General features: G+C 47.6%; 13 protein-coding genes across 53 annotated transcripts in view; 9 read left to right on the top strand and 4 right to left on the bottom strand.

Annotated features, from left to right (window-relative positions):
- kcnd1 (potassium voltage-gated channel, Shal-related subfamily, member 1) overlaps nt 1–5,009 on the top strand; it is a 22,409-nt gene extending 17,400 nt beyond the window's left edge. For all 5 annotated transcript variants that reach the window (XM_029156090.3, XM_029156091.3, XM_029156092.3 and 2 more), the window contains 3 exons: nt 2,060–2,155; nt 2,596–2,846; nt 2,932–5,009. In XM_029156090.3, the coding sequence (XP_029011923.1) occupies nt 2,060–2,155; nt 2,596–2,846; nt 2,932–3,139 (555 nt within the window). In that variant the 3' untranslated portion in view covers nt 3,140–5,009. The remainder of the gene's footprint in view (nt 1–2,059; nt 2,156–2,595; nt 2,847–2,931) is intronic.
- A 1,375-nt stretch (nt 5,010–6,384) lies between these two features.
- On the top strand, nt 6,385–17,181 carry st14b (ST14 transmembrane serine protease matriptase b). Of its 3 annotated transcripts, none has more exons than XM_029156088.3 (19): nt 6,385–6,974; nt 7,771–7,927; nt 8,089–8,219; nt 8,294–8,364; nt 8,539–8,720; nt 9,086–9,118; nt 9,197–9,425; nt 9,587–9,723; nt 9,803–9,900; nt 10,478–10,578; nt 14,217–14,350; nt 14,427–14,531; nt 14,620–14,727; nt 15,287–15,394; nt 15,480–15,605; nt 15,691–15,874; nt 15,948–16,219; nt 16,288–16,407; nt 16,672–17,181. In XM_029156088.3, the coding sequence occupies exons 1-19, from the start codon at nt 6,933–6,935 to the stop codon at nt 16,890–16,892; spliced, it is 2,559 nt and encodes an 852-aa protein (XP_029011921.1). In that variant the 5' UTR covers nt 6,385–6,932; the 3' UTR covers nt 16,893–17,181. The 3 variants fall into 3 exon arrangements, with proteins under 3 accessions (XP_029011921.1, XP_029011919.1, XP_029011922.1); XM_029156086.3 differs by having other exon boundaries at nt 6,395–6,974; nt 15,287–15,403; XM_029156089.3 differs by having other exon boundaries at nt 6,406–6,974; nt 15,287–15,403; nt 16,288–16,424.
- A 5,680-nt stretch (nt 17,182–22,861) lies between these two features.
- rfc2 (replication factor C (activator 1) 2) lies at nt 22,862–26,027 on the top strand. Its single transcript, XM_029155806.3, has 6 exons — nt 22,862–23,182; nt 23,353–23,458; nt 23,532–23,633; nt 24,079–24,337; nt 25,284–25,544; nt 25,702–26,027. Exons 1-6 carry the CDS (start codon nt 22,954–22,956, stop codon nt 25,810–25,812), a joined length of 1,068 nt encoding a protein of 355 aa, XP_029011639.1. The 5' UTR covers nt 22,862–22,953; the 3' UTR covers nt 25,813–26,027.
- Nucleotides 25,968–40,700, bottom strand: LOC114858489 (protein NDRG3-like). 7 transcript variants are annotated; one of them, XR_003786394.3, is made up of 17 exons: nt 40,547–40,700; nt 39,067–39,138; nt 38,948–38,980; nt 30,198–30,303; nt 29,921–30,041; nt 29,745–29,807; nt 29,543–29,603; nt 29,368–29,454; nt 29,240–29,296; nt 29,011–29,114; nt 28,659–28,724; nt 28,537–28,588; nt 28,376–28,423; nt 28,198–28,259; nt 28,074–28,109; nt 27,883–27,934; nt 26,755–27,750 (listed from the first exon to the last, which is right to left on the bottom strand). XR_003786394.3 is itself a non-coding variant. In XM_029155802.3 (16 exons), exons 2-16 carry the CDS (start codon nt 39,121–39,123, stop codon nt 26,732–26,734), a joined length of 1,110 nt encoding a protein of 369 aa, XP_029011635.1. In that variant the 5' UTR covers nt 39,124–39,138; nt 40,547–40,698; the 3' UTR covers nt 25,968–26,731. The 7 variants fall into 7 exon arrangements, 2 of the variants coding, with proteins under 2 accessions (XP_029011635.1, XP_029011637.1); XR_003786391.3 differs by lacking the exon at nt 28,198–28,259 and having other exon boundaries at nt 26,760–26,898; nt 27,369–27,430; nt 27,535–27,934; nt 40,547–40,699; XM_029155802.3 differs by lacking the exon at nt 28,198–28,259 and having other exon boundaries at nt 25,968–26,898; nt 40,547–40,698.
- Nucleotides 40,701–42,451: 1,751 nt separating this feature from the next.
- On the bottom strand, nt 42,452–53,323 carry LOC114858487 (PHD finger protein 20-like). 11 transcript variants are annotated; one of them, XM_029155800.3, is made up of 18 exons: nt 53,179–53,323; nt 51,961–52,040; nt 50,358–50,529; nt 50,026–50,110; nt 49,858–49,931; nt 49,538–49,766; nt 49,155–49,223; nt 48,727–48,786; nt 48,305–48,491; nt 48,120–48,229; nt 47,869–47,991; nt 47,617–47,703; nt 46,986–47,122; nt 46,756–46,855; nt 45,036–45,231; nt 44,712–44,916; nt 43,245–43,479; nt 42,452–43,127 (listed from the first exon to the last, which is right to left on the bottom strand). In XM_029155800.3, the coding sequence occupies exons 2-18, from the start codon at nt 52,038–52,040 to the stop codon at nt 42,991–42,993; spliced, it is 2,286 nt and encodes a 761-aa protein (XP_029011633.1). In that variant the 5' UTR covers nt 53,179–53,323; the 3' UTR covers nt 42,452–42,990. The 11 variants fall into 11 exon arrangements, with proteins under 11 accessions (XP_029011633.1, XP_029011631.1, XP_040927411.1 ...); XM_029155798.3 differs by having other exon boundaries at nt 46,986–47,125; XM_041071477.2 differs by having other exon boundaries at nt 47,869–47,988; nt 49,538–49,769.
- A 7,413-nt stretch (nt 53,324–60,736) lies between these two features.
- Nucleotides 60,737–69,851, bottom strand: ccdc135 (coiled-coil domain containing 135). Of its 6 annotated transcripts, none has more exons than XM_041071612.2 (18): nt 69,632–69,850; nt 69,239–69,357; nt 68,651–68,801; nt 68,443–68,568; nt 68,157–68,345; nt 67,851–67,985; nt 67,555–67,773; nt 67,341–67,478; nt 67,076–67,148; nt 66,815–66,943; nt 66,602–66,730; nt 66,217–66,431; nt 65,840–66,055; nt 65,663–65,773; nt 65,380–65,490; nt 64,976–65,170; nt 61,071–61,210; nt 60,737–60,956 (listed from the first exon to the last, which is right to left on the bottom strand). In XM_041071612.2, the coding sequence occupies exons 2-18, from the start codon at nt 69,328–69,330 to the stop codon at nt 60,869–60,871; spliced, it is 2,457 nt and encodes an 818-aa protein (XP_040927546.1). In that variant the 5' UTR covers nt 69,331–69,357; nt 69,632–69,850; the 3' UTR covers nt 60,737–60,868. The 6 variants fall into 6 exon arrangements, with proteins under 6 accessions (XP_040927546.1, XP_029012983.1, XP_040927547.1 ...); XM_029157150.3 differs by having other exon boundaries at nt 69,239–69,361; XM_041071613.2 differs by having other exon boundaries at nt 69,239–69,361; nt 69,800–69,821.
- A 330-nt stretch (nt 69,852–70,181) lies between these two features.
- On the top strand, nt 70,182–75,361 carry edem2 (ER degradation enhancer, mannosidase alpha-like 2). Of its 5 annotated transcripts, XM_029157258.3 has the most exons (12): nt 70,182–70,246; nt 70,350–70,651; nt 71,039–71,149; nt 71,232–71,271; nt 71,357–71,462; nt 72,792–72,917; nt 73,228–73,439; nt 73,517–73,658; nt 73,973–74,097; nt 74,173–74,317; nt 74,432–74,553; nt 74,803–75,361. In XM_029157258.3, the coding sequence occupies exons 2-12, from the start codon at nt 70,560–70,562 to the stop codon at nt 75,271–75,273; spliced, it is 1,692 nt and encodes a 563-aa protein (XP_029013091.1). In that variant the 5' UTR covers nt 70,182–70,246; nt 70,350–70,559; the 3' UTR covers nt 75,274–75,361. The 5 variants fall into 5 exon arrangements, with proteins under 5 accessions (XP_029013091.1, XP_029013093.1, XP_029013094.1 ...); XM_029157260.3 differs by having other exon boundaries at nt 70,226–70,504; XM_029157261.2 differs by lacking the exon at nt 70,182–70,246 and having other exon boundaries at nt 70,549–70,688.
- A 6,281-nt stretch (nt 75,362–81,642) lies between these two features.
- On the top strand, nt 81,643–89,892 carry LOC114859487 (peptidase inhibitor 16-like). The gene is made up of 6 exons (XM_029157682.3): nt 81,643–82,067; nt 86,646–86,796; nt 87,259–87,326; nt 87,502–87,611; nt 87,954–88,045; nt 88,201–89,892. Exons 1-6 carry the CDS (start codon nt 81,792–81,794, stop codon nt 88,728–88,730), a joined length of 1,227 nt encoding a protein of 408 aa, XP_029013515.1. The 5' UTR covers nt 81,643–81,791; the 3' UTR covers nt 88,731–89,892.
- Nucleotides 89,893–91,185: 1,293 nt separating this feature from the next.
- Nucleotides 91,186–100,650, top strand: LOC114859484 (uncharacterized). 3 transcript variants are annotated; one of them, XM_029157673.3, is made up of 6 exons: nt 91,186–91,879; nt 94,636–94,810; nt 95,590–95,798; nt 96,157–96,526; nt 96,724–97,225; nt 97,376–100,650. In XM_029157673.3, exons 3-6 carry the CDS (start codon nt 95,668–95,670, stop codon nt 98,284–98,286), a joined length of 1,914 nt encoding a protein of 637 aa, XP_029013506.1. In that variant the 5' UTR covers nt 91,186–91,879; nt 94,636–94,810; nt 95,590–95,667; the 3' UTR covers nt 98,287–100,650. The 3 variants fall into 3 exon arrangements, with proteins under 3 accessions (XP_029013506.1, XP_029013504.1, XP_029013505.1); XM_029157672.3 differs by lacking the exon at nt 94,636–94,810 and having other exon boundaries at nt 91,187–91,879; nt 96,157–96,343; nt 96,431–96,526; XM_029157671.3 differs by lacking the exon at nt 94,636–94,810.
- A 2,180-nt stretch (nt 100,651–102,830) lies between these two features.
- On the bottom strand, nt 102,831–108,327 carry snx21 (sorting nexin family member 21). 3 transcript variants are annotated; one of them, XM_029157676.3, is made up of 6 exons: nt 107,080–108,327; nt 105,648–105,940; nt 105,085–105,278; nt 104,733–104,874; nt 104,138–104,303; nt 102,831–103,747 (listed from the first exon to the last, which is right to left on the bottom strand). In XM_029157676.3, the coding sequence occupies exons 2-6, from the start codon at nt 105,934–105,936 to the stop codon at nt 103,246–103,248; spliced, it is 1,293 nt and encodes a 430-aa protein (XP_029013509.1). In that variant the 5' UTR covers nt 105,937–105,940; nt 107,080–108,327; the 3' UTR covers nt 102,831–103,245. The 3 variants fall into 3 exon arrangements, with proteins under 3 accessions (XP_029013509.1, XP_029013508.1, XP_029013510.1); XM_029157675.3 differs by having other exon boundaries at nt 105,648–105,943; nt 107,080–107,948; XM_029157677.3 differs by lacking the exon at nt 107,080–108,327 and adding an exon at nt 106,509–107,042 and having other exon boundaries at nt 105,648–105,943.
- LOC114859488 (deoxyribonuclease-1-like 2) lies at nt 108,327–112,845 on the top strand. Of its 3 annotated transcripts, XM_029157683.3 has the most exons (10): nt 108,327–108,442; nt 109,867–110,024; nt 110,229–110,317; nt 110,581–110,592; nt 111,025–111,111; nt 111,201–111,298; nt 111,384–111,496; nt 111,571–111,728; nt 111,807–111,903; nt 112,034–112,845. In XM_029157683.3, the coding sequence occupies exons 2-10, from the start codon at nt 109,869–109,871 to the stop codon at nt 112,169–112,171; spliced, it is 948 nt and encodes a 315-aa protein (XP_029013516.1). In that variant the 5' UTR covers nt 108,327–108,442; nt 109,867–109,868; the 3' UTR covers nt 112,172–112,845. The 3 variants fall into 3 exon arrangements, with proteins under 3 accessions (XP_029013516.1, XP_029013517.1, XP_029013518.1); XM_029157684.3 differs by lacking the exons at nt 108,327–108,442; nt 110,581–110,592 and having other exon boundaries at nt 108,449–110,024; XM_029157685.3 differs by lacking the exons at nt 108,327–108,442; nt 110,229–110,317 and having other exon boundaries at nt 109,888–110,024; nt 110,318–110,592.
- A 422-nt stretch (nt 112,846–113,267) lies between these two features.
- Nucleotides 113,268–120,195, top strand: hm13 (histocompatibility (minor) 13). 4 transcript variants are annotated; one of them, XM_029157678.3, is made up of 13 exons: nt 113,268–113,749; nt 114,853–114,888; nt 116,245–116,343; nt 116,418–116,500; nt 116,588–116,676; nt 116,824–116,909; nt 117,119–117,244; nt 117,472–117,529; nt 117,613–117,733; nt 117,806–117,908; nt 117,982–118,067; nt 118,706–118,915; nt 119,353–120,195. In XM_029157678.3, the coding sequence occupies exons 1-12, from the start codon at nt 113,537–113,539 to the stop codon at nt 118,866–118,868; spliced, it is 1,263 nt and encodes a 420-aa protein (XP_029013511.1). In that variant the 5' UTR covers nt 113,268–113,536; the 3' UTR covers nt 118,869–118,915; nt 119,353–120,195. The 4 variants fall into 4 exon arrangements, with proteins under 4 accessions (XP_029013511.1, XP_029013512.1, XP_029013513.1 ...); XM_029157679.3 differs by lacking the exon at nt 114,853–114,888 and having other exon boundaries at nt 113,306–113,749; XM_029157680.3 differs by lacking the exon at nt 118,706–118,915 and having other exon boundaries at nt 113,321–113,749.
- A 108-nt stretch (nt 120,196–120,303) lies between these two features.
- Nucleotides 120,304–123,003, top strand: mrgbp (MRG/MORF4L binding protein). The gene is made up of 6 exons (XM_029157686.3): nt 120,304–120,344; nt 120,608–120,840; nt 121,359–121,480; nt 121,672–121,753; nt 121,855–121,929; nt 122,053–123,003. Exons 1-6 carry the CDS (start codon nt 120,319–120,321, stop codon nt 122,286–122,288), a joined length of 774 nt encoding a protein of 257 aa, XP_029013519.3. The 5' UTR covers nt 120,304–120,318; the 3' UTR covers nt 122,289–123,003.
- The last annotated feature ends 4,497 nt before the right edge of the window (nt 123,004–127,500 follow it).

Below are 127,500 nucleotides of genomic sequence, written 5' to 3' on the forward strand. Positions count from 1 at the left end.
ACATTTGACATTTACATTTAGATTTAACATTTAAATTAAATTTATTTTTAAATTAATTTATTAACCTTCAGGCTATCACCAAAAGCTCAAAACCCAAAAACCATAAATCTTCCATCACTTACTTTTGATGACTGTCTGAACCCCATATATGGTTCATTCACGTTGTTTGGTGTCATTCTGTGCAATACGGTCAGCAAATCCAGTAAAGCATTTCATTCCAAAACACACAGTATATCAATGGTCCGAAAACTGCAAGTGTGAGACTTATGAGCCTTAACTTGCTACAGAAGAAATTGAAAGTTATCCAGCAAATTTAATATGGATGCTGGATCCCTTACGCTTCTTTTGAGCCCAGAAAAGGCCAAAGTATGGGGTTGCATCAACTAGGAATAGCCAATCAGGCACATCTCTCTGAGAACCCCCCTCCCTTACTCTCAGGCTTGTAGTGTTAACCCCAAACGTGTTAACCCCAAACGCACGAACGCTGCCGTGTAGCTGAGAGTGCGCTGAATGCATAGATATGCAACAAGTGGGGCGCTCAGACAGCCTCTCTAATCAGGTCAATTGGCCAGAAAGTGAAGCCTGCTCTTTCCTACCTATGAATTATTGTTGCAGATTGTTAAATATAAGCTTTTAGGGTACAGTGAATGCCAATATAGCATTATAGGGATGTTCTACAACCTCTAAGATTTCATTTGAGCCCTCCCTGGCATCTTTAGGTTTAAACAGACCAGAGTTGTGACCTTTTAGAGTCACAGGACCCAGGCAGATTTGGGGGAAGAATGAAATATCATAAGTATATAAGAAATGGGTCCAATTAATTGTTTTTTTTTAACACTATTTGATTTATTTCGTCATATATGAATACTAGTGCTGAGCAGTGATTAAAATCCTTAAATCTTCCTGTGATGGTGCGTCTTGAGGGAGCCTCACAAGTGCCGTCATTCCTTGCAATGCTATTAACGTTCATCAGACCGACATCTTTCAACACTAATCCACTGCAGTTTGTAGCTAACCACTTAGCTGTGGCATTTGTTAGCTTGTCTTGCTTTTGTTTATCCCACACACTGCATCCAATGTAGACTGCCGAAGTCTCCCTCCGCTGTTTGTTTAGGTGGTGATTTGCTGGCATCAACGGTGTGTATTGCATTCAAGTAATACTTCAGACTCAAAGTACTATGGTGATTCAGCTGATTCAGTATCAGAGTTGTCGTAAATAACCTGTTTCCACGAAACTCTGCCATTCGGAAGATATTTAAATTGTTGATGTCCATGTACAGTAACCTTTACCTGTCTCAATTTATCTGCCGCACTCAGCGCTGCAGCAGTCTTAGGCCCCGCCCCCAACGGTTCTGATTGGTTGAGAAGCGTATCTTGGCGCATTGTCAGCGTTAACAGTGTTATGTTAAAGCGAGATTAACATGTTAATGTTAGCCCCAGTCCTAATAAATACATAAGGCTTCATTCTTTTAGATCCCTTTTGTCTCTAGTTCCTGCTACCAGTCACCATGGAGATATTTGCTTATAAGATAAAAAAGATGAGGGTTTATCAGAAAATTATCTCAGGTTTGTGTCTGTTATTTTGCTTCAGTATAAGTGTAACAAACCCTGTTTCTTTCTTTGAAAACTAAAATGAATTTCCTTTCCAGTGACACTGTGAGCCCTACATTTAGTAACTACAACCATTTTAATTTGAGTTGGCAAATCACCTCCTATTCCACAACATGGGGCTTGGAATCTTTTATTTCAAAGAGCATTCCTATGATTCTCCATTCCTGTTTTAGCTTATGCATTATATATTGCTGTTGTGTTGTATGGTTTATTGATGTTTTTATGTGCTTTCTCATTTCTTATTATTTTAAAAATTATTTTAATTTCTTTTTAACCTTTATCTGCTTATAGCCTTTGGGGGGGAGAGGTATCTCTGAAGCCCTTTCTGCTGCATTGTTATGTGTGAAACCTGCTATTTAAATAAAGACTGACTGATTGATTGATTGATTGACTAATCAGTCATTGACACTGATGACTAATATAGCGTTGTGTGTTGTTGTGTGTCTAGGACCCAGACAGTGACAACACGGCTCTGTGTGTGAAGAACAGATCAGCTTTCGAGCACCAGCACCACCACCTGCTGCACTGCCTGGAGAAAACCACAGTGAGGACACAGGACAAACACCTGCTGAACCCTAGCGTCACTCTGTGACCTATGTGCGGTAGCTGTTAGCTGCTAGTGCTTCGCTGACAGCTATAGCTAGTAGCAGTTAGCTGCCAGTTTTTGGCTGTTAGCTGCTAGTGCTTCGCTGACAGCTGTAGCTAGTAGCAGTTAGCTGCCAGTTTTTGGCTGTTAGCTGCTAGTGCTTCGCTGACAGCTGTAGCTAGTAGCAGTTAGCTGCCAGTTTTTGGCTGTTAGCTGCTAGTGCTTCGCTGACAGCTGTAGCTAGTAGCAGTTAGCTGCCAGTTTTTGGCTGTTAGCTGCTAGTGCTTCGCTGACAGCTGTAGCTAGTAGCAGTTAGCTGCCAGTTTTTGGCTGTTAGCTGCTAGTGCTTCGCTGACAGCACTCAGCTTGTGACTAAACTCTTTTTTCCTTCTTTTCAGAACCACGAGTTCACAGACGAGATGACCTACAGCGAGCTGTGTATGACTGAGTCTGTGGGCTTCCGGACCAGTCGCAGCACCTCGCTGTCCAGCCAGCAGGGGGTGCAGAACAACTCCACGGGCTGCTGCCCCCGCCGGGCCAGGAGGAGGGCCGCCATGCGACTGGCCAATTCCACTGTGTCTGTGAGCCGGGGCAGCGTCCAGGAGCTGGACACCCTGCACATCAAGACCACGTCCATAGCATCACAAAAGTAAGAGGAAGCACGTGTCGTTGATCGGCTGTGCGTGTGTGTGTAGCTACTGCATGAGTGTCTGTGTGTGTTGCTCTCTCCTCAGTCGCTCCAGTCTCAACGCTCAGGCCTCAGACCTGAAGCTCAACTGTGGGGAACCAGACTTCACTGCTGCCATCATCAGCATCCCCACTCCGCCCGCAAACTCGCCTGATGAAAGCCTTCCCTCCTCGCCTGCCCCCATTCCTGGCATCCTGCGCAACACCCGGGCCAGGGCCTTCACCCACGAAACCGTCAAAATATCCTCTTTATAACCTCTGAGCACGCGGCCCCTCCCTGTCACCCACCAGTCTCCCTCCCTACAAGTCCTGAACTTCCCTTGAACCCGGCGCTGCAGGCTGAGCGCTGGGACCGACTGCTGAGGTGGAAGAAACAAATGCAAAAACGTTTCCGGGGACGATGATGACTCTAAGACCTATCACTGCACAAGCGTTCATCCTTCAGAACCTTCAGAACCTCAGACAGACCGGGTCGGTTTTCATCAACATGGCATCTGAAGGTCGTAGCTGTATGTTGCTTTGTGTTGAATCTCTGTACCAGGCGGCTGTGGCTGGAGTCGATACCTACTTCCTTATCGCTATAAATCACACTGGACGACTCTCTGAAGGCTGATGAAAACGTGTTCAGCCTGAGTAAAGGGAGGAACCGTACGTCTTCAGTCAGATGTGAACGAAGGAACAGACAACTTTTATTCTATTTATTCTAACAGTTGCTGAAATTAAACAACAAAGCTGCTGAAAATCTTAAAAAGTGAACTGATCTATGCTAAACCTTAAAACTGCTCCCAAACTTGCAACGAGCTGAATGCAACCTATGGAGCTGGACCTAGTTTCTGGACTGGTCTGACTGTCACAGCTGTCCTGAAATGAAAGCCTTCCAAAATATGCAACATTACAACAAGCAGGAAAACTAGCATCAACAGAATAATAACTTCAATGGTCATGTACGTGTTTAGATCTTTGGTCTTTATTGCAGGAAACAAACTAAAGTATCTAAGATGCTCATTAGTTCTGGGATCACAAAGTGTATTTAACACATTCAAATGGACATGGAAAAGCAAAGCCAACAGCTGCTCGGCATCAGGGTGTGTTTGTCCTGATGAAGTGCACTCTGGGAAGAAGACCTTTTCAAACAATCTAAACTGGGCAGTGAAATCTGAGCTCAGTTCCTTTCATTCGGCATCAGAGTGAAACCCACCAGAACCAGGCTTTCCTTAGAGTGCACCGCATCAGAGGCCCACCTTCCCTCACTGTAACATATCTGCCACCTGCATCCTTCAAACAGCTCCTCAAACCAAAAACAAGGAGAGCGGAGGTGGTTGGCTTCCTCTGTGCATGAAGTAGCTGATCCCAGCAGCATCCACCACCAAACACACCAAGAGGAGAAAGCTCCTCTGTTCGTTTGCATGAAGACTTTAGTTTGTTCTCTTCTGTTTGTCCTTTGAGGCCAGTCTGCACCACCACACATGAACTGATGAGGCCAGTTCCTCGGCAGGAAGCGGTGAAGATTGTGAATGTGTGTGTTTGTACGACGAGCTGTCACATATGCATGAATACCGTTATAGGTATTGTCTCCGTTTTCTCGGAGGTGACGAGGCGCCGCCTGTCCACTGGATGCAGCCAATAAGTGTTGGTTTGTCTGAAGTGGAGCAAACACAGGCCTGGTGCTCATTTAGTGAACCGGCGACGCCTGACTAGGAGAAAACAGCATTAAAGCACAGGTGTATATTCCATCCCACTAATAAAGAGACAGAACCGGAACCTGGAGCCGGGTTTTTCTTGCGGTTCCACACTCGCTATGACGACGCTCACACTGCTTCACATTGCTGCTGTAATGAACCTCTGAGTGGCCTTGTTCTACACGTTGATGGAACCGTCATGAATGAGGCCAAGGAGCAGTTGCTTCATCATCCTCATCATCACTAGCAGCAGTAGCTGTCATTGGACTGTGTCCAGTAATGAACCCGAAGACTCCAGTAGAACAGAAACACGTCAGTGAAGTTCAGTCTGAGACTCTTCTCTCAGTTGTTGTAGCAGGTTTAGATTGAATTAACCACATCCAGCATTGGTGGATGCTTACTAGAACAATGTACTTCAATAAACAATGGGTATAGATGATTATAAATGAGTATAGTTGATTATTGATTATAGATGATTATAAATGATTGATTATTATTGATTATTGGCACGAGGTTTCACATCAACCATCTACAGAAACGTCTGCCTCCTCGTTTCTGTCGTTTCTGTGAGCACAGGAAAATGAAATACAGAACCATGAAACTAATAACGCTGCTTCGGCGTTTTACTGCAAACGTTGCGTGGCAGCGCCCTCCAGTGGCCACGACGCGTCGGGTCATGATGCGGAGATGTAGCGTTGTAGCTTGAATTTACAGGTCTGAACAGGTTGCATTTCTATAGAAACGCCTCCTCCTCCAGCTGCGAAACCAATCTAACCTTAGCAAATGTGTCAACATGACAACAAAATCAATAACAATAACGTTATTAATAGAGCACTTATCAAACAAGTTACACAATGTAAACTCTGTCCTCTCTAAACATTGAAAGGCAGCGGCGGCCTCCACACAAACGTGCAGGCAGCTTCTTCATGGCCTGAAGGGGGTGAGCACCGATATGAGGTTCCAGCTCCACAGAAGCAGCAGAAGCATGTCAGAAAACCTCAGGTTGTGTGTGAACCAGTCACATGATTCCAACCTCCACTGTGTCTGACTCTGACGTTCTGGCTGTGAGGACACCGGCCGGTTCTCCTCCCTGAAGGTTCTGATGGTGGAGGTCACGGTGAAGCTGCACTCGTCGTCCAGCCTCCCTCATTGTCACCCGGACAAGGACGTGCTCAGCTACTGCACAACAACTACTCCAGTTTCATCCCAGACCGATTGTCCCCTTTGGCCTTCCTCATTCTTCTCCTCCTCCTCCTCTTCAATCTATTCTTTCATTTCTCAGTGGATCCATTGTTTTATAACTCAAAGAACTGATTCGGGCCCCTTTTTCTGTTAAAGCCTCTTATTGATGTGTGTTAAAATTGAAATGATGCGTTGCTAATTGCGTTCCAGTTGTGACTGAATGAAGATTTTGATATCAGTGTTTTCTCGATTCCCGGGGCGGACCGGGTGCCTCTGTGTGGAGTTTGCATGTTCTCCCCGTGTTCGCTGTGACTGGTTGTCTGCGTGTGTGTTGCCCTGCGATGGCTGCACCTGTGCAGGGAGGACCCGCCTCTCGCCCACAGACAGCTGGGATGGGCTGCAGCTCCACCCGCGACCCCACGTACGGGATAAGGCGGTAGAAGATGGATGGATGGATGGAACCGGACAACTCAGTAGCAAAAAATGAAATAACCCTAACCCTAAAAAATAAATTACAATAAAAAAAGTAATAAATACCAATAGAGAAAAAAGAAGAGTAAATACAACCACTAAGAGTATGTTATTGTTTACTTATCTTTGCAGGTGTGGAGGTGAATGTACCTAATAATATTGCGTGGGTAGCACGTGGCACTGATAACAGTTAACATGACGTAATGCGGAGTTCAGGAGGCCGACGGTCCGGTGGTGGGAACGGTCTTTCAGTCTTGAGGTGCACGCAGTCCCGAACCGTGGGCACCGCGATGCAGCGGGCTCTCAGCGCTTGGCGAGGATGCTGTGATCGTACAAACGCGGCCGCTGCAGCTCGAGCATCGCACGCGGTGGCGTGTCTGGGATCGGTTGCATTCAGGCGCGGCGGCTTCGTGCGGTGGCTTATGGGAAGTCAGTTCAGGCGTCCACCTGCAGCGTTTATTACTCCGCCGTTGATGTCCGTTTCCTTGTTGACGACAGTGTCTCAGTCGTCGTTAGAACCAGACAGGGAACCGGTGCCGGTACCGATGCTCACTTAGAAAGCGAGCATTGACTTCCAGACGTTCTCAGAGCCGGTGGTCGTCGCTTCTCTGTGCGGGACACACCTGGAGGAGTCACCTGTCGTCCCGCCTCGGCCTCATGACATCGCACCGAACCGAGACATAAACTCCGACGGAATAAACGGACCCACAGACACCATGGATTCATTGCATTCAGGAGAGAAGTTCAGTCCGAAACAGGTGAGTCGGGCACAATCAAAGTGACGTCACAGCTCGTGCGTGTTTGTCAGTACCAGCGGAACCTAGAACCGTATCAGCAGAGGAAGTTTGTGTGCTAATAGTAATAAAAAAGGTGAAGGCGCTGAACTGTGTTTTTACTGCTTTGAATATGTTTATAACATTTCTAAATTAGTTATGATGACTTAAAGAACAAGTCAATACACAAACAGATTTAACCTGATAAACTACATGTAATGGTCAAATGATTTTGACAACGGAAAATCATGAAACAGCAGATGTCAGGCAGAACCAGCTGCTGTCTGACGTGAGGGGGACGTGGACCGGGCGGCAGACGTGACGTCGTGTTGTTTTTGTAGTCGGACCCACGGGTTCCTCCAGGTCCAGTTTGATGTTGCTTCCTGCTCTAAGTTCTGACACCAGTCAGTGCTGGAGCCCCTTAAAGAACCAAGAACCGGTGCAGGGGTCTGCTCAGAGCTGGTTCTTTAGCCTGGGTCCTGTTCCTCTGCTCTCACCCCGACCGGTGGAGGCAGATGGCCGCCCACACTAAGCTCAGTTCTGTCAAGCAGCTTGGGTTGCTGGACTCTGGACTTTCTGGATGGTTTGGTTCTGAGAGTTGCTGCCGAAACTGGGCGTGAATCCGAGGTGTGAGCAGGATTCGACTCGCTGCCATCTAAATGCATTCCAGTCCAGCACCGCCCTGCTGCGCTTGGTGGCTGAACAGGTTCTCTTGGCTCCGCTAACCTTAACCCTGTCCAAACAGACTGGCACCATGTCATTCTCATCACTCTATCTACAGAACCACGAATGTGAGGAGACGTTCCTTCCAGCCTCAGACCCCAAGCATCTGGAGAAGAAGCCGGGCCGCAGGAAGCACCTGGGGATCGTAGTGGGCCTGCTGGTTCTGGCAGCGGGTCTGGGTCTGCTCATCGGACTGCTGGTCTGGCACTTCCACTGTGAGCTCAGTTCATCAACTTTCATGTAACCTGTGAGGGCTAACAACACCGGGCCAGTTCTGGCTGGAGTAGCGGTGCTGGGCCGAGTCCAGTTAATTTTCTGACTCACTGCTCCACAGAGTCCTAAAACCTCTCCCTCTCTTTCTCCTCCCCCGTCTCAGTTCGCAGTGAGTTGCGAGTCAGGCGCGTTTACGTGGGGGCTCTGGGAATCCGTGAGCTCCGTTTCCAGCCGGCGTTTGAAGACTCCAGCAGCTCCCAGTTCAGTAACCTGGCTCTTGTGGTCGGGCAGCAGGTGAGAGAGCTGCGGCATCTTCAGCTTCTTCTTCCAACTGGTGACATTATTAAAGCTTGACGTTTGTCTCTCAGCTCAGTCAGCTTTACTCCAAGAAGTCGGTGCTGGCCCAGTTCTTCAAAGGCTCCACAGTCCAGGCCTTCAGGTACGGCATCATGAAGTTCTGTTGGTGATTAACCAGACTTACAGAGGTGAACCTTGGTCGGAACCAAGCCCTGTAGGCTCGGTACTGGACTCCAGGCCGACCCGGCTCCTCTGTCTCAAACAAAAGGACGAGCAGATTTCCTCACTGACGTTCAGCCTGTGCCTCGTGTTGCAGTGAGGACGATGGAGGCGGCAGCGGCGTGGTGGCGTACTACCAGTCTGAGTTCAGCGTCCCCGTCGCTCAGCAGGAGGCGCTGGACCAAGCCATCGATTCTCTGGAGTCGTCCACAGAAAGCCTGAAGGCAGGGAAGGGGCGAACGCTGGGCAGACGCCTCGGCGCCGGCAGCGTGGTCTCAGGTCTGAGCTTCTACGGGTTTCCTGCTGTGGTCGTGTTAGTTCAGCTCAGTCGGACCTGAAGCGCTGCTGTTGAACTGAACTGAGAACAAGTATTTACCTGTCGACCAGGACATCCAGTGGTGGCGTCGGGTCAGGTCACGTGATGTCTGTCTGAGGAAGACGGTCCAAAAACTTTAGTTGAAATGATGAAGAAAGTAAAATCTTTCTAGTTTTATAAATAAAAAAAAATGAACACTAATAAATTTATGTACCAAGTTACTGTTGGTACAATTTAAAATGTATGTTACTGTTACAGCATTTGTTATTATTTAATCACATTTCACACATGAAGAACTGTTGATGTGTACTTCTGATTCGTTTCTCAGCTGTAGATTCACGAATGACACGGAAATCATTAGGTAAGATCTGCTTTCTCTGTTCATACAGTTCAGATTGGACTTGAGAATGTTCTGTCTGATGAATCCTGCTGTTTCCAGTCAGGACGTCCTCCAGCCTCCGCGCCAGCGAGGCAGGGACGCTCCAGTCTCCGGGCTTTCCAGACACCCCGTACCCCCCCAACAGCTACCTGGAGTGGAGGCTGCGGGCCGACCCCGGCCACCGGGTCCAGCTGGACTTCCACACCCTGATCCTGGAGGACGACTGTCAGCAAGACTTCATCAAAGTCTACGACTCTCTGGCGCCTATCGAGCAGCGAGCGCTGACAGAGTGAGACGCAGTTTGTCTGTTTCATGATGGTGGACGGCTGTTGCTGAAGTTTCAGCTTCATTTTCAGACACATTTTGTTCATTTATTTCTTCTCCCACAAACGTCGTAGCAGCTTTTCGGGCTTAACCTCCTGTAACTCTATGACCTTGATCTCTCCTCAGACAGTGTGGATATCCTCACAGCTCATTGTCCTTTCTGTCCTCTGGAAGTGTCATGTTGTTGACGCTGGTCACTAGTGACAAGAAGAACTTCCCTGGTTTCAGGGCCAACTACTCCCAGATCCCTCTGACCGAGCTCAGTACGACCAAGTCTTGCTCACTAATTGGCTCTGGGTGAAGTTGCAGCTACTTTAAGCATGACCTTGTGTTTTGGTCTAGATTGTGGAGGGACGCTCACTGCAGACAGAGGCTTCATCTCCTCACCTTACTTCCCAGTCTCCTATCCCCCAAGCACCACCTGCACCTGGACCATCGAGGTGAGTCCATGTGACCCCTGGGCCGTAATGATTCAATTCAATTAAATTTTATTTATATAGCGCCAAATCACAACAAAGTTATCTCAAGGCACTTTACAAAGTAAGGTTTAAGACCTCACACAACTAAACCCAACAAATCCCACATACAGCAAGCATTTAATTTGACAGCAACAGTGGAGAGGAAAAACTCCCTCTCTAACGAGGAAGAAACCTCCAGCAGAACCAGACTGGATGTGGGCGGCCATCTGCCTCGACCGGTTGGGGTGAGGGGGGGGAAGCACAGCAACAGAGAAAAGCACAGCAACAGAGAAAAGCACAGCAACAGAGAAAAGCACAGCAACATGAATGAATAAATGGTGCTTCCAGATGAGGCTCATCCTCTGGAGAGCAGGAGAGCAGGACAGTGCTGCCATGAGCCGGCACAGGTCAACAGGATCAACATTCTGTAAATCATTTAACATGAGCAAATATTAGCCATGAGTTGACGATGGAAAGAAAATGTTTCACTTAATTAGACACGTGTACAGTTTTGACGAGCCGCTCATCAAAAAACTTAAATCTGTGTTGTTTTTTTCAGGTCTCTGAGGAAAAGTTCGTAAAAGTTAACTTCAACAAGTTTGTGGTTGGAAAGGAAAGCGCTCAGTGTCCTAATGACTACGTGGAGGTCAACGAGCAGAGGTCAGAGAGGTTCCTGCCTCAGTCTGTCAGCTGCATGAGCTCAGCCAGATGATACGTACTAGTGTTAAGACCACATGGGTGTCGTAGCCTAATAAGAATAAGAAAACCTTTAATAGTCCCGCAGTGGGGAAATTACCTCTCACAACAGCAGTACAGATGAGCAAGAATACAGGTACAGAACAGTTTGTGTTGGCACAGTACAAAGCAGTACAGTACAGTTAGAGTGAGTATGAGGTCATTGCAGGGTTATTGCACAGTAATGGGTATAAGATTTGTGCCGGTAACAATATACATGATTGTTCACAGATTTACACAAATATTGTGCAGAGCAGGTTGCTATATAAACCACTGATGCAGTGGGTGAGTGACTGTGGTGGGATGTGGTCAACAGTTCTGATTTATACAGTCTGACAGCAGCAGGTAGGAAGGATCTACGATATCTCTCCTTCACACAGCGAGGGTGGATCAGTCTGCTACTGAAGCTGCTCTCCAGAGCAGACAGTGAGTCCTCCAGTGGGTGAGAGACCTGGTCCATGATGGATGTCAGTTTAGCCAGGACCCTTCTCTCACCCACCTCCTGCACCGTGTCCAGAGTGCAGCCCAGGACAGAGCTGGACCTCTTGATGATCCTGTCCAGTCTCTTCCTGTCCCTCACTGTGATGCTGCTGCTCCAGCAGACCACACCGTACAGGATGGCTGATGCCACCACAGAGTCATAGAAGGTCTTCAGGAGTGGCCCCCTCACTCCAAAAGGCCGCAGTCTCCTCAGCAGGTAGAGTCTGCTCTGACCCTTCCTGTACAGTGCATCCGTGTTATGAGTCCAGTCCAGTTTATTGTTCAGATGCACTCCCAGGTACTTGTAAGAGTCCACTCTCTCAATGTCCCTTCCCTGGATGTGCATCGGTGGGATGACAGCAGGCTGCTGTCTGCGGAAATCCACCACCATCTCCTTCGTTTTCCCTACATTGATCAGGAGGTGGTTCCGCTGGCACCAGTCCACAAAGTTCTGAGTGAGTCCTCTGTACTCTGCATCGTCATCATTGGTGATCAGTCCGACGATCGCAGAGTCATCAGAGAACTTCTGCAGAACACAGCTGTCCGTGTTGTGTCTGAAGTCTGACGTGTAGAGGGTGAAAAGGAAGGGGGCCAGTACAGTCCCCTGTGGGGCCCCCACACTGCAGGTCAGAGTGTCAGACACACAGTCCCTGGCTCTCACAAACTGAGGCCTGTTTGTGAGAAAGTCCATAATCCACTCCGTCAGATGAAGGTCCACACCAGCCTCCTCCAGTTTGTGTTTCAGAAGCATCGGCTGGATGGTGTTGAAGGCACTGGAGAAGTCAAAGAACATGATCCTCACAGTGCTGCCGGGCTTCTCTAGGTGGGAAAGGGCTCGATGTAGGAGGAAGATGACGGCGTCGTCTACTCCTATGCCGTGTCGGTAGGCGAACTGCAGCGGGTCCAGGTAGGTTCCCACTGCAGAGCGGAGGTGACCCAGGACCAGTCTCTCCAGTGTCTTCATCAGGTGTGATGTCAGAGCCACTGGTCTGAAGCTGCTGGGGTCTTTGGCGTGCGGTGTCTTGGGCACTGGTACCACGCAGGAGGTCTTCCAGAGCTGTGGTACCACCCTCAGCTTGAGGCTCAGGTTGAAGACATGCTCCATAACTCCACACAGTTCGCCTGCACAGGACTTAAGGAGTCTGGAGCTGATGCCGTCTGGTCCAGCTGCTTTCCTGGCCTTGATCTTCCTGAGCTCACTTCTCACCTGGGTGCTGGAGAAGGATAGGGGTGGAGGGAGTGTCTTAGTGTGGTGTGAAGTGAGGGGTTGAGGAAGTGACTCAGTGTGGTGTGAAGTGAGGGGGTGTGGTTGGGATGAGTCGCCAGTCGTCAGGGCTGAGGGTAGAGGGCTTTGTGTAAAGGTGTGAAGGGCTGTGGGGGCTGGTAATCCAGTGGTATGAGGTGACAAGAGGTTCGGAGGCAGCTGCTGGGAGGTGTGAGTGGGTGCTTGGTCAAACCTATTAAAGTGTGAGTTCAGCTCGTTGACCCAGCTCAGGTCCCCCTCAGCCTGTGGGTGTGGAGCTTTGAAGCCTGAGATGGTTTTCAGGCTCCTCCACACCTCACTGACATTGTTCTGCTGCAGCTGCTCCTCCATCTTCCTCCTGTAGCTGGACTTCCCCTCACGGATTTTCCTCCTCAGCTCCTTCTGCACCCTCCTCAGCTCCTCCCTGTCCCCTGATTTAAATGCTCTCTTCTTCCCCTTTAGCAGAGCTTTAATATCAGGGGTGACCCACGGCTTGTTGTTGGTGAAACACCGAACCCGCCTGGTGGGAACAGTGTTTTCACAGCAGAAGTTTATGTAGTCCGTTACACAGTCTGTTATTGCGTTAATGTCCTCCCCATGTGGGTCGCAGAGCTCCGTCCACACAGTGGTGTTAAAACAGTCCCTGAGAGCCTCCTCGCTCTCAGCTGTCCACCTCTTCACTGTGCTGCCTGTGTACAACAGGTTTATACACAGGCAGGAGATGCAGGATGTTGTGGTCAGCTCTGCCCAGCGGTGGGAGGGAGGATGCAGCGTAGGCCTCTTTGGTGTTGGCATAGAATAAGTCCAGTGTTTTATTGTCTCTGGTGGGGCAGGTCACATACTGGGTGTATGTAGGCAGAGCAGCTGAAGGAGGTGCGTGGTTAAAGTCCCCAGAGATCAGGAAGAGGGCCTGTGGGTGCTGTGTTTGCAGCCTGCTGGTGACTGAGAGCAGGGTCTCAGAAGCTGTGTCAGCGTTAGCGGAGGGTGGGACGTACACAGCAATTATTATAACGTGTGTGAACTCCCGTGGCAGGTAGAATGGCCCCATGCCCACCGCTAACAGCTCAATGTCTCTGTTACACAGCTTCATTTTGACAGTGCAATGTCGTGGCATACACCACCTGATGTTCACAAACACAGCCAGACCCCCTCCCTTCCTCTTACCGCTGTTCTCCGTTCTGTCCGCACGTAGCAGATGAAAATTGTCCAGTGCGACATTCGAGTCCGGGATGAGTGACGTCAGCCAGGTGTCCGTGAACAGCAGGACGCTGCTCGTTCTGTACTCCAGCTGGTACCGTGTGAGCGCCGCGAGCTCGTCGATCTTGTTGGGGAGAGATCTCACGTTCCCCATTATAACGGATGGGGACAGCGGGCCTGAAGCGTCTCGTTTTCTCCCGTCGTAGTTTTCCGGCGCGGCGCCCACGTCGGGACTTCACCAGCACCTCAGCGGTGATCTCGTGTCTGTCTCTGGGCAGAACTACGGCGCTGCGCAGCGCGATCAGCTGCTCCGCAGTGTAAACAATGCGCGCTCTGACCCCGACGCACATCGTAGCTTTAAAAACAGCGTTTGTACTGCGCCAAACTTAGAAAAACTATAAAAAAGCTGTGTACAGGTTGTGTACACTAATGTTACTAACAACACACTAGAAAGGTAAACTTAAATAAGTGAAGAAAGTAATAAATAGAAGTAAGAGGACAGGAGCTGTTGTGACCAGCAGCTCGACCGGCGCCGGAGAAAAAAAAAAAAAAAAAAGTCCAATGTCCAAGGCTCAAGTAGAGCAGGAATAGGTTGTGATTCAAAATGATTCAATGTTTCATGAATACATTTCCTGCTTCACAGACTCTGTGGCAGCACCCTGAGAAGCAAAGTGATCACCTCCCACAGCAACAAGATGACCGTCACCTTTCAGTCCGACTCGTCCTACGTTGACCAGGGTTTTATGGCCGAGTACGAAGCCTTCGTCCCGACCAATCGTAAGTAGGACTGAGGCCACGCGTTCTGTGGGACGTGTCTGCGGGTTTCATAGTGGGTTTCCTGCGTCTTGTTCAGCTTGTCCAGGAAGGTTTCAGTGCAGCAACAACCTGTGTCTCAACAACGACCTGCACTGCGACGGCTGGAACGACTGTGGAGATGGAAGTGACGAGTTCAACTGCAGTGAGTGTGGAGGCGACGCGATGGAGGCAAAGGTTGGTTCCACGTCCTTGGAAAACGCACCAACACGCTTTTCTCTGTGTTGAACCAGCGTGTGGAGCTTCTCAGCTGAGGTGCAGGAACGGTCACTGCAAACCAAGGTTCTGGCAATGCAACGGCATCGACGACTGTGGCGACAACACTGACGAGGAGAACTGTGGTGGGTTGAGTTCAGGGCTCAGCTTGTGACACGTCACTGCTGTTCTATTTCCACCCGCTTTGGATGTTATCAGCCATAACGAATGGGCTAATCAGAACTTACCAGCGCATTCGTACGGGCCAGTAGGGGCCTGCTCCGCCTCCTCGCTAACAGCTAACAGCTAGCAGCTAGCTAAGTTGCTATGTTAAGCAGCTTCAGAGGTTATTGTGGTTAGGGTTAGGGCTGGATAACGGGTGGGGGGTTCAGGTTACAGTTAGCTAACACAATACCGCTAGATATTTGCTAAGTTATGCTCGCTAATAAATCAAAATCAAAAACTTCGATCCTCCCGTCTGAACAACAACCGCTCAGCAGCACCCCTACTGACTCTGCTGGTTAAATCATCCAAGCCGTGATCAACCTTACGGATCAATGACAGCGACCTACTGCACCTATTCACCGCTGCCAGCAGGTAGATGGGCACCTACCGGCTCATACGTATGGGCTCATAACCACTGATAATGACCATCAAATGGCGTGATAACGTTTGAAGCCGCTGCTAATTCTCTGTGCTTCGTAGGAAACTGCAAACCTGGAGAGTTTCCCTGCAGAAACGGTCGCTGTGTCTCCAAGACGTTGAAGTGCGATGGACAAGACAACTGCTGGGATGGATCAGATGAGTCTAAATGTGACCGATGTAGGAAGCAGCAGCAGCAGCAGGCGTCTGGAGGTCCAGTGGGTCTGGTTCTGACTCTGTGTGTGCTGTCGTTCAGCTCTGGTGCTGCAGCAGTGCACTGACTTCACCTTCCGCTGCCGGGACGGACGCTGCATCAGCAAGCTGAACCCAGAGTGTGACGGACAGATGGACTGCGAGGACGGCTCCGATGAGAACAACTGCAGTGCGTCTGCGTCACACGTACGGTCCATAGCTGCGGTGGTTCCGGTCCACTTCTCAACCTTGTGCGTGGCTGTCTGTGTTGCCAGGATGTGGGCTGACGCCGTACCGCAGCTCTCGCATCGTGGGAGGCCAAGCATCGCAGGAAGGCGAGTGGCCCTGGCAGGTCAGCCTCCACATCCGGGGCACGGGACACGTGTGTGGGGCGTCTGTGCTGAGCGAGCGCTGGCTGCTGACCGCCGCCCACTGCGTCCACGACACCAGCGCTAACAAGTAAGACCACACCCACTCCCACCACACCAGATCCTCTGGTGTGGTGGGAGCTGACCTCCACCGTATGACGCAGGTACTCGCAGGCCGACCTGTGGCAGGCCTTCCTGGGCCTGCACACACAGGGTCAGACCAACGAGTGGACGGTGCGTAGGAACATCAAGAGGATCATCCGCCACCAGGACTACGACCCGGTCACCTATGACCACGATGTTGCCCTGATGGAGCTGGACTCTGACGTCAGCCTCAACCAGTACATCTGGCCCATCTGTCTGCCCTCCGCCACCTACGACTTCCCCGCAGGCCAAGATGCGTGGATCACTGGCTGGGGAGCCATCAGAGAAGGAGGTGAGCTCATGCTGAACGCTTGTGTTCCGGTTCTGGTCTGGTGGGTTAACGTCTGTGTCCTCTGTCAGGCTCTGCTGCCACTGTCCTGCAGAAGGCAGAGGTTCGGATCATCAACAGCACCGTGTGCAACAGTCTGCTGAGTGACGAAATCACAGACAACATGCTGTGTGCCGGAGTCCTGAAAGGAGGTGTGGACGCGTGTCAGGTACCGATCAACAATCCAAGGTGCTAGCATTGAGCTCGACCCGTCTGTCCAGACTAAAAGCACAGCTTGCGCTGCTCACTGGCAATTAAAAAAACATTATGATGGATTCGGTCATCGGTCACTTTGAATCAACGCATCTGCAAATTGACTACATGTAAACATAAGTGCAGACAGCGGTTGTGTTCTACTGTGTGAATTCTTAGTCACAGTCAGAACCTGTGACCCTGACCCATATCTCTGCCCTCAGGGAGATTCCGGGGGACCCCTGTCCGTCAGCACCGCCGGGCGGGCCTTCCTGGCCGGTGTTGTGAGCTGGGGCGATGGCTGTGGGCGGCGGAACAGACCTGGCGTCTACACCAGAATCACCAAATACCGCGGCTGGATTCAAGAACAGAGCGGAGTGTAGCTGCAGGCTCCGCCTCCCAGAGGCTCAGACGCCGGAATCATCCACATAATCTGCTTTGGTGATTGATCAGAGTCAACGATGCTGAACTGTCCCAGCCTGAAACGTCAGCTGATGTCATTCTTATTTTTTAGACAGAGATGTTTTATTCACATTTCTAAACAAAGAGTTTCTCATGTCTTGTAAGTTGTGCCAAGCTTCAGGGATTCAAGATGGGTTGATGTAAAAATCAGTCTTCATTCATTCAGTTTGTACTCTCATCTTATTTCTTGTTGAATCTGTTTGACTTTGATTTGCATCCTGTAACCAGCTGAATTTCATATCTTTAACATTAATCACATTTATGTAAAATCATGTGTTTCTGGTCATTTGTCTTGCTGAGGCTAATTAGTGTTGTTTCAAGCACCAACTCATTGAATCAGGAACTCTGCAGTTTTACATGTGGACCAAAACGCAGGAAGCGGATTCGCATTCAGATGCTGGACGCCAGCGATGAAGCAGCCGCAGAACCGGGCCCCAAAAGACTGGGAGGAGGTGAAGAAGGAGGACCTGGAGGAGAAAGACTGGGTGGAGGAGGAGGAGATGGAGACAAAGGGGGACATGGAGGAGAAAGATTTGGAGGAGGTGGAGAAAGAGGAGGAGGAGGGCCTGGAGGAGAAAAACTGGGAGGAGGTGGAGAAAGAGAAGGAGGACCTGGAGGAGAAAGATTGGGAGGATATGGAGAAAGAGAAGAGAGAGGACCTGGAGGAGAAAGATTTGAAGGAGGAGGACCTGGAGGAGGAGATGAGAGATTTTGGAGGAGGACCTGGAGGAGGAGAGGAGAGATTTTGAGGAGGCGGAGCAAGACTGGGAGGAGGACCTGGAGGAGGAGATGAGAGATTTTGGAGGAGGACCTGGAGGAGGAGAGGAGAGATTTTGAGGAGGCGGAGCAAGACTGGGAGGAGGTGGAGGAGAAAGATTTTGAGGAGGCGGAGAACAACTGGGAGGAGGTGGAGGAGAAAGACTAAGAGGAGGTGAAGAAAGAGGAGGAGAAAGACTGGGAGGAGTTGGACAAAGAGAAGAAGGAGGAAATGGAGGAGAAAGATTGGGAGGAGGTGGAGAAAGACAAGGAGGACATGGAGGAAAATATTGGGAGGATGTGGACAAAGAGAAGGAGGACATGGAGGAGAAAGACTGGGAGGAAGTGAAGAAGGAGGACCTGGAGGAGAAAGACTGGGTGGAGGAGAAGGAGATGGAGAAGAAAGAGGACATGGGGAAAGAGATGAAGGAGGGCCTGGAGGAGAAAGATTGGGAGGAGGTGGAGAAAGAGAAGGAGGACCTGGAGGAGAAAGACTGGGAGGAGGTGAAGAAAGAGAAGAAGGAGGTAATGGAGGAGAAATATTGGGAGGAGGGGGAGAAACAGAAGGAGGACATGAAGGAGAAAGACTGGGAGGAGGAGGGCCTGGAGGAGAAAGACTAGGAGGAGGCGAAGAAAGACGGGGAGGAGGTGGAGGAGAAAGACTAGGAGGAGGTGAAGAAAGAGAGGAAGGAGGAAATGGAGGAGAAAGGTTGGGAGGAGGTGGAGAAAGACAAGGAGGACATGGAGGAAAAAGATTTGGAGGAGGTGGAGAAAGAGGAGAAAGACTGGGAGGAGTTGGACAAAGAAGAAGGAGGAAATGGAGGAGAAAGATTGGGAGGAGGTGGAGAAAGACAAGGAGGACATGGAGGAAAATATTGTGAGTATGTGGACAAAGAGAAGGAGGACATGGAGGAGAAAGACTGGGAGGAGGTGAAGAAGGAGGACCTGGAGGAGAAGGAGAATGAGAAGAAAGAGGACATGGGGAAAGAGATAAAGGAGGGCCTGGAGGAGAAAGACTGGGAGGAGGTGAAGAAAGAGAAGAGAGAGGACCTGGAGGAGAAAGATTTGAAGGAGGAGGACCTGGAGGAGGAGATGAGAGATTTTGGAGGAGGACCTGGAGGAGGAGAGGAGAGATTTTGAGGAGGCGGAGCAAGACTGGGAGGAGGTGGAGGAGAAAGATTTTGAGGAGGCGGAGAACAACTGGGAGGAGGTGGAGGAGAAAGACTAAGAGGAGGTGAAGAAAGAAGAGGAGAAAGACTGGGAGGAGTTGGACAAAGAGAAGAAGGAGGAAATGGAGGAGAAAGATTGGGAGGAGGTGGAGAAAGACAAGGAGGACATGGAGGAAAATATTGGGAGGATGTGGACAAAGAGAAGGAGGACATGGAGGAGAAAGACTGGGAGGAAGTGAAGAAGGAGGACCTGGAGGAGAAAGACTGGGTGGAGGAGAAGGAGATGGAGAAGAAAGAGGACATGGGGAAAGAGATGAAGGAGGGCCTGGAGGAGAAAGATTGGGAGGAGGTGGAGAAAGAGAAGGAGGACCTGGAGGAGAAAGACTGGGAGGAGGTGAAGAAAGAGAAGAAGGAGGTAATGGAGGAGAAATATTGGGAGGAGGGGGAGAAACAGAAGGAGGACATGAAGGAGAAAGACTGGGAGGAGGAGGACCTGGAGGAGAAAGACTAGGAGGAGGCGAAGAAAGACTGGGAGGAGGTGGAGGAGAAAGACTAGGAGGAGGTGAAGAAAGAGAGGAAGGAGGAAATGGAGGAGAAAGGTTGGGAGGAGGTGGAGAAAGACAAGGAGGACATGGAGGAAAAAGATTTGGAGGAGGTGGAGAAAGAGGAGAAAGACTGGGAGGAGTTGGACAAAGAGAAGAAGGAGGAAATGGAGGAGAACGATTGGGAGGAGGTGGAGAAAGACAAGGAGGACATGGAGGAAAATATTGTGAGTATGTGGACAAAGAGAAGGAGGACATGGAGGAGAAGGACTGGGAGGAGGTGAAGAAGGAGGACCTGGAGGAGAAAGACTGGGTGGAGGAGAAGGAGAATGAGAAGAAAGAGGACATGGGGAAAGAGATGAAGGAGGGCCTGGAGGAGAAAGACTGGGAGGAGGTGAAGAAAGAGAAGAAGGAGGACCTGCAGGAGAAAGACTGGGAGGAGGGGAGAGAAAGAGAAGAAGGAGGAAATGGAGGAGCAAGATTGGGAGGAGGGGGAGAAAGAGAAGGAGGACATGGAGGAGAAAGACTGGGAGGAGGAGGACCTGGAGGAGAAAGACTGGGAGGAGGTGAAGAAAGAGAAGAAGGAGGACCTGCAGGAGAAAGACTGGGAGGAGGTGGAGAAAGAGAAGAAGGAGGAAATGGAGGAGAAAGATTGGGAGGAGGGGGAGAAAGAGAAGGAGGACATGGAGGAGAAAGACTGGGAGGAGGAGGACCTGGAGGAGAAAGACTAGGAGGAGGCGAAGAAAGACTGGGAGGACGTGGAGGAGAAAGACTAGGAGGAGGTGAAGATGAGAGGAAGGAGGACCTGGAGGAGAAAGACTGGGAGGAGGTGGAGAAAGAGAAGAAGGAGGAAATGGAGGAAAAAGATTGGGGGGAGGTGGAGAAAGACAAGGAGGACATGGAGGAAAAGATTGGGAGGAGGTGGAGAAAGACAAGGAGGACATGGAGGAAAATATTGGGAGGATGTGGACAAAGAGAAGGAGGACCTGGAGGAGAAAGACTGGGTGGAGGAGAAGGAGATGGAGAAGAAAGAGGACATGGGGAAAGAGATGAAGGAGGGCCTGGGGGAGAAAGATTGGGAGGGGGTGGAGAAAGAGAAGAAGGAGGACCTGGAGGAGAAAGACTGGGAGGACGTGAAGAAAGAGAAGAAGGAGGACCTGCAGGAGAAAGACTGGGAGGACGTGAAGAAAGAGAAGAAGGAGGACCTGCAGGAGAAAGACTGGGAGGAAGTGGAGAAAGAGAAGAAGGAGAAAATGGAGGAGAAAGATTGGGAGGAGGGGGAGAAAGAGAAGGAGGACATGGAGGAGAAAGACTGGGAGGAGGAGGACCTGGAGGAGAAAGACTAGGAGGAGGCAAAGAAAGACTGGGAGGAGGTGGAGGAGAAAGACTAGGAGGAGGTGAAGAAAGAGAGGAAGAAGGACCTGGAGGAGAAAGACTGGGAGGAGGTGGAGAAAGAGAAGAAGGAGGAAATGGAGGAGAAAGATTGGGGGGAGGTGGAGAAAGACAAGGAGGACATGGATGAAAAGATTGGGAGGAGGTGGAGAAAGACAAGGAGGACATGGAGGAAAATATTGGGAGGATGTGGACAAAGAGAAGGAGGACATGGAGGAGAAAGACTGGGAGGAGGTGAAGAAGGAGGACCTGGAGGAGGAGGACATGGAGGAGAAAGATTTGGAGGAGGTGGAGAAAGACTGGTAGGAGGTGGAGGAGAAAGACTAGGAGGAGGTGGAGAAAGAGGAGGAGGAAGACCTGGAGGAGAAAGATTTGGAGGAGGTGGGGGAAGGGGAGGAGAAAGACTGGGGGGAGGTGGAGAAAGAGAGGAAGGAGGACCTGGAGGAGAGAGACTGGGAGGAGGTGGAGAAGAAGGACCTGGAGGAGAAAGACTGGGGAGGACAGTCTCAGACTGAGGAGGACAGTCTGAGAAGAAAGGAGACATGGTGGGGAAAGAGGAGGAGGAGGAGGACCTGGAGGAGAAAGACTGGAAGGAGGTGAAGAAGGAGGACCTGGAGGAGGTGGAGAAAGAGAAGGAGGAGGACATGGAGGAAAAAGACTGGGAGGAGGTGGAGGAGAAAGACTGGGTGGAGGAAGAGTAGATGGAGAAGAAGGGGGACATGGAGGAGAAAGACTGGGAGGAGATGGAGAAAGAGAAGAAGGAAGACCTGAAGGAGGAGGACATGGAGGAGAAAGATTTGGAGGAGGTGGGGAAAGACTGTGAGGAGGTGGAGGAGAAATACTAGGAGGAGGAGGAGGCGGAGGACCTGGAAGAGAGAGATTTGGAGGAGGTGGAGAAAGAGGAGGAGAAAGACTGTGGGGAGGTGGAGAAAGAGAGGAAGGAGGACCTGGAGGAGAAAGACTGGGATGAGGTGGGGAAAAAGAAGAAGGAGGACATCAGGAGGCTTGCTCGGCATCTGCCTACGATCACCAATGTGATCATACAGTACTGTACAACAGCATATTTACAGTGGCAACTTTTATCATGTGAATGGTGGAGACCTGAGACACAGCACTGCAGTGATACAAAATTGTCAAAATCCGTTGTTGTGCAGTGTTGTCCGGTCTGTCTGTGGAGCAGTGACCTGCAGCAGCTCCTTCCTGCCTGTGGCTGTAACAGTGTGGTGCAGGGGTGGAGGGTTCTCCACGATGGATGCAGCATCCTTCTGTCCTCCACCTCCTCCATGGACAGAGTGCAGCCCAGGACAGCGCCGCTTTGTGAAGCAGCTTGTTGTGTGTCGTGGTCTGATGGAGCAGCAGCATCACAGTGATGACAGGAAGAGACTGGACAGGATCATCACCAAGTCCAGCTCTGTCCTGGGCTGCACTCTGGACACGGTGCAGGAGGTGGTGAGAGGAGGGTCCTGGCTGAACCCACATCCATCCTGGACCAGGACTCTGACCCACTGGAGGACTCACTGTCTGCTCTGGAGCAGCTTCAGTAGCAGACTGATCCACCCTCACTGTGCGAAGGAGAGATATCGTAGATCCCTCCTCCTGCTGCATCAGACTCTTCAATAAGCAATGCTAACTACCTCCCTTTACATCACTGATACAAGTGGTTAATTTGTGCAGCATTTATAATGTGCAATAATGAGTCCTAGCGTACACTTCTAACCACTGCCACTTATTTACTGTTGACAATTTGCATCATCTCCAATTTGCACTGTACTAGCTTAGCTCTTTCTTTGTTAATTAGTTAATGCTCTTTGAGCATATTGGCCTTTAGATTTCAACCATATTCGACTATTTAAGATACAATTTCCTCACTGTGCGACTAATAAAGGTTTTCTTTAAAAATTGAACTAGTCTACATCATTATTTTTTGTACTTATTAAATGATGTAATGATAATAAATAATAAATGATTTATTTAATCGATTCAATTCTATATATTATTTTAGTATGTGTCTTTTTTTTACAAGCTGCAGTTGAATATCGCGAGGCTTTACGTGTGTTCTCCGCCAATCAAGACCGTCCCTAGTAAACCTTCAGCCAATGAGGCGTCACTTTACTGCGGCCTGGTTGTGAAGGAGGGAAACATCGTGCAGCGGTTCGCGGGTTGACGAGCATCAGTCACAGTAAAAATGGACGTGGAGATGACGGATGCAGAGCGGAATCCGGCGGAGAGCCGACACAAGACGGGTCCAGAGGTCCCCGAACCGTCGTCCAGGAGCTCCGCCAGCTCCTACGAGCTGCCCTGGGTGGAGAAGTACCGCCCGCTTCAGCTGAGCGAGATCGTGGGGAACGAGGAGACGGTGAGCCGCCTGCAGGTGTTCGCCCGGGAGGGAAACGTCCCCAACGTCATCATCGCAGGTTGGAGCTCAGAGAAAAAAACAACACAACAAAAATAACACGAGACGTTACATAGAAACATGAAACGACGCACTGTGTACTCCAAGTACTCTAATTGAACTAGTAAAACACAGGAATCCATAATGGTGGTTGTCAACACATTTTAACACCGTGAGGTCCTTGTGCTCCAGGGCCCCCCGGCACCGGGAAGACCACCAGCATCCTGTGCTTGGCTCGAGCTCTTCTGGGGGCTGCCATGAAAGACGCTGTCCTGGAGCTGAACGCTTCCAATGACAGGTAGCATCTGCTTTGTGCTTAATGAATGCTCTTTTAGGCTCTGAGCTGACAGTGAGTGACGCTTTGGTCGCAGGGGAATCGATGTAGTGAGAAACAAAATCAAGATGTTTGCTCAGCAGAAAGTCACGTTGCCCAAAGGACGACACAAGATCATCATCTTGGACGAAGCTGACAGGTGAGAAAAATGACAGCGTGGCGGTTTTCATAGCTCTGTGCAACGTTACATGGCTGTTGGGTTCCTACAAACCATGAACTGTGATGGAGCATTGAGTGTTAGCAGTTAGAAACACAAACCTGGACAGACATTGTGCGAGTCTGGTTCAGGGCTAAAGTGGGAGTCAGCCGTCCAACACTACATCATACACTACACTAATGATGCAACATGTCAGTAAAATAACAAAACACATCCACCAAGAGATTCTTTGAATATGTTTGTACTCTTGATAAACTAGGTTCACATGTTAAAATTTTGTCATTTGCAGAGTTAATTTTCCTTAAAAGATGAATTAACTTGTTATTGACGTAGCTTTGTAAATGATGTTTAGCACCAGTTATGGAACAATATTTGTCATTTGCATGTATCCCGTAACCTGTAGTATTGTCACGTTTCCTCCCTACAGTATGACAGATGGAGCTCAGCAAGCTCTAAGAAGGATCATGGAGATCTACTCAAAGACGACGCGATTTGCTCTCGCTTGTAACGCTTCTGATAAAATCATTGAGCCCATCCAGTCTCGCTGTGCGGTGCTGCGATACTCTAAACTGACAGATGGACAGATTCTTGCTAGACTCCAAGAGGTGGTGGAGAAGGAACGGTTATCTGTGTCTGACAATGGGCTGGAGGCCATCATCTTCACGGCTCAGGGAGACATGAGGCAGGTGAGGCAGAGACTCACATGAGATTTGTTTTTATTCTTGGAGGTGGTAAAAATACGTCATAGTATAAATATGTGGTAGAAAGATTTACACATCTGTTATTTACAAGGACCTTTTCCCACTCCGTCGTTTCGTCTGCTTGTGTCAACCGAAATCCGTCCGGAGCCACGGCCGTGTCTGGTGTTTAAAATGAGATTTAAAACAGTACTATACTGCATTTGGATGGGACCGGTACTTGCAACGTGTCCTCGCCACGTGACGTCATCGCGTTGTAACTACAGCTGAGCGGACGAGGAGCAGGTCGGAGCTTGGGTAGAAAAAAAGCAAGCAAGCCGAAGGAAACGAGCGAGTGGGGGGTGCATGGAGGAGGAGAATGGCTGCTCCAACAGTCACCAAACCAGTGGACAAACCAGGGGCACAAAGTGCTACTTGGCAGTACTTAAAAACAAATGAGCATGAAACTATTCAGTATCAGTCAGCGTGCCTTCCGCTTTTATTCAGTCTGGGATTTGAGCAGCAAGCAGCAAACTCCGTTTCAACCATCAGAGAGCAGCGTTCTCCATATGAGAAAACGGCGCTGGTAGAAAACAAATAATAAGGACAGAGACGTTTAACTGGATACTTGACTTCGCCATGTTACAGGCACCCACGTCTGAATATATACAAAATTTATTTAAATTATTCACAGTGACCCTTCTAAAGTTGTTGTGCAATAAGAAAAGCCTGGTATTTTGAATTTTATTAATTATTTTAAAAAAATAGTTTTATTTTAATTTTAAATTAAGTCAGTAATGAAATTTTTTGCGTTCTCTTTTTATCTGAAAAAGTATTAAAAGCATTGGTACCAATGCTGGTATCATGACAACACTACTAATGGAACAAACACTGATTTGAGGCAGATCTTAAGTTTTCCTTGGTCTGTTGTCTCCAACCTTCATGATGTTTGCAGGCACTGAACAACCTGCAGTCCACCAACTCTGGTTTCGGTTACATCAACAGTGAGAACGTCTTCAAAGTGTGCGACGAGCCCCATCCTCTTCTGGTCAAGAGCATGCTGGGACACTGCGTGGCCGGCAGCATCGACGAGGCCTACAAGGTGGTGGAGCAGCTGTGGGCCCTGGGATACTCGCCGGAGGACGTCATCGGCAACATCTTCAGGGTTTGCAAGACCTACCCGATGGCCGAGTACATGAAACTGGAATTCATAAAGGTGAGCTGTTTACTGTGGAGGCCACACTACAGACATGCATCCCATAATAGTCACCTTCCTGGATGCAGACGCCAGGAATGTGCATGTCCTCTGTTCACGCACCAGTTTTTGTGTCAGATGAGAGCAGAGTGAACCGACCATGTTTGTCGTCCTGCAGGAGATCGGATACACACACATGCGTGTGGCTGAAGGCGTCAACTCCCTGCTTCAGATGGCTGGTCTGCTGGCTCGCCTGTGCAGTAAGACGACGGCGCCTGCTGCCAGCTGAACCCCTCCGTTGTTGCTTATGCTTCACCTTGATTTCAGACCGTACTAAATCACGTTCATGAATTACTTGTCCGTTGTGAAAACTTTACTGCATCGTCACCTGTGACTCTGACGACGAGGGGTTTTCTTCCAATAGTCAATGTTTCAGCCAGAGGATTTTGAGGATGAGGAGCTTTATTTACAAACTTTGTTTACAATAAAAGTAATGGAACAACATCTAGTAAAAACATCTGTGTAACAACAGCAAGTCAGTCTCCAAAGTAGTTATAAATATCAACAAGAATCACAAATGAGGAGGAAACAGCAGTTGTAACTCGTTCAGTAATGTGTAATGAACCAGACACCTCCTGCAGGAGGCGATTGAGTAAGTGATGTCACAAAGGTTCAGCTGAGGCCACGAGGCACCACTCAGCAGCGCGTGGTTCGTGGAGGTTCGGATCCATGTTGCATTTACTTTTTAAATTTTTTGAAATTTTCTTTAAATCTTTTGGCGTCAGAGCCGAGAGGCGGGTTTACAGCGGTCACTAGACTGATACCACAGTTCGCAGGCCAACACGCAACGAGCATGCTGGAAACAAACACCTACTGAAGTGTTGGTACTTCTACGGAAAGGCACACCACTGCTGACGACTGCTTTAACCTGCTCAGATCATGAGACTCACTTCATTAATAATATTCCTTTAAAGTTACTGGTAGGAAAAAGTTTCAGAAACAACCAAACAACTAAAGAAGAGAAAATTTGACCTGGTCCCACCCAGTCTACAAACAACTCTACAAAAATCTGGACTGGCTCAACTCCATGCACTTACATCTACACCATCACTATGGCAACCACATTGCTCCAGGGAGAAGGGAGGAAAAGCCAATGACAGATAAAGCCAACGTGGTGAGAGTTCATCTGCATGTGATCAGGGAGGAGCCTACGCAGTCATTTCGATGGTTTGTGTTGCTGTATATTCGGCGCTGGTGCAGTTGGCTTCGGGCAGCGCGCTACCGGTACCACGACTCCGGATACCATCTATGGAGCCCACGCTGGAGGCCGAGTGGGTTCTGGAACGAACCAACCGGGTCATACCGACCGTGGGCACTGGGGGCAGAGACACCAAGGTGTGTTAGTACCAGATGCCAGAGTGAGCGGCTTCCTGTCAGTGCTGATCCAAATTATGCATACGGAGCAAATTCAGATCTGATGATGGAGAGTTTGAAGCTTCAGTGTAACCAGGTCCCTGGACCAAAGCTCAAATGCTGAACTTTCATTTTTTCTTTCAAAGAACTGGACATGCAGTTGGTGACTGCTGCTCCAGGCAAAGAGAAAACTCGGTTGAGCTTTTGTTCACTGCTGGGTCTACCAGCACCATAATGACCCCAGGTTCAAGGTTCTGGAGGTTCAAACCTCACATCTACTGACATTCTGTGGGTCAGGGTTCAACTCATTAAAAATGGGAGAATGATCCCTAAAGAGACACAAGCCAATCTAGCGACATGAGAGGCAGCATGAAGCCAAATATGAGGAAATGCTCAGGCTTCTGTGCTGTTGCATTGGTCTCTGCTCGTCACCTTCATGTTACTGGGAGGTGACATGAAGAGGTGAGTCCACATGCAGAACCTGCTCACTGTCACTGCGGAGGAAAGAAAATCATTAGGACACGCTGAGCAGCAACATGCAAGTGAACAAAGACAAGGACACAAGACGCAGCAAACGGCAAAGGCTTCAGATGGATACCTGACTCGCTGCTCGGGTGCTTTGTTACAACATGAGGGACTGAAGGAGACGGAGCAGAGGACAGAGGAGGTTATGGAGCAGTGGCTGCGCTGCCAGGGGTCAAATGGGACCGTTGAGCGCTCTCTGTCGAGGCCCCGACCCACTTCTCTGTTTCTACTTGAACTAAACTGACGCTGCTCAGTCACTTCAACAACGCACCTCAAATCTGGCTTCTAACTGCAGTAAATGAAAACATGAATCACAACATCAGAAACACAAAAACCAACAGTACGCTACAAACACATAAGTAAGATCCCAGTTAGAAACTGTCTGCATGTTTGTAGCTGTGTGACGTCTCTGTATACTCACTGTAGCCCATCCCCTGGACAAAGTACTTAAAGGCCTCTGCTAGTTTTCCAGGCTGAGGAAAGAAACAAGGAAACATGATGAAGAACAGGTGGACTCTCCGACGGCAGGTCTGGTTAAACATCACAACAGCATGATGCAAACTGCATCAGCTCCACTTTAGTCCGGGACAACAAGGCAATAAAGTGACTGACCTGCACCACCTGAGGAAGCCCCCCACAGTCTGCCATCTGGTGGACAAGCAGAAAGACAGGATCCGCGTCAGAAAGTGGAGCAAAGTGCCGTGACTCAGCTTAATGTCACAAACTGTACACTGACTTCTATAAAAGAGGTTAGAAAGTGGGTGCTGCTGCCTCCCTGCACCTCTGAGGACTTAAGGTCTGCGTATCAGAGAGAGTGCACTTTTTATTTCCCGTGTAACTTTCTCTGAGGAGTCACAACATGATCTCACTGTGCAGCAGCGTGAAGTCAAACATGTGGCCGGTGTCACTGGTACCTTGAGCAGGGTGGTCTTGGTGGGGTTTAGTCTGGAGTTACACTCAACCTGCAGAGCAGAAAACACATAACCCAGACCGGCTGAGAGGACGCTCCGTACTGATCTCAAATGACCCTCACTCTGCCAATAAAAGGCAGACTTTACACGGTGCAGACACTTACCACAGCATCTACAGCAGGTGACGTGTCTCCAACCACCAGCAGAGCAGGACACCTGGAAAACACACGACGAGTCACGCGGTGTGAGAGTAAACAAGGCCAAATCTGAGCATGCGTCTGGGCACCTGAGCGTCACCACAGCGCCTTCGTTCACACCAGGGACGGGTCGCTCCATCTGCAGCTCAGCCCGGCTACACACACACGCACACACACACGCACACACACACACACACAATAATATTAATGATAATAATTGTGGACCCAGACATCCAGATGTTTACTCATCAGTTGTAATATCAGCACTATCAGCAGAGGGGAGTTAAATGTGAAGGATGATCAGAAGAACTAGGGGGGGAATTAGGGGCCTTTGACAACCTGCTGTGAGACAGTGCTACAGGAACAGAGCAACCTGAACTGGAGCCTGTGTCTGTGTGAGTGTGGATGTTGAGTGCGGCTGTGACCAGATGTATCGTCTACCTGTCGTAGCAGCCGTAGAACATGGCCAGGTTCTCCTGCGGAACATCCTGAGACACGTGCAGTCTGTATGTTTGGATCAGCTCCTTGTTCTCTGTTAACTCGTCCTGTTACAGTATGAGCAGGTTTCCATTCAGCAAAGGTTTATCAGCAGCATAAGGCTTCTGTGTGTGTGTGTGTGTGTGTGTGTGTGTGTGTGTGTGTGTGTGTGTGTGTGTGTGTGTGTTCTCACCGAGCTGAAGTGGTGTCCCATGATGATGTCCACCAGGTTACTGGTCCAGCCGCTCAGCTGTACAAAACATAACCAGATGTTTAATTCATTCCGATGACCCGCAGAGCCATTAGTCAGAGCTGTGTTACCTTGGAGGCAGCCCAATCCATCCAGCCCTTGGCACAGGGGTCCACATTGATCAGAACCAAGCCCTCCACCAAACCAGGCTCATTCAGCTGAAACACAACGTCCTCATTAGTTCTCCAGAGTCTAATTGGACCCTGACTGAGCTCAGGTAGCGTCTTCACAGTTTATCTTACTCACAGCCAGTTTGGTGAGGATGTAGGCTCCAGCTCCGACTCCAATACCAATCACACTCTTCACCCTGAACACAACGCAAACTTTATCACACTACTAGAAAACATTAACTGGTGTACACCAATACACACCAAACGGAACCGTGTGTTCACTGCAGTAGAAACAGTCTGTACTTGTCTGGACGCAGTGTAAGAAGCAGGACACTCACTGGAGCTGTGTCAGGACAGATGGTAACATCTCAGCCAGTTCATCCATGGTGGGATATTGGTACCTGCACAAAACAGTAGCATGCGCCTATCAGGGCTGAGCTCAGCATCTGCCTGCATCACACCTTCTCCTTGTGATACACTGTGTGAATGTGATGCCGTAGCATGTGCTTGTTACCCAGCTGGGAACATGGGAGCGTTCTCCTGTTGTCCTGGAGCATCAACATGGAGAACTGAGAAGTGCTGCGTCACTTCTTGCATGTCTTCGTAGTTGAACAGGCTGTTAAAACAGGACTTATCTACACACACACACACACACACACACACACACACACACACACACACACACACACACACACACACACACACACACACACACACACACACACACACACACACAGAGGTAATGTGTTGTGCTGCTGCATGGCAACTGAAGCGAGTGCAGGTTTACTCACGGTTGAGGCCTATGTCATGGTAGGTGAGGATGGTGGGGCGGTTGCCCTTAGCAACACCCCTCATTGTAACGTGCAGCACGCCGTGGGCCGTCTCCACATCATGCTCCTGACAACACGGCAAACAACAGACAAACATCAACAAAGCTGATCTCATGCTGTAGAGGAAGCAGAGGCACGTCCTTCCAACCAATCATCATCAAACCAACTGGAGGTTTGTTCTGCTGGAGCTTGGAGATGAGGACTGAACCACCACTCGGTCAACACTGAGGCTCCTGTTTGTTAGATGCAGACGGTGCAAACAAGCAGCAGGGGGCGGTTGTGGGGTACAGCATGTTCTCACTGTAATAAGCGGATTCACGTCAGTAGATACAAAGTGTCCTGCTGCTGGATGGGAGCGGAGGCTCCCATCCTTAATTTCCTTAAGGAGCTGATTGTGAAAACACCTGACAGGTGCTAATAATGGATCTTCAGCTGAATCTTTATTGACATTGTAACATTTGATACAAATAATTCCCAGAACAAGCTCTTTGCTTAGCGTCTCATAAAACACATTCATTTTAGCTCCACTATCACGTTTTGATCCGAGTATGTTCTTCTACTTCACAGCGTGATGACCTTGATCGCTAAAAATTAAAGGCCTGAAAGGAAATACGATCTATTGTTCTTCTGACTCTCTGGTTCATGTTAACACACCCTAGATGTGTTGTGTCGCAAGATGCCCTTGCTATATTGTTTTTTTACTTTTGTTTTACTTTGGCAATTCCATCTAAGCATAATTTGTGTCAAAGTTCTATTATTGCCTGCGTCGACGGTAAACACCCAGCGGCCCTGCCTAGACAAACGCACAATACTTCAACAGTATTTCCAAGGCATACAACTGGACAGAGTGCAGCTGCAGCACAGCTTAGACAGGAATGTGCTCCAGCGACACAGAGCTAAGCAGCTACTGCCGTGTTACTGTGTGGGCTCAGGTCGTCTACAGTATCAGTAATGCAATGGAAACTTGCTGGTAACTCACCACCCTGACTCTTAAAGAACAGGAGGTCGGATGCGCATCCACAGTGTCAGACATTCGGACTCCACCACCCACAGTAAAGTGAGTGGAGAGGAGGTGGTGAGCCTGGTGTTGCCCAGTGGAGGTGGGGTGATTGGATCAGGATCAGGAATTAGCTCTGGTCACTTGCTGCCCCTCGTTGCCCCTCATTAATCCTTCACTGCTTTTACTGTCTTTTCTATTTTGTACTCACTCATCTTCACCAGATTTACTTTAAGTGAACATTTAAGCCATCTTCTGACGACTTTCTTACTTATTTTTACATACTCCTGTTGGGGGACCTCATCTGCATAATCTGTTATTAACAGAATTATTATTAAGGTCCCACATGCTCAGACAAAGGAAATTCTGCGGCCTGCATGTAAACTCCTCATCCTGATAGTAGTGAGTGAGAACAAAGAGATTTCAAATCTCGGCGCCAAAACCAGGCGCCAGGCTGGGGAACCACACCTGGCTCCCCGCTGTGAAGGCCGAACCCCCGTGGATACAAGCGACAGTCGGCGGAGAAACTTGGACATCAGCCGGAAGAACTTGGACGTCAGCCACCCTGATTGGACCAAACAATAGGATGGGCGTGACCAAAAACACGGTTATAAAAGTCGCCGTGACCCTTGTTCAGCCCTTTGTTCTCTTCGATCTCCCTTGTTCTCTCCCTTCTTCTCTTCGACCCTCTCGCTGCCCCACCTGGAGCTTCCCTCTGCCCCCGGCACGCCTGGAACCTCCACCGCAGCCAGCAGCTGAACTGACGGGGACGTCGTCACAGAGAACGGGCCTGATCACCCATCTACTTCCAGCCACACGGCAGGAAACCGCCAGCTTAACCGCCTTACCCGCCGTCGCATCAGCTGATCACGACGCGATCACCGCGACGCACACCTGGACCGGACCGGACCGCAACAGCGCAAGCACGCACGCACCGCCGGATCTTCTCACCAGGATTGAGCAGTAAGGCAGAGGCATTCTTAGGTCTGAGCAGAGTAGAACTCTTAGGGGATCAGTAATTGTTTTGTTGTTGTGTTTTCTTTTCCTGCACACGCGATCTGATCACTGTGTATTTCCGCGATCACGTGACTGTAACGCTGTTACAGATCTACGTGAATCTAAGAGGTGCACATTGAAGTGTTGTAATCTGTGATTTTACTAGCTTAAGTGCTGTAGTGTGTTACTGTGTAGTGCTCTGTTTCGGCTGCGACCACGCCAAGCGCACGTTTCAACCACTGCACGCTTCCGCGATCACGTGACTATATCGCAGAATATAGCCCCACGTGTTTGTGTGACCACAAGCCTTATCCACGCTAGTCCCACTTCACACTCCTTTACACGCTTCTTTCCCTGTGAGCGCCAGACACGCGCGCTCCATTCAAAGGGCTCACCGGCACACGCGCGCAGCTGTGCCCCCTCACCACGCCCCTAAAGGGGGGCGCTCTCCTCCTCCTCCTCTTCTCTCTCTCTCTCTCACACACACACACACACACACACACACACACACACACACCCCTCCTATCTCAGGTAACGCGCATACACATACAGAACGCCAGACAAACACACCATAAGATTAAGTTGTGATTTGCTGAGTTATTCAAGATAGTGTTGACACTAGAGTTAATATTAACTGTTTAATAAAGCGTTCATAATTTAATTGGTCGTTGTCTGTGATTATTTGTACATGGTTTTCCAGCACTAGTGAATTGAGTCGGCTATGGTACGGAGTTCACCCTTCAACTTACTTAAATACAAATGAGACTGTATTGGCTATTCCAAATCGGTTATTGGTCCCTGGAAACAGGGTGGTGCCCCGTAAACTAAGTAATTATTAATTCAATTAATAATTATTAAATCAATAATAGTAAGTGCTTCACTTACCAAACTATAGACATTCGTCATATAGTTATATATATTTAAGCTAATAACCAAGATTTGTGAATCTAAATTATAAACATAATTGGTATCTCCAATCAGGAGCTATAAATCCAATTATTATAATTTGTGCTCCTCGCATATCCCCAACATAATTGGTGCCCCGTGTGAGGCCGACAAAGATTATTCACCGTGCTGTAAATCTGTACAAATAATCTACGGGTGGATGCAAGAATCCATAACTGTGTGTGGCAGAAACCAAGGTGCCCTTTGCTTTAACACTAGTTACTGAGAACTGCAGTAGGAAGAGTGGGCCTAGAAGCTTAGCTTCCACTTTAAGCATTAAGAGGCCAAGTGTAGCTTTAGCACAGGCTGCCAAACCACCAGTGGTACTAGTGTTAGCCTAGCTACTATCTTAGCTATTAACTCAGGGTGAGCTGCCATCAGTGTTACCAAGCTGTGCTTTGTTAGCTTAGCATTAGCTTAGCAAAGAGCTACCAAATGTCAGCTTGTGTGTGTGCATGTTAGCATGCTACCATTAGCATAGCAACCCCAGAGATTGAGAATAAGTTGTGCCAAGCCGTCACTGAAACCAAGTGAGTAGGCTTAGTATCTTTTCAGTTAGCAACGGGAGCCAAGGTTGGTTTTCAGCAAGACAAACCCAGACAGCCTCCACCGCTAACCACATAATAAACATTCAAGTAAGCCACAGGTTGCCACAAGTGTCACCTGTGCACCACTACTATAGCTGTAGTTGTAAATCACATTGCTCCTCAGAACCAGAATGGGCAACGTGAATCTTTGGAGATCTGGTGCTGAACGTTCCCCCAAGCAGGGAAACTTAGACTTTCAAGGAGTTGTTGCAAAGATCTTAGATGTGTCAGTAACAGAATTAGAAGAACTCAATAGTTATACTATTGATGAATGTGAAGCTGAGTTGCAGAGGTATTTATCTTACATGGCCAAGCCCTCAACGGAAACTCACCTGGCCCAAGAGGTAATGGGTGAATTGGCTCTACTCTGCCACCGCAAGATGCAGCTGAAGGCTGCAGAGTACGAAAAGAAGCTCTTCCTTGTGTGCAGTGGCTACAAAGCTGAGCAGGAGGCCGTTTCCCGCCTCAAGCAGAGTCTCTGGGTAACGAAACAAGAGCTGGAGCAGCTCCGGGAAGATAAGGAGAGATTGCAGCAGGACCATGACGCCCTACAATCTAGTCTCCTAGTGGCCCATCAAGAGGTTTGAGAAAGCCAGGAGGAAGAGCCAGTGTGATCAGGTAGACATGGCAGCCAGTCCAAGGAGACCAGAGCTGACCAAGTCAGGCATAGATGGTGAGAGTAGGCTAGCTCCCAGGAAGGCTGAGCAGCCCCCACCTCTTGACAGCCAAACAAACCGATCACATGCAAAGCTGCAGATGCCCAAAGCAGGCGCAGTGGCTCTCGCCCAGAGGCTAGAGACCCCCCAGCCACCTCCTTACGAGCACCAGCTCAGTACAGCTACTTGTGTTACCAGTGAGATAGCCAAAGGCAAAGGTTTTCAGACCACTACAGTGGCTGAGTACAGGGACACTAGCACTCCAGTGCACAGGAAAGCATCCAGAGCAAACTTGTTTTACTCCCCCTCATGCACTGAGGACAGGAAGGCCCCCACTCTGAGGAGGGAAAACTCACCTGAGAACCAGAGTGACAGTGGTAGGTTAAGCCCCCTGTTGGAGAAGCACCTCGTCTCAAACGCAGGAAGCAGCGTCGGGTTCACCCACGTACAAGCGACCAGTGGGACGACACAGGCTCAAGTGACTCTGATAGTGCTTATCCTTCCCCAAACTTAGGTTTGCGCCTACGCCAGCTTGAATCCCTAGCCAAGGACATTGAGTGCTTTGACCCCAAGAGCCATGATTCTACCATAGACGACTACTTGCAGGAAAGTCGATCGTTGCTTATTGGACCTCCCTCATGCAACAGCTCGCGAGAAACTAAAGCTAATCTGGAAGACTACAACCCAGGAGTGTCCATGTCTTCATGGAAAACACTCAAGCCTGCCATTCGGGATCAATACTCTTCACTCTGTCGAGCTTTAAGAGAAGAATATGCCCCATATTCTGACCCGGCAGCAACTATCTTTGAAGCGTTCAATGTCTTACACAAAAGAAATGAACCTCCCAAAGAATATTACAGACGCCTCAGAAAGGGCCTACTTCCAAGGACGGAATACACCAGGTCTAGAAGAAGACAGTACATTCCAGTCCTTATTCCTGCATAATCTCCATGACAGCATCCAATTTGATGTCGCCATGCACTGTAAGACAGGCAGGCGCACAATGCAGGGAGTTGTGAGATATGCCCAACTGGTATGGGAAACGCGTGTACGCCCCCATTAGGAGACCTGTAGCGGACGCCAGAGTTTTTAGTATCCAGACCCATCAAAAGTCTGACTTAACACTTGAAGGCCACGAAATGCCTCGTGCTAAGAGAAGCAGACGAGGGCAAAGGAAGACTCAAAACCGCAGGTCACGTCGCCAGCAGGTTGACACAGTCAACCGGGAAGATGAGCCTCTTCAACGCTGTAATTCAAGGCCAAAACAACCTCGTTCCCACCCACGAGGGGGAAGAGGTCGGTTCAGACAGAACTTGAACCGTAGGTACAGGGACCACAGTCCAGTTCACCTGTCACGGGAAGACTCAGAGGTGGACATTGTAAGTCTGGTACGGAGATGCGTGGAGGAAGCCCTAAAAGAACTTGACAGGGCCTAACAGTTCGGCTGCTCCTTCAGACCTCTCAACAGAAGCCAGACACTGACTCCCCACTAGTGGATTACACCAGGCGTATTTCCCTATCACACTAGGTATGAAAGACATAGGTGGCCTAGACCAGGCACCAAGCCTGCGTCAAACACATCCACATACCAAAAGGGGGGAGCAGTCCCAGCTCCCAAAGGCGAGGGTAGACTAGTCCATGCCACAACGTGATATGTATAAAGAGAACTAGTCCGCATCCATTGTAGGTCCCAAAAATCTTATCAGCAACCTGGTAGGAATAGCTGGATCTCTGGATGAGCCTAAACAATGTGTAAGCCACACATAGTTCATTCTTCTCCTAAATGATTTTGCAGCCTCCTGAGACCCTCCAGGACAATCAGAGAAGATAATTCAGGTACAGGTAGCTAGGTAGGCTAATAAAATCTCATCTAAAAGTTAGCTCCTCGGTCAGAGTCAGTAGCAACTTATTGAGTTTCTGTTGAAGCCTTATCAAGGAAAGCCTTGTGTCCACTGCCACCACGGTTATGCATCCCTTTCAGGTACCACAACCCTGGCAGTACCAATTGTGGTTAGATTAACCTAGAAGCAGGTCCATGTCTTTATAGATCTCATGCAACGAGAGAATGTACACACTGTAGTCCACACCAGACACAAACATGTACACTTCATAAAGACACCAACCTGGCAACGCCTTGCCAGCTAACAACTCTTTCACGAGTTGACCAGCAAACTCTAACCACACCTCTCTTCACTCATCTATCCCTCTCTTTTCTTGTGTTTTCTTTCACCTAAGAAATACATAGGAAATGATATGGTTTAGGATTGTAGACAGACATGCTCTTGCCTCTGCTCAGACATGCTCTTGCCTCTGCTCAGACATGCCTCTAAAATGCTCAGACTTGCCTCCAACTCTAGCAAACAAGAACTGTTTGGAATAAATGGACTGTCAATGAACATTGATAATGCCCACAGGAGATGACAAGTACACTGAGGACCTTAACGAACCTGTCGGAGCACGTGGACCCTTTCAACGTCTTGTTCCGTAGCGACGGCTGACACGCCATCATTCAGAACAAAAAGGGGGGATGTTGGGGGACCTCATCTGCATAATCTGTTATTAACAGAATTATTATTAAGGTCCCACATGCTCAGACAAAGGAAATTCTGCGGCCTGCATGTAAACTCCTCATCCTGATAGTAGTGAGTGAGAACAAAGAGATTTCAAATCTCGGCGCCAAAACCAGGCGCCAGGCTGGGGAACCACCTGGCTCCCCCGCTGACATCCAACTCCCGCTGACACAAGCGACACGAAACGGAGAGAAACTTGGACGTCAGCCATCCTGATTGGACCAAACAATAGGACGGGCGTGACCAAAAACACGGTTATAAAAGTCGCCGTGACCCTGTTCCCTTGTTTCTCTTTTCTCTTCGATCTCCCTTGTTCCTCCTCCCTTCTTCTCTTCGATCTCTCTCTCCCTCTTCTCCCGCCCCTTCCTCTCTCTTCGACCTCTCTCTGCCCCACCTGGAGCTTCCTCTGCCCCGGCACGCCTGAACCTCCACCGCAGCCAGCAGCTGAACCAACGGGACGTCGTCACAGAGAACGGGCCTGATCACCCATCTACTTCCAGCCACACGGCAGGAAACCGCCAGCTTAACCGCCTTACCCGCCGTCGCATCAGCTGATCACGACGCGATCACCGCGACGCACACCTGGACCGGACCGGACCGCAACAGCGCAAGCACGCACGCACCGCCGGATCTTCTCACCAGGATTGAGCAGTAAGGCAGAGGCATTCTTAAGTCTGAGCAGAGTAGAACTCTTAGGGGATCAGTAATTGTTTTGTTGTTGTGTTTTCTTTTCCTGAACACGCGATCTGATCACTGTGTATTTCCGCGATCACGTGACTGTAACGCTGTTACAGATCTACGTGAATCTAAGAGGTGCACATTGAAGTGTTGTAATCTGTGATTTTACTAGCTTAAGTGCTGTAGTGTGTTACTGTGTAGTGCTCTGTTTCGGCTGCGACCACGCCAAGCGCACGTTTCAACCACTGCACGCTTCCGCGATCACGTGACTATATCCCAGAATATAGCCCCACGTGTTTGTGTGACCACAAGTCTTATCCACGCTAGTCCCACTTCACACTCCTTTACACGCTTCTTTCCCTGTGAGCGCCAGACACGCGCGCTCCATTCAAAGGGCTCACCGGCACACGCGCGCAGCTGTGCCATCTCACCACGCCCCTAAAGGGGGGCGCTCTCCTCCTCCTCCTCTTCTCTCTCTCTCTCTCACACACACACACACACACACACACACACACCCCTCCTATCTCAGGTAACGTGCATACACATACAGAACGCCAGACGAACACACCATAAGATTAAGTTGTGATTTGCTGAGTTATTCAAGATAGTGTTGACACTAGAGTTAATATTAACTGTTTAATAAAGCGTTCATAATTTAATTGGTACATGGTTTTCCAGCACTAGTGAATTGAGTCGGCTATGGTACGGAGTTCACCCTTCAACTTACTTAAATACAAATGAGACTGTATTGGCTATTCCAAATCGGTTATTGGTCCCTGGAAACAGGGTGGTGCCCCGTAAACTAAGTAATTATTAATTCAATTAATAATTATTAAATCAATAATAGTAAGTGCTTCACTTACCAAACTATAGACATTCGTCATATAGTTATATATATTTAAGCTAATAACCAAGATTTGTGAATCTAAATTATAAACATAATTGGTATCTCCAATCAGGAGCTATAAATCCAATTATTATAATTTGTGCTCCTCGCATATCCCCAACACTCCTTTTGTTCTGACGAATGGTTGGTCACGTGTTGCTTTGGAGCTGAACTGTGACTGTGTTCTAATTTCAAATGGCTCATCATGTGAACTTGATCAATTCAGCACATCCCATGTACATTTCAATACTGGTTCATGTGAGTGAACTGACTTTTATCTAAAGCTTTAGGCTTTGGTATGGAACCAATACAAATCTGTTGTGATGTGAGTTAACGTGCAAAGGTCCGTGAACCCTGAAGAGGCCTTCGTTTGATGTTTGCTGGTGATGAACTTACCTGACAGTCAAAGTCCTGCAGATTCCTCCCATTCTGAGGACACAGAGATTCAGTTATTTCTTCTAGTTCTGTTCTGTAGTTGAGGTAACACACAATGTTTGTGCCATTTCTCAGCTCACCTGTCCTGTCAACAGCGGCTTTATCTCAGTGAGCTGGACATCATGGAGCTCCTCCATCTTGACAACGGTTCACTGGCAGACAGAAACAAACCCTGTTAGACTAAATGCTGCGCAGAGGACAGTCAGTTCAGTTTGGAGACATGGTGGTTCCTGTCGTCAGTGGATGAAGAGCCTTAAGTCCAGAAGCAGACTGTTCTAAAACACAAAAGCTTTAGCCTGAAGCTGCAAGCTGTTACACAACCTGCAAAAACAGCTGCACTGCCTAAAATACCGCTTTGTTCTAATATTATTATTATTATTTATCTATTATTAGTTCTGAGCAATGGAAGCAAATCTGTCCTGACACCTCTAGTGTAGACTGTTCACCTCTACTGAGATTTGGTAGTAGGCTCTACATATTTCGTTATTGTGTAAACACAATGTGAACACTGGAACCTCAAAAAGCAGCTGGTCAGTAGAGCTGAGCAGCTGAGTGTGGGTAAACAGGTTCTAGAATATAAGCAGAAGCTTGACCATTAAGAGCTTTTTAATTAATCCAAACTTTGGGATTCTGGAGAAAACTAGCTTTTAACATGTAAAAAATATCAAAGAATTAGCCTTGTGTGTGTGTGTGTGTGTGTGTGTGTGTGTGTGTGTTATTGGACAGGTTGGGTAACAGGGTCCAGCTGAGTGCTTTGGATGGATGGATGCGGAGCTTCCTGCAGGCTTTCTGGCTTTGACCCAAACAAATACCGGCCGACTGCGATGCTGCAGCTACGACGCCCACAGAGCTCCAACCATAAGATGCACTGATGTCACCAAACACATCTTTACTGTTGTGGAAGATGAAAAGCTCAACGGAGCCAATGCTAACCACAACAACAAACGACGTGGTTCAACAACAAAAACCAAAGGACGCGACTCAGGCGCGATGTCGCTTCGTGTAGTTTCTGTAGAATGTGTGGTGATGGTGTTTGCGGTAGAGAAACATCCACTGTCAAAACAACCCCACCGGAGCTTAGAGGCTTCTACCGTCTCCTGATATAGAGGAGACGGACACACATAGTTAGCAGCACCACAGCATGGACACGGAGCACGGTAGAAATGTAGGAATGGGCCGCTAACAGACATGACGCTAAGGTGCTAATGTTAGATCCCGACAGACGGTTCGGTCCAACGACGAACCTCGTTAGTGACACAACTGTTTGGACTTATAGCTTTGTGAGGACACTCGCCAACATCCAAGGAGCAAAACAGATTTCACGTCTTTGCGTTTAATGCAGCGTCACAGCTAACCAGCTAACTAACAGCTAACTAGCTAACTAACTACCAGCCCACTGCACCGTGGAGGCTCGCTGGCTGCTCAGTAAGCTTGGTTAACGCTAAACTATTTATTGTTAGAGCTGCTACTACAGCAAAACAAACTGATACTCGCAGCTGTCAGCCGTTATCAAGCAAAGTTAGCGATCTGTTTAATGAAAGTGGTCCATTGGACACTTACCGGGTAACGGTTGGAGCCGAACTGCTCGCGAGCCCCCTTTCTGCCAACCGTGCAGCACGCGGAGGATGAGGGGCGGGGCTACGTCAACGTAAACACAGGTCGCTCACTCGTCGGTCACGTGGTCAAGGTCGACGTCACTACAGGTGTCAGGTTTCACCTGCACGGTGCGAAAAAAGAATATGTTTAACTTTCACATGGTAGAAAAACTTTCACACGGTGTGAAAATTATCTTACAAACGCGTTACAGCGCAACCACCTGCTAGAAGTAATACCTTTTATGCAGAACGGCTCACAAAGAATGTGATTTTACAAGATTCTAGAGCAGTCCGGATAGTGACCCGTCCTCACAGCCCGTCATCCTCAGAACCTAGAGCTCCGATGAGGTTGCATTAGTACGTCATCATAACGAATACAGCCAGCGTTTACCTGAATGAGGAGAATATCAGTATTCAAGCTGTCAACTGTGTGGGTGTTACACTGTTAACACACCGCAACCACAAAAATGCTGTTTATGACACAAACGTCGGTTCGACACAGCTGTCACCATCGTGTGGTTTTGAGATCGAACCCACCCCATCGTTTACACGTTCTGTTTGTGACTGTTGTGTGCTGTGCTTTTACACAACCTGTGGAAGGCGAAGGTTTCAGAACAAACTAACTCATGTCGGCTGCCGTAAATGTTGCGTTTAGTTGGAAGCTAAAATGATATATTCTATGGAGTTTGGTTTGTAGCTGGTCAAACGGTTACAGTGGTCCCTGCAATGTCGGGTGCTGCTGGGACCACTGTACATCACCAGAGTTTTTCTATTTTGATCTAACATAGTTTTCCTTTTCAGATGCATCTGAGCAAATCAATTCTGGGAGAAAATTGCATTTGATGCCACCAGACTGGCTCCAATTTCACATGGTTTAAAGTCTCTGGACCTTGACAGTGACACTGAAGCTTCAAGCATAAAGGTCGGAGACAAAGATCAGACCAGGGACTGTGGAATTTAAATAGGAACCTTTATTGATGAGTATAACAGACAGTGTTACAAAAGAAGAACAGAGAATTAAGTTGTGACATGTGGAACTGAAGTATCTATTTCTATTTTTGCTGGTCTAAACACTGTTGTACAGTGAAAGGTCAAATGAAAGTCAGCCACAACAAAGAGCAAACCACCGAGCTTCCTGGTACTGTCAATGTGGGAAAAATAACATTTTAAAACACGGCCTGTCATTCCAGCTCCCAGCAACAATGTCACTGCATCTTCTAACCTTCTTCTAACCTTCTCTTAAAATATTCCAATCTTTGTCTCAGTTTTCTGTAATACTCCAAAAATGTTTCTATGAAAATAAATCTGCAGCTATACACATTTGGCTTTTTGTACGTAGTATTAAAAAACTGTGATGTTCATATTTACAAGTAATTTTACTACACGGCAGAACGCAGGAGAAAATGGACACAATGAAGATGTCCACATGTCTACATGCAGTCAGTCACCTCCACGTCTGATGGACACATGTGAGATCCTAAGATGTTGCTTCTGGACTGGCTTGCAAATCGGTCCCCTGGTTAAATCAGTGTGTCTGATCCTGTATTGTGAAACAATAACCACATTCCTCATGACACTTAGGAACCAAAGGTCATTTGAACCTTTGAAACTTTGTCGCTTTGATCCCATTGAAGATGCTTTTAACAAACATCACTGACTTAGTCTCAATCTAAAAAGAAAAAAAATTACATAAAATCTAAAAACAACACTACAGATCTGATGGTAACATCTTTTCGTTCATAAATATCTTATATACGTTTCATATGCTTTGATTAGCTGGAGGGTCTCAACACTTCCACATCTGTCCACATCTGTTTGGAGCAGGTGACAAACATTTCAATGTTTTTTCCTCTGTTCAAATTAAAACATAAATGAATCTGACAGCTGCATTAAAAAACTGTAAATGCAGATTCCTGACAGAAGCAAGCAGTCAATCTACTGTCTGTACATGTCTGACATCGAGTTAAACCTTAGTTAGTTAGTTAATTAAGGTCCATTTAAAACTCTGATGTGAGAAATAGCATAGTAGCAAAGGAATCCTTTCACCACAAACCTTGTGAAACCCTGCAGGTGCTTCTGGGGTGTTAACACATCACACACTGCTCAAGCACACATTAGTGTCCTCCCTCAGTCCACTGTCCAGGCTTAAGTGAACAAAGCAGAGTCCTGCTGTCCGGGAAATGTTCTCGTACCTTTGTGAAATTAAACCTCAAGGCGTAAAGCTGCAGTGGCTCGTCTCTCCATCAGGCGTCATTGTGTTGCGACCACAACATCTCTTTACACCGAGCTACACTCTGCGTTTCCTGTTTGACCAGTATGTTTAGTCATGTGCTAGTTCCGGTCAGCCAGTTCTGTGAGCACCGACTCGTAGACTAATGTCAACAGTTAATGAATAAGGAGGAACACTTGTCAGTGGCAGACAGACAGCCGTCTCACGGTGCACAGGTCGCACAACAGCCGCTTGATTCTCTGTTTGAGCTGTGGGAGACGCGAAAGAGGGTCTGGAGGCTGGAGCTCACCCGAGTGGTCCAACCAGGACTCCAGCTCTGGGACAGAGACAGAAAGGACGTTACAAATAGAGTGATTTCTGGCCTGAACCACTGAGCTGTGTTACACATCATTCAATAACACAAAAAAGCAGGTCTCAACAATTTTTGTGTTACCGTCCAGCTCCCGCTCAATCAGGTCCATCCCGGCGCTGATCTGGCTGTGCATAGACTCAATGTGCTCCAGCAGGTTCAACTCACACTCAACCACAGATGCTAGATGGGGTTCAGGCGTGTGTTCCTCTATCTTTATGCTTGTGTCTGTGTGTTCATCTAGTTTCACCACAGTGCTTCCACTGTTGTCTGTTGTGGTATCAGTCACTGGGTTGTTGTCATTTTCCGCCTTTATTTCCTAGATCAGAGATCAGAGTTGGTTTCAGTGGAGACAAAAGCATTTTACCAGTTTCACCACCACACCACTGTCTGACCTGTAGGAGCCTGAGGAGGAAACTGGTGCTGCCAGGACAAACCTGACCTGACCTAAGACACGTCTGGACACTACTACAGCAGCAGTGGAAGGTGGCCATTGACTAATTGGTGTCTGGCTTCCCAGCTTCACTCTAACCCAAACCACCTGCATGTACCTCTGCCTGCTCCTGATGAACAACGTTAGTGAACTGAACTGGAAGCTTTGTGTTTCCCTCCCCACATGCTCATTAAGTTCTCCAGTGGGTGAGAGTCCTGGTCCAGCATGGATGTGAGTTTAGCCAGGACCCTTCTCTCACCCACCTCCTGCACCGTGTCCAGAGTGCAGCCAAGGACAGAGACAAAAGACTCAGTCTACTCAGCAGGTAGAGTCTGCTCTGACCCTTCCTGTAAAGTGTTATGAGTGCAGTCCAGTTTATTGTTCAGATGCACATCCAGGTATTTATAAGAGTCCACTCTCTCATTGTCCGTCCCCTGGATGTGCATCGGTGGGATGACAGCAATCTGCCGTCGACATTAGATGTGCACTACACATCTACATCATTTTATTGTGAACAATAAAAGCTCATTTGTATCATCCTAGTTGGTTGGTGTGTTAACCATGTGTGTTACACCTCTTCCTCTGGATCAGGGCTCTGTCTACCGGACTAAAAGCTGCATCTCTTGACTTTTTGACTAAATCCTAACATACAGATTGTGGTTTCCATGCTGATGGTTTCCTCTGATCCTTTCTGCTCGTACTCCCAGAGAACAAGGTGGTAAAAATAGACAAACATTCACCAGAATAAGCTCAGAGCCTCAAACTGTTTTTTAGTGGTCTCATAGCAACAACAGCAAGATCCTACACAGCGTTATGAAAGTGAGGTGTTGGTTGTACTAAAGGTTTCTGAGCTTTGTGTTTCTCTCCCCACAAGCTCCTTGTCCCTCAGGACTGCAGGCACAGAAGATGCCAAATCACAATTCAATTCCAAACGAGTAACTGTGCTAATGAATGCAGAGCCACTACATGGAGAAGTAAAGTAAATGTTGTGCAACGTGGTGCAGTCGTAATGCTTGTTTACATACACAAAGATAGAATCATCAGTGACCTCACATGACAACAACTCAAAACAAAAGGTTAGTTTGAAGGTAAAGCATGAAGACTGGAGCAGTTCTTACCTTTTGCTCTGTGTCCTGTTCCTGCTTCACTGCAGCTGTTTGCCCTCTCCCCTCTTTCTCCCATGATGCTCCAGGCTTTTGGTAGCAGTGCTCACTGCTGATGTAGCAGGCAGGAGGTTCTTCCCTTGGGCTGGATGCCAGTCTAAGCCCCTCTACTTGTCCCCATGGCAACCTCCACAGCTGCAGGTCAGGATGGGCTGGAGAGCTGAGAAGACAGATCTGTGTCACTGCACTGTACTGTACTGACCCATGTTACACGATACTGACCCATGTAACTCCATTGTAATGACCCACGTCACTGTGCTGTTTCGGGTAACTACTCACTCTAACAAGCTGATTTTGAGCTTCAGCCCAGCGAGCATCTGACTGAAGCTGCGTGTGTGCGTCAGCAGACGGTTGGTGAGCAAGATCTTCGAGGCATTGATCTCCGAGTAGTTCTCCTTCACACACGACAGGCCAAACATGTGACCAGATATCAGCAAATCGGGCTCTGAGCGAAAACACTGGGGACGCCTCCATCCTGAGCACAAGAGAGTGCACGCACGCACACACGCACACACACACAGGTTTACATTTTAAAAGCTAGTTTTCTCCCGATTCCCAAAGAGTTTGGATTAATTGAAAAACTCTTAATGGTCAAGCTTCTGCTTATATTCTTATATCCTGTTCACCCATACTCTCCTGCTCAGCTGCTCAGCTCTACTGACCAGCTGCTTTTTGAGGTTCCAGGGACTAGGCTCAAAAACAGAGGTGAGAGTGCCTTTTCAGTCACTGGGCCAAGGCTATGAAATAAACTCCCTCTCCATGTTAGGCCATCTTGGAGTCTTTATTTTGGTATTATATATTTATTATATTTTTAAGAAGAAAGAAAGAAGAAATTAACCCTTAATAGTCCCACAGTGGGGAAATTCGTTCTCTGCATTTGACCCATCCCCCTTGGGAGAGCAGTGAGCTGCCACATGAGCGGCGCTCGGGGAGCTAGCGCGAGGGGTCTTGCTCAGGGACACACCTGATGCCGAGGCGGGGAATCGAACCGCAGACCTTTTGCCTTCCGAGGTCGACACGCTACCAACTGAGCTACCAGGCCGCACTTACTTATTTACTTATTTTATGGATATTTATTTAAGTCTATGGAGCCCTTAAAAGCTCAAACTTTTTAGGGGAAGGCAAATTATATCTTTTTTTTTTCCCTCACCTGAAAGTTTTACATGCAAAATGTTCTTGTACACTGGGGGTGTCAAACTGATGCCATTGAGGGCCGCAGCCCTGCTGGTTTTCCACCTCTCTCTGCCCCAGCTCCTCCTGACTACCTTGACCAGGCGTGTTCAGTCAGTCAAGCTGGAAAAGCCAACTGACACACCCGATCAAGGTAATCAGCAGAGAGCTGGAAAACCAGTAGGGACAATGGCCCTCGAGGACCGGAGCTCGACACAGTCACAGGAAGCAGTGTAAATTATAGTGTTAGATTGATGCTCTGATCTTGATGTATCTGTCATGCGTTTACAAAATGTTCTCATATGAGAGTAGCTTTAATATTGTTGCCACTGTACAAGTCCAATATCTCCTCTCAGTCGCTGCGACACGTTTCCCTCACTATTTAAACTACAGCAATCATAGCTGTTGAATGGTCAGTCATCCAGTTGATCCATGACAACTGGAGTTATTCTTCTAGTGAAAGTCAAGTAAAAGATTCCAATCTAGAAGAAAGAAGCCGAGTTGCCATGATCAGCTGTCGGTGACAGCTGGTTTAGCTGCGAAAAGGCGAAACAGCGGCTCAGCAACTGTGAAGTCCTTATATTCAATCCAAGAGACAAATAAAATTCAAACAGCATTTTCACACTGGAAGAAACAACACCAATTTACAGTGCTGCTTACCATGACTGTGTACAAGCTTGTGTGCGTGAGAAATAAAAAACAATTGCCTACTCACTCAAAGCAAAAAAGGCACAAAGACACATATAGCACTGATAGAACTTCCCCTGTGATGAAATCTGAGCTATGTTCCTGGTCACTAAATGTCGTCATGCACAGTGAGACGCCCCACCTGCAGTGTTTCCACAGTAGAAGCAGACATAGTTGTGTGGCACGCTGCCTTCGTATAATCCCATACAGGTGCCATGCTGCCAACACAGACACGACTCACACTACAGAGAAAAACAGAAAGATTGTGATACTGACAAACCCTTGAGTCACTGCTGGAGAAATGAATCCAGTAAAACAATGGAGATAAGAAGTGAAACCGAGTCTTACTGTAGACCTCTGTATGTGCGTTACCTGGATCATGAAGTCGTTCTCCTCGTCCACTTCACACACACACCTCACCACCTCACAGTCCTCCAGCTCCATTGCAACAGGCCAACAGTCCTCCCCACTCTCGGCTGTAAGCGTCGACCAGTCACTGCCATCGTCAACTGCTGAGATTAGAGAAAGATCTGATGTCTTCACAATAAATATGTTTAGAACCAGCCATGCACATGAACCTAACTATGCCCCTATGTTTATTTTGTCTATCTAGGATCGCACACAGTAAATACAGAGCTTTAAACCCTGTGCTAAGGCCTAGACCTGTAGATACCTGAAGATGATTGGAGAGAACCGAGCACAACTGGAATCTGTACGTAAATGCAATTACCCTAAGTGGGATTTTCCATAGATGGACATGGATGGGTTCATACGTTGACCAGAAAAAGAAGGACCATAATAATGTACCGGTAATATAAAAGCTGTCCTCATCAGGCTGGATGCCAGGTTGTGTTCGGTCTGTGTTACAACTATGACCTACACATGAACTTTGTGTAGGGACTGAAAAATGACATGACCTCAAGCAGGTGAAGGCAGTTTCCTGAAGTGGGAGTTTACTAAGTTAGTCATTTCTGTGGTTGTGCACATGCGCCTGGGCTCCCACCTTGTGTACCTGTGCTGCCATGCCTAGAAGACAGCTTCAGAGTGATTGCAGGTCTGTCAGAGTTCTCATCATCGCTACTGCAGAGTCCTAATAAAAGGAGAGAAACACAGCATATGTAGAGCAATGTTCCTAAAGACACTGCTGCAGCACTAGAACATTTTCATAGGCTCACATGAACAGTGCTGAGCCTTCTGCCTCCTGAAAGACAGGATAAATAGGAGTTATTTGCTGGGTGTGTACTATGACTTTCACCTGAATGACTTCTCTTCCTTTTCTTCTTTTTCTTCTTCTTTAGTTTTACTCTCAAAAAGTTCTTCCTTTCCTTTCTGTCATATCCTCCCATTTTCTTGCTCTCTCTGTCTTTGTTTGGTTCTGCTTTCATGGATGTAGAAAAATGATTACTGCCACAACGCAGCATCTAATTTATCTGAGACAGACAAACCAGCTGAACAATATTAGTGCTTGAGGCTTCATGATGCTGGGCTCCCAGTTTGCCTTCCTACCTGTCCCTATGGGGCTGTGCTCTCTGTCTTCTCGGTGACAGGCGCTGTTCTGGTTCTCATTCTTCCTGTTGAACATGCAGATGCCCCCCTCTGAAGACGACCGCTTCCTCCTACTACAACAACCACTTAGTGTTGAACGGACCTTCCTGCTAATGTCCTGCACAGCTCCTGAAGCATCAACTCACCTCTGTGCTTCGTGCTCGCTGCCTTGCTCGTCCAGCTGCTGGTCAGAGTGGTAGTACTTGACGTGGTAGTGCAGCAGAATGGACTTCCTGAACGACTTGGTACATCCTGGTGCAGGACACTTGAATGGGTTGTGATCCAGCTCAATGGAGAGGATGGGAGGAGGCTGGTTCTTTATCACCCTGTACACTGAGTGAGTGAGTGAGTGAGTGAGTGAGTGAGTGAGAGAGAGAGAGAGAGAGAGAGAGAGAGAAAAACAAGGAATTGCTAAGACATAACCTCATGGATATACAAACCCTAAACTGGACTATCATAAAAACATAGAAGTGTAAAAAGTTCATCCTGGACAAAACAGAATCTACAGCAAGGAGGCACAAAGGCTTGTGTAGTGTGCTTAAAATTGTTGTAGTGTAAGATCACTCACATGGTTCTCTACTGAACTTGTGTGTGGTGGGCAGGTGAGCCTGGCGCTCCAACAGGACATCTGAAACAAAGATTGAGATAAAACAAGTGAAACCCAACTGATAAAGACAATGTTCCAAGATAAGAAATTAACAGCCGCAAGAACTCATTCACAGGCTGTCTGATTTACATTTGAAACTTGTTTTATTTTAAATCTCATTGGGCATTTGTACATAATTTAGAAGTAGAAATGTAGGTATTTGCATTACATGGAAGAAGTGGTGAAGCTTACTGTAATTTTATTTTACTTCCTGTACTGTGTAGCAGCACTTTTAGCTCTGTGAAACATGTTTAGCATGTTCTCTGACATGTTCCACCTCCACAATCTGATTCAATCCTAAAACAATCATAACAGTCAGGAAAGTATCTACAATGGTTTCTTGTGTTTACCTCTGTCAATGTGCACAGGGTTAGAAGGTGACCGAGCAGAGTGGGCTGTGACTGGCTGAATTTGAATACCTGGAAGAGAAGAAGTCATACTTTGGATTTCTTTTAATTTCATCTCTATTCTTTTACTGAAGACACACGTAAAAAGAAAAGGTACAAGATAACAAAAAGCTAGAAAATGTGTTTAACAGACAAGAGAAGCCTTTACAAGCTGGTGAATGATTTAAGTTTACAAGGACAAAGTGAGTGACGAACAATAACAAAAGGGATGACAAATCCCATCTGTGTGAACAGTAAACACCAACCAGGTGTAGCAAATGCAACTGTACACAGACCTACTTACAATAAGAGATCTGGTGTTTGCGGTCTGCCCTCATGTAACTTACTATCTTCCATTTTCTTCTTCGATGCTGTGTGAGATGATGACGTTTCTGCCTTCCTCTTCCTCACCTCCTCATCACTTCCTTCCTTCTCCTGTAATGTTGCCTTTTCCTCTGTCACCTCTTCCCTGTCATCTTTATCTTCCTTCTCCCGTTCCCCGCCACCCTCCTCCTCCTCGCTTTCTCCTTCCTCCCATCCCTCGCTTCCTACAGCACTCTTCTCAGATCTGGACTTCTGCTTTCACAGAAAATAAACATCAGCATCAAGGGCCTGTGGTCAATTAAGTCTTTTAGATGAGAAGTCATGGGTGAAAAGTGCTTCTTACTTTCTGGAATGGTTTGACCTTGGTGGGCTTCACAGTACGAACCACACCATCAAAAAAACGCACTGTGTATGAGCCTGACACAAAAACAAAGCATTCAAGGTTTTAAATGCATTTTATACACTTTGATAACAAAACCATTAACATAACATCAGGTGTACAAGGCCTCACCATCCTTGTTGACTCTGAGGACTTTGGCTGGGTAGAAACGACAGTCTGTCCAACAGGCCAGAACCTTTGTGCCTGAAACAAACATCTAAAAAAGACAAGAAGGAGAAAGTGAGAAGTAGACACGGCTGCACATAAACACAGAGGAAGAAACTAGGATTCAACCTTTGCCCCTTCATTGTGATAAAGAGTGGTAAGGTCTCTTTAGCTTGTTTTTCGTATTTCTCATCTTCCCAGTACATCTTATTAAAACTTTTCTGAGCTCTTTTTAACAGACTCCCTGTTTTAAGTCGGACTCCGAATAAGTTTATCAGAACTGAATAAAAGTGCGATACCGGTCGTAACTGTTGTGGATTTAGTCCCTGCCTCCTCAGACTGACTCGCTCCAGTGGCCGGAGATATGGAGAGTTCCAGCTAAACCATTCATTGTGTCGACGGCTCCACTGACGATAGTGGATCAGAACACGCTCTTTGTCCCTGTCAACTTTTTCAATCGTTGCCTGGTACCTGGCACAAGAACAACACAAGAAGAGGGAGATAAGAGATAAAGGTTTAAGAATGAGAATAAGAATAAGAAAGCCTTTAATAGTCCCACAGTGGGGAGATTCCGCCTCACAACAGCACAGCACAGTAAAGGAAGTACAGGTGGGAAGGATCTACGATATCTCTGCGAGGATGCATCAGTCTGCTACTGAAGCTGCTACAGAGCAGACAGTGAGTCCTCCAGTGGGTGAGAGTTCTGGTCCATGATGGATGTCAGTTTAGCCAGGACCCTTCTCTTATCCACCTCCTGCACCGTGTCCAGAGTGCAGCCCAGGACAGAACTGGACTTCTTGATGACCCTGTCCAGTCTCTTCCTGTCCCTCACTGTGATGCTGCTGCCCCAGCAGACCACACGTACAGGATGCCTGATGCCTCCACAGAGTCATAGAAGGTCTTCAGGAGTGGCCCCTCACTCAGAAAAGACTCAGCCCTCAGTAGGTAGAGTCTGCTCTGACCCTTCCTGTACAGTGCATCCGTGTTATGAGTCCAGTCCAGTTTATTGTTCAGAAGCACACCCAGGTATTTAGAGTCCAATCTTTCAATGTCCCTTCCCTGGGTGTGCATCGGTGGGATGACAGCAGACTGCCGTTGGTGAAAATCTCAGGCGGTGGGTTCACTGGCACCGCCTCCTGTAGCCAGAGATGGTTTTCAGGCTTTTCCACACCTCGCTGATGTTGTTCTGCTTCAGCTGATCCTCCATTTTCCTTCTACTATATCATGTTCTCAAACACGGTCAGGCCCCCTCCCTTCCTCTTACCGCTGTCCTCCATTCTGTCCACTCGCAGTAGATGAAAATTGTCCAGTGTAACAGCCGAGTCCGGGATGAGTGGAGTCAGCCAGGTCTCCGTGAACAGCAGGACGCTGCTTGTCCTGTACTCCAGCTCGTCCATCTTGTTAGGAAGAGATATCACGTTTCCCATGATGACGGACGGGAGAGCTGGTCTGAAGCGTCTCGTTTTTTCTCGTTGTAGTCTTCCAGCGCGACGTCCACGTCGGGTCTTCACTAGGAGCTTGGTGGGGATCTCTTGTCTGTCCTTGGGGAGAACTGCAGCGCTGTGTAATCAGCTGCTCCGTGGTGTAAACAATACGGACTCTGGCCCCAATGCACATTGTAGCTTTTTAAGAGCGTTTGTACTGCGCTAAACTTAGAAAAACAATATAAAAGCTGTGTACAGGCTATGTACACTAATATAACTAACAAAACAAGCGACAAATAAACTTAGATAAGCAAGGAAAGTAGTAAATAGAAGGAAGAAGACAGCAGCTATTGTGACCAGCAGCCAGGTTGACCGGCTGAATGAATCGACAGAAATGCTTCATTAAGACATTATGACTCAATAGCAGATGATTTTCATATATTATTCTGGGTGTAGTGTCTGTAGATTGTATTCTGACCAGTTCTGGTGGCGGTCTCTGGCCTCCAGCTGTGCGCCAACCTCAAAAGTGATTCCTGACCTGCCGGGAGGAGTCTTCATCTGCAGAAACACAAATACAAATCATTATTATCATATTACAAATATATATTATACTTATTTATTTTAATCAGTTTTTATTTATTTAGTCATGAATAATTTCTTTTTTATTTATTTACCGTATTACAGTGAAAGTTAGGATGAATCAATGCCTGACTGTTCTTTCAGTTTCCGCTTTGTAGGTTTTACATAGTTCATATATATATATAGTTCATATATACATATATGTTATGTTATATATGTATACATACACACCTGTTGTGTAACACAGTGGCTCGTTCTTCTGTCTTTAGATTATTTTCACAGTAAACTGCATTTCCTGTCTCTGTACTTGTACATGTGTAATGACAGCAAAGTTAATTCTAATCGAATCTAAATATTAGTATGAATAGTTGCTTCACGTGACATTTTTGTATCATCTCAGCATGTTGAAATCTTAGAATCAACCGAACTGATGTTGAAACTGAGTCTACTGTACGCGACGCAATGACGTCAAACCAAGAATTTAGTCTTTGTTATAACGGACTGAATGCACAAATTCGACGCTTTCCTGAACAACATCCAAACTCCAGCGGAACAATCAATTGGTGAAATACACGCCCCGTGATGTTTGGATCTGTTGTTAGCGTCCTCTGTGAAGGCGGCCGATGGGTCCAAACCCTGATTCCTAAAAGCTTTCATTGGACGTCTGTGTTGTCAATTAAAAGAAGAGGCTGAAGGGGCGGGTCTTTTTCTTTGCTGCTCAGAAATTTGACAGAGCTAACACGCTAATGCTAACTGCGTTAGCTTCTAAGAACAGAACGTCATAAATGAAACGCAAAAAATGAAAATTGTGGCTGTGTAAACTATTGTTGTGCCGACAAAGTGACAAGCAAGTATTCGGATATCGGTTCGTTAAGTTTATACGAAGTTGATCTTCTCTCCATTGACTGTGGCTTCGTCAGCTAACAACGCTAACAGCTAGCCTCCGCTGAGGTTATCTAGCTCAGCCTGAAAAGTCACAGTGACAGATGCAAGCACATTAAACTTTGCTGTCGTCTAATTAACTGTCCTAAAAGCAGAACCCTTTACACAACTGCCTGTTGTGTTTTTGTGTAACAATGTGGGTTAAAAGTATAATAGAGACATAAAGCTTGTTTACCTCTGGCGAATCTTGTGCCCTGTGCTCGTCATTCTGGGATGACTGCAAAGCGCATGCGCTCTTCTGACGTACAGCTGTTTGTGTAACTGGAATAATCCATAATAGTTATATATAACAGTTATAATGTTACTGTTACATATATTTACTTCACTCGAGTATTTACAATGTTGCACTTCATATCAAAATCAGAATCAGTTTAGTCGTCAAGTTTGCACAGGACAACGAAGGAATTATATGAGGTCTGACTCCGTCTTTGTTCCCTCTTGTGGCAAAAAACAAGTTAGTTAAAGTTATTTACACAAATAAATGAACAAATAAACTGCGGGTTATATTAGTCAAATGTTACACTTTTACTCTAATTTTACATTTACTAGTACCGTTTATTATTTTTCAGAAAGGGACTAGATTTTATTGAAAATATTATTTTTTTATTGTAACCATTGCGCCCACAACAAACGCTGCATATTGAAATCCTAATAAATAAAACTGACCTGAAAGATAAGATCATGGCGAGATTGAACAGGCAACCCCGAACCCCACTACAACGGCTAAATGAAGTACCATCAGAAAGTCTCATGGAAGATGTGAATGCAGCATTGAGAGCGATCCCTACCACAACAATCACAGAAACCAATGAGCTGATATACGCTTCAGCATCAGTGATCCTAGAGGTGCTTGGCTATAAGAGCAACCATGGGAGCCATGAGAAACAATACCCACCATGGAAACGAAGGTTGGAGGCAAAAATCAAGGCAGCTCGGAGGGAAGTGAGCCAAATGACAGAGGCCCAGAGAGGTGCAATGAAAAGACCGATGCCCAAGAGGTACAGCCAGATGACCATACCTGAAGCACTCGAAACTGCCAAGCAAAGGCTACAAGCCTTGGCCAGCCGCCTAAAGAGATACACCAGAGATAACGAAGCCAGACGAATAAACCGGCTGTTCGCAACACAACCTGCGAAAGTGTACTCTCAATGGCAGGGTATTAACAACAGAGCAGACCCACCAAGGCTGGAAACTGAACAGTACTGGAAGGGTATATGGGAAAGGGAGGCATCACACAACAGTGATGCACAGTGGCTGGTGGATCTGAGGGAAGACCACAGCAACCTCCCTGAACAGAATCCAGTGATGACCTGGCCCTGACATGATCCACGCCTACTGGCTAAAGAAACTCACTGCAATCCATGAGCGCCTGGCAGCACAAATGAACCAGCTGCTAAGGGATGGGACTCACCCTGAATGGCTAACCGAAGGGCGAACGATCCTGATAATGAAGGATCCCTCAAAGGGCACAGTCCCATCCAACTACCGGCCAATAACCTGTCTCTCCACAACATGGAAGCTCATGTCGGGCATCATCGCAGCTAAGATAAGTGGGCACATGAGTCAATACATGAGCGAAGCACAGAAGGGCATTGGTAAGGATACCAGAGGAGCCAAACACCAACTCCTGGTAGACAGAACAGTCGCCCAAGACTGCAGAATGCGACACACCAACCTGTGCACAGCCTGGATCGACTACAAGAAAGCCTATGACTCAATGCCACACACATGGATCACTGAATGCTTGGAGCTGTACAACATCAACAGAACTCTAAGGGCCTTCATTGCAAACTCTATGAGGTTGTGGAGAACCACCCTTGAAGCCAATGGAAAGCCACTTGCCCAAGTATCCATCAAATGTGGCATATACCAAGGAGATGCACTGTCCCCACTGCTGTTCTGCATAGGTCTGAACCCCCTCAGCCAAATAATAAACAAGACTGGCTATGGATACCGACTCCGGAATGGGGCCACCATAAGTCACCTCCTCTACATGGATGACATCAAGCTGTACGCCAAGAGTGAGCGAGACATCGACTCGCTGATCCACACCACCAGGATCTACAGCTCGGACATCGGGATGTCATTCGGACTCGAGAAATGTGGGAGGATGGTGACAAAGAGAGGCAAGGTAATCCACACAGAAGGGGTCTCACTCCCAGAAGGAACAATAGCTGTGACGTTCTGCCTCCGCGCCGCTAGAGGCGCTCCTGGGGTTTTGATGTGGGTCTGTGGTTGAAGTTAATTTCCTGTGTAATTAGTTGACCCACCTGTTTGGTTTGTGTATAAAAGGGATGTCTTTTGTTTCTCACATTGCTGGTGTGTACGCTTGGTGTAGCTGGATGCTACACCATTGTTACGTTGAGGAGAGTTTGTGATGCAAAGGAGTTTTGTTTTGCTTATGTCCTGTCTCACCACGTAAGTTTTGTGAGTGTCTTATGTTTCATGTTTAGGTCTTATGTTTCATGTTTAGGATTTTTGCCCGTAGTGTACGGAGCGTTTTAGTTTAGATAGGTTGTTAATCGTTTTCCTGCATTGCAGTGATTTTTAGTTCTTCCTTTTGTGTTGAACTGAGTCCTGCGGTGCAGTGAGTTTTTGTTGTATTTAAATAAACCACTTTATGTTAACTGTTAAGACACTGTGTTTGGGTCGTGCATTTGGGGTCTCCACCCTCTCTTGTGTTCCCTGCGACCTGGTCTGCCGGTTGCGGCCATGTGTCGGTGTGAGGGATTACACAGAGAGCTGTGTGCGGGAAGCGCGTCGGGCGTGGTGCCTGAAGCCTCCGCTCAGTGTGAGCGCGTTCTCCTCCCGGCTCCGTGAGAGCCGTAGTTCTCCCCGCTCAAGGAGCGTGTTTTAGAATCTTGTGAAGTCTAGTTTGACCCTCGTTCGTAACTATAGTAAACTGTTCGGTCTAGTTTGACCCCCGTTCGTAACAGAACACACCAGCCATCCAGATCCCAGCCGAGCCATAGTTTGTGTTTAGTTCGTGTTTGTTTAGGTTAGCTAGCCAGCTAAGTGTTTAGTCTGTGTTAGCTTGTCTGTGTTTTGTGTGCGTGCTTCCGTTTCTGCTCTGTGTTTTGTTTCGTTTTGGCACCGGAGTGTCCACATGGCTTCGGCTGCTTCAGAGCAGATCAACCCTCGCTTCTGGGGGCTGTTTTTTGATCATGTCAGGGCTGCGTGCACCTCGCCGGCTCCATGGGGCCGGCTGTACGGATTAAATCGATTGGACGATTTAATTGTTGTCGTGCCGCAGTTCCACGCAATTCCGGGAGTTCCGGAATTGGTCACGTGGTTCCCCGCGCTACGGGAGGAGTTGGCTGCCCAGTGGGCCGGACGCCCGCCATCACAGCGATATCCAGCACTGCGGTCTGGATTTTTGGCAGCGGCCAGAACAGCGGTGGCCTATTTTTATTCAGGGGCGCCAACAGACTCTCAACCGGCAGCAGTGTCTGCCGTAGCTCCGCCCACGGCTCCCATCACTCAGATAGAGACCGTGCCCGGAGCTGTTTATCTCTCTCCATCCGAGGCTCGAAGGATATGGAGGGAGCTGAAGGGACAGGGTGATGGAACGGTGGATTTTAAACGGACAATTAAGGGACGTACCTCATCGGAGGTGGATTTTATGGTGGCTGCTGAAAGGACAGAGAACTTGGTAGCAACGAACGGTTTGCCTGCGGCATCACGAGTCGGCTCACCTGTGCCAGCACCTCGTCTGGCCTACAAGAGTAGTGTGAGGGTGGGTTTGCTTCGTGTTGTTCCAATGGCATCACTGCGTCATGTTCCTGTCGCCAAGCCACATTCGACCACGTCCGTTCCTGGTGGTCTGGTGGAGACCACGTCCGTTCCTGGTGGTCTGGTGGAGACCACGTCCGTTCCTGGTGGTCTGGTGGAGACCACGTCCGTTCCTGGTGGTCTGGTGGAGACCACGTCTGTTCCTGAGGGTGGTCCGGTTCCGGCTCCACGTCTGGTTTCGTCTCCGGTTCCGGCTCCACGTCTGGCTTCGTCTTTGTCTCCGGTTCCGGCTCCACGTCTGGCTTCGTCTTTGTCTCCGGTTCCGGCTCCACGTCTGGCTTCGTCTTTGGCTCCGGTTCCGGCTCCACGTCTGGTTTCGTCTCCGGTTCCGGCTCCACGTCTGATTTTGTCCCCGGTTCCGGCTCCACGTCTGGTTTTGTCCCCGGTTCCGGCTCCACGTCTGGTTTTGTCCCCGGTTCCGGCTCCACGTCTGGCTTCGTCTTTGGCTCTGGTTCCGGCTCCACGTCTGGTTTCGTCTCCGGTTCCGGCTCCACGTCTGGTTTCGTCTCCGGTTCCGGCTCCACGTCTGGCTTCGTCTTTGTCTCCGGTTCCGGCTCCACGTCTGGCTTCGTCTTTGTCTCCGGTTCCGGCTCCACGTCTGGCTTCGTCTTTGGCTCCGGTTCCGGCTCCACGTCTGGTTTCGTCTCCGGTTCCGGCTCCACGTCTGGTTTTGTCTCCGGTTCCGGCTCGATGTCTGGTTTTGTCCCCGGTCCCGGCTCCACGTCTGGTTTTGTCCCCGGTTCCGGCTCCACGTCTGGCTTCGTCTTTGGCTCCGGTTCCGGCTCCATGTCTGGCTTCGTCTTCGGTTCCGGCTCCACGTCTGGTTTCGTCTCCGGTTCCGGCTCCACGTCTGGTTTCGTCTCCGGTTCCGGCTCCACGTCTGCCCTCCAAGAAGGGCGCTTCTCTGAGGGTGGGGCTGCTTCTTGTTTCCCCGAGGGCAGCACCACGTAAGGTTCCTGTCGCCAAGCCACGTTTGACCCTTGAGGTTCCCGGTGGTCCAGTGGAGGCCACGTTTCGTCGCGGTGGTCCAGAGAGGACGCCGTTGGTTCCTGTTCGTCGCGGTGGTCCAGAGAGGACGCCGTTGGTTCCTGTTTGTCGCGGTGGTCCAGAGAGGACGCCGTTGGTTCCTGTTCGTCGCGGTGGTCCAAAGAGGACGCCGTTGGTTCCTGTTCGTCGCGGTGGTCCATGGAAGACGCCGCTGGTTCCCGTTTGTCGTCGCGGTGGTCCAAGGAGGACGCCGCTGGTTCCTGTTTCTCGTCGCGGTGGTCCAGGGAGGACGCCGCTGGTTCCTGTTTCTCGTCACGGTGGTCCAGGGAGGACGCCGCTGGTTCCTGTTTCTCGTCGCGGTGGTCCAGGGAGGACGCCGCTGGTTCCTGTTTCTCGTCGCGGTGGTCCAAGGAGGACGCTGTTGGTTCCTGTTTCTTGTTGCGGTGGTCCAAGGAGGACGCCGCTGGTTCCTGTTTCTCGTTGCGGTGGTCAAAGGAGGACGCCGCTGGTTTCCCTGCACTCCGGCGGTGGTCCGGAGCAGCGTAGTTGTCGCGTGGACTGGTGGCCTCGCCTTCGGCGTCAACAGCTGCCACGGTGGCGCTGCCTCCTACGCCGTCGGCCGCCACGGGGGTCTCAACGTCTGATGGACCGACGGTTTCGGCCGCGTCAAGCCCCTGGAGGGCTGATGTTTCGTCGGCGGCCGCCCAGAGGTCACACTGTCAGTCTGGGGACGGTCAAACTGCCTACTCCTCTGCAGCGGGGGCTGGAAGAGGTTTGTCGCCCGCCTTGAAAGGCAGTGGACTTTTATAGACATGTAATGGACTCCTGCTTTGTTTGAGGAGGGGTTGTGTTCTGCCCGCCTCCTGTGTTGTTCCCCCACCCGACCTGGGCGCCCGCCCAGGTCGGGTGGGGGAACACCCGACCTGTTCCCCCCTAGGGTATCATTCCCTCAGATACCCTGCGGGAATAATAAGGTGGCCAAAGGAAGAGATAAAGAGCACAGATGTTAAGACACGAAAGCTCCTCACCATGCATGGAGGGTTCCACCCCAAATCCAGCACCCTGAGACTGTACGCTAGCCGCAAGGAAGGAGGCCTAGTGAGCGTGAGAGCCACTATCCAGGATGAAACATCCAAGATCCATAAGTACATCAAGGATAAGGCCCCGACAGATGACGTGCTAAGTGAATGTCTCAGGCAGTGGAGAACAGAGGATGAGATGCTGGAAGAGAGACCATCATGGGAGGACAAGCCCTTGCACGGGATGTACCACCGGAACATAACTGAAGTGGCTGATCTCAACAAATCCTACCAATGGCTTGAAAGGGCTGGGCTGAAGGACAGCACAGAGGCACTCATCCTGGCCGCACAGGAGCAGGCCCTGAGCACCAGAGCCATAGAGGCCCAGATCTACCACACCAGACAAGACCCAAGGTGTAGACTGTGTAAAGAGGCCCCTGAGACGGTCCAGCACATAACTGCAGGGTGTACTGTAAGATGCTGGCAGGGAAAGCATACATGGAACGCCATAACCAAGTGGCTGGCATAGTATACAGGAACATCTGCGCAGAGTATGGACTGGAAACCCCAAGGTCAAAGTGGGAAACACCTCCCAAGGGGGTAGAGAACGAGCGAGCCAAGATCCTGTGGGACTTCCAGATACAGACTGACAGAATGGTAATGGCGAACCAACCAGACATTGTGGTGGTGGATAAAGAGCAGAGGAAAGCCGTAGTGGTGGATGTGGCAATACCAAGCGATGGCAACATCAGGAAAAAGGAACATGAGAAACTAGAGAAATACCAAGGGCTCAGAGAAGAACTGGAGAAGGCTTGGAAGGTGAAGGTCACAGTGGTGCCTGTGGTGATCGGAGCACTAGGGGCTGTGACCCCCAAACTGGAGGAGTGGCTACGACAGATCCCTGGAAAAACATCCGAAATCTCAGTCCAGAAAAGTGCAGTCCTAGGAACAGCAAGGATACTGCGCAGAACCCTCAAGCTCCCTGGCCTCTGGTAGAGGACCCGAGCTTGGAAAGTGGATGAGACCACCCGCGGAGGGTGAGAATAGAGGTTTTTTTTATATATATATATAGTATATATTACATATAATTGTAACTTTTAAAATATTTCTTTTAATTAAGAGGTTATTGTATATTTACTGAAATGATATTTTGAGAGCATGATTTTCTGCTTGAAGATTCAGACACTTTTGTAGTCAGCGGGTCTATGGGTGCCGAATGTAAAAGGAGCACCTATAACTAGTTTTCTCACATTTAACTAAATGAAACAACATGTTCTCTCACATTTAGTTAAATGTGTAAAAGTCTAAATGTAAATGTTAAAGGTAAATGTTAAATGTTAAATGTAAACGTAAATGTTCGCCGAGTGTAAACTGAATATTCATGAATGGGCAAGTAGACTCCACCCCTACCCTCAAACAGCGCTGGTCTCAGATCAGAGACGCGAACTCAATCACCTCAAACAGTGCGCGCAAATCCCGCCCACATCTGACCTGGAAACTTTTGTTTTTAGCCTGGACGTAACTTCGGCTAGCTAGTAGTTAGTTCTCCACCTAATTCTCCACCGGCGCCACAGAAATATTCTATGTTTACGACAGAACAGCAGTTTGAAGCGGAGCCTCAGACCGCACACCTGCCGTTACAGCCCGTTCAATCTCCCCCAACGGGAGGGAGTCGGAGCTGGCGGCCATGATGGCTTCGACTTCAGGCTTCTCTCCAGTATTGTATTGTGCTCCTTTTACTTTCGGCAACCCATACGATAGCGGTATAAGTTTATCTAGCTATCTATCTATTTAGACATGTGCTACATATACGTTGTTAAATTTTAAATCCTTTAAGTCTGTAAAAGAACAGGTAACGTGACATGGTAATAAAGCCTGGTCTCTCTCACACACACACACACACACTTGCATCAATAATAATATTATTGATAATAATCATGGACCCAGACATCCAGATGTTTATTCGTCAGTTGTAATACAGGAAGTGTTTTCTATAGCAGCTTGCTGGGGTGGACTCAGACGTCTGCGGATTATCACTCAGCAGTCTGTTGGTCTGTGAGTGTGGTCTCAGCTGAGCAGGTGAGCGACCAGTCGAGGGTCTTGTTTCAACTTCTGATTAAAATTCTTAAACTTGTAATGAGCTTGCTCCTTGTGCCTGGAGGAAACACACAAATATCACATGAAGAAAAAAGCTGGACACACACAAACACACAGCTACTATAATCCTTTACAACGCTTCTATGTGGACTAATGATTGTGTGCACTGTACAAGTCAAGTCGTTCTTTGGCCACATGTATCTGCAGCAGTTTCTCCACACAGTCGTTCTCATACTGCTTCTTCTGCTCATCGCTAATGTTGAGCTGGTTCTTCTGGTACCACTCTTGCATTTTCTGCAGCTCCAGCGTCTCCTGGACACAGATTTGTTAGACACTACTCACAAGCATTTGATAAAAGATCAATACTTATATTTCTACAGTTTTCGCTCCGGTCATCCATAATCCGCAATGCCGGAGCTCAAGAAAACTTTGTTTTTACACCCGTGATCAGCTGATCTCACTAAAATCGGACGCAAAATACGCCAGAATTGTTTCCCCGAAGAAATAAGGAGGAAAACGAGGGGATGCAAAGGAGGCAAAAAAGTTAGTGGAGGGAATAAAGACCGTAGAAAGATGCTTCGCAAAGTGAGAAGTGAGAAGATTCAAGCCGCGTTTCCCTTCGCTGATTATGAGCAACGTGAGGTCACTGGGGGGTGTTTTTATTAACAATAAAAAACAAAAACAAAAATTTTATTAACTGGACATGTGACTGTCAAAGAGAGGACCTGCAGCCCTGACGTCGAACTGCTGCTGCTCCATGTTTTTTACCCAGAGAGTTTCCACACGTTCTCCTGGCCATGGCCATGTTGCTTAGTCCCCCCACTGCTTGACAACTCAGAGTGGAGCCCAGGACGCAGAGTCACAGTCTTACACGCCTCTCTGCATGTTCTCTACAGCCGCGACCCACTCTTAGTTATCGCATAGAGACTGTGTCTGCTTCTCGACCACCTAAACTATACAAGTCACAAACAAATCAAAGAGGAGTGACTTACCAGAATTTAATAAACATCAAAACAGTTCCTCTTACAGAACAAAGTAACAGTAAGCTAATAAAGTGTGGTTTATTAAATATCAGATCTCTCTCATCTAAATCCTTTTTAATAAATGACTTGATAAGTGACCATCACATAGATCTGTTCTGTCTCACTGAAACCTGGCTGCAGCAGGATGAATATGTTACTTTAAATGAGTCGACTCCAATGAGTCACATCAACTATCATGTTCCAAGAAGTACAGGTAGAGGTGGAGGAGTAGCAGCAGTTTATAAATCAGATTTATTAATTACTCCTAAACCTAAACATAGTTATAACTCATTTGAGAGCCTCACTCTGAGCCTTTCTCACCCAGACTCTAAAACTCAGAAACCAGTTGTGTTTTGTATTGTTTACCGTCCTCCTGCTCCATATTCAGAGTTCTTAACTGAATTCTCTGAATTCTTATCTGACTTAGTTCTTAGCACAGATAAAGTCATTGTAGTGGGAGACTTTAACATTCATGTAGATGTTGACAGCAACTGTCTCAGCACTGCTTTTAACTCCTTAATAGACACTATTGGTTTTACACAGCAGGTAAATGAACCCACTCATCGTTTTAACCACACCCTAGATCTTGTCCTGACATATGGAGTTGAAATTGATAATTTAATAGTTCTTCCCCAAAACCCTCTGTTATCTGACCATTTCTTATTAACTTTTGAATTTAGCACAACTGACCCTATAACAGCTGGAAAGAAATGTTACTATAGCAGATGTTTATCTGACAACGCTGTTGCCAGATTCAAGCAGATGATTCCATCATCTTTTGCCTCAATGTCTTGCAGATACACAGAGAACAGTCACCTTAATCCTTATGAACAGGTTGACTGTCTTGTAGATGATGCTGCAGCTTCTCTACGTACAATGTTAGACACAGTGGCTCCTCTGAAGAAGAAGACAGTGAATCAGAGGAGGTTAGCTCCGTGGTATAACTCAGACATCCGCAGCCTAAAGCACAGGACCAGACAACTAGAAAGACAATGGCGTTCCAACAAAATAAATGTAAACTGCATTGCATGGAAGGACAGTCTAATGAAATATAAAAAAGCACTTTGTGCTGCTAGAAAAACATATTATTCCTCCCTAATTGAGTAAAACAAAAACAACCCCAGGTTTCTTTTCAGCACTGTAGCCAGGCTGACAAAGAGTCATAGCTGTATTGAGTCTACTATCCCCTTAAATCTCAGCAGCAATGACTTTATGAACTACTTTACTAATAAAATTATCATCATTAGAAAAAACATTCAGCAGCGACTTCTTCCAAATGACAGAAAGCACTGTCTAGATCCATCAACTTTAAATTTATTAAATCCTCTGTCTTACCTAGACAGCTTCTCCCCCATAACTCATATGGAGTTAACCTCAATAATTAACTCTTCCAAGTCGTCCACTTGTCTTTTAGATCCAATCCCAACCAGATTACTCAAAGAAGCTCTACCTTTAATCAGCTCATCCTTATTAAATCAAATCAACCAATCTTTACAACTAGGCTATGTACCACAGGCTTTTAAGGTGGCTGTGGTCAAACCTCTATTGAAAAAACCAACCCTTGACCCTGGACAACTAGCCAACTATAGGCCCATTTCAAATTTACCCTTTATTTCCAAGATTCTGGAAAAAATCGTGGCTAAACAATTATCTGACCACCTGAGTGGGAATAACCTGTATGAAGATTTTCAGTCAGGATTTAGAAAACATCATAGCACAGAAACAGCTCTGGTTAGAGTCACTAATGATCTTCTATTAGCTTCGGACAATGGTCTAGTTTCTGTCCTTGTCCTGTTAGATCTTAGTGCTGCATTTGATACAATTGATCATCACATTCTATTACAGACACTAGAACATAGAATCGGGATTAATGGAACAGCATTGGGATGGTTTAAATCCTATTTGTTGAACAGATTCCAGTTTGTTCATGTTAATGATAAATTCTCCACACGCACAAGGATTAGCTATGGAGTTCCACAGGGTTCTGTGCTGGGTCCAATTCTGTTTAGCTTATACATGTCTCCTCTAGGTGAGATTATTAGAAAGCATTCTATTAATTTTCATTTTTACGCAGATGATACTCAGCTATACATGTCCTTGGAACCAAATGAAACAGATCAACTAGTCAAAATTCAGGGTTGTTTAAAAGTCATCAAATCCTGGATGTCCCAAAACTTCCTTCAACTAAACTCAGATAAAACCGAGATTCTTATTGTTGGGCCTAAAAATCTGAGAGAGACACTATTAAGTCAGATAGCCACCCTGGATGGCATAACATTAGCTTCAGATTCTACTGTGAGGAACCTTGGTGTCATGTTTGACCAGGATCTCTCTTTTACATCATACATTAAACAAATCTCCAGAACCGCCTACTTCCACCTTAGAAATATAGTTAAAATCAGAAGCATCCTCTCTCAGAGCGATGCAGAGAAACTGATCCATGCATTTGTTACCTCTAGGCTGGACTACTGTAACTCCTTACTCATAGGATGTCCTAACAGCTCCTTAAAAAGCCTACAGCTCATTCAAAATGCTGCAGCCAGAGTTCTGACAGGACTTAGAAAGAGAGATCACATTTCTCCTACATTAGCTTCTCTGCACTGGCTGCCTGTAAAATGTAGGATAGAATTTAAAATTCTCCTACTCACATGCAAAGTACTCAATGATAAAGCTCCTTTTTATCTTAAAGACCTTATAGTTCCTTATGCTCCCAGCAGAACACCTTCCTACCGGTGCCATCAGCCTGTACAACTCCTCCTCTGTCTGTAAGGGTTGATCCTCCATGCAATAACATGTACTGTATGATACAACTTTAGCTACTAATTAGATGTGAGTGTGTGTAGATGTGTTAGCATTCTTATTTTAATCTCCCAACCTTCTTGTGTGTTCCTCTAACTGTGACAGCATTTAAAGTGTAAAAAATAATTTCCCTCTGGCATTAATAAAGTTTTTTGAATCTTGAATAAGAATCCTAGTGCTGCCATAGAACTGGATGTGAACTCTGCTGTAACAACACTGCACATTTCTCCACGACGGTCAGGATGCTTGGCTCTACCATCTCGTATCGCTTTTGGATGAGGTCGGCCTTCTCCACCAGTCTCTCCTGGTACTCGGCCAAACAGGCCCGATAGACCTGCCTGGCCTCCTCGGCGCGCAGAGTGCCTGCGGAGCCCAGACGGATCAGGTGGGGAGCCAGAATGTCATCCTTCTTTTCCTGCAGCCACCTCTGCTCCTCCACATCAAGATTTTCCTGAATCAGCAGAGAAAGCAGTTCAAACTAAACGGTCCAAACAAACTAAGGAGCTTTAACTCTAAGACAGTTTGGTGGTAAAGGCAAAGGTCCTTCAGCAGCTGTGTCATGAGGCTACAGTAAGTGACGTGTTGGGTGTAGGTGGTACCAGACAGAATTTAGCGGCTTCATATTGGACCGTATGAACAGGTTCCTTACGAGCCTCTCACCATTTCCTCTCTCTGTTTTCGGGCCCCGGCAGCCGCTGTCGTGGTCCAGCAGGAGTAGGGGAGCGTGATATGACTCTGCTCCTGCTCTCTGCAGACCATAATATCTCTCACCTGTTCAGTGGGAAAAGCAGTTTTTAAGCCCAGGGTGGGGTCTAACCTACTGCACAAAGCTTGGGAACACTCTCCCTCCTCAAGCAATCAACGTTGTTCTTCATTGGATTTCCAACAGCTCGATAAACACGCGGCATGACCTTTGACCCAGCCGACCCTGAAGACTTGCTACCTCTTTAATGGATTTGCTGATTTGGAGCAGCGCCTGGTTCTCGGCCTTCACCAGGGCCTGCAGCATGTGGTACAGGGCCAGGGTCCTTGGAGGTTTCTCAGACGGTTCAACCTGGACACACACATGCTGCTGTCACATTAACCCATAGTGAGCTGCTGTGTGCAGCCGACCTTCTACCTGAAAGCTGGACACCATGGCGGGGACAAAGTCCTCCTCTTTTTTCTCCTCTGTCGATGGCTCTGGCTTGATGAAGCTCCTCTTTGAAGGGATGAATCTGTGATCCTCTAAGTGATAGGTCACCTCCACCCGTCTTTGGGCCACGAGGAACACTCGCTCTTCTACGTCTTCGTTGGCTGCTTTGGATCGATTCCTGTGGAAACGCTCCACCACTTTCTGTTCACACACACACACACATACATACACACACAAATAATCTTGTGATTATATATATACATATATATAATAATATCATGTAAGGTGAAATGCTCACACTGGAAAAAGGTTAACTGGTCGATCAAGGTGAGGTGATTTAGTTTCCGACATCCACATTTTACCTGCACAGTTTGGTCATTTGGATCCACAGAATCCACTGTGTCTGAAAACTGCATGTGTGGATCAAAGACGACGTGACGGTAGTACAGAAAGTCGGGGCGGCCCTCAAAGACCTCAGTCATTTGGTGAGTCGACACCTCCCTCCGCACCAGGTTGTCCACATGGGTTGTGCTGAAGTCCATGTCGTGCTGGAACTCCGAGGTCTTATACCTGTGAACTGAATATAGATCCAGGCTGGATTAAAAGCAAGCCTGTACCTGTATCAGTCAAACTGCTGTGGTTTCATTATATCACACTTCAGTTCAGTCCAGCAGCTGCTTTTCTGTGTCCATATGAGGAGTGTGAGCAGCCTGCAAAGCTTCTGTTGCACACTCTGTGCAGGTTTACCTAAAAGGCTGAAGCTTCTTCCGGGTCTGAAGCGATCGGTGGTGAAGCCGTGGGCCAAGTCGAGCTCCTTCTGCTCCAGGTGGTCGCTTCTGTGCTGAAACCACTTCTTCACTGTGGCGACCTCAGCGCCTTCATCACACACATGCATAAGTTGACAGTCTACTGGTACCAGTGCTACAAAAGGCGACACTAATAATACTAGGATTCACTCACAGTCTGAGTCTGTGTATGTGGTGAGTTGTGTGACCAGGCCGTCTGCCCTCAGGTACGGGGCAAACTTCTCCAGCTTTGCCTTTCTGTATTGGGTCACCTTGTGCCCTTTGGGCCAGCGGGTCTCCAGGTCTGTGGGGTTTACACACAGCTGATCCAGTCTCATACGTTTCATAGGTTTTTATAGTAATGTCGCTTTGATGATGTGAAGGCACCAGCTGGTACTAGCTCACTGTTCCAGGATCAGTTGTTCTGGTGTTGTACCTTTTTTTGAGATGGTGATGTGATCGAGCCAGGCTCTCGGCATTTTAAACACCCTGGGCTCCTCATCCTCCTCCTTAAACAAACATACACCGCTGATTTTAACGTATGAATGTGGTCAGTACATTATTTATCTATATTATTCAGAAAGAATGTTTCTCAGTGTCCTAAACACAGAGAAAAGAGAAAATAATAAAACTTATCATAATCAGATAAAATACACAGTGGAAATGGACTCAGTGAAGAGTCTGCTCAAAAACACACTTGCCTCCTCATCTCTGGTCATTTTCTGTGTCAAAGTTTTCTCCTTTTTCTTGATAACATCAAGAATCAGCTGCTTTTTGCTGGTTGCACCGAACAGAACTGGTTCCCACATCCTGTCGTCCTCCAGGTCAAACCTCATATCCTACAATAAATACATGCGTTATGGCTCAGGGTTATTTCTGTTGCTCAGTGTCCTAAATGTGTGAGACTTGACTCACGGCGCAGCCAGTGCTGCAGTCCTGCATGTTCACGTAGTAGTTGAGATTGTTCCACACGCTCTCGATGCCCAGGAACTTGTCATCTGAAGTGCTGTAACTGCTCCCGGTTAGAGGATCGATGAAGAAGTTCTCCTGGATGCTCCGACTTCCTGACAGCACCAGAATCCAACAGTGAACCCGCAGGCCTTGCAGGGGGTCTTCTGTTTGCTGCTGTGTCTCCTGGTCACAAGGAGAAAAATGTCAAAGACTGATGGTGAACCTTCAGATAAGGTTGTGCACTCTGCTCCCTTTGTTACCTCCTGCAGCTTCTGTTTAAGCAGCTCAGCCTCAGCTTCCTGCTTTTTCTTCTCTTGTTGAATCAGAAAGCGACTCTTTAGCTCCGTTGAGGGACTCACTGTGGACTCATTCTCTTGCTGCTCTGAGATCTCACTCTGCACACACACACGCACGCACGCACGCACGCACGCACGCACGCACACACACACACACACACACACACACACACACACACACACACACACACACACACACACACACACACACACAGATCAACACAATGTCCGCAAGCGCCAGTAGAAGCAAATCTGTTTGTTGACACACACCTTTGTGTCCAGCAGGGGGCAGTCCTGCAGACTCTGGTCAAGCAGACACATTTGTTTGACTGCGTAGCCACTGACGCAGTAGGCATCATAATGGGCGCCAAGCAACAGGCTGCACAGCAGGGTGGCAGATTCAAAGCACGTGGCCCTCTGAGTCTGCAGCACTAAGGTGGAGGAGGACATGTGTCTGGGCTGGGGCAGAAACACACACCTGAGGAGGTCAGTGTGTTGGTTCCTTCATCCTCCCTGAGAGGTTGAAATGAACAGGTGACAGCGTTGGTCCACTTACCACCTCAGCAGGTGGCTGCAGAAGCTCCAGACACAGGAAGTCGGCCACGAAGGCAGCACAGCCCTGCCAGGAGAGAAGCTCAGGGAAGGCTGAGGGCGTGGCTCGAAGGGTGGTGCACACAAACTTCTGATCATCAGAACCAGACACAAGGGTTAGAAAAACATTAGCGCCACCGGTCTGATAGGATCAGCTGTAGCTTCTGCGTTACCTTCACCCCACATTCATTGACTGGGCACAGCAGCAGGGGTGTGCGGTCTGGGTACAAGTGTGAATACTGACGCTGGAAACTGTCGACGATGGCCAACAGTCGAACCTCTTCAGGAGAGTTTGTCCTGTAGGACTCAGGGCTCGAGTCCACACTGGTGGAGACACATCAAAGAATAATGATTATTACATGCAGATGAGGTCAATCCTACCCACAAATGACCCACAAATCATTGTTGTTGTTGTTGTTGTTCTCAACTGAGTTTGCTATCATTTAGCACCAGGTTTACCACTCATTTAATCAGTTCATTGGTAGTTAAACTATTACTAACTACTACTACTGTTACTAACTAACCTAGATCTGAAGCAAAAACTCATCTCAAACATGTGATTAGTTAAAAACTGTGGAAATAATATTTAGGCAAAAAGTATTAATTTGAGTCAGTATTGCAGCTGCAAATCTGATCTGTGACCTGTACCAGATTCTACATCCAGACCCTGAATACATGTGGAAATGAATTGAGTGAGAATGAATTATGAGCTCGTTCTCATCAAATGCATGGTGTATTATGTTCAGTTTGTGTGTACTCACAGAACAGAAACCCTCATGTTCCTGAGACTCAGCTCCTCCTCTTCCCGCTTTGTCTCTGTATCACTGCTCCATTCCTCCAGCACCGTCTCCATCTCCTCAGTATTAAGACCAGTCTTTATCTATCTGATCCCACATCAGGATAATACATAGAATAGAAGGTGCAAAACACAGGAATGAAAGCTATAAATAAGACAAGAATCTGATACAGCAGCTAAAATTAAATTAATTATCAGAGACTTGTAGAAACATTGGAGATGTTTCCATGAAGATTTCTTCCATCAATAAAATAAGTGAACAAAGCCAAATATTCTTCACAGCTAACGACACGTCCTCAATGCACAAACTCATTTTATTATAGATATAATACAGTTTCTTCAGCATGGATTCACTTACTGGATACTTCTGGCGCAGACGAACCCAGACATGAACATTCCCGACAGAACCGGCCTAAGTCGTCACCTGTATGTGTCTACTTTAACAGTCTCTTGGAACCAACTACAGACTGGTTCTGGTTCCGTTGGTCCCGGTTCTAAGGTTCTACTCGGTTCTGCTTTCACTAACCTCACTGTTAGCTTTACGATCTTGGAACGTCTGTGTCCATAGCAACGTGAACGCGATGACGTCAACGCTGACTTCCGTGACGAGAACACGCGGTCACACATTTTCACTAAAATAAGTGAAAATTATAGACATATGAGCATATATGGTTCTATGATTCATTTACATGTCATTATTATTTTAATTATTAAAGAAAATTAAATGGTTCATAAAAATATAATTATATCGTATATAATATCATATAGTTAAGAGTATAATCAAACACTAAATATAAATTGTGAATATAGTCCAAATCATTGTCTATTGTTTTTATTCAGTGTTGTTCATTGTTTTGCTTGTTTCTTCTTCTTTTAAATAAAGCACCAGACAAAAAAACACGCCAGCAACCGACAGATTGAGGAGTACATTGACAGCAAAGGGACTCGGAATTCACGGTACAGCAGATACTCGGTCGGTCAGGAAGTTACAGGGCATTCGTTTTGATTCTGAGGGAAACACAATGCTTTAAATGATTTTTTTATTTCTCCCTGATTGATCAACACTGGTTCTCCAGCATTGTAGGTGGCGGTAATACATCTTTCAGTTGGTTGCCAACCGCCATTTTAAGGACAAAAAGAAGAACAAACACACCGTCGTCAGCGCAGCTTTCTACGCATGCGTAGTTCGTTCTGTTCCTTCTTCCTGACAAGAGGACAACGCCAGAAACCTGTGAGGGTGTTTTTAGGTCTTCGTTTCTACCTGTCTGTCTCTCTGTGCCCCCTCCATGCGCGCTCCCGCGTGCGCGGCGCTGCTGCTGTGGCTGCTGAGCACTGCAGCGTGTCGTCAATTCACTGAGGAGGAGATGGGTGCGATCAGGTAACAACCAGAGCTGCATCAGTTTCACTGGCTGAAGGTAACTGAGGTCCGAAGGCTGCAGAACGCACCAGAATCATTACTTTAATCTGACACATGAGGGGGAAATCTGGTCTAGATGTTGCACATGTGGGTCATGGTTCACTTTCATTTGTACTCAGACAACCAGAGACTTTAGTGAGAAATACTGAGCAGGAGTCAAAGTGAAGCACATATCACACATTCAGCTCAGTTTAATATACAAAGCAAAGAATGGAGCAGGTTGCATCTTTGTCCCTTGGAAATGAACTAATTGTTTGTTGTATTCATGCGTGAATTAGTGTTAGGTTGTACAGGAAGTGGTTTCACAGCTATTTGATGATTGGTTGAATGTCCTCCTTCGTGCTCCAGGCAGCGCATCAAGTCTATGTTCTACCACGCCTACAACAGTTACTTGGACAATGCCTTCCCCTACGATGAGCTCCGCCCACTCACCTGTGATGGACAGGACACCTGGGGCAGGTAGGGTGACGTCATGGAAGCGTTGTGTGTTGCAATGAAACGTAAGAGCTTCCTTCTGATACACCTCCTGCTCCCTACACAGCTTTTCACTCACTCTAATCGATGCTCTCGACACTTTGCTGGTGAGATCTGGAAGAAATGACTTTGGGATCAAAGAAATAACAGTAACAATGAAGATCTCAGTATTGTTCTCTGCTACATGTGAAGGTTCTGGGGAACCGTACAGAGTTTCAGCGCGTGGCGTCACTCCTCCAGGACACTGTGGATTTTGATATTGACGTCAACGCATCTGTGTTTGAAACCAACATCAGAGGTAGAGTTGATGGTGACAGTTCAGGTTGTGGTCAGTGTTACCCTGATGCCTGACGCAGTGAGTGTGTGTGTGTGTTTCTGTGCGTGTGTGTGCGTGCCTGCGTGTGCGTGCCTGCGTTTGTGTGTGTGTCTGTGCGTGTGTGCGTGCCTGCGTGTATGTGTGTCTGTGCGTGCGTGCGTGCCTGCGTGTGTGTGTCTGCGTGTGTGCGTGCCTGCGTGTGTGTGTCTGCGCGTGTGTGCGTGCCTGTGTGTGTGTGTGTCTGCGCGTGTGTGCGTGCCTGTGTGTGTGTGTGTGTCTGTGCGTGTATGTGCGTGCCTGCGTGTTTGTGTGTCTGTGCGTGTGTGTGTCTGTGCGTGCCTGCGTGCGTGCGTGTGTGTGTCTGTGTGTGTGTTTGTGTGTGTGTCTGCGTGTGTGTCCGTGTGTGTCTGTGCGTGTGTGTCTGTGCGTGTGTGTCTGTGCGTGTGCGTGCGTGCCTGCGTGTGTGTCTGTGCGTGTGTGTGTGTGTCCGTGCGTGCCTGCGTGCGTGCGTGTGTGTGTGTGCGTGCGTGCCTGCCTGTGCGTGTGGGTGTGTGTCTGTGCGTGCCTGCGTGCGTGCGTATGTGTGTCTGTGTGTGTGTCTGTGCGTGTCTGCGTGTGTGTCCGTGCGTGCCTGCGTGTGTGTCTGTGCGTGCCTGCGTGCGTGCCTGTGCGTGTGCGTGCGTGCCTGCGTGTGTGTCTGTGCGTGTGTGTGTGTGTCCGTGCGTGCCTGCGTGCGTGCGTGTGCGTGTGTGTGTGTGCGTGCGTGCCTGCCTGTGCGTGTGGGTGTGTGTCTGTGCGTGCCTGCGTGCGTGCGTGTGTGTGTCTGTGTGTGTGTCTGTGCGTGTCTGCGTGTGTGTCCGTGCGTGCCTGCGTGTGTGTCTGTGCGTGTGCGTGCCTGCGTGCGTGCCTGTGCGTGTGCGTGCGTGCCTGCGTGTGTGTCTGTGCGTGTGTGTGTGTGTCCATGCGTGCCTGCGTGCGTGCGTGCGTGTGTGTGTGTGTGCGTGCGTGCCTGCCTGTGCGTGTGGGTGTGTGTCTGTGCGTGCCTGCGTGCGTGCGTGTGTGTGTCTGTGTCTGTGTCTGTGCGTGTCTGCGTGTGTGTCCGTGCGTGCCTGCGTGTGTGTCTGTGCGTGTCTGCGTGTGTGTGTGTGTGCGTGCGTGCCTGCCTGTGCGTGTGGGTGTGTGTCTGTGCGTGCCTGCGTGCGTGCGTGTGCGTGTGGGTGTGTGTCTGTGCGTGCCTGCGTGCGTGTGTCTGCGTGTGTGTCCGTGCGTGCCTGCGTGTGTGTCTGTGCGTGTGCGTGCCTGCGTGTGTAGTGGTGGGGGGGCTGCTGTCGGCCCACCTCTTGGCCGGACGGGCAGGGATGGAGCTGGAGCCCGGTTGGCCCTGTTCTGGACCGCTGCTGAGGATGGCGGAGGACGCCGCCAGGAAACTTCTTCCTGGTACCAGCACACGGCCACTGAATGCACATGTAACACAGAGGTAGCGTGTGTTACAAACACATGAACTCAGACATTCAGGTTTGAGTCTGCACAGACTCGACCAGCTCCCAGTGAGTATTAATGGAGCATTCAAAGGGATGTGATGCAGGTGTGATGCTATGATCAGCAGGGCGAAGGTGAATCTCCGTAGGTTTTAGAGTGTCGCTGGATCTGTTAGTCAGTTTGCAAATTCTTTGAATCGGGTCTCAACAATCTCACTCACAAGCACCAATCAGATGAGCGCTCTGTAGCAGACGGTACATGTTGTCAGCGTTCCAGACTGCGAGCGGCATGCCCTACGGCACCGTCAACCTGCTGCACGGGGTCAGTCCCTCGGAGACGCCCGTCACCTGCACCGCCGGCGTGGGAACCTTCATCCTGGAGTTCGCCACCTTGAGTCGACTGACGGGAGACGGATCGTTTGAGGACGCGGCCCGTCGAGCTCTCAGAGCTCTGTGGAAAAGCAGATCCGACATCGGGCTGGTAGTTGAGCCGCCACCCGTAGTTGAGCTAATGTGTGAACCTGCGCCCGCCTCACCTGCTCACGTGTGTCCATCCAGGTGGGGAACCACATCGACGTCCTGTCTAGGAAGTGGGTGGCTCAGGACGCGGGCATTGGAGCGGGCGTTGACTCCTACTTCGAGTACTTGGTGAAAGGAGCCGTGATGCTGCAGGACGAGGAGCTGCTCGACATGTTCCAGGGTAACGCTGACCTCTGACCTCTGTTCACTGAGTGAACCTGCTGCTGTAGGTCCAGTCTTTCAGATGAATGGTTCTGGCTACACAACCAGCTCATAGTTTTCAGTTCAGTGTATTTCCCTGGTACCAATTGGCAATTCAACATTGTTGCCTCCAGTGCAGAATGATCCAGCCTGTCACACTCATGGACGTTGTGCTATGACCCATATGACCCACTCACAGGTTCTGGTCCTGTCACTCTGCTTTCTTTGAAGTGAAGATGTCTGATAACATTTATGTCATAATAATAATAAATGTCTCCATCTCCTGCTTGTCAGAATTTGATCGAGCCATTCAGAACTACACACGCTTTGACGACTGGTACCTGTGGGTCCAGATGCATAAAGGAACCGTGTCCATGCCCATTTTCCAGTCTCTGGAGGCGTTCTGGCCCGGCCTGCAGGTGAACATGCCCTGCCCCTGCTGACCGATGCATTGGAACACTGCACTGCAAATAATAACGTTCTTTGTGTTTCAGTCTCTGCTGGGGAACCTGGACAGCGCAGCCAGAACCTTTCAGAACTATTACTCAGTCTGGAGGCAGTTTGGAGGCCTGCCCGAGTTCTACAGCATCCCTCAGGGCTACACGGTGGACAAGAGGGAAGGGTACCCCCTGAGACCGGGTGGGTAACCGCTGTCAGTTACTGCAAAATGAATGCTAGTTTATTGTAGCATCAAATCACCGTTCTGTCTCTAAGGAGACAGAACTAACGTCTCTGTGTGGTTCTGTCTTCCAGAGTTGATCGAGAGCGCCATGTACCTGTTCAGGGCCTCAGGTGACCACACCTACCTGCAGCTGGGCCTGGACGCTCTGGAGTCCATAGAGAGGATTGCCAAGACCCCCTGCGGATACGCTAGCGTAAGATCTGTGTTCACAGTCAGGTCTGGTTCACAGCTGACACCAGAGGCTCCACCTGCACCAGGTTCTGCTCTGGTGATCAGGTCTGATCCTGGCAACAGGAAAAATTTAACTAAACTAAAAGAGTAAAATCAAGCGGATTTAGCTTTTTAGAGCATTCATAATAAAAACATTTCGTTTCACACAGATACACGTGTCCAACCATAGAACATCATGTTTCAGTTCTATTCTCTGCTATGATCGGTGCAGGTCAAAGACCTGAGGGATCACCAGTTGGACAACAGGATGGAGTCCTTCTTTCTCGCTGAGACAATAAAGTACCTTTACCTGCTCTTTGACCCCAGCCACTTCCTGCATGGCGGAGGGGTGGAGTGGGACGGGTCGTGGGAAGAGGGCGGGGAGGCAGGCCAGTGTGTTTTAGGGGCGGGGGGCTTCATCTTCAACACAGAGGCTCACCCACTGGACCCGGCAGCGCTCTACTGCTGCAGCCGCCATTCCCAGGACCAGCAGGAGCTCAGAGACATCCTGCTCAGCCTGTCGCAGGCGGAGGGAAAGTCTGGACAGCAGTCAGGACGCGCAGAGGGCCCCCCCCCCGACCAGCTGGACAGCATCGCTGCGAGATCTGGCGACAGGAAGACGCCTCCCCTGCTGTCCTGCCCCGTTCAGCCATTCAGCGCTCGACTCTCCATCCTGGGACAGGTTTTCACAGATAAAGCCTGATGCCTGGGCTCCACTCACCTCAGGAATCACCGCCCGACACTGACTCCATGTTGTCTTATTTAAATATATTTTTATTTATTAAAAATGATGCTTGTGTGCTTTTTTTAAAATCAACATGCAGCTGTTGTTAAACTCTTATGGGTTATAGTTATATGGCTCTTATGGGTTTTCAGCAGGACATCATTGACTGAGATGAGTCTGAGGAGCAGCAGCAGCAACAGGCTCCTTGAAATCAGAAGATAAAGACAAGCAGACACTGGAGCCATGAAGAGGGAGCCCGGTGGAAGCAGCACCTGCTGGGCTCCGTCACCAGCAGGTGTCAGCAGAGAGCAGATCCGGTCAGAGCTGGAGGCCAGAACGCGAAGCACAATGTTCTGTTGCTCTAACTCAGGATTCACATCTGTACACATTTGCTCCCACATCTACTAAAACACCAGAACCTTACAGACCGGAGTCAGTTACAGGTGCAGTAGATAAAGCTGGTGCACAACCTGGGGTTCAGGGACCCTTTTGGGCCGTGATGGAAACTTCTAATGACATTCCCAGGACAGGCAGTGAGTCCAACATCTCATTCTGGTCTTGATTTGGCTCAGGTTTTGCTTGTGTGTCATTCAGGGTGGGGCTCCCTCCATCCCCTCATACCCCCTCCCCTCCATTTGGGTGGAGTTCCTTTTTGCTTGACCCTCACCTCCTTCCATCTCCTTATTCCCTCTGGCCCTTTACAAATGTTTTGTTTCTGTTTCTTATTCTTTTCTTTTTCCTCCTGCGTTGTTTTCTGTTTCTTATTCATTTGTCATCTGTGCTGTGCAAACATTTCTGTCTTCATGTTCTTGTCACGTTCCTCTGGTCCTTCACTCATTCTCTTCTTCTCTGGGTGTGTCTCTGTTTTCATGACTACATCACACACATTGTTTTAAGTGTGTCCTTGACTTTATTCCAACAAGTCTAAGCAGGTCAGACTAATTGAAACCTCTGCCGAACACAGACCTTACCAGCCTTCTGCTTTGATTTGAGCACATGAAGAAGACGTCTCCATTAAAACCATGAATGTAAATGGTGGTTACTGTATGAGGCAGCTCAAAATGAAATCCCAGTGACAGACATTTTTGGTTCTGGTGGAAAGATGCAAGGGATGTGATGGTGTTTCTGCAGCACTGGCCTCCCAGTAAAAACCTGCTAGAGTCCAGAAGGTCAGGAGAAATCAAAAAAGGCTGCATAGAGGCTTCAAGGGCAGCTGAGCACCAGCAGCCTGCTGGCTACGCGAACTTAGCCTCAGTTAGATCACCTATTCCCACTCTGGAAGCTGATGTCTTTCGCGCCTGTGTCTTTGTGAGTTAACTTGATGAAGGATCATCGTGATCTGCTCCACCCAGCAGGTCCCTGCGGTTTTAGCACAGCCCTGAGGAGAGTTTCAGAGAAACCTGAGTCCGGGCCAGAAGGTTCAGGCTTTGAACAGTTGCAGTTATTACTCAGGTATTTACCCAGAGTGGTTACACGGCCTATCCCATGGTCACCATCTGGCCTTAACGCGAGGTCTGGTTAGCGTCAGCTCAAAGCATTAACACCAGCAGCAGCTGAAGCAGGGCTGAGCATCGGCTCAAGTGGCCAACTCCCTGTAGCTGTGGTGACGACGGTAAGAACACGGGTGATGCCTTCCAGAGCTGACGGCCTCTCACATACGCTGGCCTGAACAACTGTTGCATAACGCTGCACGTGTGTGTGTGTAATGTTTGGCTCTAGGTCCGAAAGTAGTCATTGTGAAGAGGGTCCACGCCCTCACACACACACACACACACACACACACACACACACACACACACACACACACACACACACACACACACACACACACACCCACCCTGTGAGCTGTGTGTTAGTGCAGTGGTTCTGTTGGTTCTGTTGTCACCGACTGACTGCTAATAGCTAACATGTGTGTGTGGTTGTCTGCGGGGACGGTTTGGACCCGTTTTCAGGGCTCGTGTTACAGTCGGGTTCTGTTACTTCTCCTGGATTTTCACCCCTGACAGTGGGGCGCTCATCATGTGGGCTTTATTTGCTTTACTTCTGATCAACCACAGTTTTAACCACAGTCTCAACCTGCTAAACTGAGCCTTGACACATTATCAGCATTGTCCAGGGTGAAGGTGTCCATTGTAATGCAAAATTACATATTACCTTGATGTGGAAATCTTTTTATAATATATACTGGAGATCATCAGTGTGATAAACCATCTCAAAGTTTAGTCTTGTGTTTGTACAATTACAGTACATCTAAGACGTAAAGCACATCTTACTATGTACAAAGCATCCACTGAAGGACTGAGGACACAAGACCTGTGTTTATACCGTTACAAACCCTCACATGAGCTGTTGACTATTACATACATGAGTGCAGTAAACCCCCCTCTACTTCCTTAACAATGTTCCTGTGGTCACCACAGTGAAACCTTGATGACCCCCAGGAACAACCCTCAGCCAGAGGCACAGCATGTCATAACACACCATTTCCTACAACTTATCTACTCATCTCATGTGTTTACTGATCATTTTTATATACTCACACTATACTCATATACAGCTAAACTAAAGGCCGTACTCAGACTGTGTGTGTCTGTCAACAGCTCTCCTCACAGGACCAAAGAAATGTCTCTCTCTGCCTTACAGTACTTACAGGTGGACAGGGCCTTCACTTTGATGGCTCTGTCTGCTGGACCCCTCGGGGAACTCGTGTGGGGTGGTGGACTGGGGGTGGGTCCCACTCTGGGCGCGGGGGCATCTCCTGGTGGGCTCCCTACGGACCGTGGCGTTGACCCCCGGTGGCCCACACTCGGTGCTGTCTCTGTGGCTGCTGCAGTCTGTGGGGGGCTCTGTGTGGGCGGTTTGGGTCGTGACACCTGCCTCCTGGAACTGAAGGTGTGTGGGCTCCCTGGCTGCTGGGATTCCTTCCTCTGCTTGCTGGATGGGCGTAGTGGCCGAGCCCCTCACATCACCCTGGCTTCCACAAGCGGCATTGTTCATGCCCCAACGTCTGCCTCACCCTTTGGGTGAATAATGTTAAGCTACAGCTTTACTAACCTTGTAGTGGGACTCAACACCTGAGCTGATAAACAGGCTTTCTGAACCTAACTATAAGTATTACTGATACTTATTACTATCAATATCATTAATGTGTGATTAGAGAAGTTGTGATGTTGTACGTCATGGCTATTATTAACTATTATGAGATTATGTATAACAATCCATATGTGTATGTACATGATATATGTATATGTTTGTTATGAGTGTGCACATACCTTAACACAATTATTACTATTAGTATTAATCTCAAAGGTAAACAACAGTACAGCAGTTGTTTAGTTATGAATGTGTCAGCCTAAAGTGCATCCCTACTTATTTATTTTGTGCCTGTTTAATTTTGTGCTTAACTGATTTGTTCGGTTTCCGCAGCTGGTGGACCTTGTTGGTGTGTGGAGGAAGCAGGAGGACACACTGACTGAGCACATCTCTATCTTCTATCTCTGTGTCCACCCTGTGATCTACTACAACATCTGTCTTCCTCACACAGATGCTGATGCCCCTGTCTGTCTGACACAGGCTGGATTTCTGACATAGCTTAAATCATCAACACAAACCGACATGTCTGACGCTGAGGTCAGGACACACATGTGCGGTGTCTCCCAGCAGACAACTAACATAAGACGGGTGTAACGGAACCATCACTGACCTGTTGGATCGGGTTCCACACACACTCGGCTTAACTGACACACACACTAAGGAATGTGTTGTATGGTGAAATGCGAGCTGTGGGTGCAGATGGGAGTGGAAGCTCACCATGATTATATGACATAACTATGACGGTACCTATGAGTGTAACCGTGATTATAACAGTGATTATTACTATGATGCTAACCATGATGCTAACCATGATGCTAACCATGATTGTAACCGTGATTAGTGGCACTGAAGGTTTATGAAGGAAACGTCTGCCGCCTCCTTCAGAGGCAGGAAGCCATAAAGGCTCCAGGACCTGACGGTGTTTCCTCAACCTGCCTCAGAGTCTGTGCTGACCAGCTGGCACCGATCTTCACCCAGACCTTCAACCGGTCTCTGCAGCTGTCTACAGTGTCCAACTGCTTCAGACAGTCCACCCTCATGCCCCCCCCTAAGAAGTCCCCCATCACCAGCCTGAACGACTACAGGCCTGTCGCCCTGTTTATGGTCATGAAGACGTTTGAGAGGCTGGTGCTGAGGCATCTGAAGGACCTCACAGACCCCCTGCTGGACCCCCTGCAGTTCGCTTACAGGAAAAACAGGTGGGCTGATGATGCAGGAAACCTGGGACTGCTCCACATCCTGCAGCACCTGGATCTCCCTGGCACATACGCCAGGATCCTGTTGGTGGACTTCAGCTCACACTTTAACACCGTCACCCCTGGAATACTCCACCATGAACTGACCCAGCTCATCGTCCCTGATCCCACGTGCCAGTGGATCAGGAGCCTTCTGACCAACAGAAGGCAACAGGTGAGTCTGGGCAGCATCATCTGGCACCGGCACCATCAGCACCACAGCGATGTGTCCTCTCCTCACTGCTCTTATACCATCTATACCAACGCCTGCACCTCAGGGAACCCGTCTGTGAAACTCCTGAAGTATGCAGACCACATGACCGTCGTTGGGCTCCTCCAGGACGGTGATGAGTCTGGATGCAGACAGGAGGTGGAGCAGCAGGTCCAGTGGTGCAGTCAGAACCAGCTAGAGCTCAACAAGCTCAAGACTGTGGAGGTGGGTCTCCATCACTGTGTGGTTTGGTTCAGCCACCAAGCAGGACAGACACAGACTGCAGCGGGTGGTCCGGTCATCGGGACTGAGCTTCTGTATTGGGCCAGACTCAGAAAACGGGCAGCGAGCATCACTGCTGACCCCACACACCCTGCACAGAAACTGTTTAAGCTCCTCCCCTCTGGCAGGCGACTCAGTGCAATTAAACAATATATGTGCAAACCACGTTGAATGTCACATAGTGAGCCACAGTTTTTATTGTTTATTATTTGTTTTTAAAACTATATAATTGTGTTTTTCCTGTGAGGGAACAAAGACAGAGTCAGACTACATACAATTCCTCTGTTGTGCTGTGCAAACTTGGCCATTAAAGCTGATGCTGATTCTGATTCTGATTATAACAGTGATTATAACTATGATTGTAACTGTGATTATAACAGGGATTGGAAATATGACTGTAATTATGACATGAATTATGATATGTAACTGTGATTATAACGGTAACAATAATTGTAACCATGACGATAACCATGACGGTCATGTCTCTTGGTTTCCTGCAGGGAGGTTTTACAAACTCACAAATGCAATAGGCTTGTTTACACATTGTACCATGACATGAAACAAATCACGAAAAGACTGAAATAAAAGATGAAGCTGTTTCTTCTCGTGTTTCCCCTCTGTGTCTGAAAATGAAATGTGGTGTATACAAGTAACTGTGCATATGACACTGAAACAGTTCTAGACTCAACCGTTAGCATCGCTCTGTTGTGGTTGGAAAAGTCTCCGTTCTCTAAGTCGCTGCAAACGTTTGTGCCACAGTAAGAGCTGGGGAATCTGTTTTTCACCCTTGTTTCTTATTTCCTCCAACAAAGCACCTGCTCACAATCAAGCTGGCGAATGTGCTGAAGCACCTAGAAAGTCTTTTTATTGTCACTATCACATGTGGTAAAACATCACAATGACATTGGTTGTCATTTGACTCATCCATAACCTGGGGAAGCAGTGGGCTGCATGCAAAGCGTCCTTTTCTTTCAGCAGGTGGTGGAGTTCAGAGAGTATGAATGCAGGACTTAGCTTAATCCTGTGGACGTGGCTCTGCAAGAGCTGGATGTAGAAACCGGAAATCAACATGTGCTACATATTGAAGGCAATGAAGATCCACACCCTCGCTGAGCATATGCTGTTGTTCCACTCACACAGCTGATTGTACAACAAGCACTTTCCTTTGGTTTAATAACTAAGTCTTTGCTGGTCCTGTCTGTGTCTGGGGCCTTCAGGCTGTTCCTCAGGCTTCAGTCTTTGTTTTGTTGAAATTTAACACTGGTGAAACTATTGTCAGTTTAAATGTATTTTACCACATTCTAATTTCAAATCCATGTACATAAATTTGCAAAATGCTTTTTCATGTTCTCAGTTCAGTTCTGTGTGTGACACTCATCCTGGGTCGATGTGCAGCATCTGGAGAGGAGAGTTTGGGGATGGGGTGGAGGTTGTTGTGCGTACCAGTCAGTGCAGCGTCTGAAATGTAAACTGAGGAGTGAGTGTGTGAGGGGAGGATCCTCTCCCTCTTAAAGCTGGGTCAGAAACAGAGACATCGACAGAGCTGAGGGTGAGAGCTGCTGAACACACACGCACAACAGGAAGACACAAACAGCTGTTGATCATAAACACACACTCTTCGCTGGACTCTGGACTGACCACTGGAGGACACACACCTACGAACTCTGTTTCCCATCATGCTCCAGCAGAGCCACTTGGACCTGGAGGGGGACTCCATGCAGCAGGGGCGCTCCAGACAACACGCTTCCCAAGATGGCCCCCTGTGGCTCTGCAGGCAGGGACGCCTCTGCCCACCGGGGGCAGCTCCTCTGTGGGCCTGGCTGCTGCTAGGACTCCTGGTGGTTCCTGGTGCCCAGAGCTTTCTGAGCGAGGAGCAAGAGGAGCTGTTGGTGGAGCTTCACAACCACTACAGAGGACAGGTCTCCCCCAGCGCTTCAGCCATGATGCCCCTGGTAAGGCACCTGCAGCAGAGTTAATCTAAAGTGTTGGAAGTGCTGTGTAAGCGCAGTTTAAGGCTCAGCTGGTGCATTCATTTACTGTTAAACATGCTGTGTCACTCATCCAGTGGCTAGAAGTTTGGAACGGCACTAATGGGAGAAATTCATTTACTAATGAGTGTTGTCTGTCGTAACCTAAGATTTACATTGAACATTAGGATAAAACCTGCAGTCGCTCCCAAGTGTAAATCAAACCGATCCATCAACGTAAAACATCCCCGGCATCCAGATGTAAACCTAGTGAACCCTTATTCATTCGTCATCTTCAGAGTTACTAGGACAGAACGCAGACCAGAGAGGGTTGTATATGACATATAACAGGACACAGTTACAGTAAAATGAATCTGATTCTGTGTCCAGAATCCAGGCAACACATGGTTTAACTTTAACTTTTAACTTTATGCTTTATTGGTTGGAATGAAACTGGAACGTCCTTCTGACGTCACCCATCAGACTCGCAAAGAGACACTACTGTTGAGTTTTGTTAATCTAATATTGTAGCAGCAGAAGCACAACACTGATCCTTATTGTGTGACGATGGTGTGATATCTCTAGACCTAACCTCAGGAGGAGAATGAAAATGTGCTCTGCTTGCATTTCAGGGTGAAACCTTAGGATAAATAGCCAGAGCTTCCTGTCAGTCTCAATGTTTAACAGTCACATGAAGAATGCAAATCAACAAATACATGAAACAGTAAATTAGCGTTGACACAGTTAAAAATGCTCCAGTTCTCCCTCCAGTTCTATACATCCAGTCCTCGCTAGACCATGCACAGACCCTGAAAGGAGATGGAGGCAGTGAATGAAGGAGCAGAGCAAGTCTGGGCTGATCATTCTGGCCTATAGAATCCATACAAGCTCCACACTCATCCTTCACTCACTCTCCTCGTCTTTTTCTGTTGCTTACTTTTATCAGGGCTCACCGTGGGGAGAGAGGAACCCAAACGCACAGTTCAGGAGACAGACGTAGAATGAACCAGGTTTATTTGGCATAAACCAAGAGGGCAGGCAAACAGGAGTCAGGCAGGCAACCGTCAGAACCAGGAAACACAGTTTCCAAGCAGAGGTACCGGCAAGGACAAGGCAAACGCGGTCAAAAACAGGCACGAACGGACTGCTTTGTCATGACTGACAAACCGGGTGCTCAACAACTAACTGACAGAGGACAAAGGGATGTGCAGGTGCTTAAATGCAGGGAGGTGATTGATGATGGGACACAACTGGGGATCGTATGTCAGGAAACAATGACAGGACAGAACAGGAAGTGCATGAAAATAAAACAGGAAGTATGACACAGAGGCAGACAGGAAACGAGACCAGGAACACCAAAATAAAACAGGAAATGAACATGACAAACCAGAAAACAACACAGGAACAGCCCAGGTTCATGACAACTTTATTTTAGTTCAACCAAGAACATTAAGACACATCAGCTAATTTGCTCCGTTTTTGCTTTTATTTCCTGGTTTAGTCTTGATTCACTTCTTTCTTTCTGTGTCCTGACTTCACAGACGAGCTCCTTCCGAGGCGCTTTGTTTGTGCAGTGAATTACAGTAGAGCAGAAAGTACATATTGATTCTTTGTATGGTTGAATGACCAAAACGCTGTTGTTACCTCAGACAAGAGGCAGGAAACAACAATAAAACTTGATGATAATTAATTTAAAATATTTGACTACTTTTCAAATCTCCAGCAAAAGAAGACGTATTGTTCTTTGTGGCACAACTGTCATTAAGTTAAAGGCTCATTGCTCTCAAACCCTAAGTCCACTGACCTTCAGTGATTTGGATCTAAAGGGTTTAGTGTACTGTATTTTTCCACCCTAAAATTAAATGCCGAAATGATGTCATTAATTCTTTGTTCAGTTTTAACCTAGATATAAACCTTCCGGTATCCACATGCCCCAGAGGTGTCCATTTTAAAGCATGACATAAACCAATCAAATTCATACACGACGTTCTATTCACCACCACAGCATCTGCTGCTGCAGTGACTCTGACGTCTCTTCACATTCTTGCTGGTTAGGTCTTGCAGCCATAGATGAAGACTCTTCTGGCTCAAGGGTGTTCACAGAGCAGAGCTGCTCAGTCTTCATGTGGTACTTATCACACTGGTGTCCAGGCTCTAATCTACATGTATTCCAGCTCCAAAAAAGTCTACCAAACCGTTGAGTTTATCTCTGGTTCGTATCTGCCTGGTGTCTAGTTGAAAACATGACAGTGAAATGTCTCCAGGGCTGATTAGTTAAGTATTAGTTAAGTTAGCACGCTGACAATATGGATATGCTAACTGACTGCTTGGGGCACAGAGACAGCAGGCAATGAGGAAAAGACAAGACAACAGCACTTACCCATGAACTACATGCTGCTAAATGCTAAGCTAACAAACAGTCAATCTGTTAGCTTCAGCACCAGGATGCTAATAGTCCGCTTACTTGGACTAGTGATCCAGAAAGTGATGTGAGATGTGTTGTCTCATTAATTTCTATGCCTTAATGATACTGAAAACGGTTAAATCTGCTATACTGCAACTTTGTTAAATCGCAGGATCAGATGTAAATAATAAATGTGAACAGTTCATCATTAAATATGATGAAAGCTGGTTGGCTGGTAAATGTTTGCCTGAGCCCAGCAGACTGTAGGAACCGCTGCTCGGTCCAGCTGTGGCCACAGCTGGATCCTGGTGTCTCAAAATTTGTAGCCTTGTTTATTCCTCATAACTCAGTGTTTATGTGTCATCTACTGTGGTTTTGAAGGAACTTCTCTTTGGCTATGGCATAGATTCAATCTGCACATTTATTATTATTTATTTAATAATTCTCAGTAACCACCAGCAAACGCTCATAAACCAATGTTATCACATTCAAATGGTCTGTTTTTTTAAACAACCCTATTAAGAGGAATCAGAAATACTGAGAAAGCCCAGGCCCATGTGTTTCCCTCTGCGGGTTTCTCTCCAGCGTTGGAGAAGGAACAGGGACAGGGAGGGAGTAGACGCTAATGGTTGAGCAACGCAGGAGGATGATGTTGGCAAAGATGAAAATGACCGAGCAAACACACAGGAATGTGTGTTTGCTAGCTATGGAGCTAGCAATGGACACCACATGGAGTGGGTCGTGCACCGCTGCAAACGAACGGGCCTTAGGTTACTGACACTGATTCTACAGGATCTGATCCCTAGTGGCAGATTCAGCCTCAGCAGCTGCTCCGTCTGTAGCAGAGTGAGGCTGTAGGCATCCAGTGCTCCTGCAGGTCCTGGACCCGGATATCAGGGCTGCTGAGCAGGAATGCAGCCCCACTCTGCGGGAGATCACGTAACACAGCTCCGTGTTCCACTCAGACCATGTATTTGTTGAGTGAAGTGTCATCATGTGTGCTCTCCACTGACTCTCGTTATCGCTGCTAAGGAGCCAGTAACACAAACGTTCCAGAGGAGCTGGAATCTCCAGTTATTGTGCTTCCACCAGGAGGTCAGCTTCCACAGAGATGAGCAAGCAGCAGCAATCCAGAGAGTCACCACTGTGAATGATTGTAAGGATGAAATCATCCCGTCATCAAACACTGTGAAGCTTTGTGTGGTTTTTTTTGAGCACGTCACGTCACTTTTCTGGAGCCGTCACACTTTTAAGCCTATTGAGCCTATTTCCAAACAACAGTGATGCACTTCAGGGCCAGGGCCATAATGCAGAGAAAATGTTGAGGAAGCTGGTGAGCGGCAGTGCTGCTTGTGACACACACAGTAAAGTCAAAGTGACTGCGTCACTTAGTCAAAGGACCAGAACCAGAACCAGCTCATTGAAGTGCGTCTGATGTAGTGCACATTGAAGAACCTGGCCTTGGTCTCACTTAGCTTGTGTGGTCATGTATTGTGTATGTGAGAGAGAACGATACCTGCTGGTGACAGGAAGGGAACCTGTCCGAGCTTCTGTCGATGTGAGGGTGCAGGTACTGGGCGGAGTGCATCCTCTCATCTTGATCTGGAGAAAAGAACAACCATATCATATGGGTGTGAGGCCGTGGCAGCAATGATGTGTCGGCATCCAACGAGAAAAATCAGGTTTCTCTGTCTTTACCAGACGACCTGGAGACAAACCTTTGTCTGCCGCTGAATATTATAAATATGAATGAACGTCAGGTCAACGTCAACGATGAGCACAACGGAGCAAAGACTAAATCAGACACAGCTGCACAGTAAAGTTATGAAACTGATCAAAAGCAGATTTAAGGGCAAACAACTTCCTGTGTGTTTCTAAAACAAAAGCATCATCTGTCCTGCAGATAAAATCAGAGGAAAAGTCAAAGGTCAAACTAGCTACAGCTGGAAAAGCGGAAACAGGTCAGGTGACAGAGAGGGGAAGCATCGCCCATTGAAACAGTGACCCCTGCAGGCTGAAGCAGACACACTGGAACCAGTGTTTGGTTCGGACGAGGAATTCACAGGAAGAACGAAACAAACTGGACTCATTGGTTCATGATCAGTGATGTTGTGCTTGTCTTTGAATCAAGGTTAGCACTGATAAATGTTCCTGTGCAGAAATGGGACCCTGCTCTGAAGCTAATAGCAGAGGGCTACGCTGCTAAATGCATCTGGAACCACAACCCAGAACTGGAAGACACTGGGGAGAACCTGTTTGCTGGGACGGGGCCCCTGAACCTGGGAGAGGCTCTGGAGAAATGGTTCCTGGGTACGTTTGTGGTTTAGTGCTCCTCAGGGGACGGGTGGAATGAGTAATACATTAACTGTCCTGCTGGGATCAATAAAGTTTATATTATTATTATTATGTGTAATATATTAATCTATATAATATATATTATTATGATGAGGGGTTGCGTCAGAAAGGATGTCCAGCATACAAGCTAAAAATACCAAATCTACAATGTGTACCAAATCTACAATCATTTGCCGTAGCGACCCCTGACGGGATAAGCAGAAAGGAGTTACCTATTATTATTATTATTATTATTATTATTATTATTATTATTATTATTATTATTATTATTATTATTATTATTATTATTATTATTATTATCATCATCATCAGTAACATCTACTCTTCGATCTCAGCTACTAGTAATTATTATCCCCGTATTATTCTGACTACTATAGTATTGTGTACTGGTAGTACTGATACTGCTTCCCTGTGTAGAACGTTTAGACTACAACTTCCAGAACAACAGCTGCAATGAAGATAAGATGTGCGGACACTACACACAGGTTCTAACACACACACACACACACACACACACACACACACACACACACACACACACACACACACACACACACACACACACACACACACACACACACACACAGTATTTATACTTGTGTACAAAGTATTTTTACTTGTGTACAGATTCTAGTACTAGTACTGTGCTTGTACTTGCAGATGGTGTGGGCAGACACGCACCGAATCGGCTGTGCCTTTCACCCCTGTAACACCATGGAGGGACTGGACTGGGAGAGAGTGTCCTTTCTCGTCTGCAACTACTTCCCAGCGTAAGTGCTACTATAATACTAACAAAATAAATTATTTAATTCTACTACCGATCTAGATACCAATAGTACTTCAGCTATTGCAGTAGGAACATCAGCACCTCTTCACCTGTTCCCACAATCACAGATACTGACTGTCACTGCTACATGCTGCTACAACACCTGTAGTGATTCTGGTACCATCACTGGTATTGGGGGTGGAATTACTGCAGTACAGGTGTGCCGCCACCTGTACCTCTGCTCCTCCTCTTCGCCTTCTTCTACTCTTCTTCTCAGTTACTTGCTGATGGAGCCACAGCGCCCCCTCGTGGACTGTTGTGTTGATGTGTGTGTCTGTGTGTGCAGGGGGAACTATGAAGGAGAGCGGCCTTACGTAGAAGGTGACAGATGCTCCAGGTGTCCGGAAAACCTGCACAAATGTGCAAACAACCTGTGTGGTAGGTTCACCGCCGCCCGGCTGTTCAGCCCATTCTGCCACCTTCTGTAAGAAACATACCATCACTAAAACAGTCAGAGAAGTGTTACAGGTCCAAGCTGCTGTTAGAAGATGTTGATGAGCAGAACCATGTGTTTTTTAGTGTTGTGTTTCCAGTTGCAGATGTTGAGGAGGAGGAGGAGGTGGATGAAGAGGGGGCGACAGCAACATCTGAACCCTCTCTCACAACAGAGAAGGGGGATTCACCTGATGTACAGCGTGCCACCACAACAGCTCCCATCACCACCACCAGGACCACCAGCACCACGTCCAGGCCCACTGAACTGGACCCTGAGGACCATGAAGCTGCAACCACACATGCCCTGAGCACTCATTCATCACCAATGAAAAGAACAACAGAAGACGTCCCCTCAACGGCAGACGTCTCCTCAACGACAGACGTCTCCTCAACGACAGACGTCTCCTCAACGACAGACGTCTCCTCAACAACAGACGTCTCCTCGACAACAGGTCTGGAAGAGGAGCAGGTTGTAGAAGAGATGGAGGAGAAGAGTAAGAACAAAGAAAACAAACAAGGCATAGCACAAATCAAATTCCACAACAAAGTTGTGATAAGTTGTGGTTCAGTAATTTCACCTTCCCTCATCTGGGCTGGTCTGACTGGGCTCCTCACTCTGAGGCTGTGAGGAGGAGGAAATGAGACCAGAACTCCCCCCTGCTTCCACCTGTGCGTTTACCCCTCATCCTTCAGGAAAATGGCTCAATTAATAATTCACAGTCAAAAGATTTGCGATCAGGGTCAAACAATGTGCACCTGCTTCAACCGGCGAACATGTTACTGACTGCTCTAAAAATTTTATTTTAATATAAAGAAAAAGTGTTTGGACCTTTTCCACCAGAACCAGATGAGGAGATCAGCATCAGCATCAGGTCTGTGTTATGCTGGAGTGGGTGTTTAGCTTAGCTTAGCAGCTAATCTGGTTGTGTAGGACGCTCCAAAGCTCACAGACTGAAATTCCATGTTGACTAAAACAGGTTTCATTAGGCCTTTGTGGGCCCCTCATAACTCTAGGCCCAGCTTTGGTTCCATCACTGTGGTGCACACCGACCAGTCTAAAAGTCGCTGATCACTGAAAGGATTCAGCTTCCGGTTCTGGTGGGGCCTCAGAAGGTGGGCGGTACCAGCACAGCTTTAGCCGGGAGGTCACCATGTTCTGACTGGTCAGGGTCCACGTTAGCAAACACCTCCACACCTACTTGAATGTAAAGAGATTCGTATTGACTCAGACGCTTTATGTCCCTGTTGTTTCCAGTGTTTGTGGCATGCTATGCTAAGCTAATCATGTCCCACTCCAACTTCAGATAAGAGCTTGAAGCGTTAGCTGCAAAGACTGTGTTGGTGTTAGATCATCATGACTGTGTTTACATGTCACATACTGATCCAGCCTCAGCTTCAAACGTCTTGTGGTTCATGGGAGAAGCAAAGCTTGGTCACGCTGTGCTTCTTTCTGATTGGACCTGAGACCGAGCAGGACTTCAGATCGTGTGATACACAGCATGCACCAACAATGTCTGTGTTTGGTGACAGCCATTATTGTTGAACAGTCTCTGCGACAGCTCTGCTTCATCTTTCACACATGTATCTGCTGTGCAACATATATTCTGTCAGACTAGAAACACCTGGACAGAGTCAGCAGGAAATGATCAGAACTAGGCTTCAGCTCAGTCTGTAAATAAGATAATAATAAAACAAACCCTTTGGATCCTTCATGAAGCTGATTCTCACTAATCAAAGCTAATTTATCAGCGTGAGACTGATTTCTCAATAAATCCTGGGTCTGCATTGGTGAGCGTCTGACTGTGAGTCCATCGTTGCTCCTTTGTGGTCATCATCAAAGGTAAGAGATCATCTTCAGTCCTCATCGCTACGTTTGTGATTGGCCTCAACTAAACAGACGAGTCTGTGTTTTAGTTCCTCTCTAGCGTCTGACACATACAGAACTACTGGAGCTCTTCAGAAGATGAGGCAACAGTGGTTTGCTCAGAGTGACATATGCACATACTGTACGTCAGTTATAGCAATGCTGCTTCCAGCTCTGGGGAAGTCTGGCTCTCAGCTCATCCATGAGTCCGGCGTCAGGACAGAACAGAACTCTGACTGAGGCTCAGAACCAAGGATAAAGTGAAACCTGAGAGAGAAGTAAAGCTGAAATATTCCTCATTAACTGCTTTTACCTCTCAGACAATTTCTGCTACCACATGTGCTGTGTTTCTGTTTTGGGAAAATAATTGTCATCGCTTCTGGCCGTCTTTGTTTTACAGTTTTACAAGTCCTGCACACTTTTTACAGTAGCCACGACTTCAGAAGCTCAAGTTATCGCTGTTTTCTGCTTTTGTTCTATTTAATTTTTCCTGGAAATATTTAACAGTGGATGAAAGACACTGGCTTTATCACACACAGCCACTTCAATGTGAAATTACTTAAAAATTAAAGTGCAATTCATATACAGTAGATTTGACATGAAATGGTGCTGTGTATAGTTCAGCATATATGTAGATACAATACGTAGGCTCTGACTCTGAATTATTCCTGTTCCAACCCCTCCCTGTCCCTCCAACCGGAGAGTTAGCATCCTACTGCCACATGCACAGTGTAGCAGTGCACAGGCCTCTGGTGATCGCAGTCCAACAACCTTCCCCCGGGCTCTGAACCATAAAGCGAGAGAAGAGCAAGAGATTAGACAAACGAGGACACAGAGACTTAAGCATAAACCAGCAAACGCTGAAAAGTGGAAGAGACAAGGAGTCAAAGACGAGTTAACGATGGCCGGAATGAACCAGAGGAGGAGGAAGAGTCAGTGGAGCCAGAGCTGATTGATGGTGATGTGTCCTGTGGCTTCACGTTCTCTGGTGTTTTAGCACAGTCTAACGAGGAGACCAATGAGCATCCAATTATCCACTGATATGACCCACTGGATGATCATATCTCTTCATTACTGACGTCACGTGTTTCAATTCACTTTTGTTTTTATGATCAGACCTTTTACTTTCCTGAGTGGGAACAAAACCTATTTCATTGAACTGGAGTCAGCTTAGTTCAGTACAGAGTTAGCAAGAGCAGGAGGATTAGCGCCAAAAGACAAAGGAAAAAGAAATGCAGAGCAAATCCCAGGAAGACGGTAGCAAACACACTTGAAAATAAAGAGGACGGAGATAAAAACAATGAATGGATGCGCAGAAGGATTCTGCTCTCAGCCAATCACAGCATCCGTGTCCCCTCCTCCTTGCAGTTCTGCTGTGTGATTGGCTGGTGGGGGCAGAGCTGCAGCGAAAGAGAGAGACTGACAGGAGGATAAGACAGAAGAAGCTGTCAGCTGAGGACAGCTCTGCTGGTCACACCTGCGTCTCGCTCTCTCTTTGCCAGTGGCTTCACTGCCTCCCTCGACCTCTGAGCTGCTGTGTGTCTGTTGCTCGTTGCTGCTTTCTGATTCCTAAGAGGGAGAGAGGTTTGATGCGATGGACCTGCTGCCCACTGACTGCTGCTGCTGCTGCTGCTGTTTACACCACGGCATCATGGGAGCCGTAGTTTCGGCTGCAGTGCTCGAGGACAGCTGATTAGCCACAGATTGTGGGTCAGAGTTTGGAGGTGTGAGCGGGTGCGCGGTGGAGTATCAACAACAACGCTCTCTCTGTCCACTCACTCTGGTTCTATCTCTGCAGTCTCCTTCCTCTGATCTCTCCATCTTCCTTTCACTCATCAATTCCTTTCACCTCTCTCTGATTGGGACCTGTCACAGGAAGAGGGAGGATGGGCTGTCGCTTCACTCGGGCCAAGGTGAGTGACCTGCTGCAGAAGTGTCATTCTAATGACCCAGACAGAGCCAAAGAATCCAGACAGGACAAGAGAACCCAAACAGGACAAACCCCCCAGACAGGACCAGAGAACCCAGAGTGGACAGGTGAAGCTGGGCAGGACAAGAGAACCCAGATAGGACAAGAGAACCCAGACAGGACAGGAGGTGAAGCTGGGCAGGACAGGAGAGTCTGGACAGGACAAAAGAACCCAGACAGGACAGGGGAACTCAGACAGGACAAGACAACCCAGACAGGACAAGAGAACCCAGACAGGACAAGAGAACCCAGACAGAACAGGAGAACTCAGCAAGAACAAGAGAACCCAGAGTGGACAAGAGAACCCAGAGTGGACAGGTGAAGCTGGGCAGGACAAGAGAACCCAGACAGGACATGTGAACCCAGCCAGGGCAAGAGAACCCAGACAGGACATAAGAACCCAGCCAGGACAGGAGAACTCAGACAGGACAGGAGAACTCAGACAGGACAAGAGACCCTAGCCAGGACAAGAGGACCCAGAGTGGACAGGTGAAGCTGGGCAGGACAAGAAAACCCAGACAGGACATGAGAACCCAGCCAGGACAAGAGGACCCAGAGTGGACAGGTGAGGCTGGGCAGGACAAGAAAACCCAGACAGGACAGGGGAACTCAGATAGGACAAGAGAAACCAGACAGGACAGGGGAACTCAGATAGGACAAGAGAAACCAGACAGAACAGGGGGACTCAGATAAGACAAGAGAAACCAGACAGGACAAGAGAAGCCAGACAGGACAAGAGAACCCAGACAGAACAGGGGAACTCAGACAGGACAGGAGAACTCAGAAAGGACAAAAGATCCCAGACAGGACAAGAGAACCCACACAGAACAGGGTAACTCAGACAGGACAGGAGAACTCAGACAGGACAGGAGAACTCAGACAGGACAGGAGAACTCAGACAGGACAAGAGAACCCAGAAAGGACAAGAGAACCCAGAGTGGACAGGTGAAGCTGGACAGGAAAGGAGAATCCAGATAGGACAAGAGAACCCAGACAGGACAGGAGAACCCAGACAGGACAAGAGAACCCAGACAGAACAGGAGAACTCAGCAAGAACAAGAGAACCCAGAGTGGACAAACCCCCCAGACAGGACCAGAGAACCCAGAGTGGACAGGTGAAGCTGTGCAGGACAAGAGAACCCAGACAGGACAAGAGAACCCAGACAGGACCAGAGAACCCAGAGTGGACAGGTGAAGCTTTGCAGGACAAGAGAACCCAGACAGGACCAGAGAACCCAGAGTGGACAGGTGAAGCTGGGCAGGACAGGGGTATCTGGACAGGACAAGAGAACTCAGCCAGGACAAGAGAACCCAGAGTGGACAAACCCCCCAGACAGGACCAGAGAACCCAGAGTGGACAGGTGAAGCTGGGCAGGACAGGGGTATCTGGACAGGACAAGAGAACTCAGCCAGGACAAGAGAACCCAGAGTGGACAAACCCCCCAGACAGGACCAGAGAACCCAGAGTGGACAGGTGAAGCTGGGCAGGACAGGAGTATCTGGACAGGACAAGAGAACCCAGACAGGACAGGGGAACTCAGATAGGACAAAAGAAACCAGACAGGACAGGAGAACCTAGACAGGACCAGAGAATTCAGAGTGGACAGGTGAAGCTGGGCAGGACAGGAAACCTAGACAGGACAAGAGAACCCAAGCTGTATCAAAGGTGTTTGAAGGTGATCTGCTTCAAACTTGGGCCATTCTCTTTCTGGTACATAGATGCTAATTGCTAGTATTAGAAAAGAAACAAGCCAAACCATCAAGTAAATCAGGTTGATGGTGTCAATCACTGAGTGCGTCTGGCTTCAGATAAACTTGTCTTGACATTAGAACCTGCTGTGTGTTGGTTCTACTGGGACAGAACTGAAAGAGTCAGAGAACCACACTTATAAGTCAGTCACTCGTGTTCTGGCCCTGTTTCTAATGTAGCACCACATCCACCAATGACCAAAGGCCTGAGCTGAACAATCCGAGGCGACGGCGGCACAAATGTTTTCTGTCACATGTTCATCTCTGAACACTGGAGCACATGATCATCCTGCTACGAGTGTCACGAGAGGTTTCATCCTCTGTGCATTGATGCTGCTCAAACAAACACACACCGACCGAGACACAGAGAGGAGGATCTGATGCTGAGCTGACCTGATGACTGAGGACACACAATCACGTCACTACACATGACAGGTGAACTCTAGGTACCGACGGAAGCAACATCAGCAGAAGCAGGATGCAGAGAGAGACCAGCTGAGCTTGTGTCGGTACGAACGCTGCTCGTAGTCCAGCCAGATCACTGCAAACCACCTCTGAGAACTAACAATCAAATGAACAAATGGAACATTGGTGTGAGCAGAATGAAGAGCTTGAACGCTGCTTTAGGGGCAGTACTGGTCCATTGGTGATGATACCTGGACTTGACAAATGGGACTATAGATGTGTTTGTTACATTTACAGTAGAGTGTAAAGTAAAGTAAAGTAAAGTCAGTAAGTGTTTAAATGAATTCTGTGTTTAAGCTCAACTCAGTCCTGCATGATTAATTCTCTTCTCTGCTGCTGAGAATCATCACATGGTGGAAGACCAGCATGTTCTACCCATGTCATCTGACTGAACAGAGATGATGGAGTGTGTCTCGGGGGGGGGGGGCTTTGAACAGGCTTTGAAGGTTTTTAGGTTATGGAGACTGTTTTCTTCTTCTGCAATAGTTTCATGTTACACAGCTGGAAGCTGTTCGACCTGATGAGCTGATCAGACCAAAGCCCACTTCAGTCACGTAACAGGCAGAAAGCTGCATCTGATGCTTGTTGGAGTGGAGCTTCCATTTCTGCTGACTGGAAACGAGGCGCTTCACGCTGAAGAAGTGAGCGAGCAGCAATCAGTGTGAGTTACTGTCAGAGTGCATTGGAGCGCGGCTCACTTCTCCAGGCTACAGCTCGGCACAGTGCTGTGTGTGTGTGGGTGTGTGTGTGTGTCCGGTGCTGGTCCGGGTCACCAGGCGGCTGAATGCTGACCTACATTATTGTGCTGTTAGGAACCAGCCCCTTTAACTTCCCTGCATCTTAACTGCACTCGTCCACCTCCGCTGTTAACTGCGCGTCATGGCTGGACCCAAACATGGAGGCAGAAAGGCCTCCGGGCCCGAGCTGACACAACGGTAATGGCCACATTCTGGTGATGCCTGAGTTGCCTCATAGAACAGGAAGGGTCATGTTTATTACTATTACTGTGTTTTAAAAAAAAACTCAATCAACTGACTCAACATATTTAACACTATTACACCTTAGTGAGTATAATAGTTATGTTCTGAATGTTGACACTACATCAGTGGTCTCTGTGTCCCAGTTCAGCACAGGACTGAACTCATCTGCAGCAGAACCTGCAGGCTCCTCTTCGCTTAATAGCTTGATGTTTTTCAACTTTTTACATAAAGGCAGTGTGAATCATATGCCATGTTATGCAACACAATTGTAGTGAGGCGCACAAAAAAGTTGGATCAAAAGGAGTGAGTGACCTTGTATTGGAGGCCCGACTCCCACTGGGCCACTTTCATTGCTCCCTCAGTAAAAGAGTGATGCACAGCTGAAGCAGGATCACGTGTTGGATCAGATCTCTAGGTGTCTGCCAATAAATGTGAGCTTCAAATATTTTCTCTTCTTCAGGCCAAGACCCATGAATCTGCTCATCACCGACTCCAAGAGGAGCTGCACTTTGTGGATGAGTACGGGCAGCCAATCACGATGCAGGTGGAGGGCAGGAGGGCCCACGCCCACAGGAGGCGGCGGTCCCACACAGAACGACAGTGGGAGGCCCTGAGAGTAATGGGCCTGATGGAGGGACAGCACGGCCAGGGCAATGGCTACCGGGCCGGGTAGGTACTGCTGGGAGGGACAGGAAGAGGCTCGGAAACTGGAACTGCAAAAGACACATAGGAAAAGGGCAAAAGGATTAAACCGTAAAGAAGTGGGCACTGGCTTCAGGGCAGGAGATAAACAAGTGAACACGGCTTCCTTAAGGCCTTTCCTTCCTGCTGCTATAAGACTGTACAATGAACAACATGACACATTTCCACCACACTGCATTACCAGTTACTTTCTCTTATTCTATTCTATTCTACTATTCTATTCCTCCAGTCTATCCCTGAGTGCTCCTCTGTCACGTTACGCAGGAAGATAAAGGCCTAAATGCAGACCTGCCAACGTAACCTGATGACACACTTGTCCACACAGGCCTTACTACGGTCACATGACAATGACCCCTGACCTGTACCCCACCAGTGGTCACATGATGATGCCCCCTGACGTCTATCCACCCAATGGGTATCTGTCCAGGGCGTCGAATGAGCAGCCCCCAGGCGGGGGCTACCTGCCCACCGTGTCCTACAGCTTGGATCACCTAGACCGACTGGACTACCAGGTCCCTCGCTGCTTTGTGTCCTGTTCTGTTCCTGCGCTTACACAGAAAGACTGTTATTTTATCTGCACGATTACTTTCCTGTTGCAGAGTCCAGAAATGTTGCCGTACCAGCCGAACTCAGAGAACTGTCTGATTGGCTGCTACAACACCGAAGACATGGAGCCGAAGAACTTCTCCAGACAGGTAGCTACCGTGTTCCTCACTACATCCTCATCATATAACTGACCTGGACGAGCAACTGGTGAATGAGTGCCGCTACTGTCACAAAACTCAGTCATGTTAAGTTTCTTGCACAGACTGAAGCACCCGTATCTGATTACTGATATTTAGACATACATTTTCCACTTCTCACTCTGGACGTACTCTTTCACCCCCCTCAGTCCGACTATCGTCCTGCTTGGCGGCCCGACCGTCCTCTTGGATTCCTTCCTCTCAGTGAGCTTGACAGCGGTCTGGGTTGTGGCCCTGGTAGCCCTCACCACAGGGTGGCGCTGTCTGAAGCCGAGACGGATGCCATGTCGTCACTGCCAGGCCACACAGCTTCCTCTCAGGGCTCCTCCTCTTCCTCAGAGTCCCTGATCTCATCTGAACTCAGTGACTCGGGCTTCCACAGTGTCAGCACGGGGGAGCACAGACGGTTGCACAAGATTCACGGAAACCATCGACAAGCTCACCATTTGCGCTCAAGCCACTCCCCTCGAGAGCAGAGGGGACGCTGGGACTTGGAGTCCATCCCTGAGACGACGCTGATGTCTCATCCTGGAGCAGCGCAGGCCTCTCGCTGCACTGTGGGGAACAGTACGACCACAACTGTTCACTTCCACAGAGCTGAAAGAAGTCCCACATTACCACGCCACCACTCGCCACCCTCGCCTTCAGCCGGTTAGTAACTCATTATTCCCTACATGACCTGTTGAATTTCTGAGCCTTCGCTTGATGCGGCAATGTATCCGAACACGAATTAAGTAGTTGGTACATCTTTGGTAGTACTGTGTGAGCGTTTCCTCTACACATGCCGGTTTGTTTCTGCAGGCTGCCGTACTGAGCCCTGCCAGCGAAGGGCACTATGGTTGGAGCAACAGCAGGGAAGAGTTGGCACAATAGAGGCTCCGGGCCGGAGTCGAACAATCAACGACTTAAGTCTAGGACAACGACAACGCAGAGCCAGTCATCCAAACACGACTGATCCAAACATGCTGACAACCAAAGCCCAGTACAACCAGTCAGGGGCAGCCAGCAGCACACTGGGGCCAAGGAGCAGGGCCAGTTATCCCAGTAACACAGACAGAACCAGTCTGAACAACCATCCCAACACAAGAAACAGCAAGGCTACTAACCGCAGCAGAGAAGAAGACGCCCTCTCTAAGAGTCCTGGGTCCGGGTCTAGTGGGGTGTCAGACTGGCGTGGCTTTCAGACTCTTGGCAGTTGCAATGGAAACAATAAAGTTTCCTCTTCACCTTCATACAGCACACTGGGGGCTCTGCAACGTAGCCCTGCGTCACCACCGTCTCCTCGCTCCAGACTGTCCAACCCAAAGTCAGCCAGGAACCAGATGCTCAGAGCCAGAGCTTACCGACTGGCCCGGGAGCGCAGCGAAGTCACGACAGACGAGGAGGTGCGAGGAAGGGCAGAGGGGGGAGGTGAGGAGGAGGGGGAGGAGGGCCGATGGGCGGGGCGGTACTGGAGCCGCACAGAACGGAGACGCCACCTGGCGCTGTCACGGCAACAAAAAGAAAGAAGAGGGGGAGTGGAGGAGCACAACGGCGGGGTCCAGTCGTCTCAGATGGTGCTGGAGCTCAGCCACATGAAGCAGAATCGACTGAGGAACAGCAAGCTGCTCGATGATTGGACCACAGTGGAGGAGCTTCTGACTCACGGGACACGAGTGGAGAGCGACAGCCAGCTTTGCCCCAGCCCGCTCTTATCAGTCACCACTGTATGAGGGAAACGTGACGTAAGGGACGAAGGTGCTGGTGACCACAGTAAGGTCCAGGAGCGGGCGACCTTAAAAACACATCTGACAGCAGTCAGATGCCAATGCAACATTTACCAGCACAACACTTAGATCAGGGAACAAAGACAAAGGATGGAGAATTGAGGTATTTGGCTGGATGCAGGGATTCACAGTGTAATGACACCAGTGTTCCTTTGTTTCCTGGCATTTCCTGGACACCACCAGTCTGTTCTGGTGAGACCACAGCATGAGATCCTCCAAAATTATTCCATCTACGTCTGTCACAGGAACGTGTGAGCTGTGCAGGAATCCGGTGGATGTGAATCTGGAGCCCAGTCAAAGCATTACTGACCCAGACCAACTGTGGCTGGTCAGATGTGCTGCCTTGTGGAAAAGCTCCATCTCCTTCTCTGGTTTACGGCCTTTGTTTCCGTCTCTGTGCCATAAAATTCAACCTGGACAGGTTGAACTTGTTAGAGGATTTGTGCATCCTCCACACGCTTCTGTCCACAGCACTTCTGATACTCTGATCACCACTGATGATGATCTGTCCTGGTTCTTTAGCAGAGTCATGTCCAGGCCATTACTCAGATGTCCTCATTATGTGCTGAGGTTCTATTCCAGGGTTCTGGCTGCATTCAGTGGAAGGCTGGTCTGTTCCTGGAATGCTCTAAACTGGGATATACCACCCGCTTCAGATGTTATCAGCCATAACGAATGGGCTGATCAGAACTTATCAGCACATTCGTACGGGCCAGTAGGTGCCTGCTCTGCCTCCTCGCGATCAGCTAGCAGCTAGCTAAGTTGCTACCTTCAGCAGCTTTAGAGGTTATTGTGGTTAGGGTTAGGGCTGGATAACGGGTGGGGGGTTCAGGTTACAGTTAGCTAACACAACACCGCTAGCTATTTGCTAAGTTATGCTAGCTAATAAATCAAAAACTTCGATCCTCCCGTCGGAACAACAACCGCTCAACAGCGCCCCTACTGACTCTGCTGGATAAATCATCCGAGCCGTGATCAACCTTACGGATCATTGACAACGATCTACCGCACCTATTCACCGCTGCCAGCAGGTAGAGGGGCACCTACCGGCCCATACTTATGGCTGATAACCACTGATAATGACCATTGAATGGCGGGATAACGTCCGAAGCCGCTAGATATACAGTATGTACTCTAAAATGTTGCAAAGCAACAGTTTTCAGAAAGTATTTATGTTGTGGTTTTGAGGTGTAGATGAGTTGCTACAGCCGAGATACAGTCAGACTGGATTAGCTTAGCCTTCATTAACGTGTGCTGAGAAATGTTGCATCCTTTAGAGCAATATTAATCACTGTATAGCATGTTTCACTGCGTCTGATGTTCTCACAATAGGAAAACTATCTATTTGAATTTGGTACATGTTTGTATTCGCCCCAGACACATGACCATCAACACGGCCATCATTTGCTGCCACAGCTGCACACTTGCTGGTCAAAGGCTAAACCTTAGGGTGTCAGAGTAGAAGGTGATGATGCATTTCCTCTGCAGACTCCTGCCACAGGGATCCCAGACAAAACACAGAGAAAACTGGGAATCCAGCATTTGCTGCCGTTTGCCACAGTTTGTGTTTTAGTCAAACCTCTCGTCCTGACCCTTCAGGAGTCTTTGGGTTCATCTGTTGGGATCACAAGTCCAAGTGTGACCTTGACAACAGAACTGTCTGTCCCTGATAGTAACCACTAACACAAATTTGCATCTTATACTTAAACAGGACAGAAAACAGATCAGAGCAAACCTACATTTAATGCTGGAATGAGATTTTGTCCAGTCTGTCAATTCAAGTCATTAAATTCAGGTAGTTCCTCCTTAAGTGGTCAGATGAGTTGAATGGTGGTTTCAGAACAGGAGGCAGCACATGAAGGACTCGGGTCATGAACAGGGTTCATGTTATTTATACCCACTGTTCAAGGCAACTTTGTTACATATGAGACAATGTGAACTTATTTTCATATCCTGTCAGACTCTGGGAGAAGGTGTGTGTCAGAGAGAAAACACACTATTTGATACTTGTTAGTAGTGTTTAGCTAAAGATTGTTAGTTTGGTTTGTGATAATGCAGGAACATTGACTGTACAGCAAAAACCCTACTTAGGTTTCTCGGCTTGAACCTTTGTTTTGCCTCTACCTTCTTCCACCCACATCCTGATAAACCAACACGCTGCGTCTGGAGCCGTCACTGTGCAAGTTAAGGTCCGACTGACAAATTCCCGAAAACGACCTCAAGCCTTGGGATGATTGTATAGACACAAGCCTGCAAATATATTTTTTGTATTATTAAATTACTATACTGCATGTCGGAATGTGAAACTTGTCTGATAAGTTCAAGTCCTTCTTTTGATGTGTACCTTAGTTCCCTGTTTGTCAGGATGTCGATACTTTCATCGAAAGATCTTGATACTGAGCTGCAGAAACTCAGTGTGAATCTATATGTGAAGCCTGGAAGATTTGGCGAGAACGAGCAGCTCACACATTCAGCGTGAAAGGACAGCTGGCTCTGAAAGCTTCCCTGATGCTGCTTTAGGATGCGAGAACAGACACACGCTGCTGAAACACGTCAGACACAGACAGTAACGACGGAACTACGCTGAGGCCAAACATAGACCAGGCTCCCACCACTGTCATCATCGGACCAGGCTGATTCATACTGTATGTGACCTGACCATTGTAACACAGACTTGTTTGAAGCTATTGCTCGTTTCAGGAGACTAATCTTTCCAATCATGACGCAATGCAAATCTTAAGAATGAGGATAAGAATTTCCTGAAATGTGATCCAGCTGACGTTCAGAATTCTGTGGACTCTGACAGGACACAACACTTTTCTGCTGAAGCCGTGTTGGTGCTTCTGTCCTGTGACCATTGCTATAGCAACTGGTGTTTGACTCAGAGCTCTTGGCCTTGTCACCATGGTGATGTTTTGTGAAGGATGATGGGACTTATTTCCAGCCAACACTCATCAGCTGTGTAGAGAAAAGCAGCAGCAGGACTGAGAGCAGATCTGTCTCCAGCTTGTTCAGCACCGTCCTGAACTCAGCAGGGTTAAGGTTGCTATGTCTGCGACGTGTGACCCCAGGATCCTGAACGCCGAGCTCGTCACCCTACCAACGTGAGCTGAAGCTGAGCGACCTCTGCTGGTGACCACAGACATCATCATGGCTGAACAGGAGACGAGCAGCAGGGTAAAAGAGGGAAAGGCACCGGATGATCCAGCTTTATGAGAACGAGTCACTCAGGAGCCACTGTAATCATTAACAGCAACAAGCTGTTAAGTTGACAGATAGAGGTTTCATCCAGTTAGTGAGAAAAAAAAAAAAGATTAATAATACAAAAAACTTTAATTGAAAAGATTCAGATTTTAAACAAAAAACACTAAACCTTTACATTAAATAAAGGGAAATCCTCCCAGAGCAAACATTATCTTACTACATTACCTTATCACTGCTTGTGAATAGCTACATTTGTCCAGTGTTACGTTTAGTTCATCAAAAAAACGTTCCTGGGAAAAAGAACGTTTGTCAAAGTGTAGATTACTGTAAATGTTTTGGAAACTCCTGGTCTCCCTGAAAGTGAACATCAGGACGTATTACTGGTAGTGGTCACCATGGCAACAGATGGAACAATTAGAGCATCAACACTTTTCTGAGAGTTGGTCTGTCTCTGCTGACGGAACCGTTTCTCTTCCTCACATGTTGGTAGATCTACTCCACAGCTGGGAATTAGCATCACTGGAATAGCATCTGCTGGAACCATCCCACTAAATATCTTCAGCCCCAGCTACATACGTTCATGCCAGGTTCTCAGTCTATAAATGTATGGACGGTTTTTAAAACAGTTTTAGGAGCACTTCCATACTGTACATGTTGACAATGTGAGGCAAGAACAGAAATGAAAGGTGAGATGTACAGTACATCAATACAGCAGCAACACTGGGAAAAAAGGAACCCACTGTACACCGAAGATGAGCGATAAGGAAGGAAGCTACACAGTGTAGCGCGCCGAGTCCCCGGCAAGAGGAATAAATGACATGACGTCATGGTTCCTGAGATATTAACCACAACAACCTGCTGTCTATGTTTATTCCTGCTGATGTGAAGTCGTCACATCTATTTTTGTCCCTAGTGTCGTCACCAAATCGCCAGAGCTGATGAAAGCTACCTGTTTCCATAGTAACCACATCCACACAAAAGCAGCAGTTTTACCTTGAAGACGAGAATGAAATGAGTGCGTGATGACGTCAGAGAGAGGCTTTGTTGCTGCTGAAGCTCTAAGCTAAAAACCATGTGAAAGATTTGAAAAGGTTCCAGAGTGGCCCTCAAGTAAACCCTCAGAAAACAGCTGCAAAAACATTTACTAGACTAAACTAAAACCAGACCAAAATAATCATTGATTGTGTGATGTGTGAAGTTCATCCATCCACCAATATATGATGGAATAATCCAACTAGTTCAAAATAATAAATTCTAACTCTTCTAAGAAGGAGAAACGTACAAACTCGGATTACGAACATTTAATTTCCCAACATTAAATCCACATTTTACTGTAATAGTTTGACTCTATTTTGTTCCTTGTAGATTTTCATGTCATATTTTCATTGTGATGTTTTAGCTCCAGTTGTCAAACATTAACTTTATAATTAAACATGTCTTTCCTTAGATTTGATTCTGCTTTTACTGAGCTGTAGCCATATTTTCTTTGCACTTTCACTCCCACCTCTAAATGCTTTCACTTTTTCTCTCTTTTTTAAACTATGACATTTGGGCTCACTTACAGTGAGAGAGTGATGTGGTGTTTCTGAACACAGCTGATCCAAGACAGTTCACTCCACTAACATCTGTCACTCTGGGACCTGACACCTGGGTCACTCACTTATCTGTGACGCGTTTATTAAAGTGTCCCCACACTACAAGTCAACCTTCTGCGTGGGTCTGTGCCTCCCCTTCATTCTCCTGCAGGTTGTGTTTGACCAGATACTCTTTAATGGTTGGCTGATTGTCAAGCCGTGCCCACTGCTCCTCCAGGAGCTGCAGAGGCCCCTCCCACTTCCTTTTGTCTTTTCCTGTTTGCCATGATTGCCGTACCACTGCCCGCAACAAAGGCAACAGGAGAGGGTGTGGCCTGTCGAGACACGGCCACCATGGATCTGTTTGTGGATGTGGTTTATCAAGTGTGAGGGACCAGTCATCAGTGGGAGTCAGGACACGGAGGGCGAGGTCAGAGTGATTCCGGGCCTCCTCCAGCTGGTCCACTTCCTGGAAACACCACGACAGCCCCACCAAAGTGAAGAACCAATGAGAGGAGCCTGGGGGTGGAGCCTGAGTCTGGTCATCATAATAAACAGCCCAGCCCAGCTTGTGCTGCAGTCGCTTGGCATTAAGCAGTGGTCCCAAGGCATCCTGGTAACGTCCCACCCTCAACGAAACAGAACAAACAAACTGAACAGAGCGTGCCGACATCAAAGGTTGCATTTTCAATTATGGAGTAGAACAAAAGTCGAACTCAATGAGGCGTTCAGGGGCAACGTCCAAATGATGGCCATTAGTGTGTTGTGTAAAATATTCCTCTTTGCCTGCAGATGGGCATTTGCGCTCTTTGACCTTTCGTCTGCTGCATTTGGGGCAGTGAACAAGCAAATAAAGTGAGATTCACTGCAGGATGTCAATTAGGCCAGAATTTGTATGTATATTAGTAAGTATGTTACTGGCGGCAGATGTGCAGACTTAATACTAAATGAGAAAATAACCACGATCTTGTGTGACCATCTGACGCCCTGGCAAGCTTTAAATAAAAGTCTGTCTTTACCTGATGAACACCTGTCCAGTCTGCAGGTCCCTCAGGTAGAAGAAGTCTCTGACGCACGGCGCCGCATGCAGGGAGGTCAGGGAGCAGAGGTGAGTCAGGTACTGTTCAAAAGCCTGACTCCGCTTCGCGATCGTCTCTGCAGTAAAGTTCCTCCGCAGCTTCTTTCCTGGAGCAACAACAGGTTTCTGTGTTTGAGCATCAGCACATCGTGGCTTCAATACGTTACACATGAGTCAAAGTATCTGGAAGATAAATGGTGGCAACACGTCTGGACACATCGTGACTCATGAGGTAACAGCTGAGATGTCCAGTTGAAAGGAGTGCACTCTAGGGCCATCAACATCATCTAAGACCAGTCTACGTCTGACTCCTTCAGTCACTTTCCTTCTTCACACCAATCTAAGCCTTCGATTATAAAATAAAATCAAAATTTTATTTATATAGTGCCATATAAAAACATAGATAACCAAAGAGAAAAAGTAATAAAGCAATAACTCCAGTCACACATACAGAATTAAAAAAATATTTAATGTAAAAAAAACAAACAAATTGTTAGTAGGCCTAAAAACCACATTCATATGTCACATGTACATACGTGGAAAATAGACACGCGCCATCTGATCACCATGGTTACGGCGCAGCATGGTGTGAAGGCGTTGGAAGTCTGAATATCGGCGTGTGATAACAGCCGGAGTCTTGTCACTGCCGCCGGACTGGATCACGTGGACGGTGTAAAGCTGGAGACAGGAGACAAACTGAACAACCTGACTTTCTGTGCAGACAGATGTCTGGGACATAAAGAGCACTGAACCAGTCTAGTGTTGTGTACTTTGCATTATGTTACCTTACAGAGCCATGTCATCCTAACAGAACAACCCGTAGCTTCATGCCATCCTGTTAGCAGGTTGGAGACCACAAGTGAGCGCTCCGCCCGTGTTTGAACTCACCACATATTTAGACGAGCCATCGTGAATGACACTGGCATCAGTCACCTCGAACAACAAATCGTCTATCAGTCGCCTCCCAGAGGAGACTGGACCTCCTCCGAGACCACGCAGGTTCCTCCAACCTTGTTGAAGCTGCCGGGTCAGAGGGGAGGATGAGGAGGGTCCAACTGGACACACGCCTACAGGACTGGTGTCTACACAAACAAATGAGAAGAGCGTCATGTGACTTGGTAACATTAAGCCAGACCGTGCTCATTTTGTCTGCAGCTCCAAAAAGCAGAAGATTCAGAATTAATCTTGGAGGAAACAGTAGAACTGAACATGGACCTAGTGCAGCAAGCATTTCATGAGCTGCGTCCTGGTTAAAGCCACAGACACTGCACCACCACAAGGTCAGTATGGTTCACTGATTGTTGAGTTAAACATCTGAGTGGCCTTATGTGTTAAAGCCTGGGCCTTTTTTTAAAGTTAGGGCTACATCCCAACAAGCCCACTTTTGCTGTGACGGTCAGGCTGGTGCTTATGTGACTGAACCTGAACGCGTGTTCAGACTGGACCCTCACCTGTGCTGCTGATGCCCTCCTCCATCGATTCCCCCAGGAAGTCTGAGTCACTGTCAAGGCCTGACTCTTCGCCCTCTGCTCCATCCTCTCCTCCAACTTTGCCGTCAAAACACAGCATTCCCCTGAGCTGCTCCGTCACACACTCCTCCTCCTCCTCCAGCTCCGCCTCCCAGCGGTCCTGATCAAACGCCTCCTGTTCCCGTCCATCCCCTGCATCCTGCTCGTGTCCGACTCGCCTGCCATCTTTAAAGAGAGAGCGCTTCAGACGGTCCAGCAGCCGAGACGCCATGATGCTGCTGAAGGGAGTAAATGTCATGAATAGTTATTATAGATAGCAACGATGCTAGTTACCGGCTGGACACATCTGACCAGGGGAACACAGGGAGGGGCTTGGAATGCTCATAAAACGGACCTGGAGGAGTCCAGAACCCAGATCAGTGACAACCTCATCTATTTCTCAAACACAGCAGTCAAGACAGCAGGCTGATCTTGGTCCGGCCTCAGTGCTGGCAGTCTCAAAAAAGGGAACTCGTACTACACATAAATAATGCAGTCCGCCTGCAGGAAGGAAACCAGAGCTCACAGCCAGAATCCGTCTAGGGTTCTCGACACACGATCAGTATTTTCACAGAGCTGACAACAAACAAGAGCTGAATTAGCGCTGCAGGGTTTTACCTACATCTGCTGCTGTTGGGTCCCTGTGGTCTCAACTGACCGACAACAAAAGCTCTGGTTCTGCTTAACAGTGCATGTGTGTGACACAAGCAGCGTTAAGCTTCAGCAGCAAGAGGGAGATGAAGCTTCAAGACGTGGCTTTAATAGCAACAGCAAAAGTCCCCAAAATGCCCACTTTATACACACCTTTATTACACCTGTCCAGTGTAATCCAGCCCATCATACCTTTACTGGTTCAAGGTTTGCTAACATTTAAAGGTTTGGCCCCTCAATCGTTGAGTTTTTAATATGATATTTTAATATGTTAGCAGGCGACAAGTTCTTAATGCTGCGGTAAAACGAAACAAAAACTAAAAAGTGCTGTAGAAGTGCGAAGCTCCGAGCCGCTCCTGAAAGCAGCAGACCCACCCGTTGGTTATTACCTGGTTAACAAGCAGCCAAACTAACTGAGTCGCTGTGACCACGCTAAACTCCGGAGTCTGAGGTGGAGGCGGTAACTGCGAAGAAGAAGCGGCTAAAATCAAACTTTAATAGGCCGCGAGTTAAAGTTTAACGTTAACTAGAGAGGCCAGACCAACTAACCATGCAACTAACCAACCAGTAGTAATGTGAGGGTACTGTTGGACCGGCCAGCTTTCTACAGCTGGTTCTGAATGCTGGTTCTGGCTACGCCAGCAGCTCCAACCGTTAGCAAACAAGCTAACAAGTTTGTTTAGTTAAGTTGGCGTTGACTGATGAGTTCGAGGTTCGGACTCACCTTGGACCTGGACCCGGACTCTCCGCGCCCGTTAATCCATCGGAGCAGATAAAGTCCGAGTTTGAAGCTCCGGGTCAAGACCTCAGAGACTAAACCGTGCTGCCCACACGGCTGACTGACTGGATCCCGACCCACGACAGCCCCAAACCGCAGCCCGCAGGAGGAGGCGGTCCGGACTTGTACCGTCATGCAGTGCGGCGCCCGGTGCAGCAGAGGGCGCTGTGCTCATAAAACCGAACCTGCAGACAAACCTTGATCCCATCCGTTTTCTATGGGCTGTACTGGAGCCCATCCCAGCTAGCTGAGGGCGAGAGCCAGTCCACCCGGACCGCACCAGTCCATCGCAGAACCTTCCCAAGCAGCTGAATCCTGTAAAGCCGCAGGGTCCAACCCTGGTCCCGCTGCTTTTGCAACGCCCCCTTCCCCAGCGACCACTGATGATGACGACACCTTGAGCAGGTGTGTTTATCCAATCAGCAGCTGACTGCGGTCATCAGCAGGACAGTGTTGCTGAGGAGCAGGGCTGGACACCGCCGCTGTACAGCTGTGTTTAAAGACAGGGGTGGTTCTGATCACCTTCATCAGGTGTCAGTTGGCCTTTTCAGCTGCTGATTGACGGAACACACCTGATCGATGTAATCAGCGGTAACTGGGGCAGGGAGTGTTGGAAAACTATCAGGACAGCGGCCCACCCCCTGTTAGGAATATATGAGGAGTTTTCTAAAACTATGTAAAAAAAGAGGAAGACACAGTAGAGACAAAAATTAAACCGTGTCATTATTGAAAACTACAATAATAAAACTATCAAATTTACTATGAATCAAACTCATCATAAACAAGAAGCATTGCTTAATCTCAATAAATAACTGATTTTGAATAATTCAAATTATTTACTTAAATTTAGGTTGACCTGAGATGTGAAACATTACATATTATATATGTATTTTACACTTTTACACTGATGTGAGGAAACTGAATGATTGACAGAGAACGGTTGTGAAATCCTGGTTCTGCAGTACAGGTCTGAACTTGACTTGAATAAGCAGGAAAAGGCCGAACATATACTGCACTTTCACTAATACCGAAAAAGACAGTTATGAGTTATAACAGGTGAAAAATAAATACTGTATTTGCCTTGTTGGTTTGTCTTTTTGTGGTGTCAAAAATCCCGAAAAAGTAGAAACCTCTGAGCTGGACCTGTGGGAACTTTCCCACGGCCCTTGAAGGCATCAGGAGGGCGGAGCTAACTCACCTGATGCAAGCAGGAAGGTAACGAACGCAGTGTGGGACAGTGACGGCAGGTAAAGTCTCCACCCTGTTCCTGTCAGCAGACACACGCTCGATCCTCAACTCCCCTGAACAGGTAAGAACCGAGCGGCACGGACCGGAACCACTGCCCTGCACCTGGACCAGTACCGGCTGCTGCTGGCGCCACGTAAAGGGTGTTTAAAGCCGATGAGTATTTGTAGAGGTGGAAGTGAGTGAGGAAAACAAAGGTGTCTCTGTGGCTGCTGTTTACTGCTCGGATGTCACGACTCCAGTCTGCCTCCTTTAGAAGGCGCTGTTAGAGTCAGGTCCAGCTGCCAGACGGCGGTTAAAGCTGTTAAACAGTGAGTGTGATACCAGCCGTTCAGTCGTTACTCCTCTAAAGTAAAGCTCCTGCAGTCCAGCACCGGAGCTCAGACTGTGTCAGATTTGACCCAGTTAAACCAGTAACTGCGTCCAGTATTTTTCCACCCATGTCGACAGAACCAATGCTTCGACCGCCCAGTGAGTGAGGAATATGGACCCTGCTGTGAAGCTGGTTCTGATCAGGGATGTGTATTGTTGTAGAACTCACTTTACCGGTTCCTCCGGTTCCAGGCCCGGAGGAGGCTGGGAATTGCTTCATTAGCCACCAGCGACGCCAGCGTCTGTGGTAACAAACTCGACAGCTGTTGAACGGATGTATGACCTTTGACCCCATCTGCTTCATCAACACTGGTCTCAGTTTCTGTTCCAGTTGTTGTTCTTGCGTCTTTCCCGGTTCCGTCGTCTGTAGTGTGGTGGTTGGGTCAAAGCCAGGCTGGCTTGTCAGTGGAACCCAGAACCTGGTCTTCACTGTCAACCAACAGTGTCCTGTTTAAAGGCGTGAGGCGCCGTCACTGCAGCGGGTCGGTGCTTTGAACAGACCCAGCACGTTCTAAGTCTGTTGACTTGGTTGTAACGGGTCACGGTGTCGCCGTCCGTCTTTGTTGTTCCGCTTCTCTCCTGCAGCCGTTCAGGTCGGAACATGTTCTCCCACCTCCGTCGGACCAGTTTTGTGCTCACGGCTCACACTCGTCTCAGCTTCTCCCCTAAAAAGATCCGATTTTGGTGGTTTTCAATCTGGTACCGATGCGTTTCAGTCTGGAATCAGACCCTGTGACCAGAGCTTCAGGAGGAGTCAGACCCACAAAGTGCTCAGTTAAAGTGTCCCCTACAGAAACTCCAAACAGGAAGTAGTTTGACCTTTCTGTCCAAAATAGCTGGAGTCTCGTGAGCCTGTAAATGAAACATTTAAGTTCCTGTGAATGTATGATCCAATAACGCCGACCTCATTGCAGTCTGTAACTGAAACTGGAACTGGAACTAAACGCACACATTGTGTGGATGTGATAGATGTGATGGTGATGGCTATGTTTTATGAATCCATGTGCATGAGAGTCAAGTGAAGCAGCTTGTTTGGAGCAGGACCAGGTGGCAGGTGTGTGCTGCTTGGACTCGTACCCCCAGGACGCTCGTGGCTGACTCTGTCCCCCCCTCCAGCCATGCGGCGGCCTCCCCCCACCCTCCTCCTCTTCTTGTTGCTCGCCCTCGTCCTGGGGAGAGAAGTGGTGACAGGATTCAAGATCTGCTCCTACAATCTGCAGGGCTTCGGCCCGAAGAAGGCGGCGAACTACAGAGTGTTACACACCATGACGCGGGTACGTTTGGGGGGCGTCTGTGTGGTGGAGCAGAGGTTCCTCATTCCTTCGCCCTATACGTCATTAAAATGTCCGTCAACAAATGTCTTGATAAATATAAGTTAGAACAATTTCATTATACTGTATCGTTAATCCACCACGTAGACGGGTGATTTCACAGATTTGGTGCTTAGTACTTGACGTGTGTGTCTGTGTTTGTGGCAGGTTGTGTCTCGATGTGACATCTGTCTCCTGCAGAACGTGATTGATCCTGATGGTAAAGCCATGAAGAATCTGCTGTCTGTCCTCAACAGGTACCGTGAAGCTTCTGTCATACAGCATCAACGCAAGTTACGGTTCAAAAGCATAGAGTTCTACAGAAAGGCATCCCACTGTGGGCAGAAGCGGGACGTGGTTGTAACTGGTTCTGGTTCGAATGCAAGAAAACATTTGTTCATGTTGTTGGAATAGAAACGCTTTTAATGAACACAACTGAAGCAAACTTTACAAAGATTCAAGCTGCTGTGACCACGTCATCACCATTAATGTCTGCTGTTGTTGTGTCTGCCTCCAACAGGAGAGGTTTCAGGTACGGCGGCTTTTCTGAGCACATTAAACGCTGTGTGTGGTCTTTACTAACCGCTTCCTCCTACGGTTCATCTGGGTCAGTGTTGACTCTAAACGATGGCGACTGTTTCTAACGCCGAGTGATTAAAACCACCTGATGGGATGTGTTTTAGCATCTTTTCAGATAGAAAATATCAACCTGAATGACTAAGGTCTAAGGATGAGGTCCTGTTTTTCTTTTGCCACCGTAAAGAAAAGTGCTAAAACTAGAAGCTTCTCAAACAACTCGGCTAATTAGCAACGGTCGCTCAGCGTCGACTGGTGGTTGGTTTCTGGAGCTGGACTGGACCAGGCAGCTGACCTGTACAAGGCCCTGTCTCGGTGCTGAACTTGGTTTAAACCTGTGATTGTGTCGTCAGCTCTGCTGATTTTGAACTGTTAATGTTGTGTTGAGGTATGAGAGGAACCGGTTTGTGGCGGTAACCAGTAAGGGACTGGGCAACGCATCTGACGACATGCAGCAGTACGTCTACATCTACAGGTGGGACTTAATCAGGAACGGTGGCTTCAGCACCAGCTCATCAGTGTTTGTACACATGTTCTGCATCTGATCACGTTCTCTCCAAACAGGAGTCAGGTGGTGACGGCCAGCAGTATGTATCAGTACAGCAGCAAAAAGGTTTTCTTGAGAGACCCGTTTGTTGTCAGATTCAAAAGCAACAAAACTGGTCAGTGAACGCACCACACAGGAGGATCTACGCAAATGACAGCGAATCTGACTTCTACATTTGCTTCTCTTTCCTAATTCTGCAGACATCAAGGATTTCATTTTGGTTCCACTGCACAGTGATCCGGACAATGTCGTCACAGAGGTCGACAAACTCTATGACGTATTTGTTGACGTCAGCCAGAAATGGAACAACACGGTGAGAAGGATGCTGCTCGCAGTGTAGTACCTGCAGATGATAGATGTAATATGAGGTTTGTGTGCGTGGACTAGAATGTGATGTTTCTGGGAGATTTCCACACGGCCTGTGGTTACATCACCCGAATGGACAAGAGGAACATCCGACTGTTCACCAACTCGTCCTTCATCTGGATGATCAAAGACCGAGACGACACCACGGTTGACAGCAAGGCTGCCTGCGCTTATGACAGGTGCTGAGGCAGCAAATGACCCATGATGGATGTTTTGAATGTTATTTATTTGATCTCTTTCTTGTGTTTGCGTGCCAGGATTGTCGTATACGGGGGAACCTTCCTGAAGGCGATCGAGCCATTCTCTGCAAAAGCCTTTAACTTCGGTGAACACTTCAAGCTCTCCATGGCCAAGGTCTGACCTCCTGACTCCTGCCTTCAGATATTTTGCAAATTCTTGCTTTTCTGCTTGAATGTGACCAGCTAAGCTGCTGTTTGTTGAACTGAACTGAACTCAACTGGGCTCTGTTGCCTTTGCCTGCCAGGTTCTGGAGGTGAGCGACCACCTGCCTGTGGAGGTGACACTAAAAGGCGCCGCCCCACTCCTTCAGGCCACGCCCCTGTTGGTCCTGGGCGTCTGGGTCGTCCTGCAGTCCTTCCTGTCTGCCTCAGTCCTTCTTTAAATGCCTCCAGTCTGATTCCTGACAGAACCAACTTTCAGGTGGTTTGTCAGTCCACCTGAGTGACCGGAGTGAGAAACTAACAGGAGACAGATTTTTCCTCACACTAAAACCTTCTGGTGCCAACATGATGGGGCCTCATTATAGGCCCCACAATTTATTCTATTCAAGAGGACATATGAGTAATTACTTGTTAACAATTATCACAAACGGATCCACATATTTTTTTAATGGAAGATTTATGACGAAAACAAAGAGCAGTACTTGCCTCTGTTAAACCAAAACCCGAGCAGTGTGGGTGCCAATAAACAGAAAACCGTCCAATCTAGAAGAGCTTCAGACGTTTAAAGTTCACCAATGTGTTGTTTGTTTTTATTATTTGTTTTAGCAGGTGCATACCTTCTTTCTTTTTCCATCATCCTGTCATTTGTTGCCTGCTCAGGTCTGTTTGATGCTGTACAGTAACAGATGTACATAATATTTGTTAGGACTTCTTTTTACTTGTTTAGGAATCTTTTTTTGGGTATTAAGTAAAAGATTTTTTATGATTAAATGAGAATACTTTTATCTGGTCCTCTTGCAGATGTCCAACACACACACTTCCAATGTTTTCAAAATGTTGTTGCATCTATGAATATGTACAGATTTTGAATTAATAAACTCAGTTGTAGTCAGTAGTTTTAGAATTGTTAGGCACTGATCATTATTATGATCATTAGGGTTTTTATTTTATTACTTTTCAATAACGGTTATCGTGAATAGACAGTTTTATGCGTCAACAACAAAAATAAACCACCCTTCATCAAACTGATGTAAAGAAAACACAGGCGAAGTTAAGATGTTCCCAAAGAAACACAAAACATCCACAGATGATATTCGTCAGACAAACCGCAGCTCGGTCTTTGCTGCAGTTCTCACGTACTTTCGCCGGAGGCGCAGCTGCGTGTTTCAACACGTTTTACTACCAACAAAGAAGAAACGTTGCTTCCTCGTAACAGAGATCTTCTATTTAGAGGAAGGCGACAGAAATTATAATTACTTAAGAGTCAGTGCCTTGTGCTCTGGGGGCTAAAACCGACTGTCATTTTTAAAGTTATATGGTTAGAAAAAATGGCATTAACGCTTTATTTAATTACAAGTCTAGTTTATGAATCGTACATCGCAGAGAAATGACCCAGAATAAAGCCGCAGACACAGGTGCAGAGTGTGGCCTCCCGCTCCTTCCTCTCTCTGTGCTCGCTGCTTAGGAAACGTGGCCTTACTGAGGCTCCGGCGACGCCGCAGTACATGAAAGACGACGAGCATCTTCATCCTCTGCCGCGTCTCTCTCCGCCACAAACCAGATCTGAATCCCGTCTCTGAGGAAACATGTCTGAGGCAGAACAAGCCCCGGCCTCGGTCCCGGAGGTGCTGGACGCACTGAATGCCACGGACTCGAATGGGACGGAGGTGCTCAACGCTACGGCTAAATTCGTGGCCACCCCGGAGGGCACTGCGCTGGCCTACGGCAGCCTGGTGTTCATGGCCCTCGTGCCCATCTTCTTCGGAGCTCTCCGCTCCGTCACCTGCTCCAAATCTAAGGTAAGCAACCCTAAGGGACCCGTGGTCCGGCTGCCGTTAGCTACAGTAGCTTAGTTCGCTAAGAGCTCGGCAGATGATTCTATGCAGGTTTGAAGTACATTCCTGAAACATAATATTTAATAATATTTATATACGTTGAGAGTTGATAAGTTAATAATACGTTAAAAAGAAGCTGTTGGGGTTTTAACGGTAGTGTTCTGGTGCTAACTAGCGTTGTAACAACATGACCGTGTGATGTTTACACGGCTCGGAACCCGGTTCGGTTTTTGACCCGAGTCGGTTCTCTCTGGTTTGACCTGTGCCAGGACGGCGAACGTTCGTTTACTGTGGACAGGACGCTCAGTGAGATGAGCTGGGGGTTCTGCGCACATGCGCAGTTGGACGTGTTTAGCTTTAGGTGACGCGCAAAAGCACATCCTCTACATCCTCTGAAAATGCTGATGTCTCCGTGCGAAACTGAAGTCCTGCGTTTCACGTCGTCCAACGTCCTGAAAAGACTGTGTCGGCTCTACGTTTGGCTGCACGTGTGAACACTGAGACGAGCTGTGTGGACGTTCTCTGCTCCGTGACGCAGTCTCAGAACGGAAACGTGGCTGGGCCTTGTTTTGACCTGACAAACCTCCAGCAGCTTGTCTGCGGGTCTAGTGTTGCAGGTTGAGTGAGCACAGTAAATGTAAGGATTCACTGATGGATGGTTATTATTGTCAGTCTCTACATTGACAGACATTAATGTACATTCCCACAGCCACAGGAACGGTTTGTGGTTTGTGGCCAGTGAGGAGGCATCTATGTAAACGGAACCTGAGCAAACATCAGTCAAGTCTCAGGTTCTTGGTTTGAATCCTGCTCGTCATCTTCCCTCTCCTTTGTCCTCTTCCTGCTTCTCACCTCTCAGCCATTTTACCATTAGATTAATGGGCAATAAATTATAACAATTCAAATGCAACACCAAGTCAGAAAGCAAATATAAAAGTCTTCAGTCGACCGATTTACTTTGATGACTGTTTTGGGTGATGGCCCTGCTTCCTGTCCTCCTCTTTGATCCCTCTCTCTCCTGTCTGTCTGTGCACATCTGTCTGTCCACCCATTCCGTCCGTCTGTAGGAGCTTGGAGAAAATGATTACGATTCTGGGTTCAGAGTGAGTATGAGAGCCACATCTTGAACACTGTCTGTCTACAGCACTAACACACTAACACTGGAGCTTTGGGCTGGACACCGGCCCCGACCTCTCCTCACTGTCTGTGTTGGCATTGGCTGATGTGTGCAGACCGTTAGCTTCCTGCTACAGACACTCTGCAGACGTCCGACTGATGAATTATGAGCTGATTCTGGAACCAGAGCACCAGTGCAGGTCTCCTGACATGACTTGTGGGTGTGCTTACTCAAGGCTCTGAATAATTCTTTACTTTGTGATTAGGAGGTTTAGTTTTTCTTTGGGACATTTTTCCTGCTTCACGTTTGGGTTGGGTCTTTGATGGGAAGAAGCCACGCTGCAGACACATTCTGTCCCATCAGCGGATGCCTGCTCATACTGTTGTTTTGGTTGTCCAGTATCGGGCTACTCCCAGCTGTCACCTGGGCATCGGAGCCGGCTTCTCAAAACCATTTGATTTGTAGAGTGACAGCGAGGATCTTACTCCTCCTCCTCTTGTCCCAGATTCTGTGTCGAGGGAGCACTTGTACGAGAATATAGAACAGGCCGGCTCTGGGCGTCCCTCTCAGGGGCCGTTCCGCTCTAGTCACTAGTTCACAGATCACTAAAGCAGGTTCTTGCCTTTGTTGCTCATTTATTCTGTCGGTTCTGGTTCGTTCTGCATTGTCCTGACAAGCTGAAACCAATGAAGCTTCCTACACAGCTGCTTCCTGTTGCTGTGAAAAGACCGACCGATCTCTGCTGTGTCGTCCAGCACCAGGTCTGGAAGATGCTTTGTGTAGTAAAAGTCCAGACTCGGGCACATTGGAGTGTTTGGAGGCAAATATATTTGAATGCCTCGTAATTGTGTCTTGGTGGCTTAGTTGGTAGAGCATTGGCTTGGGAAGCGGAAGGCCCCAGGTTTAAAGCCCACCAGAGCACCAAGTGTGTCCTTGAGCAAGACACCTCGCACTAGCTCCCCAGACGCCGCACTGTGGCCGCCCACTGCTCCCTCAGGGCATGGGTTAAAATGCAGAGAATAATTTCCCCAATGTGGGATCAAAACAATTATTTTATTTTATTTATTTATTTATTTAACAATTATAATTATGATTGAGGCTTTCCTCATTAAAACTGCTAACTCTTGATCTGGGACATTCACACAGTTCCTGATTAAGTTCCCGATCATAAACTGTCGTTGGCAGCGATTTCAAATTTTAAATTGGTGAATGAGGATCTCATCATCACCAGCAGAGAAACCACTGCAACCATGTGAAAGTCATTTGTAACTTAATAAATGTGTTATAAATGGCATGTTTTCATGTCTTCCTGTGTTTTTTGTTTCTTCCTCTCATCTCCCAGAATGCAGCAGACATGCCAGAGACCATCACCAGTCGGGATGCAGCGAGGTTCCCCATCATCGCCAGCTGTACACTGTTCGGACTCTACCTCTTCTTCAAGGTAACTCCTCGATTGTGCACCGGAAACCTAATGTAGAACTAGAGTCAAATAATTCACTTTCTTATTTGATGCAGGTATTTTCTCAAGAGTACATCAACCTGCTGTTGTCTGTCTACTTCTTTGTGCTGGGTGTCCTGGCACTGTCTCACACAATGAGGTGAAGGAACACAGTGTGGTGCTACAGAATTACAGTGATGAGCAGGCGAGAGTTTTGCTTCACTCTGTTCTTCCTTTTGTCTTCTAGCCCTCTGATGTCCAGAGTCTTTCCAGCTTCTTTCCCAAACAAACAATACCAGCTGCTGTTCACTCAGGGCACTGGAGAGTCCAAAGAAGGTGAGTGGAGCTGCGTTCCCTCAGCATCGTGGCCGTTTCAAACTGAACGATGAGGTTTATTTAGAGCAGCCGTAAAATGTTTTAGTTAATTGGCCACATGCATTGAGGTTCTTCCTAATCCAGACACGTGTCTTCATTCTTCTGCAGAAATAGTCAACTATGAGTTTGACACCAAGAACCTGGTGTGTCTGCTCATCAGCAGCGTTGTGGGCGTCTGGTATCTGCTCAAAAAGGTAGAGAAATGTCATCAGGTCAAATCGCTGTATATGGAAATGAACCCGGTTGTTCCAGCTAAGCAGGTTCAGATGGTGGTGTTAATGTAAAATCCATATAAAAACTAAGACAATGGCTGGAAATTCCTCCTTTTTAGCATATAGAGATATGTTTTCCTAGTAAAATAACCATTTGATATTTCTAAGTCTTCTGCGTTGTGACGTCACAGCACTGGATCGCCAATAATCTGTTCGGCCTGGCGTTTGCCCTGAACGGCGTAGAGCTGCTCCACCTGAACAACGTCAGCACCGGCTGCATCCTACTGGGGGGGCTCTTTGTCTATGACGTCTTCTGGGTACGTTCACACAAACCAGCTTGTGTTCAAGTAAAATGACGAGACAGTCAATCAGAATCAAGCTAAAGTAAGTTTACAATCTGAACCCTGGAAGTAAAAGGTTTTAATGTTGTTATACATCTATAAACCTGTGAAGGAACTGGCACCAATTAGAAAATGTCAACTGACCTGACCTGAATGACTGAATGTCCATCCAGCCAGACAATCACCGGTATCTGTTCCTCCAGGTGTTCGGGACCAACGTCATGGTAACCGTTGCCAAGTCCTTTGAAGCACCCATCAAGTGTGAGAATATGCGCTCGAGCTCAGCACAGACGTCTGTGGGCGTGTGATGCACAGGCTGCTGATGTGTGCTTGTCTCTCTGCAGTGGTTTTCCCTCAGGACCTGTTGGAGAAAGGTCTGGAAGCCAGTAACTTTGCCATGTTGGGTCTGGGAGACATCGTCATCCCTGGAATCTTCATTGCCCTCCTGCTGCGCTTCGATGTCAGGTAGCACTTTTGGAATCCGTTCAGTGTCTTTTTGTCTCGTCCATCATTTCACTTGCATCTCTCTTTCTGCAGCCTGAAGAAGAACAGCAGGACGTATTTCTACTCCAGTTTCCTGGCCTACATCTTTGGATTAGGCCTTACCATTTTTGTGATGCACACCTTTAAACACGCTCAGGTATGACGGTTACTGCTCCGACACCAGCTCGGTCCAACCGTGGAACTGATCCTCTCGCTTTGTTCCTCTGCAGCCTGCTCTGCTTTACCTGGTCCCAGCCTGCGTCGGCTTCCCCGTCATCGTAGCACTGTTCAAAGGAGAGCTCACGGAGATGTTCAGGTGAGTAACCATGGCAGCCACACATCCTGGTAGTGTGTCACTCACAATCACATGATGTTGGGACTCATGTCGCGCTGCTAATCATCAAGCTGCTTCCACACACGATCGCTGAGGCTCCAGCTGCTGTGGTTGTAAAGATCGTTTTTTACAGATGAGCTCATAGATTAAATGTTCACAATAGAGGACCTGAGCGCTGCTGCCATGACCACCTGGCCTATAACCAGGGGACCTACTGGGACAGTAGTTCATGGCTAGGTGTGACGTGGCTTGAGTACCTGCTGGTGTTGGATTGTTTCTTGGCCATTTGCTGTGAGGAAGCGCTCAGTCTAACTTCCCAGTTTCACCTCTCATCTTTTAGATAATGAATCAAACATAACTGATCAAAATGTTCCACCTTCTTCACCCTGTTACCATCTCTGACAGTCTGCTCGTCCTTTCCCTCTGTCACTGCTACTTCTCATGTCCTCAGACTCATGGTCATGTCCTGATCTTTTTCATTTATCTTATGTCCTAAAGTGGAGCTGTGTAGTCGCTGTGAAAGTGAGCGTTTAACATTCTCTCTCTTCCCGTTTTTTTTTTACCACTTCTTTCCTTTTACTTTCATCATCCATTGTTTCCTTCGTCTTCCTCGTGAGTAGCTATGAGTCTTCAGAGGAAGTTCTCCCTGGCTCTCCCAGACTCACTTCCTTCCCAACCGTCAGCGGCTCTCCCGCCAGCCTGGCTAGCTCGATGGATGCCGTTTCTATGGCGACTGGCTGCTCCTCCCCCCGCCGCCGACGGTTACAGCCTACCTCCATGTAGACGCCCCGCCCCTCTTTTTACTCTTACTCCCTGTGTCACCTGGGCAGGTAAACAGCCCATTGAAAAGACTCGTACATCATCCGTCCCTCCTCCTGCTCGTTTTCACCTGTTGCAGGGTGCATCACTTCATAAAATTATGAAACCCTGTGGTCAAGATTTTATCATTTTTACTAGATTTGAACTGACTCTGTGGTTTTTGCTCTGGCTCTGTTTGACATATTTTCATCTCCACTAATAACTAAAAATGAATATTTCCTGCACAGTTGTCAGTTTGTGATTAAATAAAGCCACCTCTGCATATACTACATGTCTGAGCTGCTTCTTACACAGGAATCCATAAGCCTTGTTTGCAGATAGGCTAATGTTTAAAGTTTTTTTTGGTCTTATTTTCTGTAATGTGATCAAAGCCCAGCACACATTTAAAAAAAGATGAAAGCACTTGCTTAAGGCCATTGTGCTAAAAGCCTGTTTCTTCTGTCCCCAGGTATGAGGAGACTTCACCTGAGGAGGCGGAGACTAAAGAGGACTCATCAGAGAAGAAGGACCAGTAGTCTTCATCGCTGCCCCTGCATTGCACCTCCCACACACTTGTCATTCGTCCTGCTGCCACCGCATCCTCCTGCCTGCAGCCTCTCCAACTTCCTGTTTGTTGCAGGGCTGGGGGGGCTCAACGTGTTTGTCTTTAAAACCCATGGGATTGGCTGCTTTTCTCCATGGTAACGGTTGAGGTAGTGCTGGTGGTATTTTAATGTTTGTTTGGTTGTAACAGCTGAGAATCGGTGCTTACCATGACTCTGCTGTACTCACACAGACACACAAGCTCTGCATCACCACCTTAGAGGATTTCACCCCATAACGCAGATTCACAGCCGCAGCATCACCACGTGATCCTCATGTGTTTGCAGATTGTCGACCCTGATAGACAGGGAAAACATTAGGTCTGAGTGCTTGTTTTTTTCCATGTTTAAAACGGGTGCTCCAATCATTTTCTTGTATTTTAAAACCTGGAGATGGAGTCTGAGTCTGATTCCCACGGTTAACTGCTTATGGATCCTTCAGCTTTGGTTCTATGTCTCCTGGTGTATTTGTAGCTGCTCATTCTGCCTTTTGCTTTTCCAACTGAGCTTTTCTCCATTATGTTCTTCTTCAGTTTCTTTTATGTTGTGTCTTTTATGTTTAAAAGGATGGGAATCCAGTTTGTCATTGTATACAGGTACTTCATGATTCTTTGTTTAACCTGTGCATTGTTCACACCTGCTTGTCTAAACTGTGTGAATCCGTTTGAAGCTGCGTACCAGGAAATAAATCTCATTTACAGGCCTGTAAATCTTGTGACCTTTTTTCTTTGGGTGCAGCCTGTTACAGGGAAAACCCTCACCCCTCGGGGGTAGTACTGACTACACTTGTCAGTAGGACTTGTCCTAGGACATCCCCTTTGGGGATGGGTTAAATGCCTGTTTTCAGGACACTGTACAGGTAACTGCACTTCACATTAATTTTCTTCAGTTCATTGAAGAATATGCTCTTTCTAGCTCCTCACCTTTAAGTATAATGCAGGTTGTATTTGAGCGGGAGGCTGTTTTGTGGCCCAGACTGCATTGATTTTATTTGCTAAAAACCTTCTGGTGGAGACAATAAGTTTTAGAGATTGAATATTTAAATTGTTTTTTACAACTGATTTACACTAAGTTTTTTTTCTTTAGCGATTGCTTGCAAGAATAAACGCTTTTATTGTGAAGGAACCTACCAGGAAGTGTTAACAGGAAGTTGCGGTCGGCTGCGGACGGATCAACGCTGCTTCTTTCGTTTGTGTTACCGTTGTGGAGTGAAATGGGGGAGGCTGATGTGACACTGAGTCAGGCCGATGAGAAGCCTCCAGACACGGGCTTGGTCAGCGGAGAGGACCCGGTGGTTTGGAGCCATGAGGTGGAGGTTTGTCTGTTTCACGCGATGATCGGACACAAACCAGTCGGTAAGAGACACGGCTAAGCTATCGGGCTAACGTGTTAGCATGCTAGCGGCTAGCAGCCCATCGTCAGCTGCTGGGAGGAAGGGAATAAACCAAAACAGGAGAGAAGCGGTCCAGGTCCTCCGCAGTTACTACAGATAGTATGTAAAATAGTACAAGCCTCTTATGTTTATTAGTTAAAGCAGCTTCACTAAAACAGGTGGATTCACTGATGAAGCATTTTAAACCTTTCTGATGAAGTTTAAATCCAGATGTTTCCACGTGTGCTTCATAAACAAGGTTCCGGTTCAGTTTAAAGCCTTTTGATCCCAAAGGGCATCAACGGGTTTCTTGATCCGAGGATTCTCTAGTTTGAACCTTAAAATTTCTGTAAAGCAAACAGCGGTATCACAAAGTTGCAGTTCTTTGACTTTAAGCCCTAACTGAACAGCAGGAACCAGTGTCCTCTGCGTGAATAAAGTTTTATTGCAAGCAGGGAAACCTCGTGCGTATTTGTAAGCCTCTCATGTTACATTGTCCAGGGGTGAACCGTCACTTCCACATGATCTGCATCAGAGACAAGTTCAGCCAGAACATCGGCCGACAGGTGTCGTCCTCTGTCATCTGGGATCATCTGGGGACCATGTATGACATGCAGGCTCTGGTGAGGACTCTGCTAATAAAAAAGATTAGCATCTCAAAAGCACAGAAGACCTTTTTAATCAAACCTTAGACTGTCTCTCTCTCTCTCTCTCTCTCTCTCTCTTACACACGCACACACACACACACACACACACGCACACACAGACACTCTTCTAAAGCCAACTTAACTGGATTTGTGTGTCTTTTGAGCAGCATGAGTCAGAGATCCTGCCATTTCCCAACTCAGAGAAGAGCTTCTCTCTACCTGATGACATCATCCAGGAGGTTAAGGAAGGTGAGCGCTTAAACTGTGTCCTGATTGTTGGTTTAGAGAGAACCACGAAGACTGAGCAGTGACATGGTAAAATCCTCATGGCTAAGTATGTGTGTTGGTAGGTAAGCTGGGCTCAGAAGAGGAGAACAAAGAAGAATTCAGGATGGAAAGAGAGCCTCCAGCTACACATGAAGAAGGTGGGTGTGAGATGTTTCAAAAAGACAATGTGAAAATGTTTTGAAAAGTTTTGACATTTTACGTTTAGAGCAGAACAGTCTTCACGTTGCTTCATCTGGTTATGAGACCTGTTTCCTTATCAGGCAGCAACTCATCAGTGAAGATGTCTGAGCGAATGTGCAGCGGTCGGGACAAAGAGAGAGAGCGAGACAAGGAGAAGGGAGGGAGTGAAGCAGCAGCAGCAGCAGCAGCAGCAGGTGGAGGAGGAGGAGGAGGAGGGAAGGAGGCAGAGAAGAGGAAGAGGAGTCGAGCGGCTGAGAAGCTGCTATCGTCCTCCAACCCTGCAAGTCCAGGAGGGGTCAAGAGGAGGCGCACCTGAGAGATGGACAGAGTGAGGAGGAGAGGAGAGGCCTGAAAGACGTACAAACTGAAGCAGAGAAGATGAAGCTGTAAAGAAAAGAAGACACCCCTTCTCTGATTGGCTGCTCCGCCGTCAGTTATCCCGACTTATGCAGACTTCATCGTGCCGTCAGAGAGACAGGAAGCGACGCAGATTGTGCCGTATTTGTTTTTCTACCTGTTTTTATTATTTTGCTGTGTCATGTCGTGACCCGTTCAGTTCAGTCTGCATCACCTTCGCTGCTGCAGTGAGCAGCAACACATCGTCCCTCTTCTGGTTGTAAGTTGATGCCTACATTACCCATTGTGGGGACATTAACAGAACATCTGGTCTTTTGGTCAAAGATCCAAAATAAAGTGTGTAGATGTAGATTCAAGGTGGAGTGAACTACATTTCACTGTGTCCACTGTTCCTGTAAGATCATCTCACACAAGAACAATTACACGAATCCCTTGTTCTCCAGAGCTCAGGGTCCAGTTCCACTGAGACCAGAGGCTGAGGCTGGCGCTGGACCAGACTGGACTCGCTGACTGTTACACAGCAATAAAGCCCCATGATCAGTGTTTTACTGTGAGTCGCTGAGCTGCAGGGGACGTGTGTCAAACATACGAGATTGAAGCATCTGAAAGGATTTTTAATAAAACCTGTGTTGATGTGTGAGGCTGTTTGTGTCATTAAAGATGATCTCAGATCAGTGACGGCTCCTTTACTTATTCACAGGCAGCAGCAGACAGTGGCTAAGAGCTGAGCTTATTACTGCCAAGTGGGCTGGTCGCTGAGTAGAGCATTGGCCTCCGGTTCTCTGGTTCAAACCCACCAGGCGTGTCCTGCAGTAAGACACTTCCCACCAGCTCCACTCAGGCTTTACTGCTACTGAAACATTTGAGGCTTTTGATTTCAATCTTGATGCGTGTCTGTTAAATTGAAGGATATGACACAACGCTACAGAATAGAAAGCATTTCAAAGTAATGAGAGTCAAATTCTTACAGTTTTGCCTATTACTTACACATTAAAAGTGAGATCTTAGAACAAAGCCTCAATACTTAAACTTCTTGTAGCACAGTGTTAAACACAGTGTAACCACAGCTTAAACATTTTTGCACTTTGGTCTCAATTTGTTGCAGGTTTTATCGGTCACTTTGACCCGTTTGCCATAACTAGATCCACTTATTTTCACACATGACAGACACATGTAGCAAATGTGTAAACCCGTTCTCATTGGATTGACACATTTTCTCCTCCCTTTTGCAAAACAGTTAAGGCTGATGTCATTCAAACAGTACAAATTCCATTGTTTTAGCAGAAGCCAGTTTTAAGAGAAACCATCTTTTCCTGACCATTTAAAATCAGTAAAACCAATGTGAACTCACTATAGCACCTGTTTGACGCTCCTCCACAAATATCTTCAATTTGCTATCAGTCTCTAGAACTTATAAATGGAACCAGGTCTGTGTTGTTCTTTACAGCATGGATGGAGGAGGTAGTAGGAGGGAGTATCAACAGTGGCAGTGTCTCATCCTCCAATAGATTTGACTGTATTTTTTACGTGTTTCTGTAATATTTACAATATTTCAGTTTTCTGCCACAGTTTGAAAAATGAATGTCATGGATTCAATAAATCAAAGCATTTCTTCATCTGGATCAAATTCTTTGCATAAAAGGTAAATTTGACATAAACTACACGAACAAATAGCAACAGGCTCCAATGACGATCAATGAGGCACTGATTCACACTGAGATCAGTGGTTTGTATTTTTCTGTTCACTGTGTTATAACTGATTGGACGTTTTCATGTACTTGGTTGCAGGTTGTAATGTTTGAAGGCAAAATGAGTTTTTGCTGGGTATTTAAAATGTTTTGACGGTTTTAGCCTTTAGCAAACAAAGCGTGTCATTATGACGTTGGAGTCGCTGTTTAGACCTGTGTGAACTGTTAAGAGAATGTGCTGTTTTATTGTGACACACTTATTGCGAAAGCACGTGTCGACTTGCATTAGACACTTTGTTCAAAACCAAAATCACCTGTTATTATTGGGAAAACACTATTCAAAAAGCAATGCTCATCTACAACTGTAGTCACTCACACACACACCTGAAAACACCTGCACAAAAAAACAACACCAAACAGTCTGAGCCTCAGCGCTACAAATAGCCCTCGGGTCAGACAGAGAACTATGCAAACATGGAGGCAATGAGAGTCAAAGAGAGAGGAAGACATAGAGAGAGAGGAGTTGGACGTGGAGGAGGACGAGCACCTGTGATGTTGATAAGGTCTTGTGGGCAGATCCACAAAGAAGATGGGACCCATATAACACACACGTTATTGTTTCTTCTTTTGTTGCTAAATTTCTGCTTTAAGAATGTTTTTTGGTAAAAAAACTATTATTTGATTACTGCTGAAATGCTAGTGTGAGACACAAAGACTGGAGTGTTTTATATAAAGACAATCAGTGTGTTGCTGGTGATATGGAAGAGTTATTCAAATGGTGCTTGTGTGTAAGGTTATGTTGCAAAGATTTCAGAAAAGAGTGTTAAGTTTTGATTGCAGTGTTTCATTTTGGTAAAGGTGTGAGGTATTAATCTCCAAATGCTGATGTCTGATTGGCTAGTGTGTAGACTTTTGACATAATGGGCCAAATTCTGCAAGAAGTGTGAAAGCAATAGGCAAAAACTGTAAATATGACATTGGAACGGCAGTAACGATGTGTAGCCACCAGGTGGCGCTGTTCATCTGCTGATCACCAGGGGGCCTTGTGTACAAAGGGTACTTAAGCACGAAAGCGTGAATCTACGCCTAAGGTCAGATGTATAAAAAAACGTAACGTAGAAACGTGCACAAATCTCCGGTAGCTGGCTGACTGGCGTAAGTACTTTTCTACAGCTATTGGTCCATTAGCGACATCAATAGGTGAAACTAGGAAACTGTTAATCACGTGGAAACGATCATTAGTCACAACAGAGAAAAGCGATAAACAATTCATATACAGCCACGCGTCTGCAATTACATGAGATGATAAAAAAATATGAGCTAAACGGTGCAAACATATATTCTACAGCTCCAGAGTCTCTGTTCCTGTTCCAGATCCTCTGTTGGATCCTCTGTTAGAGGATCTATTAGAATCTGGTAGAGGTGCCCGTTCCTGGACCGCGACGCAGCGAAAAGCCGCGCAACCAGCGCACATCCAGCTGTTTCCCACAGGGGTCCAGCCACGGGGGCAACAATAGCGCAGTTTGCCTCGAGAGCAGGTTTACATGATGTGACTGGACTCATCCTTATAAAAGCACCGTCACAGGATGAAACATGAGACAACAGGAAACATTTTTATTTCATCAATGTACAAATAATAAGTATAATAATATAATATAATATATAATAAGTAATATGAGTAATAATAATAAATTAATTAATTTAAAGAAATGTAAATGAAATGAAATGAAATATATATAAATATATAAATATATATAAATATATATATAATAATATTATATGGAGGCGTGTCACTGGAGGAGTCTGCTGCTTATTAACCTGCGCTCAATTCTAAGTACGAAGGAAACATGCGTAGATCCGTACGTACAGACGTACGTACGGATCTACGCATCTGTTGATACATCTGTATGTAGGCATCTGTTGATACACCTACGTAGGCAGTTTTACACTAGGTCCCTGGTGTTTGTTAGGAATACCTGCCTATGGCTCAGGGTCACTTTTACTTTGTCAAACTCCTGAATACTTCACAATTTGACCCGATGGGCCACATGAGAAGAAGCTGCAGGCAGTGGCTCCTTTACATAATCCAGGGCGAATAAACATGAACACACGGCGTTGTAACAATGACAATAAAAGACTTTCTTCTTTTTCTAAACTAGTAATGCATCTAGAAACCTTTACACTTCTACTGGATGAGAAGTCACGTCTAAGAACTGAACCTGTCTCAGCCTGAATTTGAGCCCCTGAAACAACAAAGAAGAAGAAGAAGAAGAAGAAAAGAAGAAGAAGAAGGAGGAGGAGGAGGAGAGAGGAGGAGGAGGAGGAGGTAGGAGGAGGAGGAGGAGGAGGAGGAGGAGGAGGGGAGGAGGAGGAGGAGGGAGGAGGAGGAGGAGGAAGAGGAGGAGGAGGAGAAGAGGAGGAGGAGGATGAAAAAGGAGAAGAAGAGGAGGAGGAGGAGGAGAAGAGGAGGAGAGAAGAGAGAAGAAGAAGAAGAAGAAGAAGAGAGAAGAAGAAGAAGAAGAAGAAGAAGAAGAAGAAGAAGAAGAAGAAGAGGGAGGAGGAGGAGGAGGAGGAGGAGGAGGAGGAGGAGGAGGCGGAGGAGGAGGAGGAGGAGGAGGAGGAGGAGGAGGAGGAGGGGAGGATGGGAGGAGAGGGGAGGAGAGAGGAGAGAGGAGGAGGCGAGGAGAAGGAGGAGGAGGAGGAGGAGGGAAAGAAGAAGAGGAGGAGGGAGGAGGAGGGGGAGGAGGAGAGGAGGAGGAGGAGGAGGAGGAGGGAGGGCGGGAGGAGGGGAGGAGGAGGAGGAGGAGGGGAGGAGGAGAGGAGGAGGCGAAGGGAAGAGGAGGGTGAGGAGGAGGAGACGGCGAGAAGTTATCTTATTTATCCTATCTCTCTCCACCCCCTCATATTCTTTCTTTCTATCTATTCTTACGAGATTCTTCTTCTCCTCCTCCGTCCTTCCTAATCCCCATTATTCTCGTCTTCTCTTCTCTTCTTATGCTAATCGTCTATATGCTGATTTCTTTTTATTCTCCTTCCTTAATCTCTTCTTATTCGTCTTCTTCTTCTTCTATTATTCTTCTCCTCTTCTTCTTCTTCTTCTCGTCTCTCTGTCTGGTCTTCCTGGACCTGCTGTTCATATTGCATTGCAGCCGACGCTGGTTCTGTCTGTGAAGTGAATGAGCTTCTCAACCAATCGGAGGCAGGAGAGATGAGAGAGAGACAGAGATGGTGACAGATGGGAATTAGACTGAAACTGAAAATAAAGAAAGATGAAAAAAGAAGCGGGGACGAGTCATGAATTATTCTGCTCCTCTGGGACACTAACGCCATCGCTGAGCTTTACAGGCTGTCAAACACTCACAGCCGTCAGTGTTTTACAGGCTCTTGTGTGAGGTGTTTGAGATCCGGGCTCCTGCAGGTGGTGGTTGCACCAGGGTGCAGGTCAAGGCCCACGTGTTCTGATCCGTCAGACGAGCTACTGCC

This window comes from Betta splendens, chromosome 7 (genome assembly GCF_900634795.4).
Source record: "Betta splendens chromosome 7, fBetSpl5.4, whole genome shotgun sequence".
Taxonomy (NCBI): Eukaryota; Metazoa; Chordata; class Actinopteri; order Anabantiformes; family Osphronemidae; genus Betta; species Betta splendens.

Coding starts and splice junctions, on each gene's coding strand:
- snx21 (XM_029157676.3), bottom strand. CDS start 105,936: ATGGCGTCTCGGCTGCTGGACCGTCTGAAGCGCTCTCTCTTTAAAGAT. Junction 105,279..105,647: donor GGAGGGCATCAGCAGCACAG/GTGAGGGTCCAG, acceptor TTGTTTGTGTAG/ACACCAGTCCTGTAGGCGTG. Junction 104,875..105,084: donor ATGGCTCGTCTAAATATGTG/GTGAGTTCAAAC, acceptor TCCTGTCTCCAG/CTTTACACCGTCCACGTGAT.
- mrgbp (XM_029157686.3), top strand. CDS start 120,319: ATGCCTGTTTTCAGGACACTGTACAG. Junction 120,841..121,358: donor GATCGGACACAAACCAGTCG/GTAAGAGACACG, acceptor TACATTGTCCAG/GGGTGAACCGTCACTTCCAC. Junction 121,481..121,671: donor TGTATGACATGCAGGCTCTG/GTGAGGACTCTG, acceptor TCTTTTGAGCAG/CATGAGTCAGAGATCCTGCC.
- LOC114859488 (XM_029157683.3), top strand. CDS start 109,869: ATGCGGCGGCCTCCCCCCACCCTCCTCCTCTTCTTGTTGCTCGCCCTC. Junction 110,025..110,228: donor TGTTACACACCATGACGCGG/GTACGTTTGGGG, acceptor TGTTTGTGGCAG/GTTGTGTCTCGATGTGACAT. Junction 111,112..111,200: donor CAGTACGTCTACATCTACAG/GTGGGACTTAAT, acceptor CTCTCCAAACAG/GAGTCAGGTGGTGACGGCCA.
- ccdc135 (XM_041071612.2), bottom strand. CDS start 69,330: ATGGAGACGGTGCTGGAGGAATGGAGCAGTGATACAGAGACAAAGCGG. Junction 68,346..68,442: donor TGCAGCCACCTGCTGAGGTG/GTAAGTGGACCA, acceptor TTTCTGCCCCAG/CCCAGACACATGTCCTCCTC. Junction 67,986..68,156: donor GCCCCCTGCTGGACACAAAG/GTGTGTGTCAAC, acceptor GTGTGTGTGCAG/AGTGAGATCTCAGAGCAGCA.
- edem2 (XM_055510454.1), top strand. CDS start 71,618: ATGTGTGTCTGTGCGTGCGTGCGTGCCTGCGTGTGTGTGTCTGCGTGT. Junction 73,659..73,972: donor GCTGCTCGACATGTTCCAGG/GTAACGCTGACC, acceptor CCTGCTTGTCAG/AATTTGATCGAGCCATTCAG. Junction 74,098..74,172: donor CGTTCTGGCCCGGCCTGCAG/GTGAACATGCCC, acceptor TTTGTGTTTCAG/TCTCTGCTGGGGAACCTGGA.
- rfc2 (XM_029155806.3), top strand. CDS start 22,954: ATGGACGTGGAGATGACGGATGCAGAGCGGAATCCGGCGGAGAGCCGA. Junction 24,338..25,283: donor CTCAGGGAGACATGAGGCAG/GTGAGGCAGAGA, acceptor TGATGTTTGCAG/GCACTGAACAACCTGCAGTC. Junction 25,545..25,701: donor TGAAACTGGAATTCATAAAG/GTGAGCTGTTTA, acceptor GTCGTCCTGCAG/GAGATCGGATACACACACAT.
- LOC114858487 (XM_041071471.2), bottom strand. CDS start 52,040: ATGAAGACTCCTCCCGGCAGGTCAGGAATCACTTTTGAGGTTGGCGCA. Junction 49,770..49,857: donor AGGTCAAACCATTCCAGAAA/GTAAGAAGCACT, acceptor TTTCTGTGAAAG/CAGAAGTCCAGATCTGAGAA. Junction 43,480..44,711: donor AACAGGACACAGAGCAAAAG/GTAAGAACTGCT, acceptor TCTCTGATCTAG/GAAATAAAGGCGGAAAATGA.
- hm13 (XM_029157678.3), top strand. CDS start 113,537: ATGTCTGAGGCAGAACAAGCCCCGGCCTCGGTCCCGGAGGTGCTGGAC. Junction 114,889..116,244: donor ATTACGATTCTGGGTTCAGA/GTGAGTATGAGA, acceptor CTCATCTCCCAG/AATGCAGCAGACATGCCAGA. Junction 116,501..116,587: donor GCACTGTCTCACACAATGAG/GTGAAGGAACAC, acceptor TTTGTCTTCTAG/CCCTCTGATGTCCAGAGTCT.
- LOC114858489 (XM_029155802.3), bottom strand. CDS start 39,123: ATGGAGGAGCTCCATGATGTCCAGCTCACTGAGATAAAGCCGCTGTTG. Junction 29,297..29,367: donor TGGATTGGGCTGCCTCCAAG/GTAACACAGCTC, acceptor TGTTTTGTACAG/CTGAGCGGCTGGACCAGTAA. Junction 28,725..29,010: donor TTCTACGGCTGCTACGACAG/GTAGACGATACA, acceptor GTGTGTGTGTAG/CCGGGCTGAGCTGCAGATGG.
- LOC114859487 (XM_029157682.3), top strand. CDS start 81,792: ATGCTCCAGCAGAGCCACTTGGACCTGGAGGGGGACTCCATGCAGCAG. Junction 87,327..87,501: donor TGTGCGGACACTACACACAG/GTTCTAACACAC, acceptor TTGTACTTGCAG/ATGGTGTGGGCAGACACGCA. Junction 88,046..88,200: donor ATGTGCAAACAACCTGTGTG/GTAGGTTCACCG, acceptor TTGTGTTTCCAG/TTGCAGATGTTGAGGAGGAG.
- LOC114859484 (XM_029157671.3), top strand. CDS start 91,853: ATGGGCTGTCGCTTCACTCGGGCCAAG. Junction 95,799..96,156: donor GGCAATGGCTACCGGGCCGG/GTAGGTACTGCT, acceptor TTGTCCACACAG/GCCTTACTACGGTCACATGA. Junction 96,527..96,723: donor CGAAGAACTTCTCCAGACAG/GTAGCTACCGTG, acceptor CACCCCCCTCAG/TCCGACTATCGTCCTGCTTG.
- st14b (XM_029156086.3), top strand. CDS start 6,933: ATGGATTCATTGCATTCAGGAGAGAAGTTCAGTCCGAAACAG. Junction 8,220..8,293: donor CTCTTGTGGTCGGGCAGCAG/GTGAGAGAGCTG, acceptor TTTGTCTCTCAG/CTCAGTCAGCTTTACTCCAA. Junction 9,119..9,196: donor AATGACACGGAAATCATTAG/GTAAGATCTGCT, acceptor TGCTGTTTCCAG/TCAGGACGTCCTCCAGCCTC.